The sequence below is a fragment of the Benincasa hispida genome, chromosome 11 (assembly GCF_009727055.1).
Source record: "Benincasa hispida cultivar B227 chromosome 11, ASM972705v1, whole genome shotgun sequence".
NCBI classification, from domain to species: domain Eukaryota; kingdom Viridiplantae; phylum Streptophyta; class Magnoliopsida; order Cucurbitales; family Cucurbitaceae; genus Benincasa; species Benincasa hispida.
In genome coordinates this window covers 64,907,454-65,051,632 of record NC_052359.1, presented here as the reverse complement: position 1 = coordinate 65,051,632, position 144,179 = coordinate 64,907,454, and the positions used below count along the sequence as shown (strand labels likewise).

General features: G+C 32.7%; 6 protein-coding genes and 3 long non-coding RNA genes across 15 annotated transcripts; 4 read left to right on the top strand and 5 right to left on the bottom strand.

The window, feature by feature from the left end:
* Positions 1-7,426: 7,426 nt before the first annotated feature.
* Positions 7,427-15,439, bottom strand: LOC120092208. The gene is made up of 4 exons (XR_005485933.1): positions 15,238-15,439; positions 14,914-14,997; positions 7,976-8,368; positions 7,427-7,891 (listed from the first exon to the last, which is right to left on the bottom strand). It is a non-coding gene; the product is annotated as an uncharacterized LOC120092208 (long non-coding RNA).
* A 13,478-nt stretch (positions 15,440-28,917) lies between these two features.
* LOC120091629 lies at positions 28,918-30,575 on the top strand. The gene is made up of 4 exons (XR_005485762.1): positions 28,918-29,387; positions 29,479-29,542; positions 30,109-30,297; positions 30,395-30,575. It is a non-coding gene; the product is annotated as an uncharacterized LOC120091629 (long non-coding RNA).
* Positions 30,576-59,617: 29,042 nt separating this feature from the next.
* LOC120092079 (NDR1/HIN1-like protein 1) lies at positions 59,618-60,603 on the bottom strand. Its single transcript, XM_039050280.1, has one exon. The coding sequence runs from the start codon at positions 60,473-60,475 to the stop codon at positions 59,840-59,842; it is 636 nt and encodes a 211-aa protein (XP_038906208.1). The 5' UTR covers positions 60,476-60,603; the 3' UTR covers positions 59,618-59,839.
* A 38,638-nt stretch (positions 60,604-99,241) lies between these two features.
* Positions 99,242-102,314, bottom strand: LOC120091828. Its single transcript, XM_039049970.1, has 2 exons — positions 101,223-102,314; positions 99,242-99,368 (listed from the first exon to the last, which is right to left on the bottom strand). The coding sequence occupies exon 1, from the start codon at positions 102,292-102,294 to the stop codon at positions 101,233-101,235; it is 1,062 nt and encodes a 353-aa protein (XP_038905898.1). The 5' UTR covers positions 102,295-102,314; the 3' UTR covers positions 99,242-99,368; positions 101,223-101,232.
* Positions 102,315-108,153: 5,839 nt separating this feature from the next.
* On the top strand, positions 108,154-110,218 carry LOC120091082 (nudix hydrolase 26, chloroplastic-like). Its single transcript, XM_039048913.1, has 6 exons — positions 108,154-108,365; positions 108,457-108,507; positions 109,177-109,269; positions 109,398-109,492; positions 109,743-109,857; positions 109,932-110,218. The coding sequence occupies exons 1-6, from the start codon at positions 108,300-108,302 to the stop codon at positions 110,049-110,051; spliced, it is 540 nt and encodes a 179-aa protein (XP_038904841.1). The 5' UTR covers positions 108,154-108,299; the 3' UTR covers positions 110,052-110,218.
* A 938-nt stretch (positions 110,219-111,156) lies between these two features.
* On the bottom strand, positions 111,157-114,194 carry LOC120091081 (protein CHROMOSOME TRANSMISSION FIDELITY 7). 4 transcript variants are annotated; one of them, XM_039048911.1, is made up of 7 exons: positions 113,483-114,180; positions 113,100-113,370; positions 112,930-113,025; positions 112,749-112,817; positions 112,156-112,502; positions 111,498-111,684; positions 111,157-111,420 (listed from the first exon to the last, which is right to left on the bottom strand). In XM_039048911.1, exons 1-6 carry the CDS (start codon positions 113,689-113,691, stop codon positions 111,546-111,548), a joined length of 1,131 nt encoding a protein of 376 aa, XP_038904839.1. In that variant the 5' UTR covers positions 113,692-114,180; the 3' UTR covers positions 111,157-111,420; positions 111,498-111,545. The 4 variants fall into 4 exon arrangements, with proteins under 4 accessions (XP_038904839.1, XP_038904838.1, XP_038904840.1 ...); XM_039048910.1 differs by having other exon boundaries at positions 111,157-111,395; positions 113,483-114,178; XM_039048912.1 differs by having other exon boundaries at positions 111,157-111,684; positions 112,156-112,352; positions 113,483-114,194.
* Positions 113,100-113,690, top strand: LOC120091083. The gene is made up of 2 exons (XR_005485650.1): positions 113,100-113,237; positions 113,309-113,690. It is a non-coding gene; the product is annotated as an uncharacterized LOC120091083 (long non-coding RNA).
* A 1,119-nt stretch (positions 114,195-115,313) lies between the features above and the next one.
* On the top strand, positions 115,314-120,408 carry LOC120091149 (mediator of RNA polymerase II transcription subunit 27). 4 transcript variants are annotated; one of them, XM_039049024.1, is made up of 8 exons: positions 115,314-115,711; positions 115,862-116,027; positions 117,409-117,868; positions 118,364-118,423; positions 118,522-118,590; positions 118,683-118,726; positions 118,809-119,009; positions 119,990-120,408. In XM_039049024.1, the coding sequence occupies exons 1-7, from the start codon at positions 115,420-115,422 to the stop codon at positions 118,990-118,992; spliced, it is 1,275 nt and encodes a 424-aa protein (XP_038904952.1). In that variant the 5' UTR covers positions 115,314-115,419; the 3' UTR covers positions 118,993-119,009; positions 119,990-120,408. The 4 variants fall into 4 exon arrangements, with proteins under 4 accessions (XP_038904952.1, XP_038904951.1, XP_038904949.1 ...); XM_039049023.1 differs by having other exon boundaries at positions 119,981-120,408; XM_039049021.1 differs by having other exon boundaries at positions 119,918-120,408.
* A 12,770-nt stretch (positions 120,409-133,178) lies between these two features.
* LOC120090233 (receptor-like kinase TMK3) lies at positions 133,179-137,311 on the bottom strand. The gene is made up of 3 exons (XM_039047790.1): positions 137,014-137,311; positions 134,467-136,921; positions 133,179-134,264 (listed from the first exon to the last, which is right to left on the bottom strand). Exons 2-3 carry the CDS (start codon positions 136,796-136,798, stop codon positions 133,756-133,758), a joined length of 2,841 nt encoding a protein of 946 aa, XP_038903718.1. The 5' UTR covers positions 136,799-136,921; positions 137,014-137,311; the 3' UTR covers positions 133,179-133,755.
* Between the last annotated feature and the right edge of the window lie 6,868 nt (positions 137,312-144,179).

The following is a 144,179-nucleotide window of genomic DNA, read 5'->3' as shown; positions in this document are numbered from 1 at the left end:
TATACGTGGACACAACAATATGTCTGATGATGAGAAAATTGTAGTTGCGGGTCTTTAGTGGAGTGTACCCACAGTTAACGAATATTGATTAATTTGGTTAATGAGTTTAGCTAATTAATCTCATATTGATGGAGCTTCTAATCTATAGGTCCACAATGTCTCCTCGTTAGCTCACTAGAGGATACTTAAGATGGATAATTTGTATTGTTCAAATTAATTTAAGGAAACTATATATTAATGTGATTAATATATAATTAATTATGGATATGATCTATAATTAAATTGGAAAGTAATGTTTGAATAAGATTCAAATTAATTAATTCAAGTGAATTAGATTCACAAAGAATTAATTAATAGAGAGGTTTTATACATATACGTGAGATGTATTTGATAACTAAATATACATTAAATTGGGTTTAATGTATAAGTAGTTATTTAATTATTGTGCAAATTAAAATTAAATAAGTGTTATTTAATTGTGCAAATTAAATTAGTGTTATTTAATTAGGCTAATTGATTAAATAAGCGTTATTTAATTAAATGGACTAATCAATTAAAAAAATGTCATTTAATTAATTATAGAAAAGGAAAATATATTGGAAAAGGGGTTTGACCCTTCTCTATATAAAGACCTCCCTAGGGACATTTAGGAATGCACTAAATACACAATTCTCATTGTAGAGAAATTTTGATAATACACAACTCTCTAGTGTTATTGTGCAGAATTTTTCTCTGAGTTTCTCTACTCTCCAAAACCTTATTTTCTTCTCCATGTCTCAATAGTTGGATACCACCTATCCTCTATTGGAATCCTAAGAGAATAACGAGGTTACTCTCATGGTAGTGTTCGAGAGCACTCAAGGAGTTGTTCATGATCAAGAACGTTTGGAGATCCGTCTGTTGGAATCTTGGAGAGACTTGTTCGTGACAGAAAATCTACAAATGTAAGAATCATTCTAATCCTTTCCCCAATAGCATGCTAATTTACGTGTTTATAAATTCAGTTTGGTATAACAATGTTGTTTAACATAAAAATTGAAACACGGGATGCAAGACGTTCTCACTAATGGAGTTGACATTCAACACACGGAAGCTATTATGATCCTAAGAACTCTAATTACATCAATTTCAGTGGATTAGCATGCATGTTCATGATAATAATAGAACTAGGGTTTCAAGAATACAACATTTGATGAGTTCACTTGATTGCTCCAAAACTCTATGAATTTCTTCTTCGATCCTTGAAGTAAACCACCACAAGTGTTTACCTACTATTCTCAGGCCTTAGATTGGGTGGTAGAACCCAAATTGAACGAGATTTGGTGTGGATTTTGAGAGTTGGAGAGGAGAAACTTTGATAGAGAGTTTTATATTCAAAAGTTGGAATTTCATGAAAAATTCACTCAGATTCAACTTATATTTATGTAATTTAAACATGCAAAATGATTAATGTGGGAAATTGACACTCAATCTTCCACTAATTGAGTCAAATAAGTGGAGGTAAATAGAAAAAGTGGGAAAATCCCAATTTCCATTTTTTTTTCTTTTTAATTTAATTTCATTTTCTAAAAAAAAAAACATAACAAATTAAATTTAAAAGAAAACAATTTTTGAATTTGAAAATTTGAAAATTCAAATTTATTTAAAATACATTGTTTTGAATAAATAATTAATTAGACTAATTTAATTAATTAATTTAATATCAAATATTAAATTATAAAACAACAAATCCAAACATGATTCCTATTCATGTATTTAATATTTAAATTATTTAAAACATTTTTATCACTCCGAAATTGTTTAATTTGTTAATTAAATATTAATTATATCGAATATAATAATCCAAACCCTAAATCGAATTTGAACATTTCAAATTCTCTCAGCACGTTATTCTAAGGTAATCCTTTTACGAGCTAGTAGAGAGACCTAATGAACCTACGGATCATGAGTTACAACAATTTGAGATTAATTTGTTAAACTCTTTAAACCGAATTGATCAATATTCATTAACTACCAAGACACTCCATTATAGCTCAGTAGTTGCACTCTCCTTGCTGTATATATATTTCTATCCACTTGATTTAACCACAATCAGTAAGTCGATCCTTCATAGGTTGTTCTTATTCACAATTAGGTCATAACTACCGTTTTACCCCTATAATACATCTTGCTCCTTAAGTCTCCATTATTCCTACCAATAAACCAAGTCCCTCTCAGCTATAGAGAGAACAGGGTCCCTTTGTCTAAGACTAGAAGTCAGTACTTAAGGGAACAACCTATCTGCTAACCCAAAAATGGGCATGACTGAATTCCGTCTTGCAGGACTATGTCTCCAGCTATCTATCTAGTCTTACCTCTAACATGGGAGGCTTATTGAGGGACAAAATATTAAAGGATAATCCCGAATAAATAGGAAGTCATAGTTAGCTCAGGATTGAGATCAAGTTACCTTAGGTTATCGAATTGAAATAGTCAATTTTGACAGTAAATGGTCGTTATAAAGGAAAGTGACTATTTCATGGTCTGGTCTTAATTCTGCTTCGGGATGCCCCCACTCGCATGTCTCCATATTAACAAATTTGATATCACATCATTAGTATCAAAATACATAACGAATCGCATCCATAGTGTCCCCAGGATAAGGTACCAAACCCTATCTATACACTTATAAACATTTTGGCTATATACTCAAACTTGATCCTCTTTTATGTCTCTATATAAAGTTTAAGTATTCATGTTACAGCCGTGGGTTCATTAGTTCATTGGATTTAGAAATCTATAAATGCAATTTACATATTAAATAACAACTTTATTGAAAAAATTTCAACAACATCTTTATTTTTAATAGAATATGTTTAAAGTTTACAAACTGCGAGTTTTAGGACATTTCCCAACACTCACACGAGACACTTCTGCTGTGGGATTCGATTCCTTCAGAGCCTTCTCCTCGAACCAACCACTATGAAAGAGGCATTTCAATCTCCCCTTTGGAAGACTGCCATGGACACCGAGACCTATGCACCCTACAAAACAAATACCTGGTCTCTATATCATTCTCCAAACAATTCAATGTTGTTGGTTGCAAATGGGTGTTCTGCCTAAAGAAGAACTCTGATGGATCTGTTATGCGCCATAAAGCTCGGCTCATCACCAAGGGGTTGCATCAAACACCCGGTGTTGATTTCTTCAACACATCCAGTCCCATGGTTAAATCATCTACTATTCGCATTGTCCTCTTCCTTGTGTTTTCTCATGGCTGAGCCCTCGGATAGCTCGACTTCAAACGTTTTTCTGAATGGCATACTAAAGGAACCCGTTTACATGACTCAACCCCCTGGCTATGAAGATCCACAACGACCAAACCATGTCTACTGACTCCACAAAGCAATCTATGGCTTTTGACCTAAAGTAGTTCTTCATCCGTAGTGCATCAATGATTGTCCTTTCACTCATCTATGTGGATGATGTTATCATCACTGGCAGCAATCCTACTTTTATATCTCAATTGATTCGTACATTAGACTCTCTGTTTGCACTCAAGGATCTAAGTAAGTTAAGCTATTTTCTCGACATCCAAATAATGTATCAACCTACTAGCATTCACTTGAGTCAATCAAAATACATCAATGAACTCCTTGACCGTTAAAATCTCTCTAGCATCAAACCCTGTCCTACACCAGAATCTCGGGAAATGCGATGTCTATAAGTGATAGGAGTTCCATTGAGGATCCAGTTCAATATCATAGTTTTTTAGGAGCTCTTCAATATCTAGTCAATAATCCACCCGACATAACCTTCATAGTCAACAAGCTTAGTCAATTTATAAAAGCACCAACAGACGTGCATTCAAAGATCGTCAAACAGATCCTCACTAAATAAAGGGCACACACTTCTATGGTCTCCTAATTCAACCTAGTGACTCTTTAACAATCACGATATTCTCTGATGTAGATTGAGCATTGAACATCGACGACCACAAATCTATCACTACACATTGTGTCTTTCTCATAACCACATTGGTCTCTTGGTCTTCAAAGAACCAAATGGTTGTCGCCCATTCCAGTATTGAGTCAGAGTATCGTGCACTTTTCCATGCCTCTACCGAAATCCCATGGATATGAAAGCTTCTTGATTTGATTGGGTTCCATCTATCTGCCAAACTCATCTTATGGTGCGATAATATGTTAGGATTGGTGTCCTAATTCTCACGGAGTTTCGTAGTTTGTAAACTTTGTACAGATTGTTATTAACAAAATAAGAGTTATTCTATTTGCATTTACTCATATCCAATAAACAAAGATTCATAGTAATTTTATGTAAACTTAAGCATGTATATGAGATATACAAGTAGATCATGCCTTATGTAATAACCTAAATGGTCTGTAGTATAAGGATAAAAGAGGGATACCTTATTCTGGTGACACTACGGATACGACCCACTTTGTAGAGGTTTACAACTGTTGTGAACTACTACAGATGGTCTAATCCTGACCATTCCTTTGAAGACATGCGAGTAGGGGTGTCTTATACAAAGAGTTTGTATAAGACCGGACCACGAGATGATTAGTTCTTTTATATAACATCGTTGATAATTGAGACTTACATCTCACTAAAACGGCCATAGGTGACATGACCTTAATCCTGAGTGTTTTGGAAGCTTCTGCCTTTAAGGGCGGTCCTTTGATTAGTATGGGTGAGAGTGGCCAGATTGCAACTCAACAAGCCTACTTTTTTTAGGATTTTTCTGATTAGGGAGCTGGAAACTCAGTTACACAAGATGGAATTCACTCCTTCCCCAAAGCAGGGGTAAGTAGATATATTACTCCCTTAAGGGCTGATTCCGAGTCATGAACATAGTGGCCATACCCTCTCTTTGGAAGAGAGGACTCAGTCATAGTAGGATTATGATTTATTGTTCATTAGAGGAATCAGTGGTACTTAAGGAGTTAGATGTAACGACGGCGGCAAAACAGTAAAATGGTCGAGCTGTACTTACGAGTGATCTGTGAAGGGTTATCACACTGTTGATTAGTTGATATAGACATAGAAATATATCAGCAGTGAGAATAGTGCATCTGTCGGTCTTTAGTGGAGTGTCTGGCAGTTAACGAATGGTGGATCCTATGACTAAAGAGTTTAGTCAGTTATTCACATACCGTTGGAGCTTCAAGCTGCAGGTTCATAAGGTCCCCTTGGTAGCTCAGTAGATTCAACTTAAGAATCATATTTTGGGGTTGATTTGAAGTGTTCAAATTAACAAGAGAAAATTCAATTATATATGATATAATTGGTATAATGTATGAGATACATCAAGTTAAGGAATTAATGTAAATATGATTTACATTAAGTACCATAAAATAGAAAAAGAACTATGGTTTGTTTGTTTCATGAGATGAAATATTAAAACTATAGGATATAAATATAATATGGTAAGTTGGTTATCATATTTATTTATAATATATTAATTATATGATAATTAATTTCTTTTTCTCTAATAATCAATTGAGTGAGAGTTATTGGAAGTTTATGGTAACCGTGAGATAAAAGAAAAATTTTTTTCCTAAAATTAAAAGTTACTTCATTCGGAAAGTACTCACGGATTAAGCTATCAAGTGAAAAAGTTTCAATAAGAGATAGCATTGAGAGACTACACGATCAGCTAAGCGATCGCTTACCTTTGACTATACGATAGTTAATCAGCTGATTGTTGCTACACGATCGAGTGGCATTTTCTATGCGATAGGCTGCTGTTTACTAAACGATCGAGCACACCATCTATACAATAGACAGCATTTTATCTCCCATTTGCTCGATCGTAGTCCTCCAGTCTCTTCCTCAAGCCAAGATCATAAAAAGCCCACAACTTCTGAATTCTCACACCGAGAATACCAAGGTAACCATGGTAGTGGTGTCCTCACTCAGTTCGTGGATCGAGTAAGACTCGATTGGGTTCGAAGAGTTGTTGGCTGTTTGTGTTATTCATGTGGTGATCGTCGTGTTCGTGTGTTGCTGTCTTGGATGCTTGTAGATTGATCGAGGGATTCGTGAAGAATGATTCTTCAAAGGTATATATCCTCTATCCCTTGTATCATCGTTTAGCATGCTGTAATTTCTTGTTGTGCATGACCTGTTATTTCCATTCTTATACTGTAATTATTTATATTCAATCTGAATGGAATTTAGAATGGTCCCTTTCGCTGCTCATGAAAATCCTCGTGTTTGATTTCCTTCATAATATTGGTGTTGGAACACTAGCCTTGAATCCAATATTTCATGCTCGGACCAAACATGTAGAAATCGACATCCACTTCATGCGTGATCAAATGCTCAATAAACGATTAGAAGTCCCATATGTTCCCACGGATGAACAGCTTGCAGATTGTCTCACCAAACCTCTTACATATCCACAATACTCGTACCTCGGAACCGAACTCGGTCTAATAGATCTAACCTCTCTTTTGAGGGGGATATTCAGGATAATAAGGAAGATGATGACGAAGCAGTCAAACAGTGATTCACCATCCAAGCTGGACATTACCTGGAACCTCATGTGGAAAGAATAATCTAGAATTATTCTTGTGTACATTCTGTTAGAGTTCATTTCATCACAATCAAACATGTGTAGGATTAAGGCACGATTGCTTCCCCTTTATCAATATGTATACACAATTGTATCATTCATTCTATTCATCGAGAAAGCACAGAAATATAGAAATCAAAGAGGAATTCCTTAAATGTCATGGCCTTGCTTTATTTCATTATTCCATTTTTCATTTCCACTCTTTTTTTCTTGTTTATTCATTTTTATATTTCAATATATTATTTGGGTAAAATTGGATGAATAGTGCAGGTTTGATAAATAAATAGTGAAATATTATAGATTTGAAAGTAATTGGAGAAATGTTGTAGTTTTGAGGTTTGACCAGTACAATTTTTTTTAAAATTGATGTAGGTTGAGGGTTGGATACTCAAATTTATCTTTATTGAGTTTTCAAAATTCGACCAACAATGATCGAGTTTTGAACACTCGACTCTTTTTTCTTTTTTCTTTTTTCTTTTTTAATATTAATCCCTTACCTTCCCTAAATAAAGTTTTTGTTTTCTTTTTTTAATATTAATCCTTTACTTTTGCTAAACAAAGTATCTTATGAAAATTTACTGTACTATTTCTTAATAAGAAGAAAAATTTACCCCTGTATTTCTTAATAATAAATAAAATTAACTCTAAGAGACATCATAGAAAAGAACAAATTCTCAATCTTTTTTTCTTCCATACTACAACTATGATTCATAATTGAAAAATAATAAAATGGATATTAAAATGTTTATATCAATATAACATTTAATGTTTCTCATTTATTAAAAAATTATAAAAAAAATCAATGTGTCCGACAAGGCGGACGTTGTCGATTTCAAGGTGGTTGTCATCGTCGAATTTGACTCTAGGTTACTTTGGTTCCTCTTTATATTGTTTTGGTTTCTCTTAATGTTGCTCTGGTAGCTCTTTACATCTACATGCGCTTCATAGTATAAATGTTCATTATGCTCTCCACAATCACGCCCATGTCCATGCATGTATGAAGATGATAGACCAGCCTCTGAATCATAATATCCTGAACCAAAATGTGGCATCATCATCATCAGACTAACATAACAAGTATGGCTCTACATCTGCGTCGTAGGAGGAAATTCTTCCACATTGTGGTTAACCTCATCGAACTCATCTTCTTCTACTCAAGCATGTTCCCTACGCCTAGGAACTAGTAGAGGAGCAATAGATATATTGTACATATAATGTATCTCCTCCATATAGCTCTCGTTATTACTGCATATAGTAAAGACTTGATTTGGATAATTTGCAACATCACAAAGGCGACTGTTGTATTGGTCTCTGTGAATTATAAAAAAAAAAAAATTAGACAATATTTAAAATAAATTAAAATTAACAATAATTAGACAATATTTAATTATGTACCAGATGACCCACAATTGTTCTCGGACGAGTAATGTAGCGCCTTGTAATCATATTGTACCAATTGATGTAATTTTGAGCTGCATCCCTATCAAATTTTCCAATTGGATACCCCGTTGCAATAAACCTTGTACGATAGTATCATTGCACTACCAAATGTGCAACTTTTTCATATCAATCTCCAATTCTTAGATTGGTGTCATACAATAGAGGTTTAGTATTGCATTCTGATATGATATCCTATTGGAGACCAAATTGTCGGATCACCCTGTTAGGAAAATGCCACTCACTAATGTGAAAAAATATGAAAGGGCTTATCGTCCACCAAATATGTTGACTGTTTGTACAAAAATTGGGCAAAGTGTCCATGATAGCTTTGTAAGGCACCCAAATAATCTGAAACATAAAATATTATATAAAAATATTGAAGACAAGTACATTAAAAATATGTATAAAAAATTCAATTGGTTCAGTGTTCATGTTCTTGATCAGGTTGAAGCAGATCAAACATGTATCTATACTAACTAACTACATATGTAGTTGACCTAGTTACACAAAATTTGTCTCTCCACCTATATTATTAAATTAATATTTTAGATTTTAAATTAAATATATTAGTCATATAAAAATATTTATTAAATTAAATTAAATTTAAATAACGTATCGAAAATCGTAGACTCGTCCAGCTAATTGATCACCATTCACATGTTGGAGCTGTGAAGCCATTGTTAAAAAGCATTCCCAAGCTCATAATTGCCAAAGTATCAAAGGCCTAGTGATTTCACGAGCATCACATTTTGTTGCTTTGTATAGATGTTCATGCCAAACATGCTCCATCCCAAGACTATCGTCCTGCATTATAGAGGTTGGTTAACAATGGCAAGAACATCAAGTGCATGAAGTGACTTGATTTGTTAGAAAACAACTTCCACCCATCATCTGTAATATATATGCTTGTGTATATCTCATGATAGCTTCCTCGTCTGCACCTAATCATATTAAATTTAACCCCGATCCTTTTATTTTATCAGCAGGTGGAACCATACCAAGTAACAGTTGTCAAATATTCAACCAGTCATCATGCATTACTCTAGGAACTGGCTCGCCGTCAATAGGTAACTCAAACAACACTTCTCAGACCAATTTAATGCGAGCATGGAATACCAAACGCTTGCCATTTATTACATGAACAATACGCCCGGACCCATCTAACCTCAGTATTTGAACATTTTCCCCTTTAACATTGAGGCCATGACATCTGGTTTTCATATGAAATACACCATCATATCAATCGTATGACTGTACTTCATGTTTACTAGATCTTGAAGCCCATTTCAAAATTTTTTCGTGTGTGTACTTGAATATTTACTCACTTAGTATTACAAACATATTTGAAAAAAATTGTTGATTACTAAAAAAAAAAGTAAATTATCACCAGGTTTATTTATCACGACGCTCCAAAACAACTCTTATTTCTTCTCTTCTTTTTTCAAAATAGTTTACTCATTTGAAAAATGTTATTTGAGCAAGAGCATTTATCGTCAGCATTTGATCTCCTTTAAGGACTCCATTGATGCACATAGATAGATTTGTCGTTATCCATTTATACCTGAATCCTCCGTCGTGTGCTTGAGTCCATTGCTCAAAACCAATGTTGTCAACAAAACTCATACAAGTCTGATTTACTCCTTTGATGTCTTCAATAGTTTTATTAAACTTTTGTATTTGGAATTGACATTCGGAATGATAAACATAATTCTTCAATGTATTGAATTTGTATTTTTTTTTTTTTTGTTGAAGTTGCTAACAATATGTCGTAAGCAAAACCAATGATGACATTTTGGTCCTATCCAACCATTTTCTAAATTGTTCACTGTTGAGATAATGTCAGCATATTGATCCAAAATTAAACACACCTCTTCATTTGTAACAATTTCTCTCAAATATTTCAAGAACAATCCCCATGAGTCTGTAGACTCCTCATCAGCAACGGTAAATGCAAGAGAAAGAAGATGCTCGTTTGAATCAACTAATATAGCAATCAGAAACTTTCCTCGATATTTTCCATAAAAGTGGATAATATCTCTCTGAATCATCGACTATCTATTAAAAGCTTCTATACAAGAACCAAATGCCCAAAATATAGAAGTCAGGATGACATGTTCTTCAATTGGCATTTCCTTTACTCTCTATTCCACACGTATTGGGATTGATCTAATTAACCATATACAACCATCTGGATAATAATTTGTATGATCCGTCCCAACACTTTAGTCAATGCCTTTCTTTTGCCCTCCCACACCATAGGGTAAAGAACATGATATCTAAATTTTGCTTTTATGTTGGACTGTAATTGTGCCATGCTGATGAACGGTTTTTCTTACGGCATCACAAACTCTAATGTAATCATTAAAGAATCTAAATGTGCATGACTTTGACTAAGTTCTGAGTAAAAACATGTATGTTTCTCAACATACTTAGTTATTTCAAACAATTCATGCGATTTTTTCTTTGTTGCACGAAGTCTCCATTTGCAACCTTCTTCCCACTTCTTACACCGTATTGCTCAAATCGTTGATGTCAATTCCACAATCTCATATGGCGTGTGACACTTAATAGCAAAATACTTGACCTATGTTGTAGCATTTATTTGTCTTGACAAATCATCCGCTTATACAATTGGATATTATCAACATCAATAACGGCAACAATTGGGTCATGTTCTCGAATGCTATCTATTACAATCATGTCCGAATCATTGAATGTATCTGAAGGTAACTCATGTTCATCACCATCAAAATCCAACTCCTTGAATTCATCATTTCTATTTGTTCAAAAATCTCTATATTGATTGTTAGCCACCATATCTTCATAATCATATAGTGGTGTAACTGATTCAGGATCAGGGTCGTACATTGAAACAGATCTTCAAACTAACTAAAGGGTTGTGCATTCAAGTTTATATCCCACCCTACCCGAATCACATTAACATATAAGTGCACTAAATTCAGGATGGCATCGTAATTGAGAACATCAAGTTCATTGGTTGTTCATTATGAATAGGGAATGACATAAACCTTACTGATCCTGATGGTGTTAGATTAGGATGTCTATATACTATTTCTAATTTACTTGCTCTCATATCTACATCAGGTGTCATCTCTACCATTTCCACGAATTGTTCAAAAACAAGCCCACTATTTATATTTATGCTAAAATCCTCACATGGTGGTTGGTCATAATAACTCTATCAACACCATCAATCACATTACTATTTGTAAACAACATAAATCTCAAACATTTATTCGTCATTTTCTAAAAGAAAAAAAAAACAAACAATACATTACTAATTATTTTACTAATTATAAAAGTTAAATACAAACAAAAATGAACAAAAATTTTAAGAAAATATTAAGAAAAACTAACAAAAAAACTTTGAACATCATCAAACTTAAATACTAAAACAATCGAATATTATAATAAATTTTGTATTAAATAACAAAAAAATTACCAAACTTTTTAAATAAAAAACAATACTCAAAAAATAGAATATTATATAAAAAAAAACAATACATTACTAATTATTTTACTAATAAGCAAACTTAAATACAAACAAAAACAAACAAAAAATATTAAAAATATTAAAAAAAAACTAATAAAAAAACATTGAACATCAAACTTAAATACTAAAACAATCGAATATCATAAGAAATATATATAATAAAAATTCACTCAAATTAATAATTTTGTATTAATTAACAAAAATTACTAAACTTTTAAAATAAAAAAATACTCAAAAAAATGAATATTATAAAAAGAAAAAAAACAATACATTGCTAATTATTATACTAATTATCAAACTTAAATGCAATAAAAAATATAAAATATAAATATATATATATATATATATATTGAGAATATTGAAAAAACTAATAAAAAATATTGAACATCAAACTTAAATACTAAACAATCAAATATTATAAGAAATATGTATAATAAAAATTCACTCAAATTAATAATTTTGTATTAAATAATAAAAAAAACTTTTTTTAAAAAAAAAAAAACTAAACTAAAACAATAGAATATTATTAAAAAAAAAAAAAACAAACAATACATTATTAATTATTTTACTAACTATCAAAATTAAATACAAACAAAAATATTGAAAATATTGAAAATATTAAAAAACTAATAAAAAAACTTTGAACATCAAATTTAAATACTAAAACAATCGAATATTATAAGAAATATATAAAATACAAATTTATTCAAATTAATAATTTTATATTGAATAAAAAAATACTGAACTTTGTAAATAAAAAACAATACTCAAAGAATAGAGTATCATAAAAAAAACAAACAATACATTACTAATTATTTTACTAATTATTAAACTTAAATACAAAAAACAACAAACAAAATATTAAAAATATTAAAAAACTAATAAAAAAAACTTTGAACATCAAATTTAAATACTAAAACAATCGAATATTATAAGAAATTTATATAATAAAAATTCACTTGAATTAAATAACAAAAAAAAAAACTAAAAAATTGAATATTATAAAAAAAAACAAATAACACATTACTAATTATTTTATTAATTATCAAACTTAAATACATGTTGGATTGTATCAACTGCAGCGAAGCAAAAGGATCATTTAAGCACTCAAATTCACTAATTTTGGCATAATATAAAGCATGCTTTTGCAGTAAAAAAATGAATTTCAAGACATACTCTTGTAGAACTTCTTCAAAGCTCATTCAAATCTTGTTGTAGACCACCTCAAGATCTTCCCCACTATTCTCTTGGTGCTCTAAATTGAACTGTGGGACTCAAAACAAGCTTGAATCAAGGGTAGAAGGAGAAAAACTCGCTGCAGCAACATTGTTGAAGAACCCTTACTTCAATCCGAAATTTCTCTAAAATTCTTTATAGATTACATGCCCGATTTTCACTCCAATCTCTTCATTATATTGCAGATCAACATGTAAAGAGAAGAGTTGCATGAGTTTCAGCTCATGCTTGGAGAAGACAAGGCCAAGATATTGCTTCATGTGTGAGCTACTTAGGTGATGGATAATGGAAAAATTCTTTTTTCCATTTTGTGTGTTTTTTATTTTCTAATTTTTCAATTTTATCTAAAAATCAAAATTTGATTTAATAAACTATTTTGATTTTTAAAATAAGAATTTAATTAATTTCATAAATTAATTATTAAATAAAATTTTAATTAATTTAATATCAAATATTAAATTAATTTTAACACATATATTTAAATTATACTTAAATATATAAATTCTCCTATTACATTTAATTCTAAAATTAAACATATAATTATATCTCATATAATTACTAAATCCCTTCATTCTAATTTGAACGTTTCAAATTAACTTATGACGCTATTCTAGAGCTAGTTTGTTATGAGCTAGTAGGGGGACCTCGCGGACCTACAGATCATGGGTTCAAACGATGTGAGACTAATTGGCTAAACTCATTAGACCAAATTAATCTTCATTCGTTAACTAATAGGTCACTCCACTAAAGCCCATAGTTGCACTCCCCTCAGTAGATATATTATGTCCACATGATTTAACCATAATCAGCAAGTTGACCCTTCACAGGTTGTTCGTAATAACGGCTGGGTCAAATATCTGTTTACCCCCGAGATTACGTCTTATTCCTCAAGTCCCTACTGATCCTCTAATGAACAACTAGTTTGTGATCCAATCACTAAACCAAACTTTCTCAGCCTAGTGAGAGGGTGAGGCCCCTTATTCAAGACTTGGATTCAGTACTTGAGAGAACAACTTTTCTCCTATCCCAATATCGAGTAGGTGTGAACTCTGTCTTGTACCCTATGTTCGCATCTATCTATCTAGTCTTACCCCTGGAATGGGGGTCTTATTGAGCCGGCGTTGTTGAGCCAAACCTCAACTATGCAAATTTAAGGGCAATCCTAAATAAACAGGAGTTCATAGTTAGCTCAGGATTAAGATCGAGTTACCTAGGTCATCTAGGTGAAATAGTTAGTCTTAAATAGTAAACATCGTTATAAAGTAAGAGTGACTTATTTCTTGGTCCTGATCTTATGCAAACTCATTACATAGGACACCCCCACTCCTCATGTCATGACGTGTACGAATTAGGATCACATCGTATGTAGCACATTACAACTTTTTGTAATAACTACAGAGTAGACCGCATCCAATGGTGTTACCAGAATAAGGTACTCAACCTCATTCATGTACCATAGATCATTTTGACTATTTACTCGAACCCGATCCACTATTATGTCTCCACATAAAGTTCAAGCACTAATACAATAGTCATAGGTCTTAGTTTATTGGATTTAGACTTTCTTACAATTTATGAGATAATAACAAGTTTATTGATTATAGAAAATGTTTATCATTTTACAAACTGCAAGTTTTAGGATATAAAACCCAACAATACAAACAAAAACAAAAAAATATTAAAAATATATTAAAAATTAATAAAAACTTTGAACATCAAACTTAAATAATAAAACAATTGAATATTATAAGAAATATATATAATAAAAAAAATTATATCAAATAACAAAAAAGAACTAAACTTTTTAAAATGCATTAATACTAAAATACTAACAATATACTAACAAAATCTAATATTATTTAAAATGCAAAAGAAAAACATTAATATGATAAATCTAACATACTATAAATAAGAATATTAAAGTATAGAGAAAAAACTACTAACATTAATATATAAATATTCTTGAATTCAACAACCATTAAAAAAAGTTAACATGACAGATCTACTAATATCAATATATAAATAATATTAAAAAAAATTAATAACATCAATTTATAAGGAATTAAAATGGTATATCTAGCATAACATAATATAAAAAAGTATTAAAAACAAAAAACTAGTAATAAATAAAAAGTAAACTCACAAATTCATTAGCAGATTTACTTTTATAACCTCAAAGTGACAACGGTTCCTCTTTTCTTTGTTATTTGTTATCCGGCAACAAACACTACGAAAAAATAAAATATGTGAGTATATGGATCTATAACTTATTTTCAATTAAAAAAATAGGAATTTAGTTGAGTGAACGTTTCTTCTTTTTGGTTCTTTGTTTCCCAAACAGCAATAAAAACTTATATAAAAAAAAAAAAAAAAAAAAAAAAAAAAAAAAACTTAATAGTATGAAAATAGTGACAAAATTTATAATTATTTAAAAAAAATTGAAATGTAGTAGAGTAGATGCACAAACCTCATAATTTGTTGGGTGAATGTGGGAAAAAGAGGATTTAGTAACAATTTTTTGGAGAATGAGATGAAAAAGGGTGATTTAAGATACAAAGAGGCAGAAAGGGAGAAAGTAATTTGTGAGAAGTAAAATTTGAAAGAGAAGAAGAAAGGGGCAACGAGCTACATGAGACACAGAGAGATAGAAGTAGAGAGTAATATGAGGAAAAAAGAGGAAAAAAATCGATTTGAGAAGAGTGATTTGAGAAGTGGGTGGTGGGGTTTAAAAATAGGTAGGTCGAGTGTTGAAAACTCAACCCACGAATGGTAGAACGTTAAAAGCTGTCAATGAAGGATTAAAAGCTGCCTTCAAAGCTGTTGGTGAAAGAATTAAAAGCTAGGGTGAGAAGACAAGTCAAGACTTCAAGTCTCGAGATGAGCAAGTGGTCAGAGATTCCTAGCAGATGGACAGTTGAAGCCTCAGATGGTTTTGTCAAATGTTGAAGACTCGATCTTTGTAGGTGAGTTTTCAAAACTGACCTCTTTTTCTCTCTCTCTTTTTTCTTTTTGACTTCCCTTGAGCTTCTAAAAAAGGTCGGCAAATAACAATAAATTCCTATACTTTTACAACTACCATATTTTACTAAATATTTCTTCCCATTGCAATATTAAAATAAAAGGTCTATTATTTGTGATGGAATCGCTCATAGTATCTTAAATTAAAATTGGCAAAAAAGAAAAAAAAGAAAAAAAGAAAAAATCAAGTGTGCCTCCACTAGTTTTTAATCCAAGTGATGAGGGACTTTGAGCCATACAATTATCAAAGAACATTTAATTGTTTGAAATTTTGAGTTAGAATTTATATTGACCCTCAAAACTTAAAATTTAATGTTGGGCTCTTTTAGAAATTTGAAGAGTAACTTACTTCATTGATTAAAAAATAATAATTAAAAAAATGTTATTTTTTTTAATAGAACATGAAAAACAACTAAACACCAGAAACTAAAGAATGAACTAAAATAAAAGCAAAAAATTTCAGGAGGCCAATCTTTCAACCAGTGCGCCACTATTTTTTTAAACTATTCTGTTTCTTTTAAAAGTGGTCAATATAGTGTTATGTAATAATTAGAATAAAAATGGCTAAAGTTACGAAGAAAAAAGAATCTTAAAATCGTTATCTTTTGTTTAAAAAATTATCTTTTCATAAATACTTCCAAACTACTTTTACGATAGAAACTTGATCAGATTTTAGATGAAATTTGTGACTTGGGATGAAGTAATATTTGGGACCCAATTTTTATTCTAATTAAATTAGCATCACACCCTTCTATATTTCAATTTTCATCCAATATTGAAATAAATTAATAACTAATATGGTAACTTTCAAAATAATAATGACTAATTTATCTCTATCAACATTTAAAATTAATAGATCAACCATTGAGTTTGTAATTCATACCATCCCAATCTAACTTACATTGGTGAGCCAAATTAAAGTATTTGAAAATTGTTCTTTTTCCACAATTTCTTATCCATGGTTTATCTTTTACAAGTAAACATTGAATTTTTGTCCAGATTTTAAAAATGAAGACAAATTTTTTAAAACTTTAATTTTGAAAATAATCCTAAAAAAGAATGCAAAAATGCGAATGAGAAAGTTCGTACAAAACATCCACTCCGCGTATCATCCTCCTCCGGCAAAGACCTACCACCGCCATGGCCACGGCCGCAGCTGTGCCTGTTGCCTTCTCACCACCTTTCTCAAGCTCCTCATCGGGCCAAAGGTTAACATGAAGTGGCGAGGACCTTGCAGAGTTCAACGGTGAGACCCTTGCCGGCGCCTTCGACGTTAACATGAAGTCCCATCTCCGGCTGAGGTTGAATTTCGGCTCCGTGAGGATTGGAAAGTTCAGGCCAAAGGTTAACTGCGAATTGAAGGTTGCATTGAAATCGAATGCAAATTCTTTTTTCTTTCAAACCACTCGCTGCGACTTCGATTTGTAATTGGTCACTTTCGGGGTTTTGACTCAGTCAATACTTAGGATTCTTTTGACTGGGTCAATTCTACATGTATTTTCATTATTCTTTTATTGTTTTTGTTTTTAATGTTGATAATACCATTAATTTGTTTTTCACTGTTGGTTTTTTATTTTTTTGTATAAATAAATATCCTAGTTCTTTATTCATTTTTTAAAGACCGTTTTTAAATATAGAAAAATAAACCAAAATATTTACCAAAATTTTAAAACTAATAGATACTAATAAACTTTTATCAGTGGCTATCAATATCACTAATAGAAGTTTATCAGTATCTTTCGGCGTCTATCATTGATAGTTCTAAAATTTTGCTATATTTTGTAAATATTTTCAACAGTTTTACCATTTGAAATAATTGTCTTTTTTTAATGGATTTGGTATTTGTTTATAATTTAATTTTTTTAAAAAAATTTAAATCTTTAAACAAGAAAAATAAAGAAAAAAAATTGTTCTATAATGTTTAAAACTATAAGAGATCATCCATGAGCAAGAAAACAAAAATGCCACTCGAGCGGTGAGCTTATAATGATCAAGAACAATAGAATCTACACTTATCTTTATAATAATATGATATTATTCATTTTGATCATAAATTCTCGTAACATTGCTTTTGAAATTACCCAAAATATCTCATACCAATATAGATAATTATCCTTTATTATATATATGTCTATGATCATGTTCTCCTCTTCCGAATATGGGACTTTGTTTGCACCTAAGATACAATTTTGAAGATTCGAAACTTTTATAGAATTGTTTAAAAGATCATTTTGGATCCATATATACTTTGAACTTTATTGTTGATTTTTTCAAAAGCTTTTTTATACCTATTAGCGGCGCATTTTATTATATTTCGGTAACAATGATTCTCTTATAAACACAAGACTCATCAACATTCTGATCAAAGCTATAAGATTTGATCACAGTATCAAATCTTATATTCTGAGATCGAGAAGCTTGTTTCAATCCATAAATGGACCAGTTAAGCTCGCAAACCTTTTATTTTTGACCTTGGGTTATGAATCCCTCAAGTTGTTCCATATATTTGGTCTCCTCAAGATTGCCATTCAGAAAAGTAGTCTTGACGTCTATTTGTCAAATCTCATAGTCATATTATGAGGCAATGGATAGGAGTATCCAGATAGACTTCAATGTGGCAACAGGTGAAAAAGTCTCCTCATAATCGACTCCCTCAACTTGGGTATAACACTTTTCATAAGTCTAGCCTTAAAGGTTTGCACATTTCCATCAGCATATTGTTTTCTCTTGTAGATCCATTTGCAACCTATAGGTTTAACATCATCAGATTGATTTACAAGATGCCAAACTGAATTGAAGTACATAGACTCCATTTCAAGATCCATAAGTATGATCCACCCATCTTTGTCAACATCCTTCATTGCCTTCTTGTAAGACAATAGATCCTCAACATCACCATCAGCTATAATAGCCAGAGTTTATGTTGAACCCATATAACGTATAGGCGAGTTTGCAACCCTCCCAATACGTTGAGGCTCCCTCAACGTTTGAGATGGATGTGACCTACTAGATGAACCAATTTCAACAACTCTTGTTGAGGTATTGGACTTTTCAACAAATCTTGTTCAAGGTTCAATAGTTTAACTGGAAAGTTCATTTAACATTATCTTACTGTGAGGATTATGCTCCCTTATGTGGTAATCTTCTAAAAAATTAGTATTTATCGACACAAACACTTTATTATCTTTAGAATCATAGAAGCAACCACCTCTTGTTCCTTTGGGGTAACCTACAATAGGCACAATTTTGAATGAGATTCCAATTTCTTAGGATTTACTTCAAGCACATGTGCTGGACAACTTCAGATTCTTTAGTGATATAAACTACCTTTACGACCTTCAATAATTCTAAAGGTGTTCCAGTAACACTCTTGAATGGAACATAGTTCAAAATGTAGCCGGTTATCTGTATTACATAACCCCAAAACGAGTCTGGTAAGGAAGCATCACTCATCATAGACCGAGCCATGTCAAACAGAGTTTAATTTCTCCTTTCGATACACCATTCTTCCGAGGTGTGGTGCTGAGAGATGGGATACAATTCCATGTTCTATCAAATAGTCTTGGAACTTCATATTCATATACTCTTCACCTTGATCAGATTAAAATATTTTAATTCTTTTATTTAATACATTTTCAACTTCAGTCTTGTACTCCTTGAACTTTTCAAGGACATCAGACTTATGTTGCATTAAATAAACATATATATCTCGAATAATCATCAGTAAAAGTAATGAAATATTCAAGCCCTCCTCTTTCCTTAACATTCATCAGACCACAGAGGTCTGACTGTACAAGTTCTAAGGGCTCTTTGGCTCTGTGACCTTTTCAAGTAAAAAATTTTTTAGTCATTTTTCCTTCAAGGCATGACTCACATACATGTAAAACAATTTCTTCTAACTCACTTAGAAGTCCATTCTTAACTAGTCTCTCAATTCTATTGAGATTTATGTTGAGTTTTATGTCTTAAAACTCGTGGTTTGTAAATAATAAACTCATTTTGATAAATTCAATAAAGTTTTTATTGAAGCTTGATTCAATAAAGTTATATTGAATATATGAATTGTTTATTTCGTTTTAGAAATAAATCCAATAAACTAAAAGATCCATGACTATTACATGAGTACTTGAACTTTATGTGGAGACATAAGAGTTGATCAGGTTCGAGTAAATAGTCTAAATGATCTATAGTATATGAATAAGGTTAGGGACTCATTCTAATAACACTATCAGATGCGGCCTACTCTATAGTTGTTACAAGGATTCGAAAAGTGCTACAAACGAAGTGATCCTGATTCGTACATGTAGTGATATGAAGAGTGAGGGCGTCCTGTGCAATGAGTTTGCGCAATATCGGACCAAGAAATAAGTCATTCTTATTTTATAACATTGTTTACTGTTTAAGACTGACTATTTCACAATGATGACTTAGGTAACTTAACCTTAATCCTGAGTTAACTATGAACTCTTGTTTATTTGGGATTATCCTTAGATTTGCATAGGCGAGGGTTGGCTCAATAGCGTCGACTCAATACACCTCCCATTTCAAGGGTAAGACAGGGTAAATAGATGGGGACATAGGGTGCAAGATGGAATTCACTCCTACCCGCGGATAGTAGAGAAGTTGATCCTTTAACTGCTAACACAAGGTTTTGAACAAGAGGCCCCACCTTCTCATTGGCCCAAGAGAGACTCAATTTAATGATCTGATCACAAACCAATCAAGAGGCCCCACCTTCTCATTGGCCCAAGAGAGACTCAATTTAATGATCTGATCACAAACCAATTGTTCATTAGAGGATTAGTGGGACTTAAGGTACGAGAGGTAATCTCGAGGGTAAAACATCCATTTAACCCAACTGTTATTACGAACAACTTGTGAAAGATTAACTTACTAATTATAGTTATGTCGAGTGGACATAATATATCTACAGTGGGGGGAGTGCAACTACTGGGCTTAAGTGGAGTGTCCTGGTAGTTAACGAATAGGGATTAATTTGGTGTAAAGAGTTCAGCCAATTAATTTTAGATCATTGGAGTCCCTGATCTGTAGGTCCATTAGGTCCCCCTACTAGCTCATAAACGAATTAGCCTCAGAATGACGTGATAAGTTGATTTGAAACATTCAAATTCGAATTAAGGGAATTAGTAATATGTGATATAATTACATGTTTAATTTTGAAATTAAACGTAATTGAAGAATCGATTAATATATGAATATGATTTAAATATTAATTTAATAATCTATTCATGGTAATGGAATTGGTTGAAAATTAATTAATATTTGATATTAAATTAATAGAATTAATTAAATTGTTTAATTAATTATTAATTATTAATTTTATTATAAAAATTAATTATTGAATTAATTTTTTAAAAATAATAAAACTTTAATTTTAATTAAAGAACTAAAATTTGAAAAAGATTTTGATTTTGAAAATCAATTTCATATCAAAAAGTGAAATTGAAAATTGGGGAAAATCCCAATGTTGGATTTTCCCACTTTCAAGTAAGAAGGTTAGTCCCCTTCTTACACATAATTCCACCACCAAATTCAAGGAGAAGCTGGAATCACTTGAAGTGATCAGTTTGCATGAGAGTCATGTAATAATACTACTCTTGATTGAGTGGAAAAGTTGATGCAATTGACTGAATTTGTTGAGAAATTCTGCTTCAACCTTGGTAAACCAGTGACCTCATCTCTATTTTTTCCTAATTCAAGCTTGTTTTGAGTCTCTAAACTCTCCAAGAGAATAGTAAAAAAGACCTTGTAGTAATTCACAACCAAAGGAAAAGAAGATTGCAGTTGGAGATCAAGATTCAAGAGGTTCTTCAAAGGTATGTGTTGAAACCCTCTTAACTCTCTGTGAACATGTTTATTTTGATGCCAAAATTAATGAATTAGAATGATTAATGATCCTTTTTTCTTCCATTGTATGTTTCTGTATTCCAACAATTAGTATCAGAGCAGCATTTAAGCATTCAATTTGAGTTAATTTTGGCTTGGTGGGTGTTTTTCATAAGTTGTATAAAAATTGTGAGGTAATATGTTTTTTCTGAGTTTTTGGCATTGAATTCTCTTCAATTATGTTGTAATTCTTGTAATTGGCACTTGATTGATGGGCCTTAATATGTGATTAAGTATTTGTAACTCAATTAGAGTCATTAGAGTTGAGATTAGGTTGTAATTGAAGAGAGAGGTGAAGAAGGTCGAGCAGCAGAAACTGGATTTTCAGCCACTGCCCAATACTTGATTCACGATGCCATACTTGATAGTACTCGATGGCATTTACTCGATGATATTTTGGTAAATACTCGATGCACAATGCCATACTCGATGGTATTTTGGTAAATACTCGATGCACAATGGTACTCGATGCTCGGTGTCATGCTCGATGACTTGATGGCATTTGTTCGATGCCATACTCGATGCTCGAAAGCATACTCAATGACTCGATGGCGTTTGCTCGATGGCATACTCGATGCTCAATGACTCGATGGCATACTCGACTTGATGGTACTCAATGGTTTTTTACCCGGTTTAGCTCAATTTTGAGCATTAAAGGTCCGGTTCGATCAGTTTGGGTTTGGTTCAGGAGGTTTCGAGTGGTCCAAAAGTGCTCTGGAGCCAGTTTTGGTTATTAATGTAATAATCTAGGCTTTTGTTTGCTTGAGAATGTCAAAACTAAACCATATCAATTTGTATTTAATTATTTATGCATGTGATGTATTTATAATTAAAAAATCTTGTATGTGCATATAGTATGCCATGTAGATTTAAAATCCTACCATAGAAAGCATGTTACATGCATAGAAAGTATGTTATAAGGTGTTATAATATATAGTATGTATGTTTAGGGTTTCAGATGTTTTAATATAAGTATATTAAATCATGTATTTGATGTATGTTATGGATGCACACTATGTCTAAATTTTATAAGTTGTTATAAAATTGGATTAGACATTTAAAATCCATAACAAAAATAAATTGCTTGCTCACGTAGGTTAACCACTTGTTTTAATAGTTAAAATAGGTCGTTATCTTATAAAACAACTCAACCGATATATAATCCTGTCTAAGGCTTGAGGTATTTAAGTTGACGGTTTACGTAACACCTCCTACCCATGGATTATGGCCGAATAATTTAGCGTTGTTAACCAATTTTATGAGAAATACGTGAGCGTGTGAGGTTTTAAAACTGGTTTATCACCTAGACATCGTAAGTTAAATTCAAATATAAACGTTATACTTGGATAAACACCTAGACTTAGGTTGTTAATTTAGCCGGAATATTCCTAAGTAAAGATATACCCAAACAAATATTAGAACACTTCAATTGGAGTTTAAGAGCATATATGATATGTTATTAGAATGCTTCAGTGGGAAGTTAATAATGCTTCAGTGGGAGATTAATAACATATACGATATGTTCTTTTTAGCTCTCATGTCCCTAAGAGTTCATAATCAAGATTCATGTTTCGCTTCGTGTCACCCTAGGAGTGACCTCCATTCAGAAAGTGTTTACATAAATCGAGATTATGGTGAATAGAGGAAGTTGTTCACAGTAAAATCAAAAGTGATGTTTTGATTTTAAATCTCACGTCCTAACATGCTCATACCATGAGATCCATACAACATTTCGTGTCGATTATACCTCAACTGCTCCATTCGGAAAGTGTTTGCATGGGATCAACCAAACTCCAGAAATGCATATGATTTCTTAGGTCATTTTCCAACCTTGACTTTCCAATTCGGTTGTAACATGGGATTCGGAACAACTCAAACTCCAGAAATGGATAGGAATTCTTAGGTCATTTTCCAACCTTGACTTTCCAATTCGGTAGCATCGTTAAGGCCGACCACTGAGGTTTAAAAATAGAGGGTTACACTTACAGAATTACTAAGTGTTAGTACATTCTTGACCGAAAACGATAGCTAAATGACTATCGAAATGTTAGTTATTATGGAGATAATATTTAGTCAAGAATTTATTGCCTTAGTGAAGGAGTATTTGGCTGCCCCTCGGTAGCACTTATTCTGACTCACTATAGTATCGTTGCAAAAATAATGAAATTTTGGGTACATTATTACTTTGCTAAAACATGATTGGGTTTAAAAGCAATTCACAATAAAGAAATTTGTTTATATTTTCAGAATAACAAGTTCATTAGTTCAATTGTTCGCTTCTGATAAATTAACCAAGGATAATTATGCTACTTGAAAATCAAACTTGAATACAATACTAGTGATAGACGATTTGAGGTTCGTCTTAACAAAGGAGTGTTCTCCCATTCCAAGCTCAAATGCAAACTGAACTGTTCGGGATGTATACAATAGATGAACAAAGGCAAATGACAAAGCCCGTGTCTATATTCTTGCCAGCATATCTGATGTCTTGGCTAAGAAACATGAAAGTATGAGTACTGTCAAGGAGATTATGGAATCTCTATGTGGGATGTTTGGACAACCGTCCTTCTCCCTAAGGCATGATGCTATCAAATACGTTTACAACTGTCGTATGAAAGAAATATATTTGTGGTGCAAAGAGTGCAGTTGTCAATCTTTAGTGGAGTGCCTGATAGTTAACAGATAATAAATAATTTAATTAAAGAGTTTGAATAATTATTCATGTACCGTTGGAGCTTCAAGCTATAGGTCCATGAGGTCCCCTTGGTAACTCAATAGAATTAAATGAGAATCAATTTTTAGATTAAATTGAGTTATTCAAATTAATTGAGGGATTTAATTATATATGATATAATTAAATTATTTTAGTTATATATGATATAATTATTATAATGTATTTGATACATTATAGCATATGAGAGAGGAAATAAATATTTGAATAAGATTCAAATATTAATTAGATGAATCAGATTCATAATTGTTAAATTTAATATAAACTTGATTTATATTAAATATTATATAAGAGAGAAAAAAACTATAGGTTATATTGTATAAGATACAATATTAATACTATAGGTTATAAGTTATATTTGATATAACATGTAGTTTAATATATATATATATATTAGGATAAGTTAGTTATCATATTTATATTTAATTTTATATAAATTAATTTTATTATTTATATATTAAAATTAATTTATTTGAATTAAGGAGGGAGTTACAACTTCCTGCCCTCTTTTTTCTCTCCACTCACGTAATGGGTGGTGGATGATATATTTGGCATTTTTGAAAGGAAGAAGATCTAATTCTTGATTGAGTAAGAGTAAGAAACATAGAAACGTTATGTGAAAGTTGTTGTTCTTAGAGATCAATTACAATTCCTCATCCTTCTCTCTACTCTCAATTTCATTCCCTCATTCCAAAATAGTCAGAGTCCACCACTCTTGGGTTCTCTACCTAAGAATACCAAGGTCGCCATCATGGTAGTACCCGATTTCATGTTCGAGGGATTCTTGAAGTTTTTTCTTCAAAGGTAAGGATTTCTAAAACCTCAATTATTGTATATCTAAGCATGTTGTAACTAATTTTATAATTGCAAAATCTTTTTGTCTATTTTGAAAAATTGCTTTCTCTAAAAGAATGGAATTTGGGACGATCATGCTTCTGCTCAAGGTTCTCTTCAATGAGATCCTTCAGAAAGAAGATAATGTATAATTTTGTTCAATAAAACACTTGATAGAAATTAAATTCCTGTTTAAGTTAGGAATTACATATACATTTTCTAATAAAATATAATTTTTCTATAAAGTAAGCTTGAGTCCTCCCACTGCCCTCACAGAGACAACGTGCCCAGTTCCTACACACATCGTCATCTTACCAAGTGCCAACTGCCGCTTGAAATCAATTCTCTGAAATGAAGAACAAACGTGGTTAGTGGCATCTGAATCTATTATCCAAGTTGAATCATCAATCTCCACTAAACAAGTCTCCAATACAAGTAAATCATACTTACTTTGTTTGGCCTTCTTCTTCTTCGCCAAGTATTTGAGGCAATTCCTTCTCCAATGTCTCTCTTGCTTGCAATGGAAACTCTCTTTGCAACCTTGGACTTCGTGTTTTTTTTAGGCAGCAACTGGTGGGTTAGCCTTCCCCTTTCCACCTTTCTTCTTCTCCATTTTTTGGTGCCGATAGAGGAAGACACAGACTTAGTTCTAGAGGTCGAACCTCTGAAGAACTTTTTGGAAGATGAGGTAGCATTTGCCTCACCCTTCTATTCCTTGACTTTCATCAAGGATTGGAAAGTCTATAGCATTGCTATGGAACTAAAGGAAACTTTCAGGTAAAGTTTCCACAATGATGTTAACCCGACTGGCCTCATCAATGACAAATCCATTCATCTTAGCCACATTAAAGCAGATCATCATGTTCAGAACGTGTTCTCAAACAGAGGTTTCTTTTAGCATGCGAGCATTGAAGATGAATTTGAACGCATCATGCCTGAGTTGAGTGGAAGGCTATCCAAATATTCCTCACAAGGAGTCCATGATCTCACGAGCAGTGAGCATGGGCTCATGCATCTTACCCAAGACCTCAGAAGGGCTTGCCAAGATGTACGCTCAGGTCTTTTCATTTGCCTGTGTCCAGCGTGCGTATGCCTCCTGAACGTTTTTAGTGCCATTTGGAGCTGGGACTGGAGAACATTCATCCACAAGGACAAATCGTAAATCATCAATGATCAGAACTATATTGATTGTGTTTTTTCATTTGATGTAATTATCGCCGGCTAATTTATCGATGGCGAGCATATTAAGAGTCGCAAAAGTCATATTGATGATATGGCTGAAACATACAATTTATTTATATTAGTAATCCATGTATTACCATTTTGGAAAAACCAATCAAATTTAGCAAAATAACTTAATGCACCCTATGTGACATCGATTTGCAATGATGTTTCAGTGAGGCAAGGTAAAAACCACCGTAGAATAATCAAGTACCTTTTCACTAAAATGAGACTATCTCAACTAATAAACAGAACAACTCTTTGTTCTTGTTATTATTAGGCACCATTGTTCAGTTTAGAAATTGTTAACTAACTTAACATTTTTTTTGTAAGTGCAAACCTCATTTTAGATTCTAGAGTTTCATACCAATGAGCTAACCCTAGAATTATCGATTGGAGCAAAAACTAAAACAACTCTATCCATTTCTGGAGTTTGAGTAAAGATTCACTCAAATGTCATCCGTAGGGGGACACAAATAAAGGTGCATTGAGGCCAAGCATGAAAATTTGCTACAAACTAATGAGAGAGAGAAACGTGATAGGAATTTTTCTCTCACTATGAGAACAGTGTGAACTATGAGAGAGAAACGTGATAGGAACAATGAAGTATCATATACCCAATTTTTCTCTTACTGAGTGTTTAACCTAGGGTTAATTTAACTTAGGAAAAATACGGCTACTTATTTTTACTAGGTGATTGTTTAAGTCTGCTCAATAGTAACACTTACTTTGGATAGTTAAACAATTTTAATTAATGTTCATTAAATAATTTAATAAATTTTTTAATCAACAATTGCATGTTTGTAGTAAATCTATCTAATTCACCTTCCAGGTCAGTTTCCAGGTAGGGGTATTTCATTTTCGTCAGCTTAAATACCCTAGCATAGACAGAATTGGCCTTAGACAAAGGTCCCTTATAAATACATTTCCTGCAACTTTAATCTTTTATGAAAACCAATTTAATTCTATTAAACCGATTAGAAAGATTAAGCTAATTTCTAATCATATTAGAAATATTGTGAACTTAGGTCTATGTGAATCATATTTTAAACTATTTAAAAATGATTGTAACTTAAGTTTGCATGAAATTCTTTATCATTGATTTTGATTTCTAATTTCATTTAATTATAACAATTATAAAGAAATGAAATAAATTAAAATCATACATTGCATTCAAAATTATACTTAGAAAAATTGCAATAATTACAAAATTACCTAAAGTAATATCATGCTTCATGCAATTTCAATTTTTATTTTCATTAGTTAAACATACATAACCATTATATACTAAAGTAATGAAAATAAAATATATAACATTCATACATAAATCCAACTAACATTCATACATAAATCCAACTATATATTATAACTTTTATAATATAAATGATGCATGACAATGTTATTATGCATGCAAAACATATATTATAACATTTATATTATAAGATGCATGAGCATGCTATAAAATTAAATCATGCAACTATATATCATAACACTTATAATACATATGATGCATGAAAAAAAAATTCATAACCTATGGTGGGAAGTTCTATGTGGCATACATTATGACATATGTAAAAAATATCAAACGCATAATTTTAACAGTAACAAATAGATCGAGATTGGACTCCTAAATAATTAATTAAATTAATATAACTTTTATATTAATTTAGTTAGTTAGAAAACTAATTATTACATAAACTAAGCAACTGAACTGGACCAAAATAGGTGAACTAGGCCACGAACCACGTGAACTGCTCGAACTGCACGTGAACTGGTTAAACCGCGACTAAATCGCATGAAATTTCGGTCTTGGAGCGTCACAACGTTGTGCTCTAGCATCATGACACTATAGAAAATTTCTCCCTTTTGCCTCTTCGCAGCGTCGTAACACTAGGGCATAGTGTTGCGACGCTGCTGTACAGTCCCCTAATGTACAATGGTGACTTCCATCATCTATGCTCCGACTTGGGCCTCGTTTTCTCCAAAACATCGTCAGAAAACTCACGAATGACACAGGACATAAAAAGTACTGAAACACCCCGAATTTTTGTTCTTAATGTAATTTCAATATTTTCTAGTATTAAAGGACATTTTTGGAATTTTGAAAATTCAAATGTAATTATTGTGTTTTAATTTCTAAGAAAGGGGGATTCAATTGAATTGTTTAGTCAGAGGAAAATTGTGGAAATTGGACTTTTTATGTCACGCAAATTTAATATAATGTCAAAGAATTAATTTTATTTTGAAAGGGGATTAGTTAAATTCTTTTTTAATTGAAAATTTAAGAGAAAATGGGTTAAAAGTGGAAAAAAGTGAATAAAATAATATAATATAAGATAGAATAGAATAAAATAAAATAAAATATTTTATTTTATTTTATTTATTTATATTTGAATTATTTTCTTTATTTTCTTCTCTCTTTTATTTTTCCTTCCCCTTTTCTTCTTCTCACGCACGCTAGCCCACTCCCCCCTGAGTTTTTCTTCCCTTCCTTTCGCGAGCAGCCGCCTCGCCCTTCCCGTCGCCCAGCACTGCCTCCCTAGCTGAGTCGCTCCCAGCCGATCTCCTCCGCGCGCCGCTCGTCTGGATCCCTTTCACCATCTCGCCTAAGGCCTTTCATTCGCGAGCATCCGCGCCAGATTCGCCTGCCCCGTCGCGCCGCCTGTCTCCCAACCAGTTTCCTCCGCTCCTTGTGCTGTGCTGCTCGACTCGTCGCACCGTCGCCTGCACTAGTTACGACCCCCGAGCGTTCTCCCTTTTCTCTTCAGCTCGCCGTCGATCGAAGCCTCCACTAGCCAGCCACGTCTGTCTGGCACCGCCTAGCCCCTGCCACCGTCATGGTTTCCGTCGGATCTGTTTTGGGTGAGTTTTTCGTCATTGCGTTTCGCCAAATCTTGTGAATTTGGGTAAGTTGGTGATTCTTTTCTCAATTAGAATTATTGGCCATGGTGTTGTGCTTCATTATTTTTTTGACACACCTTTGGTTGGATTTTGAAGTCGAGAGAAGCTTGGAAGTCAAAGAGGGCATCGTCGAGGAAGGTGGGAGTGGTTTCGTCATTGGGTAAGCTCTTGGGCATTTCAATTTTGGAAATCGTTGCCGGTTCCATGGTTTGTGTATTTGCTTTCGGGTCTGAGGTTTCACAGTTATTGTTGGACTGAAATTTAATAGTTGTATTCGATGTTAGAGTCGTTACTCCAAGTCGTTGTCATTGTTTGGTTGTCTGATTTTATCTGTGGATTTTTTATTAAGGTAAATGATCTTACTATTGGAATTGCCCACGAGCCAGACGATGTAGTTATCATTTCCAGAGGATTTGATGATGGTTTGATATTTCTTATGTCTTGCTGATATAAGGATTTAAAAGACTAGATGTGCATAAAGATATTCGAATGCTAGCATGATTTGAATATATTAATATTCTATAAGATTCTATTTGATCTGAGGATGATGAGATGTATATGTATGTTAGAGGACTATGATGATGAGAAATATATGTATGTTATAGAACTATGATGAAGGGGTGTATATGTATGTTATAAAACTATATTATGATACTTGTGATATTGTAATCGTGATAGTATCCTCCTTGTTAGTTAGATGCTCACTAGAGGTTGTGTGTCCTTCAGGATTCACTAGCGGTGATGCTTTCCTTCAGGATTCACCCGAGGTTGTGTGTCCTTTCGGCTTCACTAGAGGTAATGGTTTCCTTTGGAATCCATAAGATCCTTTGGGATTCACCAGAGATTGTGGGTCCTATGGAACTTACTACAGATAATCTACAGTAGGACTAGAGGAGTGCTTACGTCCCACCAGAGGTAGGAATCTAGAGGACATAGATGTCTAGCCTGGCTTCAGTAGTGGGGTTACTTACTGAGTATTTTATACTCACATTTTCTCATGTTTATGTTTTAGATAAGAGCGGGGACACGCCGACGAATGAGAAGAGGAATCCATGAACGATTCACTAGGGACCAGTTTTATGCTTCCACTCATGATATTTAGATTTCTTTTCATGGTTTTCAACTTTCAGTTTTGATGTTTGAAACTTACTGTTAAGATTCGTTTTCAGGCCTATTAATTATCATTTATGATTTATGGGTATCCTATCGTTTGTTTTTAATATTTAAATTTGATAGAGGCCTTTTGAATTTACCTTATTTATTTTGCATTTATTTTACTATACAAGGGTGTCGTTTTAAGTTCCATGCATGCATATGTTTAGTAACGGCCTAGCTTGAGTCCTAGGGGTTCAGGTCGTTTAAAATACAGACTCTATTGCATAATTATGCCCAAAACACCGGGCCCTTACAAACCAATTTGTAAAGAAAGCAGTAGAACTAAACAGTTCAATCCCGAAAACATCTATAGATCGCACAAACCCATACATTCATCAACATAAAGATATTATTTCTGCAGAATCCCACCATCAATTGAATTTTAATTCCGGAAATTTAAAATTCGAGAACCAAAAACTAGGCTTTGATACCAGATTGAAAACCCTAGACGGAAGCAGTATCGTTCCCCATTTTCAAATTTACACAAAAGAAATAAATTTCATAACCCTGATATGCATTCTAGACATATTTACATAACCCTGATATGCATTCTAGACATATTTACAGCATGTTTAGACAAAAAACAGAGAAGGAATAGGGTTTGGTTTACTAACCTCTTGAAGAAACTAATTTCACAAATTCCTCTCGATCTAATCATGAACAATTCTTTTCCTTATGAATCATGATCAAAAACCCAAATTGGACACTACAACAGTGCAATGACCCTTCACAAATTGCTCATAAGTACAGATGGGCCAAAATTATCGTTTTCTCCTATAGTTACATCTAACTCCTTAAGTACTACTAATCCCTTTATTGATCAATAAGTCATAGTCCAACTATGACCAAACCCTTCTGGGCCAAGAGAGGGTGTGGCGGCACATTGTTCAAGCCCTAAAATCAGCCTTTAAAGGAGCAATTTATCTACTTATCCCGATATTATAGAATGAGTGAATTTTGTCTTGTGTAGTTGTGTTCCCAGCTCCCCAATAAAAAAAATCCCCAAAATGGTAGGCATATTGAGTCGGGGAACCGGTCACTCTCACCTATGCAAATCAAATGATCACCTTCATAGGAAAGAGTTCACAACTCACTCAAGATTCAAGTCATATCACCTATGGTCATCTTGGTGAAATGTAAGTCTCTACTATTAACGGTGTTATATAATGAGACTATTCATTTTGTGGTCCGGTCTTATACAAAACCTATTGTATATAACACTTCCGCTCACATGTCTCTACATGAATAATCAAGATCAGATCATTTGTAGAACTTTACAACAATTGTAACATCTATAAAGCGGGTAGTATTCATAGTGTCACCAGGATAAGGTACCCAACCTTATTCATTCTATTACAAACCATTCAAGTTATCTCTTAAACAAAATCCACCTATATGTCTCTACATACATGTTTAAGCTACAGAACATAACCTTGGATGTTCGTTTATTAGTTTTGTGGGTTAATGCTACTAAATGTAAAATAAAATACTTCAAATTTTATTAAATAATTAAATTATTTCTATAATACAATTACAAACTATAGAACCCACGACATTTAGGGCATCAACCCCAGCAAAAAAGTGATGCATTCCATCAAAAAAGAGTTACATATATGTAGAGCAAAAGAGATGCTCGATAAATAGATATAAAGATTGGGGAGGCTAGAGAAAAGCCTTCCAATTTAGTGCAATAGTGAAATGATCGTAACTATTAAAGAGGAGGGATTTTTTACACCAAAAGGAAGCAAGGGTGATGACGTCTTCCCAAACACCATTGTTTGTTCGTTGGGAGCCTTCGAAAATCCGATTATTTCTTTCATTCCATAAGTTCCATAGTCTTGCCCCAATAATATTACTCCATAGAATGTTGGCTCTATCCCTTTATTGTAGATGGGAAGCTAAAGTATTTGGCAGGAGTCAAAATTCAAGTCAATGATATTTGACCAAATGTTGACCGAGAATGGACAATGTATAAATGGATGTTTGGTGGTTTTACCATGGTTTCTACATACGACGCACTAGTTAAGATTAAGATGTAAGGATGGGTATCTTTTCTGCTATCTTTCGGATGTATTTAAGCCATTATGCATCATAGTAACACATAAAAATTTTCATTCTTTTGGTAGGAAGATCGACCACAAGGATCCCACATCGATATGTATATTTTGATAGATGGAGACAACACGGAAAGACTTATAGAACTTAACGTTGTAATTGTCGTTCGGAGCAAGGCTCCATCTAATTTCATTAATCTTGTTGTAGTGGCTTAGAGGGTTCCAGCTACTTACAATTTGTTGTTATACTTCATGCTCTCGTTGCAATAATGGTCTTCGAAATTGTGGTAGCCAAGCAATGTCAACAACATTCCAAGCATCCTGCACAGAAATTAAAGGGGAACCATGAAGGAACTCTTATACAAGAGTACCTCTAAGTGGAAGTGGATCTTTCCAAACCACTGTGACAGAATTTCCACATTTACATTCACACAAACATATATGCATTCAAACTACTAAATTACCGGCATGCTTAAAAAAAAAATACAAGAGAACAAGGAACCTACCAGTTGAAGACTCTCTTCACAGCAAATCTCGCTCTCTCCACAAATGAATTCCTTGCGCTCTCACTAGAATGACAAGCTTTCGTTCATCAATACCCTGGTCGTCTACCACAAACGATTTACATGAACAGCAGGAAAATGGGGACGACACCACCACTTGGAGCCCTTAGTATTCTCGGAGTGAGAATCTAAAGAGTGAGCTCTGTTTGAACTTGGTAGAGGTTAGGAAGAAAACAGATCGTATACAACAATCAAGCAAGTGGGAGATAGGCAACGTATATCGTATAAACAAGGTGCTTGATCATTTCGGCGAGGTGCACGATCGTATAGGAAAAGCTAGGCGATCATCTATACGATCGTTTAGTATAGCTCGGGTGTTAAGCGATCATTTAGTAAAATGTGGGCGATCGTTTAGTAAGTAGCGCGCGTGTGTAAACAATCATTTAGTAAACGTGAGCTGCTATCGTATAGGCTCTCAATCCACTAAGCGGTGGGTAAAACACTTCGTTGAGCAAAATAACTACGTACCTTGCAAAATGAAAACAATTTTCATTTTATTCTTCAGTTATGAAAATCGAATTGGAACTTTCCACTAATGCATGGTTACAGAGAAAACGTCAGGCAATTATCTCATAACTGTCTAATTAATAAAATAATAAATATAATCATATTATATTTATAACTTATAGTTTAATATCATATATTAACCATAGTGTTTTCTCCTCCACTAGATATAAATCATATTTATATCCAATTTCCTCCAAATTAATGTATCTCATACATAAAGTCAATTATATCATATATAACTAACTAGTTCAATCATATCATATATCCCTTTTGTCAATTTGAATATTTCAAACTGATCCAAAAACTAATTCTCAACTTATATCTAAGCTACCAAGGGGACCTTATGAACCTATGGCTCAAAGCTCCAATGGTACGTGAATAGCTGACTAAACTCTTTAGTCACGAGATCCACCATCCGTCAACTGCCAAGCATTTCACTAAAGACCGACAGCTGAACGCTTCTTACCATAGATATATTTCTGTGTCCACGGATATAACCAATCATCAGTACGATAACCCTTCACAAATGCTCGTAAGTACAATTGGGCCAATTTACCATTTTGCCCCTGTAGTTACATCTTATTCCTTAAGCACCACTGATCCCTCTAATGAACAATATAACATAGTCCTACTATGTGTGAAAACCTCTCGAGTCATGAGAAGGTGTGTGGCGCTACATCGTTCAAGCCTCAGGATCAGCCCTTAAAGGAGCAATCTATCTACTTACCTTTGCTTTAGGGAAGGAGTTAATTCCATCTTGTGTAGTTGATTTCCCAGCTCCCAAATCAGATAAATCCCCAAAGTGGTAGGTTTGAATTGGCGACCTGGCCACTCGCACCCATGCAAATCAAAGAACCGTCCTTAATGGTAGGAGTTCCTAACTCACTCAAGATTAAGGCCATGTTACCTATGGTCATCCTAGTGAAGTCAAATCTCTGTCATGAACGACGTTATATAACAAGACATTAACACTTCGTGGTTAGGTTTTATATAAACTCTTTGAATAGGAAGCCCCTGCTTGCATGTCCCCACACGAATTATCAGGACCAGACCATCTGTGGCAAGTCACAACACTTGTAACCATTTCACAAAGTGTGTCACATCCGTAGCGTTACCAGGATAAGGTTTCCGTCCTATATCCATATACTACAGACTATTTTGGTTATCACTTAAGGCATGATCCACTTGTATGTCACCACATACATGTTTAAGTTACATAATGACAACCAAGGATTTTAGTTTATTGGTTTGTGGTAAAGTAAATAGAACATCCAAAATACAAAGTCAAGAAGTGAAGTAAATATCATATGTTATACATCACAAGCATTCGTACAAAACTGTTTACAAACTACAGAACACGAGACTTTAGGGCATCATCCCTAACAAACTAGAGATAGAAAAGTGAAAAAAGAAGTTAAAACATATTTACCTTTTCTATTGTAACCATCCAAACCACACAGTTGTTGTCTTTTTCTTTTTAATTTCTGCAATAAAAGGAATTAGAAGTGAGTTTGAGAGAGTGTGATTTTAATTGTATAATCTCTACAAAATTAGAAAGCAATAAAGGAAATCAATCCCCCTTACACAGTAGATGTAGGATAACTTGGTCGAGCCACTTAATTTTTGTGTGTTCTTGTTCTTTCTTTTCCTTCTTCGATAATCTTCATCATCTTCATCTTCATTTTCTGAAAATTCTATCACTAAGCAGTAATTATTTTCTCCTTTATCAATCCCTCTTCATCTACTTCTTCACCGAGCAGCTGAGAGCAGAATTGAGAGGATGACAATGTTAAGAGTAGTTTTCTTTTTCTAAGAAATTCATATGTAAGAAGATAGAGGAAACTTCAAGGAAATTTCTTCTACTCCAATTGATTACTGTGTGTGCGGCTATCAAGGGAGTTACGTGGAAGTGTATTCTTCATAGAAATCTCATATTGGGCTTGGGCATTTGGGTTTTAAAGCCCAGCAATTGGTATCATAGCCAAGAACAGACTAAGATTCAGATTCTTTGAACATCAAGAAACAGGGATTCGTGTTCTTGAATTTCAAGAACGGCTGCAACCAAATTCGAAATAGAGAAGTTTGATAGGAGAAGTGATTTTGAGTTGTTTAAGGCAAAAATCAAGGTTGTTCTTGGGTAGTAGAAGGCTCTCTCTTAGCCACTTCAAGCCCTACAAAGCTACCAACTACCTTAACTAATGCAGAAAAAGAAACTATGGAGGTAAATGCTTATAGAACCATAGTTTTAAATTTTACTGACAGTGTATTAAGGCATATTATTGATCAGAAGATTGCCTATAATCTTTGGAATAAACTAAATGAGATTTATCTCAATAAAGATCTTCCAAACAAGGCTTTGGTAAGGGAAAGATTATTTACCTATCGAATAGAAGTTCCAATGTCTCTCATAAACAATCTAAATGATTTTAAGAGGTTGTCTTCAAAATCTAACTCAATGGGAGACAACATAGGTGAAGAAAATGAGGCATTCATCTTGTTGAACTCACTGCTAGAAACTTTCAAAGATCTTAAGGTAGCTATGAAGTATGGAAGAGAGAAAATCACTACTAAAGTTATAGTTTCTACAATAAGAGTTAGAAAACTTGAATTGAAAATGGCTAAGAAAGAACAACAAGTATCTGAGGGGTTGTTTTTAAAGGGAAAAACAAAGAATAATGGAAAGGAAAGCAGAATGGTGAAGACAATTCCAAGATTAAGTGCCATTTTTGTCACAAAATGGGACATATGAAAAAAGACTACTATTCTTTGAAAAGGAAGCTAAATCAGAAAAATAAATATAGAAAACAAAAGGAGGTTGATATGGGAAGAATTCTTTCATATTTTCGGATTCTTTGGCAGCCATTGATGAGTGTGCAAACCAAAATTCTATAGAGACCAAAGATTGGGTTGTAGAATCCAGATGTTTAGTCCATATAACACCATCTAAAGGGTGATTCTATACCTACAGGAAGTGGGATGGAGAATTGATTTACATGGGGAATAATAATACATGTAAGACAGTAGGGATTGGCTCGTTTCCTTAAAGATGAAAGATGGGTTAGTGAAGCTTATTAGGAATGTGAGGTGTGTTCCTACCTTGAAGAGAAATCTCCTATCATTGGGGACGTTTGACTCCATGGGATGTGAGTATAGGGAGTTGGAGGAACTTTTGAAATAATAAAAGACTCAAAAGTGGTGCTTATGGCTACTAAAATCAATTGCTTGTATGATATCAAAGATGTACAAATGACACAAACAACATTGATTGCTTCAGATGTTGAACCTACTGAAGATAAGCTATGGTACAAAAGGGGCTACAAGTCCTATCACAAGAGGATATATTGCCTAAAGGGGTTGGAAATAACTTGCATACTTGAAAATGAAGGAACGGAATCCCAATGTGGAATCGTTTTATCACTTTTGTCTTTGAATTGGGATGGAAAAATAAATAATTGATTCACATAAAAATAATGGTCAAACATGCAATTAGAGAATTGAAAAAAAATATATGTTTTCGAATAACAAATCTTCACGAATTCCTCAAGCCTTCCCCTCTTTAAAAAATCACGAATGGACACCATCAATTAGCTACTCCACTATATCTTTGGGTAAGGATCAAGTATTGTGGGATCCTTTCCTTTTGCTGGGAATTCAAAAATTTGTGAGAGAAATTTAAAGAGAATTGAGATAGAAGGGAAACTCAATTTTCTTAAAAATTTATGTATATTAACTTCTGTAATGTGTTTTATATCAATATACAGAAATCAACAGTACGTGAAGGGAATTATCCCCTCACCCCACTTTCTACTCTCCTGCAAACTGCAAGGGAGTTATTTCCTTTTTTCTTTTAAATTTAAATTATTATTATTATTTAAATAATTTAAATAAATAAATATATATGTATATATAAAATTAAATAAACAATAATTAATTAATTAATTAATTAATTTTAAATATCACATATTTATTCAACTTTGCATTTGAATCATACTAAAATGTATATCTCTCTTTTAACCTATAGTTTTAATATGAATCTCATTCACATTAATTTTACTCTATAGTTTCAATATAAATCCAATTCATATTAAATTAATATCTTAATCTTATTCAAATATTATTCTCTCATTATATAGTTTTAATTATAAAACATATTTATAATTAACTATATACTATAATGTATCAATGTACATTATACTTTATATTAATCATATTAATATAAAATTCCCTTAAATAATTTGAACAATCCAAATTATTCCCAAAAATAACTTATTCTTGTTTTACCCTTAGTGAGCTAGTAGAGAGACCTAATGGATCTACAAATTAGAAGCTCCAATGATTTGAGATTAAATTAATTAAACTCTTTAATTAAATTAATCAACATTCATTAATTGTAGATCACTCTACTAAAGACTCCCAGCTACTCTCTTTGTTGGATTTTATGTCATAAAACTCGTAGTTTGTAAATTAATAAACATATTCTGTTTTGTTTTTCGATAAAGTTGTTATTGAAATAGTAATCTTGAATCCAATAAACTAAGGTCCTGAGACTATTTAATGTTGTTTGAACTTTATGTAGTGACATAAAAGTGGATCAAGTTCAAATATATAGCCAGAATGGTCTATAGTATATAAATAAGATTGGGCACCTTGTTCTGGGGACACTATGGATGCGGCCCATTTTGTAGTTAGCACAAACGATGTGATCCTGAATCGTTCATATAGAGATATGTGAGTGGGGGTATCCTATACAATGAGTTTGCATAAGACTGAACCATGAAATAGTCATTTTTTACGTTCTAAATGTCGTTTTATGTATAAAACTGACTATTTCGTTAATTGATGACCTAGGTGACTTAATCTTAATCCTGAGCTAACTATGAACTCCTGTTCACTCGGAATTATCCTTAGATCTGCATAGGTGAGGGCAGTTCATCATCGCTGGCCCAATAAGCTTCCCATTTCAGGGGTAAGATCGGGTGGATAGCTGGGAACATAGGGTGCAAGACGAAATTCACTCCTACCCGTTAGAGGGATAGTAGATAGGTTGTTCCCTTTAGTACTGAATCCAGGTCTTAAACAAGGGGCCTCACCCTCTCCTTGGCCCGAGAGGGATTCGGTTTATAGGTTGGACCTTAAACCAATTGTTCATTAGAGGATCAGTGGAACTTAAGGAACAAAATGTAGTCTTGGGGTAAAATGATTTTTATGACCCATCCGAGATTACGAACAACCTGTGAAGGATTAGCTTACTAATCATGGTTATATCAAAGGGACACAAATATATCTATAGTGAGGGGAGTGCAACTACGGGACTATAGTGGAATGACCCATTAGTTAATGAATGTTGATTAGCTCCGTCTAAAGAGTTTAACCAGCTAATCTCGGATCGTTGGAGCCCATGATCTATAAGTCCATTAGGTTCCCCTCTTAGAACAGTATGATAGAATGATTCGAATTGTTCAAATTAGGTGGAGAGAAAGAAACCGACAAGTATATGTGATATAGTGGTCGGATTTTCAGTTTAGAGATACATCTTTAATATTTAAATGTGATTTAAATGTCAAGAATATGAATACGTTCATATTTGGAAGCTCAGAAATAATGGAAATGGTCAAAGATGTAAAAAGTCAAAAAGTTGACTTTTGACTTGGAAAAGTCAAACTTTGACCGACCTTATATTCAAATGTGATTTGAATTTCGAGAAAATGAATGCGGATTCATGCTCGGGAGGTCAAAATTAGTTAACACGGAAAAAATCATAAAAAGTCAAAAATGTTGACTTTTTTATCAAAGTTTGTATCAAATAACCTGAGATCTTAGTTTATTAGATTGAGTTAATGTTATCTAAATATCGAATAAAATACTTCTTATTTTATTAATTAAATCATTCGTGTTTACAAAGTACAAACTACGAGACCCATGAGATTTAGAGCACTAATCCCAACAAGAAAGACTATTGGGCAAAGTTTTCCAAAGGGGCACATACTACAAAGGAAATTCTAGAGTATGTGCATTCTGACCTTTGTGGTCCAATTCATTCTCCCGCCCTAAGTGGTGCAAGGTACTTCCTATCTTTTATTGATGACTTTTCTAGAAAATGTTGGGTGAATTTCTTAAAAACAAAAGATGAAGTTTTTGAGAATTTTAAAGAAAAGAAGATCTTAATTGAAAAGAAAACCTCTAAACAAATCAAACATTTGAGAACTGATAATGGTTTAGAGATTTATGGAGAATATTTCAACAAATTTTGTAGGAAAAATGGAATTGTAAAGCACAAAATAGTAAGAAAAAATGAAATTGTAAGGCACAAAATAGTAAGGTATACAACTCAACAAAATAGGGTGGCAGAAAGACTCAATAGAACAGTGCTTGAAAAGGTTAGATGTCAACTCCCTGATGCTCTTCTACCATAATAATATTAGACAAAAGTTGTCTCCTACACTATCTAAACCCTAAACAGATGTCCACACCATTCCATTGAACTTAAAACACCTGGAGAAGTAGACAGGATACCGTACCAAATTGGATCGCTTGAAGATATTTGGGAGTAAGGGTGTTTAAAAAACCTAAGAACCTGACCAAACTGGACTACCTAACCCAAACTGCAAGGGTCGGATTGGGTTAGATTTTATTTTAGGTTGGGTTGGGTTGGGTTGGAAAATTTTGAAGGGTCGAGTCTCAGGTTCAAAAAAACACTTACCAGGTCGACTCGACCCAACCTAAGTATATATATATACACCTTTTTTTTCATTTAGGGTTCTTCTACATTTTTCGCCGCATCAAATGTGTATTACAAATTTGTTTTATTTTAATATACATGTGTTTGTGTTAGAAGATGGATCACCCATATGCCAAATTCGAAGAGATTTAATTGAATATGTTTATTATTTTTACATTTTAAACGTTCAAATCTTGAAAACAACATTCCATATCTAAACAAATCTTTTCTTTTTAAGAAATTTATTTTATATATATATATATATATATATATTGATCAATATGCCCTTTTCTCAAGATTTGATGGTGAAAAACTTATCAAAAGAAGGTTTGTATTATGAATATTATAATAATAAATAGATGCCCATTGTTTGGTGTCTCAAAAGCCATGTGTTAGTCTTCATATTGTCTATATGCCTTGTAGTTATTCATGCCCGGTGTCTATGTAAATCCACATCCTACTTGCCACTTTGCCTATAAATAGTGGCATTTAATAGATCTTAAAATCAAACACTCATTGATAAGAAATTCACTTCAAATTTCACTAAATTTTTTATGATATAATCTTATAATTTTAGTTATTTTATGATTTTAGTATTTTTATATTTTATATTATATTATATTTTCTCCATATCCGTGTTCCCATCGTGCTTCTCAATTTCACAACACGTGATCAGCACGAGCTCTATCGTTTTCTCCACTAAAGGTAGGTCCTAAAGGTATGTCGGTTTTTCCCTTTTTGTTATAATTAATAAATTTTATTTTATTTTGCATATTCAATATCTACTAAATTTCTAATATAAATACAATATTTTGTGATAGGGTTGCCATGACAAATCTTACAAAATCAGAATTCGCAACCCTTGACATTAATGGCAATAATTATTTGTCATAGGTGCTCGATGCCAAAATTCACTTGGATGCTATGAACTTGGGAGAAATAATTAAAGAATGAAATACGACATCCAGTCAAGACAAAGCAAAAGCTATGATTTTCCTTCATCATCATCTCTATGAGAGATTAAAAATTGATTATCTTATAATAAAGATCTTTGTATCTTGTAGAAAATTTTGAAAAAAAGGTATGATCATCAAAAGACAATTATTCTTCCTAAAGCTCGTTATGAGTGGATGCATTTGAGGCTACAAGATTTTAAATCAGAAAGTGATTACAATTCCGCATTATTTAAAATCAGTTCAAAATTATTATTTTGCGGAGAAAAAATTATTGATGTTGATATGTTAGAGAAGACATTTTCTACATTTCATGTCTCGAATATGCTCCTACAGCAGCAATATCAAGAGTAATGTTTTAAACAGAATTCTGAATTAATTTCATGTTTTTTCATAGTCGAACAAAATAATGAGTTATTGATGAAAAATCATGAATCTCGAGCAACTGGAACGACGCCATTCCCTTAAGTGAATGTTGTGAATTTTAATAATAATCGTGGTTGAGGTCGAGGTTGTGACCATGGCAAAGGAAGAAATAATTATTATTTTTTGTGGTGGTCGTTTTAATCTTTCAAATTTCAAAACAACCACACAAAATGATGATCACAAAGGAAAAGCTCCACAAGATAAGATTTCAAAAAGTGTTGAAAATAAATGCTTTCAATGCAGAATGATTGAGCATTGATCATGTACCTGTCGTACATTAAAACACTTAGTTGACCTCTATCAAGCCTCCCTAAAGGGAAAAGGGGAAAATGTGAAAGAAAATTTTGTTCTACCAGGATAATGATATATTTGACACATCCCATATGAAAATTTTAGATGTGGCAGACTTCTTTGAATCTCCTGAAAAGAAGATTAGCGCAGTTGATGGAACATCAAGTGTTTCTTTTGATTTTGAGAATATCTAAACTTAATGTTATTGTTTTCTTTTATCTATCTTCATGTTTTATCTTAGTAACTTTTGTATATTTTAAGTATTATTTTTCTTATTGTAATTATTTTCTTTTAATGAAGAAACATGAATCATTTTCATATGTTGGGTATTTTAAAAATGAGCAAAGAAGATCTATATCTAGTAGACAATGCAACTACACACATAATACTTACAAATTAAAAATACTTTTCCAAATTGACAATGTTGAAAGCAAAAGTAAACACAATATCAGGTTTTACAAACTTGATTGATGGTTTTGGAAAAGCAAATATTATTTTGCCTAGAGGAACAAAATTTACAATTGACAATGCATTATTCTCTAGTCAATCAAAGAGAAATCTTCTAAGTTTTAAAGATATAAGTTGCAATGGTTATCATATTGAGACTGATAGTAAGAATAATGTAGAATATCTATATATCATATCCACTATGTCAAATGAAAAACATATATTGGAAGAGTTGCCTACTTTATCTTCTAGATTGTATTATATACATATATGAGTAATTGAAACATATGCAACAATGAACCTGAAGTTCATGAATCCAGACATATTTACAATTTGGCATGACCGATTGGGTCTCCAAGATCTATAATGATGAGAAGAATTATTGAAAATTTAAATGGACATCCATTGAAGAGCCAGAAGATTCTTCGATCTAATGAATTATCATGTGATATTTGCTCTCAAAGAAAATTGATAATTAGGCTATCACCAGCTAAGTGGGGACTAAATCACCTGTATTTTTTTAACGAATTCATGGTGATATATGAAGACCCATTAACCCGTCAAGTGGACTATTTAGATATTTGTAGATAGTCACACATGTGTTTATTATCAAGTCGAAATCTTGCATTTGCAAGATTACTTGCTCAAATAATTAAGTTAAGAGCACAATTTCCTGATTATACAATTAAGACCATTCGTCTTGATAATGTTGGTGAATTTACATCCCAAGTTTTTGATAATTATTTTATGTCAATTGGGATAAGTGTTGAACATCATGTAGCTCGTATTCATATATAAAATGGTTTAGCATAATCATTCATAAAATATTTGCAATTAATTGCAAGATCATTACCTATGAGAGCTAATCTTCCTTCATCTGTATGGAGATATGCTATTTTGCATGTAGTGTCACTTTTACGGTTTGGCCAGTAGCTTATCATAAGTACTCATCATTACAATAAGCTTATGGTCATGAGCCAAATATTTTCCATCTGAGAATTTTTTGGTGTGCAGTATATGTTCTAATTGCTCCCTCACAACGCACTAAGATGGGTACTCAAAGGAGGTTAGGAATATGTGTTGGATATGATACCCCATCAATTATTAAATATCTTGAACCCTAATGGGTGATGTCTTAACTGCACGATTTGTTGATTGTCATTTTAATGAGACAAATTTTCCAACATTAGGGAGAGGAATTAAGATATTGGAAAAAAAGTTACATGGAATGCATCGTTATTATCTCATTTAGATCCCCATACAGATCGATGTGAACTTGAAGTTCAGAAAATAATTCATTTGCAAAATATAGGAAATTAATTACCAGATGCATTTATAGATGCAAAGAAAGTAACTAAGTCATCTATACCATTTGTAAATGTTCAACAGAAAATTGATATCCCAACACAACAAGTTGTCACTGATGAGTCTGGAACACGCTAGAAGCGTGGTAGATCAGTGGGTTCCAAAGATAAAAGTCCTCAAAAATAAAAAATAATTAATAGTGAAAAAGACTTGGTTGAGGATGTAAATACCTATAAAGAAATCCTCGACGTGACTAGTGAGGAAGGTTAAATACCTAAATATAATAATGAAATTTCAATAAACGATGTCATGACAGAAAAAAGATGGAATTGGACTAATGTAATTATTGACAACATTTTTGCGTACAATGTTGCTCTTGATATTATATCTGAAAATAAGGATCCTAAACCAAAATCTGTTGAAAAATGTCGAGATAGAAAAGATTAGCTTCAGCGGAAAGAAACAATCGAGGCAGAATTAAACTCACTTTCAAAATATCAGGTTTTTGGACCAGTTGTCCGAACATCGAAAGGTGTTAAACTTGTAGGATAAAAATTGGTATTTGTGAGGAAAAGAAATGAAAATAACGAGGTCACAAGATATAAAGTAAGACTAGTTATACAAGGTTTTTCACAAAAATCTGGTATTGATTTTGAGGAGACTTATTCTCCAATGGTAGATGCAATTATATTAAGATATTTAATTGGTTTGGCTGTATATAAAAGTCTAGATATGCATCTTATGAATGTAGTCACAACATATTTATATGGATCTCTTGATAATGATATTTATATGAGAATCCCAAAAGGATTTAAGGTACCTGAAACATATACATCAAATTCCCGAGAATGATATTCAATAAAGTTACAAAGATCACTATATGGATTGAAAAAATCAGGGCAGATGTGGTACAATCACCTAAGTGGATATTTATTGAAAGAAGGATATTAAAATAATCCAATATGTCCATGTGTTTTTATAAAAAAATCATAATCAAGATTTGCTATTATAACTGTATATGTTGATGACTTGAATATAATTGAAACTCCTGAAGAGTTTTTAAAGGCAATAGAATATCTTAAGAAAAAATTTGAGATGAAAGATCTCGGAAAAAACAAAATTTTGTCTTAGTATGCAAATTGAGCATTTAGCAAATGGAATATTTATTCATCAGTCAACTTATACAAGAAAAATTTTGAAAATATTTTATATGGACAAAGCACATCCATTAAATATTTCAATAGAAGTTCGTTCGTTGGATATAAAGAAAGATATATTTCGACGTCAAGAAAATAATTAAGAACTTCTTGGTCCTCAAGTACCATATCTTAGCAATTTGTGCACTTATGTATCTTGCTAATAATACAATACTAGATATTGCATTTTCAATAAATTTATTAGCAAGATATAGTTCTTTTCAACAAAAAGACATTGGAACGGATTTAAGCATATACTCCGTTATCTTCGAGGAACAATCGATATGGGTTTGTTTTATTTAAATAAATCAAATTTTGATCTAGTTGGTTATGAAGATTCTGGATATTTATCTATTCCACACAAAGCTAGATCTCAAACAGGTTCTCTGTTCACATGTGGAGGAATTGTTACATCATGGCGATAGGTGAAATAGACCATAACGGCCACTTCCTCAAATCATGCTGAAATTCTTGCAATTCATGAGGCTAGTCGAGAATGTGTATGGCTAAGATCAATGACTCAGAACATTCGTGAAACATATGGCTTGTCTTCTAATAAAAACTCTCTAACAATATTATACAAAGATAACAGAGCTTGCAAAGTCCAAATCAAAGGAGGATATATTAAAGGAGATAGAACAAAGCATATTTCACCGAAGCTTTTCTATAATCATGATCTTGAAGAAAATGATAGCGTCACTGTACAACAAATTTGTTCGAAGAATAACGTGATAGACTTATTTACAAACACATTACCAACCGCAACTTTTCGAAAATTGGTGCACAACATTAGAATGCGGTAACTCAGAGATCTTAAGTGACGTTTTCATGAGGGGAGTACATATATTGTATTCTTTTAAGAGTATATATTATAGGAAATATATAGTTTTTTCCTTCACTAGAGTTTTTTTCTATTGGGTTTTTCCTAATAAGGTTTTAACGAGACATATTTCATATATATAGGCATCTATGAGGGAGTATTATGAATATTATAATAATAAATAGATGCTCATTGCTTAGTGACCCAAAAGTCATGTGTCACCCTTCATATTGTTCATGTGCCTTGTAGTTATTCATACTGGTCCATGTAAGTCTAACTTGTCACTTTGCTAGTGGTATTTGGTGGATCTTAAAATCACACACCCATTGATAAGAAATCCACTCTAAATTTCACTAAATTTTCTATTATCCAATTTTATAATTTTAGTTATTTTATGATTTTAGTTATTTTTGTATTTTACATTATATTATTATCATATTATATTTTCTCCATATCCGTATTCCCGTTGTGTTTCTCAATTTCACAATAGTTTGTTATTTTTTTATATAAAAAATATTTTTTCCATCAAAATATTATACATTTTTTAGTTAAGGTGATAAGTTTAATCGGCCTGCTTATTATTTTTTATTCCTTTTTATTACTTTTTGAAAATGTTTCCTATAAAAAAAATCTATAAATATTCTATAGACAAACAAGTAATTAGTCATAATATTATTTTTTATTTTCTTTTTAATTTTTGCCCAAACGACTAAATTAAAATTAAGTGTTTTATTTTTTGTATTGAATTTTCACTAAATATGTTTCTTAGTTTTACATTTTATGAAGGTTGAAATCTTATAAACAAGTGTACGTATCTAGATAATTCTATTTTTTTATATTAAGAAGATTTAAACAAGTTTACTTGAATATGTTTATTATTTCTATATTTTGAAAGTTCAAATCTTGAAAACAAAATTCATATGGTATTTTTATATATGTTTTTTTAATCAATATGTTTTTTTTTCAAGATTTGATGGTTACAAAAAAATCAAAAGAACTATAGTAAAACTTCCATTTATACCGTATTTATTATTTACTATAGTTTTTACTATTTTATATTTATCAATTTTTTATTCTTTACTACGATATTTACTATTTTCTTCTCAAATTAAAATAGTTTACATCTCGAACACATACTATTATAACCCGAACTAAAATAATCTACACCTCAAACACAAACTATTATAACCTAACTATAATAATCTGTGATTATAAGAGTTTTATTTTTTGTATTGAATATTCATGACAATATGTTCATTATTTTTACATTTTATGAATGTTCAAATTTTGAAAACAAGCATATGTATCTATATAATTTTGTTTTTTATGTTAAGAAGATATAATTGTTTATTAATAACCTATTTGAAAATGCATGTAAATATAATTTAAAAATTATTTGAAGTTCTTCCTACTCATTTTGTGAGTGTTCATTTTCTTTTTTCTTTTTTTTTCTTTTTTTTTTTTGTCTTCAAACAAAACAAGATTTTGTATCTAAATAATTCTTTTTTCTTTCATTCTTTTAATTGTAAGAGCATATAATATATATTTTTTTTAATACTTTATTATGCTTCCTCTTTATAAATTATAATATATAACGTTTATTTCAAATACATCATATGTATTCCATCAATTTTTTTTTCATTTCATTCTCTTTCATTATTTTAAAATTGAAAGTTGAATATATTTATAATTTTCATTCAATAAAAAGTATATTTGTTGATTTATATCTCACCATAAAAATCTATATTTCAAAAATTTTCAACCATGTCCAGTTTATTTTATTTTTTGGGAAATTAATCTTAAATAAAATATATAAAATTTTAGGACTATTTTTTTCATTACTAAATTTATGTCAAATATTTATTATTCAAGCCAAGTGATATATATATATAATGTTAATAAACTGCATAATGTTTGTTAAAGTTTAATTTATATATATAAATTAAACTTTTAACAAAATCTATGATGCACGTGCTTTTTAACTAGTTCAAATAAATGAAACAATAATAATATTAACCTTGTTGCATCAAATATCTACAATTTCAATATAAATACCAAATTGTAAGTAATTTTAAATAAAATAATAGTTAAAAATAAAAATAAAATAAACGAAGATTATTTCTCGCAAGGACCCAATCCCAACTCTCCAAAATAAAAAATGTCCCCATTGGGATGGGGATGAGGAGTGCAATCCCGCCCCATCCGTTGCCATCTATAGGTGTTGCATATTGTCATGATATTGAGAAGTGTCTTTAGTTTCATTGCCATTTAGCAGTCAAGTAACATTAGCACTAGCAGACACTCGAAGCATGATGACATCTCACTAAACAAAAAAAAAAACTTTCTACAAAATAGTCTTTCTATGGTCCCTTCATTAATTCAATGATTACCCATAATTTCATCAAATATCATCATAACCTTAAATGAATTGTAAAACTTAAAAGTAATATTTTTCACTCGTCCAATTTCCATCTAATTTAAGAATTTGTAAAAAAAAAAAAAAAAAAAAAAAAAAAAAAGTATCATTATTGTCGAAAACTAGGCTATTTACAAGAGTCTTGAAAAATATTTTTGGATGTTTTTCAACTAGAATTTGAGTCGTGGTATTTAATTTGGACAATATTTAAAAGCTTGAAGATTAAGGCAATTGTATAGAGGTGGGCTTTAAAAAATGATTTTGGTGGAAACAGTTGAGAGTGAGTATTGGATTACACAGCTCAATTTCGAGAAATTCATTAGAACCCTGTATTACACTGGACATGCCTAGTTTTGGGCCTAAGCCTTAAGAAGCATTTACAGAAATTACAGCCCAAGTCCCTACTTTTAGCTCCTTAAAAAAAAAAAAAACTTCACACATATTTTCTTTACAGATTCTTCTAGTTTTAAAAATTAAATTATTTAAAACATCCTATTTAATTTAAAGCATTTTTATTTCAATTTAAGTATCAATTTTCTTTTTGTTGCTATATGTCTTATTGGCAACCACTTCCGGGAGATCCACGGACAGTATTTACTATCTTTTTTATTTTTGGGTCGATTATAGAGTAGGGTAACTACACATAATTTTATTTCCTAAAACCGAAGTGTGTGTTCTACAAGGGGGAAGTTATTTTCTACAAAAGTTTGAATGAGAGATGATATTGATGGAAGAGATTTGGTGGTTGTAAAAGCAGAGACGGTAGCAGAGGAGGAACGCTAGATGCAACAACAACGCCCTTAGTTGAGGAAGATTAAAAAAAAAAAAAAGTATGTGTAGCTTTTGTGTATGGATATCGTCAAAGATAACCTCTTCAAGTTTGTATATTTCAAAACTAGACTCTTTTTTTTTTTTAATCTCTTTACAATAGCTTTTTCAGTCATTTTGTCCAAGATTGACCACCGATATTTATTTAAAAATTTGACTTTTTTTAACTTATCAATTAGTTTGAGCTTTTGTGGTGAAATCTTGACCAATTAATATTGAGATTCTATTAATTTTTCTAAATATTAGTAATCTTTCCAAATTTTATATGAAATCTTACCTAGAAATTAAGTTTTGCCAAAAATTAAATAAGATTTGGGAGATAATCTCGGTGTATCTCGAGCAAAATTAATCTGAGATTCCATATACTTGAGCTTTGTCGATGAAATCTTAGACAGATTAACGGCGAGATTCTTTATATTTTCCCAAATCTTAATTTTTCTTATTTACAAAATTTGATCTTTTACAAAATTTAAAAGTTATAAGGCACTTGCGATCCATCTGAAAAAACAATATAAACTTATTTGGAAATTTGGAAATACATATAATTGTGGAAACAAAAATTAAGGGAAGTATTTATAAAATTATGTAAAAAATGATATAAGATTTGATAAAAATAATTAAATTTGGAGAAATTTTGAAAATATATAAGATTTGGTATATGATTTGGAAATGATTATCTAATATTTGGAAAAATCAATAGGATGTCAGCGCTAAATTTCATCAAGAAAGTCCAAAACAATGGAAGTTAAAAAAAAGTTAATTTTTTTTAACTAAGTCTCGATGTTCGATCTCGTCTAAGATGGATCGAGAATCGATAGGGTAGAAAAAATTAATTATTTCGATGATCGAAAAAAACTAGTTTAAGGAGTTTTCAAAATGCGCGTTAGTTTTGAAAAGTGAAAACTTAATAGTATTAGTTCTGACAATTTTCTCTTTGTATAATCATGATAAATTACATTACCAAAAAAAAAGTTATAGCAAATTATTTTCTATATCTAGGCTTTTGTAAAGTTTTTTTTTCTTTTTTTTTTTTTTTTTTTTTTGAAACAGACTTTATAAAACTTTACACACAAGAGAGTAATCAACCATTAATGTAATACATATTTTAAGGTGAAAATGACAACAACCATATTTACAATTAAGGCACAAATTGAAGCAATCACGTGTTAAGGAGAAGCCTATCGATGAACATGTCAACAACAAAGTCACCCTTGCACCTCAACCCAATACAATCAGCAGCTGAATGAACTGCTTATGTGGCTAACAGCAATTGGTTAAGAGAATATTTTGGTGGTGTGAAGACCACCTCTCCTTGGCTGACACTTGTACACATATATTCTTTATTATTTCTTATTTATTCTTGTCAAAATGTCCTTGGGTGTGGGTTGTATAAATTGAATGTATTATTGTATTGAAAACATCAAGAGAGTAATTAATACACAAGGAATACCAAAGGTCTTCTTCAATTTGTTTGTCCCCGACCCTTCTCCTTCTGCCTTAACTTGGTATCATAGCCATTATGGCCAACGCTAATATTAATGGCATCCCAATCGTTAACCCTAGCAGCTTTGTGTTTAATAGCCCTCCTTTGAATCAACTTCTGAACCAGATCACTTTGATAAAATTGGATCAAAACAATTTTCTGCTATGGAAGAATCTCGCACTACCAATTCTGAGGAGTGATAGGATTGAAGGTCACCTGACCAACCAGAAGACTTGTCCCCCGATGTATCTTCAGACGTCTATGGGAAGAGAGTCTAATACTGTGGGAGCCGCAAGTGTTGGCATTAGTGAAGCTGTTGTTTGAGCATCATTATCTGAAGGTGGATCAAGTGGGAGTGTCGGAGCTTCGAGCTCCACTATGTTTCTGGAGGTAAACTCTCAGTATGAAGCTTGGATAGTCGTCGACCAACTCTTGCTCGGCTAGTTGTACAATTCAATGACCCCTGAAGTTGTTGTCCAAGTCATGGGGTGTTCGTGTGTGAAGGACCTGTGGGACAGCGTCCAATAACTTTTTGGAGTTCAATCTCGTGCCGAAGAAGACTATTTCAGACAAGTATTCCAATCTACTCGCAAAGGTAATATGAAAATGGAAGAATATTTAAGTGTTATGAAGAACAATTCTGATAAACTTGAGCAAGCTGGTAGTCCAGTTTCCACAAGAGCTTTGGTGTCATAGGTTCTCTTAGGTCTGGATAAGCAGTACGATGTTGTGGTGGCTATGATTCAAAGCATAGCAGAGATGTATTGGCTTGATATGCAATCTGAATTGCTCCTATTTGAGAAACGCCTAGAACATCAAGTTGTACAAAAGACCTCTGTCGGATTCAACCACAATGCTACTGTTAATATAGCCAATACCAGAGAACCGGTTATCAACAATAATCAAAAACCTCATAATGGTGCTAACAATAATGGAAATCAGAGGGGTGGAGGCAATAGAGGTCAAGGCAACAAGCCAATGTATCAGGTGTGTGGTCGACTTGGTCACACTGCCTATTACTACTATGAACGCTAAAATAGAGAGCTTGCACCACCCAATTTCTCACAAAACAAAGGAGGAAACAAGTTTAATCCACAACAAAACAAGGGACCTTCTCAAAATCAGTCAGCCCTGGTGACCTCACAAAGTGCTCATCCCTTTATTGCCAGCCCTAAGACACTCACTGATCCTAGTTAGTATGCTGACAGTGGAGTCTCAAGTCATGTGACAGTTGATTATGGCAACCTAGGAAGTGCAAATGAATATGGAGGTAAGGAATCTGTTGTTATTGCAAATGGTGACAGCCTTAACATTTCACATATTGGTGATGCTTGTTTATCTAGTAGTAAAGGCCAGCTGAAACTAAAAGATATGTTGCATGTGCCCAATATTGCCAAAAACTTAGTAAGTGTATCCAAGTTTACCAAAGATAATAACATATTTATTGAGTTTCATGATGGTTTTTGTCTTATCAAGGGCAAGGGTATGGGGCTAGTCATACTGAAGGGACTTCTTAGAGATGGTATGTATGAGCTGAGAGATGTGCAAGTTTGCTCGAATGGAGATCACTTGAAGGAGTCTGGTCAGCAGTAGTCTATGCACAAAAATAATAGGTTTTCTACCTTAACAATGTCAAAGTCAAGAAGTGTCCAAAAATATGTGGCATAAATGCCTAGGTCATCCCTCTCTAAGAACACTTAAGTTAGTCTTAAAGTAATGTAATCTTCCCACAATCATAAATGAAGAGATTGAATTTTGTGATTTCTAGCAATATGGAAAGTCTCACTCTCTTGCTTTTACTAACTCTAAGTCTCGAGCCACTAAGTTATTTGATGTAGTTCATACCAATTTGTGGGGGCCTGCACCACTTTTCTACTGATGGTTATACTTACTGTCATATTTATTAATGATCACAGCCAGTATACGTGGATTTATCCTTTACGATTGAAGAGTGATACTTTAGCTGTCTATCAACACTTCACTATTATGATCAAAAAACAGTTTGATACTACTATTAAAATGCTTCAATATGACAACAGGGGTGAATATGTCAAAGTACATCAGTTTTGTGGACAACAGGGAACTATCTCTAGGTATTCTTGTCCTTATACCTCTGCACAAATTGGCAGGGCTGAAAGAAGGCATAGGGATATTATGGATAAAGGCCTCAAAATGCTTGCCCAAGCCTCCCTTTCTCTTCATCATTGGTGGGATGCCTTCATGTATGCTACCAATCTCATGAATGGCTTACCAACTATGGTATTTCAAGGTAAGTCTCCACTTGAACTCCTATCAGGTAAGAAGCTTGACTTTGAATCTTTAAAAGTATTTGGTTAAACCCTATACCACTCACAAATTTAACTATTGTACAAAAAAGTGTATATACCTCAGACCTAGTTTGCATCATAAGGGTTGCAAATGCTTGAATGAATCCGGAAGAGTATTTATTTCTAGATGTGTTGTGTTTAATGAGCTTAACTTTCCCTTTAAGTCTACTTTTACAGCAATGCAGCCAGTTCCTGTACAACAATGTTCCCCTACACTTTGGCTTCCCTCTGTCAGCCTAGCCCCTACTATGCCTACGCTACCCTTACCCAACACATCTCTCACAGATCCATCTGCTATGCCTTCACCCTACTCTCCTCCTATACAGTCCACAAGTCACTCCTCTTCTACTAACACTCCATTACTGCCCATGTCTCCTACACACAACCCTCAACTAACCCCTTCCTCACAGCATCATCCTAATACTCCTCTGGCCACACCTACCTCACCAACCGATGTTTCCTCATCACAATCACCTTCCCATACAACCACTACCTCCCCAGCAACAACAGTTTTACCACTGCCTCCCTTTCCACTTCCCACACATCCGATGATAACTCATGGGAAACCTGGAATATTCAAACCTAAAGTACTGCTCACTAAACCCTCAAAGGACTGGTCAACCATAGAACCAACTCGTGTTAGTGATGCCCTCAAAACACCACAGTGGAAGGAAGCAATGGATGCTGAATACTCTACCCTGCTAAAGAATGATACATGGTACCTTGTTCCATTCTCGCCCTCCTACAATGTTGTCAACACAAAGTGGGTGTTTAAGATCAAACGACATCCTGATGGCACTATCCAACGCTACAAAGCTCGCCTAGTTGCTAAGAGGTTTCATCAAACACCTGGAGTGGACTTTTTTGAAACATTCAGCTCAGTGGTTAAGGCTTCAACTGTCAGAATTGTGTCTACCATTACAGTAGCTCGAGGTTGGCAACTAAGGCAACTTGACTTCAACAATGCCTTTCTAAATGGAACACTTCAAGAAGATGTCTACATGAGCCAGCCACTAGGGTATGCTCATTCTCATTATCCCAACCACTTATGCAAGCTCAAGAAGGTCATCTATGGCCTAAAGCAAGCATCAAGGACATGGAATACCATCTTAAGAGAAGCACTACTATCTTAGGGTTTCCAAAATGCCAAGGCTGACACCTCTTTTTTTGTCTTTCGTAATGGTTCCTCTGTTGTGTTGCTCTTGGTTTATGTAGATAATGTTATCCTCACTGGCAATAACCCACATATGATGAACAACCTAATGAAGATGTTGGACAGTCGGTTTGCTTTAAAAGACCTTGGGTCTCTCCATTACTTCCTAGGTGTGGAAATTCATTATCTGGAAAATAGTATCCTTCCCAGTCAACAGAAGTATGTTGATGACCTACTGGCCAAGCTGAATCTCACTTATACAAAACCAGCTCCCTCTCTGAGTGTGATGAATAGGCAACTCTCCCTATCTAATGGCATACCACTTACCGAACCCTTTGTGTATCGAAGCACGATTGGTGCTCTTCAATACCTCACAAACACAAGGCCGGACATCACTTACATAATAAACCAGCTTAGTCAGTACCTCAAATGTCCAACCGATGCTCACTGGCAAGCTGTCAAACGACTCCTTCGGTACATCAAAGGTACGAATCACTTTGGCCTTTACATTTAGTCCAGCTCTGAATTCTCTATCTCGGCATTCTTAGATGCTGACTGGGCTGCCAATCTAGATGACTGGAAGTCGATTGCCGCATATTGTGTCTTCCTCGGTAATAGTTTTGTGTCTTGATCATCCAAAAAACAATCTGTGGTGGCTCGATCCAGTACTGAATCAGAATATAGGACGCTTGCACATGCCTGAGTTGAGATGATTTGGATTCAACAATTGCTTGAGGAGATTGGTATGGTGCAACGTTCAAAATCGGTTCTCTAGTGTGACAATTTAAGTGTAGAGGCTCTTGCTATCAATCCAGTACTCCATGCTAGAACGAAACATATTGAGATAGATAGTCATTTTGTTCGAGGTTAAGTCCTCAAAGGGAAGTTGGATGTTCGGTATATACCCTTGTCTGATCAAGTAGCTAATTGTCTTACCAAGACTCTCACACACTCAAAAAATTTTCACTCTTTAAGACAAACTCGGCATTGTTGCACTCCCGTCTCGTTTGAGGGGGGATGTTAAGGATAAGCTTACAGATGAACATGTCAACAACAAAGCCACCCACCTCAACCCAATACAATCAGCAACTGAATGGACTGCTTGTGTGGCTAACAGAAATTGGTTAAGAGAATATTTCAGTGGTGTGAGGACCACCTCTCCTTGGCTAACACTTGTACACATATATTCTTTATTGTTTCTTATTTATTCTTACCAAAATGTCCTTAGGCGTGGGCGGTATAAATTGAATGTATTATTGTATTGAAAACATCAAGAGAGTAATTAATACACAAGGAATACCAAAAGTCTTCTTTAATTTGTCTGTCCCCGACCTTTCGCCTTCTGCCTTAACTTCACGAATGAGTATTATTTTCTCTCTTAATATTCTTTAAAAAATATATCTTTCTCACGTAAAGATTTAGTAGATTTGTGTACATATGCAATATTTTATTTTTTAGTAGATTTGCATACTAGTTTGACAAAATTTTCTTTTCGTTGTTACAAGGCATTTGCAAGCTCAACTCAATAAGAATTTAAGTTATTTTAAATACAAAGCATGTAGTTGGTTTTTTAGTATGATGTATTTGCATCATATGTCAAAATATGACAAATATTTTAATTATTTATGAGTATTATAAGGTATATACAACGTTTGATATAAGAACTATTTTAATTGTTTATAGATAATAGGTATTTGATAGTGATTTTGAGTATAAGATTTTTGCTTTATGTCGTACATAAACTTTAATTGTCATGATTATTGTATTAGTGGGATACTGTAATTATGATTTGGCCAGAATATAGGTGGTTGGTTGTTTATGTACCCTGTATTTGGATTGGCACTTGTATTTAGATTTGCAGACACTGTAACACACTTTGGAATTTCATGTCGATGGAGAGATTTTTTTTTGTTATATTTTTTTTTCCTAAAATTGAGAGATCTTTTTTTTGTTATTTTTTTCTAAATTGAGAGATTTTCTTTCGTTATAATTTTTTTAAAAATGGGGAGAATCTTTTTTTGTTATAGTTTTCAGTAATGAAGCTAAATATTAGGATGATTTTCTAGTATTTTTAAGTGAAGTGGTTAGATAATTAGATTTGCCTTAGGTTAGTAGATTTTATTTTTAAAACCATAAGGATAGAATCGATGGCACACTTGTCATTTTTTAAATTATGAAATTGACCGTTATAGTATTTTGGTCATTTTTACAAGTACAAACTTTGTTGGTCATTTCACAAAAACTCATAAGTATTTGGCCATTTGTCCAAAGAACCCAATCCTCTAACCTTCTGTTATTGAAGTTAACTTTTTCATATTGGTACGTTTGATAACTATGTCATTTTTTTTTCTATTTTTAAAAATTAAATTTATTTCCTCTCCAATTCTTATAATGATTTGGTCTATCTAGAGTTTGCTTCCACTTAAATCAACTTTTTCATATTATTATAAGAAATGTGAATGAAACTGGAATCACTTTAGTTCCATTTTAAGGGTAAAATCATAATGTTATTCTATTCTTCAGTGTTCGACCTAAAGCATTCCACTAAAATTATAATTATATTTTTGTTGTCCTTTTTTTTTCTTTTTAATATAATAAAGTCAAATATACGATGATTTGAATCTTCGACATTAAAATAACTAATACGATATTTTACTCGTTGGGCTATGATTATGATGATTTTCTTTTCAATTCTTTTTAAAATCATGGCAAAAATTTAGGTCCTGTTCGATAACCATTTGATTTTTTGTTCTTGTTTTTTAAAATTAAGCCTATAAATGTTATTTCCACTTCCAATTCTCATACTTTGTTATCTACTTTTTGTTAATAATTTTAAAAACCAAGCCAAAATTTTAAAAGCTATTTTTTTATTTTTCAAGTTTTAGTTTGATTTTTTAAACTATTAGTAAAAAGTAGATGGTAAAGAAAGAAAGTGAGAAATAGAAATAGTGTCTATAAACTAAATTTTCAAACGCAAAAAGGAAAAATAAAATAGTTACAAAAAGCGCTTTAAATATTTAGTTAGTAAACAAACATCAATCCACCAATGCCTTATCTAGGCATTGTACATCCACAATATAACAAAAGCTGGTCATAAATACAACTCAACTCAAGCAACCACATCATTTAATTTTACATTAAATTGATATTTAAGTTAATTTAACAAGTTGTCTTCAAGAGGCAAAATGATTAAATGAGACAAAACTCACTCAAACTTTTAGTACATATTAAAAAATTATTAAATTACCATAAGAAGTGGGGACAATAAAATTGGAAATGGAGAACGCACCCATTGATATTTGATAAAGTTTACCCAACTTTATAATTATTAACATTGGGAAAGAGCAAAGGAAGTGATGTATAAAGCATGGGATGAAGAGATTGAAATAAGTATAAGGGAAAGAAATAAGAAAGAGCATAATGTGTAAAGTTTAGGTTAATGGGATGTTTCTTTTTAATTTCTAAGTTTTCTATTTTCTCTTTTTTTTCTTTTTTTTCCTAATCTAAAAAATAGGAAAGGGACAGATACTTAGATGAAAAATTGACCACCACCCATTTCCCATGTGGAAGATGAACCCCACATTTCTTTCTATAAACATTATTGTTATTTTGGATGTGAAGCTTCTACATAACACTTCACTTTGAATAATTTTCTTCTTTATAATCTTTTTAAATAGTATATGTGTGATTTTGTTTATTTTTAGGATTATCATCAGTTCAAAGGAATTAAATATATAATATTACAATATCACTAATATTTTAACTAATTATGTTTTATTTAACTTTATGAGTCAAAATTAAATTTATAGACAAGATGTATAATATAAAAACAAAAAGAAAAGAAAAGAAGTTCATTATAGTTATGATTTTTTTTCCCTATAGAATCTTGTACCATTTTTCAGATATTGCAGTGTACTATAAAAATGTGGAATCTGATCCTCTTCATGCTATCAAACTAATTTTTGTAAAGTTTTTATAGATGATTGATCCTTTAATTTTTTTTTATTATTATTTTCATATGGTATTTAGGGTGGTAATAAAGTGTTGATTAGTGAGATTTTTCTCTTCTCTTTACTATAGAGCTAGATTTTTCTACCGGTAGCTCTGGGTGATCATTTGATTTTTTTAAAATTAAATATACGTTTAGAAATTTATTAGACACAAAATTAAAAGTTTAAAGACATTAGATATTAAAAAAAATTAGGATCAATTATTGAAGTAAATGCCCAATTTTAACAAAGGGGCAAATAATACCTTCTTAATCGAGTTGTTTTATGTGAATTTTTGGTTAAGCAGAGTCTTTCTTGTGGTTGAAATCTTTTAATAGTTTATATGGTATATTGATCCAGAGGTGTTCATGAGCTAGATGGAGTTGGATTGAGGATTATTTTAGACCAATCTAATTGTTCGGATGGTAAGTTTTTTCAACTCAAATAACTTTTATTAAAAAATATACCCAAACCAACCCAACCCAACCTAAACTATTCATGAAACATTTGGGTTGGATTGGTTTGGGTTACTTAGATCATTTATTCAAATTTTTGTTCTAAAAAAAAAGTAAAATATTAATATGTAAAATTTTTATTTAATTATTTTCATGTATTGAATTAATATTAACCACTTGAGTTCAATTTACATAATGAATTTTTTCTTTTGTAGTCCTAAAAAACTATTTATAGGAACTTTAGAAGAATCAATTATCCAAAAAATAATAAAATTAAAATAAATATATGTATTATATAATTATATCATAAGTAAAAAAAAATACATTTTAAAGTTAATAATAAGTTCGAATTATTTTTTATTATTTTATGTAAACCCATAAATCAACTGAACTCATAAGATTTTCCTTCATTTGAATCAAATCCAATTTAAATTGCACAAATTAGATTGGATTGATCAATTTTTTCGGGTTATCAGATCTTTTGAACATCCTATATTGATCTTTATTCTCTCTAGTGTTGGATGGTATTTTCATTGGGTTCCTGTCATAGGTATTTATTGGGTTTATCTAACTTTACCCTAGTTCAATTTAAGATTAAACTTAAGATGAAAAGATTATTCATAACCCAAGTTTCTGTTTAAATATTTAAATAATTTTAAAATATAACTATTAAATGTCTCTATCTATATTTTATAGGCTGCCTAATAAAAAGTACATGAATTTCAATGACTTCATTTATTTAGCCAAGAGAGTTGAAAATTGTGGTAATGTATTGAATTTAGCATTGCAAAAGTGAGGAATGTGATAATGACGTCTGACCTAGTTAGCTTAAGTGAATTTTTGGTTAAATCAAAATTATAAACTCACTAATCCATAATTAACTATAATCTTTATCACCAACTCGTGTACTATGGAATCACCTATCATGTTTAGCAAACAAACTAGACAAAGCGTGACAAATTGCACCACTTAAACAAAAAATATTATAGGTACTATTTTACTTTATCGAGCTATATCTATATTTTAGTCATGAACAATATTAGAATTGGATACAAGTATTAAAAAGAGGAAGCAAAAGAAATTATCCATAATTATGAAAACAATAATAAAAAGAGATAAATGGTTTGAAATAACAAAAACGACACCAAATGAGTGAATAATTAACAAACATTGCCACTAATCTCATTTATTAAACACATTTCTTTTTCGCTAATTCTTTCTTCTTTTTTCCCCCTTTCCGACACACCTTGTGCCTTTTTGTATACACTTTTCCAATATTAACAATAAATTCATTACGAAAACACATTTACCCAAAAGAAAGAAACCGTTAACTAACGGCGTTTATATTTTAGGTAATTTTTGCTTAAAAACTCAAACGCTAACGTCGCATCTCTGAACCACCTGGTACTTCACGTTATACTGAACAATCGACCCGTCTCCGGTCGCCGGATACGCACCGAAGTTGATCACCACCGGGCAGTTGGCGTGGAATTGGTAGCGGCCGGTAATGAAGTTTCCGACCTTCCAACGAACCTTGCCGTCGATTTTGACCAGGAGCATCAGCGCTCCGGCGTTCCGGTCCTGATTCAGCGCCGAACTGATGAAGGGCGCGACCGGCACGGCGGTGCCGGAGACGAAAGGGGACCATACGTTGACGTCCTTGTGACCTTGGTAGAACCGAGGGATGATGGTCCGGAGAGTGATCTGTTGGTTCCGGTAGATGGCGTAGACGTGGAGTTCGTCGTAGTAGATTCCGATGCGGCGGTTGGGGTTGCGAGAGGAGATAGTGAGGAGGAAATTGGAGGTGAGGAAGCTGGGGACGGTGGCGTTGAAGGCGTAGACGGTGACGTCTTGAAGGAAGAAAGTGGGCTTGGTGGGGCGGAGGACTGCCCAGACGATGAGGATGGTGAGGAGGACGAGGAAGATGACGATGCCGATGATAGCGCCGATTAGTTTGATGAGCTTCTTGCGCTTTTTCTTGCAGTGCTTCTCGCAGTCGTATGCCATGGCGGTTCTGGGCGGCGAGGAAGCCAAAGACGAAGACGAAGAAGAAGAAAGGAAATGGCGTTTATGTAAACTGACCGCTGGTTAAGAGGAGAAATCTCGTGTGAGTGTGTAGAAGAATGGATAGTATTTATAATTTAATCTACACCGTCCATTCTCAATCTGGTCCCACCACTACGTTCTTTTTCATGGTGATAAAACTTCTTTAAAATATCTTTCATTGGTGAGGGATGGGAGTTTTTCGATAATGTGCAAATATCAATAATCAACATTATGCAAAATTGAATTATTTCTCTTCAAATTTATAAAGTTGATAGAACTGTATATCATACAGTGTTTAATTTAACGATGGAGAGGTTTGTTATTCTTATTTTACCGAAAAAAGTTATGAGTTTTAAACTATTATTAAAATAGTCTGCACCTCGATGTAGATTATTATAATTATTATGACTCACATATTATAATAACTAATCCAATATTTTAAACACTCCTTAAATATTTCAAAATAATCTTAAATTAATTTCTTCATCATCTTTTATTTTTAATAGAGTTGTATTTCATATTTTTAGGATATAATAAGAAATTTAAAAAATTGTATCCATTGATCCAAATGTGTTTTATAATATATTTATATCAACGGATGAAATGCGTTTGAATTTATCTATAAACTTTGTTTGATATTTGGACATCTTTAGAACCGGTGAAGAAACAAAAATAGTGCCAATGTCAAAATTTTATACACCAAAACTACTGAAAATAAATAAAGAGGTTTTCATGGCAACTAACAAGTTTAAGAATTAAATAAATATTTTAAAAATTAAGGGCAAAAATAGAGATGTCATAATCATAATGTAATTTACACTTTAAAAGAAAAAAGGAAAGAGAGAGAGAGAGAGAGGAAGAAGAATTTACACTTACTATTTAATAATTAAAAAAGAAAAGAATTCTGTCTCCAGAAGTATTTTATTTTTCTTGCATATACCTTCCTAAAAAATTATGCAGTCCTTATCATCAAGATCTTTAGATCACTTCAATAAAGATATTTCGTTTTCTACTTAATACTAAATCAAATTATACTAAAAAACACAAATTCATGTAGTTCAAAATTAAATCATATTTTTGAGATTTTATATTTATAAGAATTTCCCAGAAATATAATATTGAAATACAAAAAATAAATAAATATACAATTTAAACGAGTAGCATAGAATTGAGATTCTGTTTAATAAATATTGGAAATGCATTAATATGGTCTCGGATCCATATCCCGATCCGAAATAGCGCGAATTGCTCAAAAATTTAAAATCAATCACATGGGTGATAATAATATAATAATTACAATTAATTAATTTCTCGTAAATTAATTATGAATTTCAATTTAAACACGGTTCTGCCCCTTCTTTTTTTTCTTTTCTCTGGTCAAGAAAGGATACCTCCGACAAGAAGGTTAAAACTCAACGCTTCCCTTTTTTTTCTTTTTCTTTTTCTTTTTTATTTTAATTTTATTATTACTGTCTCATTAATTGAGGGGAAAAAAGGTTCAGGGACTCTTGCCTTGTTTAAGTTGATTTGAAACTAATCAGGAATGATTTGCTAGATCGTGTATGGATTAATTGGTATATCTACGAAATTTATGGTTCAAATTTTTCAATGAATAATATTTTTAAAATATAATTGAATATTTAGTATGATGTAGCACAAAAGAATATGTAAAATATATACCATAGAAGGAAAAAGAAAAGTTAATTGAGATGTGTAGACATTACTTATAATATATATATATAAATATATATATATATATATATATATATATATAATTAGTCACTATTACCAAGGTTTATTTCGCTCTTCAATATTCTTAAAGAAAAAAAAAGGAAAAAAAGAAAGAAAAAAATCGTTATTCAATTTACTTTAAAAAATTTCGCAAAATATTTAAATTTAAATTTGGAAAACATTACTGTCAGTTGTGCTTTTTTTTAGTCATCCAATTCTTTTAAAAGAATAATCCATTTTCAAATATTCAATCTTATATGTTTATTTTTTTTAAGTTCTATTATAAAAGGAATTAAAATATAAAATTAATATAATTCTTTAAATAAACTTTGGTGCTATATCAATTAAAAGTCTAGACTAATAACTGCATTCATTTAAATATTAAATTAAATATATTAATTTATCGTCTCAATTATATGGAAAAATCTCAACTATAATAAAGAAATTAATTTAGTCTCTTCATTAAAATTAAAATTGCTTTTTAAAAAGATTGTTTGTGCTTCAATTTTAATCACCTATTTTATTAATTAATTTGATATTTTGAAGAAATTTATACGTGTAAAAATGGATTAAAAAACTTAACAAAGAATATATATTATTGATTCAATTTATGAATTTAATTTATACCATTATGATTTTGGAAGGGTATAAGTTAAGACAATTAAAAAAAATTATAATTTAAACTAATATAATTATGATTTAATGATTTTATTTGATACTACCCAAAATTAAATTGAGAGTATAAATTAATTTTAGAAAAATAATATTTAAGGGGTGGGCCGGGTTGTAGAATATTCGAGAATGAATGGCCAAGGATGGCCGTTGGCGTTGGACATTGATTGACGTTGAAAAGTCAAAAGCGACGTGGAGTACGTGGGGACCACTAAACTTACACGTCATCAATTCCGCATTTCACTGTGCAAAATGCAATGCACCGACGCCATAGTGTCGGCGGCCACATAATACCACACGGTATTCTGTTTTCTTACTTCTTATATCCTTTTCTTTTTTTTTTTTTCTTTATTGGCATAATTTTCTTCTCTCATTTATTATTATATACATTTTTTTTCTGCTTTTATAAAATAAAAAAGGAAAAGAAATATATCTTTTTTACTAAGTTTTAGCTCTAATTTTTATCTAGTCTCTAAATTTCAAAATTTTACACATTTAGTGCTTAGTTTGGAGTTTGGTTTCAAATTAATCTATAAATTTTTAAATATTATAATTTTACTCTTAACATCTGAGATTTACTTCAGATTTACATTTTCAACCTCAATTATTCACTAAATATTCATTTTTCATCTTTTTAGTATTAATTTATTGTTAATAAATTAAAAGTCATTAAAATAATTATAATTAAATAATTTTACTCTTTTTTATCACATTTAAAATTTGACTTCATAATTATTTTTAAGCAATTAATAGAAATTGCTGTTAGTTATAGAAAGTGAGTATTTAATGAAAAATTTAGGTTAAAAATGTAAAATCTTGAACTCTATGAACCAAATTGATACAAAACTCAACTCTCAATGATAAATTATAACAATTTGAAACTTATGGATTAAGTTGAAACAAAAATCAAAACTTAAGAACTAAATGTGTAACATTTGAAAACCTAAACACCAAATAAAAACTAGACTTGAAACTTATGAATTAAGTTGAAACAAAAATCAAAATTTAAGAACTAAATATGTAACATTTGAAAACCTAAAGACCAAATAAAAACTAGACAAAAACTTAACCATAATTTTTTTAATAAAAATTGAAATTACTTATTTTTATATAAAATTTTAATTAAAAGGTGAAATATTTACTTGAATTCTTTCAAATGATATTTCATCTTATTTGTTTGATATTTACATGTGAGAGTTAAATCAAATATCATATCCCATCCAACTTTACCGAATTAAATAAATCAAGAAATGTGGAAAATGTGTGTGTTATTATGATTATTATAATAATAAATAGATACTAAAAATCATGTGTCACTCTTCATATTTATTCATACTTGGTGTCTATGTAAGTCCACATCATACTTATTGTCATTTTGCTTATAAATAGTGGCATTTGGTGGATCTTAAAATCACACTTTACTTCAAAATTTTACTAATTTTCATATTATCTAATTTTATAATTTTAGTTATTTTATATTTTTAATGATTTTATTTTATATTATATTTTATATATTTAATATTATTATATTATATTTTTCTATATTGATGTTTGTTGTTGTGCTTCTCAAATTCACTCGTCTATTTTTTTTTAACAAGGGGACAAATACTTTGTGAAAAAATATGAAATGAAATAATGGATGGCTATGGTGCACTTGAATTCGAGAAAGACTATTTGTTTCTCTGACAAAAGGATAATAACCTTAACTTTCTTAGCTTTCTTGAAATATTTCAGGAGACAAAGTTTTAATGTGAATCAAACTTATCTCGTCAAGATACATATTTCTACGAGTTTCAGAAAGATACCACAAACTAAACCAAAATTTAAAAAAAAAAAAAAAAAAGCTTCTCAAAACTTATTTTTATTTTTAAAATTTAAATAAGAATTCAATAATTATATTTGAGAATGTTTATGTATTGGACTGTATTAGATTTGAGTTGAAGTACTTTTTAGACCCAACTTAATTGTTTAAATGATAAATTTCTTCAATCAAAATAACTCTTATTAAATAATAAGCCTAACACAATCCAACCAATTGACTTAGTTGAATTAGTTCAGATTACTCGAGTCATTTATTTAAATTTTTGTTGTAAAAATAAAGAAAATGTTAATATAAAACATTTTATTTAATTACTTTCATATATTAAATTAAAATTATCAACTCAATTTGAATTAATATTATAAAAATTTTCTTTTTAAAGTGCTAACAAACTCTTTTAAGGAATTTTTGGACAACAAATTATAAAAAAAATCATAATATTAAATAAATTAAAATCAACATATTTATGTAGTATTGTAAGTAAAAAAATACTTTTTAGAATTAACAATAAATTCAGTTGATTGGGTTGATTTGGATTATTTTAAATGAATTCATAAATCAATCAAATTTGAATTATTTTAAGTGAACTCATGAACCAACCGAATCGAGTTGGATTGATGGGTTTTTTTTAACACCTTTAATGGAAAAAAAAATAAAAAAGGAAAAAAATTGTAATGATTATCAAACCCACCTTGTATATTTAACATTGGATTGAAAGAGAGAGATATCTCGGAAAGATGAATGTGAAAATTGGATGAGGTTGAGGATAGTGTGGCCCTTTCATCAATTCTTTTTTGTACTGTTTTTCTTTTATCTCTTTAAAACGGATCACAATGTGAACTCAACAATTTGTAGTGTTTTAGTACAATTATGCATGTGATTGCGTGTTTCGAGTCATGGCGGCTATCATTTTTTTCTTTTCAACAAGACAAAAAAAGCATATTATCTAATAATTCAACGCAAAAATAGCCCATTTTATTCATAATTATTATTACTAAACATAGCTTAATTTCAATATAATTTCTTTCATTAACTAAATCCTCGTCCACGTTGTATCATTTGACAAAATAGTTTTTGTTCATTCAATATTTTTCGAATCATATGTTTCTAATTTAAATATGGGTTTTTTCTTTTTTTCTTTTTCTTAACATTGTGAACTTTTAAAATATTCATTTTTTCTCTAAATTGTTTTGAAGTTAATTTCACTTTAATTCTTACAGCAAAACTATATTTATATTCATTATTTATTTTTACAATAGTGAGGAATCAAATTTTCGATGTTGAGGTTGATAGTAATATTTGATGTCAATTGAGTTATAATCTTTTTTTTATAAGTATTTAAAAATATTAAATGTATTGGTTAACTATTTGAAGTTTTAAAAAACTTAAGCTAATTGGCCCTACCTCCAAATTCCGTTTTGTTTTGTTTTTTTTATTAATAATAATAATAATAAAAGGTTTTTACATATGTCATATATTTTTTACTGTTTTTTTTTATATAAGTTTGTTAGTTTTTTTTCCTTAACAAAAAATTCAGAACACAAAAGGAGGATGGTTGTCTTCTCTGTTATTTATGACGATGGCTGTATGATTTCTTCTCTGATTTTTCTACTTCATTCTTATCACAATTCTTCATTTAACTGTCAAATTCTTTATTTTTTTTATTTAATAGTTTTTATTTTATCTTGTGAAAATTGATTAAATTTAAGTTCTATTTTTAATACTCTTATGGGTGCTTTTGGACCAAAGGGCACGAATGACATTTGACGAGAACATGAACAACAAAGTAAAAAAAAAAAAAGCATGATTCAGGTCAAGGGTGACAACTTAGGATCAAAATGAGCCAAGGAGAAGAAACTGACTTGGGCCTTGACCTAAGTCAAGCCGAGCCCCACTAAATACCTAATGTGGTATGCACTCACACATGCCCCTACAGGCCAAGTGACCATTGTGAGCCTAAAATACAACTAAAGTGAGGTGCTCGACCTCTGCCTTCGTCGAGGCTGATTCTAGCAAATTACAAAATAGGACATGTCCCTCGCAGGCCTACACATAAGAAGTTGAAAGGGAAACAACCTAAAGCAACTCGAAAAACCCTAAGGGGAAGGTTTCTAGGTCAACTATACCTATAAATAGGTTAAGATAGCTTCAAGGGAGGTATAAGTCAATTATAATACTCAAACTCTCTACTAACACATATACATTTTTTGACTTAACATCGAACTTAGTGTGGCTAACACCACATTAATGTGCAGATCTTTTCATCTTACAAGTCACATTCTTTCTCAAATTACAAATTTACCATTGTTGTCACGTGAAAATTAAATACATTTTTACCTGTCCAAAATTTGGCATCAATAGGTATAACTCCTATGATTATTTTGTTTTGCCTATAAACATTCCAAGTATATTTTTCCTATTGAAATTTTTTAGGTTATTCTCGGGGTAAATCCATGTAATGTCTAAAAAAAACCAATTTTGTTCTTATTGTTATATCTACAAAATATTTAATGTTGGTTTTATATGTGATTTTCATAATGACATAGACATATTATTAGAGCTACAAAAATTCGTTAAAGGGATTATAAGGTGGGTGGATTTAGGTTGCAAAACAATAACGCTTACAAAATCTAAAATCATTTTTTTTAGAAATTAGAAGTTAGACATTTTAAGTTCTTTGACCAAAATTACTATGAGATAGATATTTTGGAGCTCACATAGGTCATTTTAAAGTTTTTTTTAGTACACGATTGTGAGATGGGGATTGAAATGGTACAAAGATTATAGGGGTTGTTTGGGACACTGAGGTAATATAGGATGTCTGCAGTTGTGATGTCTGGAAAGTTTGTTTGGGATGTAGAGTTGTATTGTCTGAGTTCATATATCTGTGTTTGGGTGTGCAGAGTTCATATTTCAGTGCTATTTGGTTCAGTTTTTTGTACTATAAAATAATTTGTTTGATGAACACTATTTTTTTAATCTTATAATTCAATCATTGTATCAATTCAGTTTTTTGTATTCAATTATTGTCTTTTAAATAATTCTTTATTATTGTTGTTTAAAAAACACTTAGTCAAAATTTAATATCAATCGTAAATAGTCAACAAAATATCAACATTTAAAAATACGAAATTTAATTCTAAACCAGGGATAGACGTACCAACTTTTTTTTCTAAAACATTTTTCCACGTTTTAATATTAAATATATATATATATATATATATATATATAATTTTTAATCATGACTTGAATTTTAAAAAGAGTCTTGAAAAGTAAGACAAATAAAAAATTAAAAAAAAAATAGATTAGTGAAAGTAGTATATTTATAAATTTAATTTTTAAAAACTATCTAGAATTAAAGGGTTATGAATGCCCAGTTAAATATTTTAGTGAGGCATCTAAAAAAAATTGCTTCTGTTTGATTTTAATGATTTCATTAAGACTTTTCTCATATATATTCACGGATGAGTTTTCTATTGAGGTTTTATAATGGGTTTTTGAATAGTAGGTTTTGAATATTTATGTTGTAAATGAAGAGATTTTTTTATTTTTGAGAAATTGTGTACAAAGATTTAATCTAAAATATTGTGATTTTTTTTAATAGGCATTTTACAGATAAATAATTGATATATTAAACAAATAAAAATGAAAACACGAATGACATAATTTATAGATAATAAATTATTAATATACTCTATCACATGACACTAGAGTAAAAAAACGATGTATGTAAATTGAAGGTAAAAAATGGGTACATAGAACTAGATTGAAATACCATGGTTTCTTAATAAAATGGATATAGTGGCAAAAAAAATTACACCCGAGGTATAATGAAATAAATTCAAGAAAAGAATAAAGAAATAAAAACGTAAGTGAGCCATTAGAAGGGAGGAGAGAGTGACGATCGGGTATGAGAAGAGAGGAGACATAGGAAGTGGGGGTGAAGAAGCTGAGAGAGTTGTTAAATGAAGGTTACTGTAGAAGAAAGTGAAAAGGGGAATTGGTATGTCAGTGAGCCAAACGATGATATAAGGGCTATATGATCTCCCCACATAAGATATTAGACCCCCAAACATGCCCATAATGTGATTTATGTCAGGTCCTTCAAAGTTTTTAACTCTAAGATTTGTCTTACAAATAAAGTCTAGGATATTGAGGTCTCAATTTGATGAAAATATTAATAAAATGTCAGTTGAGGAATATTTTTAAAATAATTATAAAATAAATTTTTTCATGTATTTTAAACAAGTTAATATATTTATATTATATTTATTTTTGTGATATTAAAAAAAATGTAACACGTCAACATAATTTTTCTTTTTTTTTAAAAAAAAAAACTATTTGGTTAAATTATAAAAAAAAATGCCCATGAACATTACACTTTGTGTCAAAAATATCCCTAAAGTTTCAAAAGTTTCAAAAATACCCTTAAACTTTAAAAAAGAGTTCAAACAATACCCTTGTCATTAGTTTTGGATGAAACCGTTAAAGTTTTATTTAAAAAATACTCCTGGACTTTCAAAACGTTTCAAAAGTACCCTTAATAAAAGTTCAAAAATACCTTTACCATAAGTATTTGAACAAAAATTGTTATTCTTCGCGATAAAAATGACTTTAAAAATTTAAAAATGCTCATTCAGATCAATTTGTTTGAATAAGTTAAAACATATACCACAAAATTTCACAAAATTCAAAGTATTTGACTATTTATCGTACATGTAGGTTCTCTCATATATTTCTTAATTTTTCAATTCTTAGCTTACACCAGTTTTCTCAACAACCAAAATATACTAAAACGTCGTGACGTTGAAGGCCCCTTGACGAAGCACCTTGAGAGTAAATTGGTGAAGGAACCTTGTTAGGGTTAGCGGAAGTGGATCGTCCCAATTTTTCTCAAATTTCACATAATGAAAATTTTACAGTAAAACGATAAAAAAATATAGATGTATTTAACAAAAATACAACATGCTTTTAACAAATTACAGTAAAAATAAAATGGGTTCAAAACCCTTACCTTTTGAAGAATGATTCTTCGATTGAAATTCCCTCGAACAAATGGACAACACCACAAGGTTACCGCGATATTCTCTGGGTGGGGCTCTATCTATTTTAGTTTTTAAGAGGGATAGAATTAATTAGAGAGGAGGAAGAGGAAGAATAGTTTTTTCACAAAACTCTTCTGTGTTTTTTCTTTCAAGAAGAAGAAGGCTGAAGCATACATTCCCACTCCTGCACATTGTGGAGAGAATAAGGGGATAGAGTTGTAACTCCCTCCCTAAAACTGTTTATTTTATTTTTTATTTTTTAAAAGATATATTAAAAATAATAAAATTAATTTTAATAATAAACCTGATAACTGTTTTATCATATAATATATATTTAAACTATATGTTATAGTAAATATAATATATAACCTATAGTTCAATATTGTATCCAATACAATATAACCTATAGTTTAATTCTCTCAACAACGATATTTAATGTAAATCCATTTATATAAAATTTAACTATATGAATACAATTCACATAATTAATATTTGAATCATATTCAAATATTTAATTTCTCTTAAATAAATACTTCATATTATAGTGTATCAAATACATTATAGTAATTATATCATATATAATTAAAATTTAATTAATTATATCATATATAATTAATTCTCTCAATCAATTTGAACAATTCAAATTAATCCAAAAATTGATTCTCATTAAAGTCCGTTGAGCTAGCGAGGGGACCTCATAGACCTGTAGCTTGAAGCTCCAACGATATGTGAATAATTAATTAAACTCTTTAATTAAATTATTCACCATCGTTTAACTATCAGGCACTACATTAAAGATTGACAGCTGCACTCTTTGCACTATAGATATATTTTTGTGTCCATTAGATATAATCAATCAACAGTACAATGACCCTTCACAAAATGCTCAAAAGTACAGCTGGACCAAAATTACCGTTTTTCCACTGTACTTACATCTAACTCCTTAAGTACCACTAATCCCTCTAATAAACAATAAATCATAGTCTAACTATGACCAAACTCCTCTTGGGCCAGGAGAGGGTGTGGCGCACATTGTTCAAACCCCTAAATCAATCGAGTAATTTATCTACTCGCCCTGACATAGGGGAAGGAGTGAATTCCTTCTCGTCTAGCTGTGTTCCCAAATACCTAATCAGACGAATCCCCAAAATGGTAGGCTTGTTGAGTCGACGATCTGCCCATTCTCACCCATACAAATCAAATGACCGCCTTCATATATAGAAGTTCACAACTTACTCAGGATTCAGGTCATATTACCTATGGTCATTCTGGTGAAATGTAAGTCTCTATTATGAACGACGTTATATAATGAGACTAAACATTTCGTGATCTGATCTTATACAAACTCCTTTGTATAGAATATTCTCGATGTCTCCACATGAATGATCAGGATCAGATCATTTGTAGCACTTTACAATAATTGTAACATATACAAAGTGGGTCATACTCGTAGTGTCACCAAGATAAGGCTTCCAGCCTTATCCATCTACTATAGACTATTTAGATTATCACTTAAACATGATCCACCCATATGTCTCTACATACATGTTTAAGCTACAAGATAACCTTAGATGTTAGTTTATTGATTTGTGGTTAATGCAACTAATTTTGAAATAAAATATCACATATTTTATTATATAGATAAAATGTTTGTACAATACAATTATAAACTATAGGAACCTACGAGATTTAGAGCATCAACCCAAAAATTGGAAGGAGTGCCTCTTCATGCACGCATATCAAATGGAGAGCGATTTTGTGCCGCAGGGTAAGACTATAACGCTTGCCTAGAAAACTGTCTCTATGAATGGTGTGGGGCACAAGTGTTGTAGCACTTACGCAACGTCGTGCATCTCCTTGGTTGATTTCATCATTTTGCCTCACATTGCTTGGTAATTGCTCTATTTAAGCCAGAATTGCATTTGAACCGTCCCGACGACTTCTTTTGCTCGATAACCTATCTAAGAACTAAAATAAATATTAAATTCCTAAGAACCAACATGATTTAGGCTGATGCTTTTTTTATTTGACTATTTATCATTATGGTATGTTTCAAGAGGAGATTTTGATTTTGGAAATTTGTGAAATTTTGTGGTATTTTATGTTTTAACTTAAATATTTTGTTTTTATTTTGGTTTTTGAGAAAATTGATATAAGCTGAGAATTGAAAAATTAAGAGAAATATGAAAGTAGTTATAGGAAAAAAAAATCAGGATATCTATATTATTTATTTTAAAATTGGTTCTTTTCGAACTTAAAAAAAACTTCAAACAAATTGATTAATAGGAGCATTTACTATTCTTATTATTTAATTTTTAAAATCATTTTTGTCATGAAGAATTAACGATTTTTGTTCAAATACTAACGGTGGAGGTATTTTTGAACTTTTATCAAGTTAAGGTATTTTTAAACGTTTTGAAAGTTTAAGGACATTTTTTAAACAAAACTTTAACGATATCCAAAACTAATGACAGAAGTATTTTTTGAACTTTTTTTTGAAAGTTTAAGAGTATTTTTGAAAATTTTAAAATTTTAAAGACATTTTTTTATCTAAAATGTAAAGTGTAGGGATATTTTTTATAATTTAACCCAATTATTTCTTTACAAAAGAAAAAAGAAAGAAACAAAGAAACAAAAGCCTGTATATATATATAAACGCTTAACTAGAAAACGCGTTTGGAAAAAGGTTTTGACGTGTCCGGCACGGCGGGGCCATTTATAGAATATTTCGCTCCACGTGGTTTTACATTTATCTCTAGTCTCATTAAATTGTTGCTCACTTTTTAGTTTTAGCCATCGATTTTTCCCCATTTTGAGGTAATGTCTTGATAAAAAAATTTGGAAAAATTATAAAGCAAAAACGAAGATATTTATACTTTCAACGAAGTCGAAATATTATTACTTATATTATATTCACCAAATTTTATTATTTTGTTAATATGTTTTATGAATTTTTTCGACAGAATGAAAATGTTAATTTACTTTTTATTTAGATTTCGAATCTTTAGATAGGTAAAAATATCAATATAAATGTTGACACGTCAACATAATTTAGTACAATAGGTGAGAATTTATTACTTCAACTCAAAAGATAATGGGTATTTAGAAAAACTCTCTTTTTTAGTTTCAAAGTTTTGAAAAATATATATGTTTGGTCCATTTATCAAAATATACCATTTTAAATTTTTGATTATGGATGTACATTGGAAGAATTTTTTGGACTAATTCAAAAATTCAGATTTATTAGGGTGGTTACCTAAATGACTCGAATTGAGTTTCAACCCAACCCAACACTTCCTTTAAAATTTGAGTTGGGTTGGGTTGTCGAGTTATTTAATTTTTCTTTTCCTATTTAATATATTTTTTTTATTAACTTAAAATACTTAAATTTATTGACAACACATACTCATAACTAAATTTTCATTAAACTCAAAAGTTAAATATCAAAATCCAAGATATTTATTATTAATTCGGGCAAACATCATAAAGGTTTATATGAGTTACAATATTTATAAGTTATATATATACGGGTTGAGTCAACACGAATTTTTAAAAGTATAACCCGAACTCAATCCAACTTGAAAAAACATAAAAAGTTCAACCAAATCCAATCCAACAATTAAAACTAACACAATTCAACTAAATACCCCTAATTTTAATCATTGAGTTTTTAAGAATCATGCCTAAGTTTTCAATGATACATTTTTATTTCTTTATTTTTTTTTAAAATGTCAGTTTAAAATGTCCCTACAATATTCTTTTTATTATTTTAAACAATTATCTATTCTCTCCTAAATTATTTTTAAATTTTTTTCCTTAAAGTAATATTATTATTTAAAATAATAATAAATTACTTACGGTACCTTTTAAACATATTAAAAAATTCGAAGACAAAAAAATTACCTTTTAAAATTTCAGAAACCAAACATATCTATTCTTCAAAATTTAGGACTAAAAAGATAAAGAAATGATGAATACATGATGATATTCTTCAAATGTCCTACAAAATCTAGAAAAGTTTTTTATTGTTTCCATGGTACATGTTTGGATTGATTTGAAAAAAAAAATGTTTTTCAAAAAACTCATTTTTATTTAACTATTTTTTGATAAAAATTGATTAAAATATATTTAAAAAACTATTTTGAGTGGTTGTCAAACACTTCCGCTAATTCTAAAATGACTTATTTTTTAATTAAACACTTGAACATATATTCCAAATATACCCTTCATCTCTACTTCTAATCTAACGAGTTCGTTTTAGCGATGGTGGGGCTTTAGAGATCCAATTCTATAGATAATTTTTTTATACAATATCAAAATGTTATGATTGTCAATACCTTTCTTAGGTTTTCTAGATCTAGGTTTTATTGTATGATTAAAAGGTCAATAAAATGAGACATACAAATTATTAATGCATGATGAATCAAGGCTAATTGGCTGCCCCATCAATAAAACAAATTGGTGATTTCATCTCCCAAATTATATACATATATATTTATATAAGATATATAGTTTTCATACTAAATAATAATGCTTGAATAAAAAGCCATCTTTCATGTGATGGCCTTGAAAAAAGCCTAATGAGATGAGAAGGATATGGTGGTTGTGTTATCTAATAGGCAATAATGTTTGATTCATTGTCCTCTTATATGTATAATTCACAAACACCTCATGTAATCCCCAATCCAATGATATGAATTCATCATTTAGATATCATAGTCATATTTAATAATCCCAATCCCTAATTTGTCCAATCAATTCATTGCCATAGCCAATTTGATTAAAGATATATTTAAAAAACATTTTCAAGTATTTAATTTTAAAAAATAAGTCATTTTGAAAAGACTTCAAGTGTTTGATAGCCACTCAAAAATGAATTTTCATAAAATGAATTTATAAAATAAGTTGATTCAAGATAAACACATTGAAATAAAGAAAGGTGAATCATAATGATGTCATAAGTCAGGAAAGATATCATTGACAAAAATAACGACAACCGAGAAAGAGATAAGAGAGAGAAAACACATAAAATTGTTAACCCAGTTTGGTGTAATCACACCAACATCTGGGAGGTTTTACGCCTAGGTGAAAAGAAATCCACTAGTATGTAATTTAGTTTTACAGCTTACACTTCAACTAAAATTACATAAAATCAGCTTACACACAACTGAATTATTAGTGAACAAGTTAGGCTCCCCCTTATTCCAATACTGCTTTCAAATGAGTTTGTAGATTTAGGCTCCCTAAATCTGTTGATGCAGCAATGACCTCACGTTCTCTTCACCTACTAGATGAATAACCACTCACCCAATGTCTCGAACAACTCTACAAACAAACTACTTTACCATAACAAGCTTTACCAAAAACAGCTGCTCAACTTCATGAAGGTAATTCACGTACGATCCTACGGTCTTTTCACCAAAAAACTTTTCGAACAAGAAAACTCTGATCAAAGGCTAGAAATGGATTTCCCTAGAACCTTTGAAAACCAACGAATAAAAACAACTCATTCATAAAGCCAACAAACCATAACCAGCAACAGTAGAAGGGAAAAAAAATCTTTCCAATAAATCAACCATCGATAAGGAAAGGAACTTACCAAAGTTCAAGACAAAATATCCAACATAATAACAGAAAATATTATCCGCCAATCAAATAAATAACACACATAATCAACTTTTAGAAAAATGAATTTCGATTGTTTAATGGTTAATCTCTCACGAATTAATCACTCTCACTCCAATATGTTTGGTGTGGCTATCACCACCCTTCACGGACACATTTGCAAGCCTCGTCGGACGACCACCACTGACAACCAACACCGCACGACCATCACTGGTAGCCAACTCTTGCAACCACTATCGATGGTCACCTTCGATCAACTCTAGCTACCACCGTGGGTGGTCATTTTGGCAACTGTCACCGACAAACTCTGACCATAACCGCCGGCCAACTTCGACCACCACTGCCATCGCCCAAATCCAGCGATCACCCTATCCGACCATTATTCTAAATTATTAGTTTATGATATTTTTTATTCTTTATAGTAATTTGATATTAATAAAAATATTTTTATTATATAACAAACCGAACAAACTTTATATAAAAAATTTGATATTAATAAAAATATTTTTATTATATAACGAACCGAACAAACTTTATATAAAAACACTTTTAAGAAAGAGTTGTCAAATACACATGGGTTTTTATTTTAAGGAGTTTTTATCAAAAGTGTTTAAATGAAATTTAATTTTTGAAAAACATTTTTTTTCAAGTCATTCCAAATAGACCCTAATTTAGGCTTCATTTTATAATTATTTATATATATATCTTTATATATATTTTTTAAAATAAGCCTATAAACACTACTTACACACATAACTCATGTTTTGTTAAATTGTTAATGTTTTAAGAAATTAAATCAAGTTTAAAAACTAAAAAAAATTAAAAAAATCTGTTGAAGTTAAATTTAAAAAATAAGAAAAGAATTGAAGTTGTTGGACAATAAATTTTAGATTAACTTACTCTAATGATATAGTTTCATCTCAAGAATATGAACTCTTCAATATTTTGTAAGAAGGAAAAGGGAAATTAAGAATAATTCAAACATTAGCCTTCAAATTTCAGCCAGCACCATGTAAAGCTGGGAAGGATTGGGCCAGACCTAGTCAAAGCCCAATCACACTTCATTTTGGATTCTGGTCCATAGTCCATTTTGTATTGGGCCATGTTTCTACAAACAACCCAACTTGAAACCTTCTTCAACCAAAAGGATAATGTGCTCTTAATTCTTATCATATGTTTCAAATCTATTCTTTGAATATTATTTTCCCCTATGTTCTAATAAAAATATTGGTATGGGTTTTTTTTTTATTCAGCCACTATATATATATCACAATCGGTAATTTTCAATTATGGAAAATTGAAATGACACTCTAAATAATATATATCCATCTTTATGAAAATCACTCAAGAGGTTAGTTTTTTCTTCTCCATTTCTTCTCTCAACTCATACCTTAAACATCCTATAAATTGCTCAATGACTATGGATGTTTGTAGCTATGCCATGTTAGAGAGTATTTCAAAATGATTAGAACTACTTTTCTCATATTTAAAATTATTTTCAATTGTTCTTTTACCATCATTCAAAGTCAACATGGATGTCGGTTTTATATTTGTAAATGCGATTTTTAACATCACAAATGATTTTGAATGTAAACATATTTAAAAGTAATTTTAATCAATTCAAAATATTAGCTTATATGTCGATGGCTCATGTGGTAGCGTATATGCTTGCATTATATGTTGGAAACGGGAGGACCTTTAGAACAACGAACAGTAAACTGTCAAGGCACAGTGGTCAAGTGAAGGGTAAAACCTGTAAAACAGAAACTCGTTATAGGCTGAGTCATAGAGCTCGCTATCTTTAAGACGTTTCGTGGCTCTGTCCAAGTGTGCAAGCAAGTCTGAAAAGTGCCACGTCGTCCCTAGGATAAAATAGCCAAATGAAACCCGATTGAAAATGCACCGTTGCCGATTGGAACATACACCATTTCTAAACTCGCTGCTTGGAACGCTGAGATGGAAGAGAGGAAAAATGAAGTGGGAAATGAAGAAATGAATTCTATGTTACGAACTGCTGAAGGCCTTGTCTTTTATAGGCCTTCAACGTCGAACTGTAGGGAGCGAAAAAAGTGCTCGACCACAGAATGTGCACGGACGGACGGGATGGGCGGACGAAATGGCGGATCGAGTGGACGAACGTGGACGGACCGTTTCCTCTTAAAAAATAATAATAAAAAATAAAAGAAATAAAATAATATTTTTATTAAAATTAATCACCATGCTCGCCCCGCCTGCCCGATCGGACAGCAGTAGTGCGTGTGTTGGATGTCCACCAAACCCACATTGGTTTATCTCCTCACTCCCTCCAAAACATGGGTACCCCTTGGGGCCCAAACCCAAAACACAAGGTTGGAGTACATAAAGGAGACTTCGAACATCAAATTTTCCAATATGGGATTCTCCAACCAAAAAAGTTGTTTCCCTCTAGTTTTGAAAGTTAAATTTTCACCCAATAATCCTCTACTTGGAAATTTAAACAAAAAGCAAAAAGAGGAAAGATTTTCATCGAGTAGTTTCAGTCTATACAACACTGTGCATAAGCAAAGTTATCTTACGACTTGAACCTTTACATAGTGTAGATGATTTATAATATACTAGAGTAACCCTTGGTTTTGAACTCTATCTCTAACAGCATCTCACATAAAGTGTTATTAGGGTGTACTACAAAAGCTCGTGCTTTAAGGTCTAACACGTGAATCCCGGTTTAGTGAATGCTCTAGAGAATTTGCCTAAAAACTCCATAGGAAGTGAGGGAAGCGACCCTCACTTCCACATTCACACAGGTGAGTCTATCAAGAGTACTCATGTAGCTAGGTACCCCACTTGTCATTAAGTATAGATCTCATTAAGAACCGAGTTCAACCTTTCTTACGCTTCAGGATATCATGCTCAGACTTTAAGTCATAGGAATGGAACTCTATGTTTGGTTTAGCATGATTCACTATATATCACTCGTGATCAGTTAGTACCCATTGAACCTGTTTCTTGGGATCTCCAGTCTACAAGTTGGGTTTTCCTCACTGTGATTCATCTTTTGATTGACATAAGTCCCATCCTTTCTGAGATTCTGAATTTCTCTGGCTAGTCCTTTCGTCAAAGGATTTGCCAAATTTTCATCAATCCGTATGTGATCCACTCTAACTGTACTGGTAGTGAGAAACTCTCTAATGGTACTGAGCTTACGATGTATTTGACGTCTCTTTTCATTGTAGTAACGGTTCTGAACTTTTGCGATCGATGCAGTACCATTGCAATGGACCAATATGGCTGGTACCGATTTTTCTCATAAGGGAATCTCTGATAGCAGACTTCTAAGCCAGCCTACTTCTTCATTAGCTGTTGCTAGTGTTATCATTTCTGACTCCATCGTAGATTGGGCTAAAATAGTCTGTTTCTTGGACTTTCAAGAGATAGCTCTGCCAGCTATATAAAAAATATAGCCATTTGTAGCCTTTGAATCATCCGAAAGAGAGTTTCAATCAGCATCACTGAACCCTTCCAGGACAGCGGGAAACTTTTGATAATGTAATCCTAGGCTTTGAGTTTTCTTTAAGTATCTCATGACCCTTTCTTTAGCATTCCAATGCTCTTTACTAAGTCTGCTTATAAACCAACAAAGTAATCTTATCGCATAAGCTATGTCAGGCCTAATGCAGTCCACAACGTATCTAAGACTGCCTACAATGCTCGTATACTTAGATTGATTAACACTGTCACCAGTGTTCTTGAACAACTTGACACTAGGGTCATAAGAAGTACAGGTTGGTTTACACTCAAAGTAATTATATTTCTTTAGAATCTTTTCCATATAGTGAGATTGATCCAAAGAAATTCCCTTTCAGACCTATTTATTTTTATGTCTAAGATTACACTAGCTTCTCCTAAGTCTTTCATGTCGAAGTTCGCACTCAAAATTGATTTTACATTATTTATGGCATGCAAGTTTGACCCAAAGATTAATAAATCATCTACATATAGACATAAAATAATGCAGAGGTTATTATCAAACTTATAGTAGATGCATTTGTCACTTTCATTGACCTTGAAACCTTTAGATAGGATAAGGTTGTCAAATTTTTCATGCCATTACTTAGGAGCTTGTTTTAGTCCATAGAGAGATTTGTCTAATTTACACACTTTATAATCTTGACCATGGACAATAAAACCTTAGGTTGTTCCATGTAAATCTCTTCTTCAAGTTCATAATTTAGGAAAGTGGTTTTTACATCCATCTAATGTACTACGAGGTTATAAAGGGCAGCGAGAGAGAACATGACACGGATAGAGATAATTCTAGTGACAGGAGAGAAGATGTCAAAGAAATCTACGTTTTCTCTTTGTCTAAAGCCCTTTGCTACTAACTTGGCTTTAAATTTATCAACAGTCCCATCAAGTCTAAGTTTCCTCCTCAAGATCCATTTGCACCCTATTGCCTTACATCCTGGGGGTAGATCTACTAAGTGTCAAGTCCTATTCGACTTAAATGAGTCAATCTCATCATTTATGGCTTCTTGCCATAGGTTGGCATCTACTGAGGACAGGGCAGATCTTAGATCTTTAGAGTCTTCTTGTACATTGTAGGTCAGGAAGTCATTTCCAAAATCTTTGACGATTCTAGCTCTTTTGCTTTTTCTAGGTTCTGGATCAATTTCCTCTCTAGGATTGGGATTTCTAACTAGGGTTATACCACTTGATCCAGAGCCTCACTATTCCTTGATTTAAAAGGAAACCTATCTTTAAAGAAGTCGGCATCATTTGACTCAATAATCATTTGGTTCACTAGATCATAGAACCTGTAGGCTTTACTATTTAAGGCATAACCTATAAAGACACACTCGTAAGCTCTACTAGCCAACTTTCTCCTTTTTGGGTCAGGAATCCTTACAAAGACTAGACAACCCCATGTTCTAAAGTAGGACAAGTTTGGTTTCTTATTCTCGAGAATTTTGTAAGGTGAAGTTTTATTTTTAGATTTTGGGATTCTATTTAGGACATAACACACAGTAAGGATGATTTCACCCCACCAATAAGACGCGACTCCTGAACTAAGTAAAATAGCAACTACTAGTTCAGCTAAAGTTCTATTTTTCCTTTCGGCTTTTCCGTTCATTTCAGGAGAATAAGGTGCGGTCTTTTCATGTATAATTCCATGTGAGTTAAAGAATTCATTAAAATTGTCCGAGTCGTACTCGGTTCCTCTATCACTACGAAGTCTTTTAACCTTTCTATGAAACTAATTCTCTATTTCAGAAACAAAAAGTTTGAAGGCTTCAAAAGTATCACTTTTATTTTTCAGCAAGTATACAAAAGTAAAATCAGAATAGTCGTTAATAAAAGTAATGAAATATCTTTTACCGTTCCTAATCAAGATGCCATCAAATTCACAAACATTAGAATGAATCAAATCTAGAGGCTCAGAATTCCTAAGTACAGATTTTTGCAGAGTTTTAGTAATTTTAGCCTGACTACAATACTCGCATTTATCAAAATCATTCGTGGATAACTTAGGTAACATTTCCAGCCTAATCATGTTACTAATGAAATTCTTATTCATATGACAGAGTCTAGCATGCCAAATATTCATAGAACACAACATATAAATAGAAGATTTCATTTTATTAAAGTCTAAATTTAACTTAAACATTCTCTCAGTTGCATACTCTTTCCCTATAAATATATTATTTTTGGTAAGGGTATATGTATGCCCTTATAGTTTGAGTAAACTAGGATTTGTTGAGGAGCTAACCCGAAGCCAGATTATTTCTTATCTCCGAAGAGTGCAGAACGTCCTTCAACATGAGGGTTTTCATAGAGATAAACTTCAATTCCACCTTGCCGATTCCAGCAACTTTCGTGGAGTCATGATCTCCCAACAGAATATTCTTATCCTTTGTTTCAGTATAATTTTTAATAGACTAAGTCGTGATATACATGGCGCATAGCGCCAGTGTCTATCCATCACCCCTGTCTCTTATACACATCTAGATGTGTATAAGAGACAGGCGCCAGTGTCTATCCATCACCCTTCACAACCACCGATCACATTTACTTTTGTGATCATGGCGACTAACGGTTCTTTTGTCAGGTTCACCTAACCAATAGGACGACGCTTGTTCCTACAGTTCCTAGCCATGTGCCCAGGTTTATTACAATTAAAGCAAAAGAACTGTACTGTTTCTCTTGAAGGGGGCTTCTGTTTTTTCTGTTGGTTCTGGTTGCTGGAGCCACGGTTCTGACCTTTCCTCTTTGTCCCCTTAGATTTTTGGTCAGGTTTTACCATGGCAGAGGCGGGTTTCCCGAGTATTGCATTCACCTTCTCCCTCTGGTTCTGCTTCCGAGCTTCCTCCTCGATCCTTAGCCAGGTTATAAGACTCTCCAAGGAGAACTTCTTGGTCTTATGCCTCAAAGTGTTTTTAAAGTCCTTCCACAAAAGGGACGGTTTATCAATAATAACAACAACTTGAAATTGTTCGTCTAGAGGCATACCTTTAGTAATTATCTCGTGGGCTATCTTCTGGAGTTCATGGGATTGGGCCTCCACGGATTTGTCATCCGTCATCTGGAACTTGAGATAACGGCTAACAGAATATTCCTTCGACCCGGCCTCTTCGGTATCATACCTCTTCGGTATCATCCGTCATCTGGAGCGTGTTCGGATTGCTTCAATCTCACCGAGACCGAAGTACAACAATATACATTCAACATATACAGTTATGCAAACAAATCTAATTATCAGCATACTACGAACAACAAATTAACAAAGGGCAGAGTTCCATACCAGTTGAAGGCAATCTTCACACTCCAAAACTCCAACGCAGAGGAAACCCTCCACGCGATCTACCAACTCTCGGCGAAAATGTCAACTGCAGCAGCACGAACAATGTGAACTCACAACTGCAACGGAGACGACACCACCACTAAAGAGCCCCAGGTATTCTCGGAGTGAAAACCCAAAGGGTGGGCTTTGGTGAATTTGGTAGAGGAAGGAAGAAATAGAAATCGTGTAGGCGATAAGCAAATAGGAGGGAAAACAATGCTATCGCATAGTAGAAGTGCTTATCGTTTAGGAGGAGCTACACGATCGTGTAGGATTTACTGAATGATCATTTTAGAAAACGTATACGATCGTTTAGTGAAATCGACACACTATACGATCATTTAAAGAAGTTATCCGATCGTGTAGGCGAGAGTATGTGATCGTTTCGGCACACGAAGGACTATCGTTTAGGTGGAGAAGATCTATCGTTTAGTCTCTCGAGCAATCATTTTCTTTCACCAACGCGTGCTTCCAAAAACTTTTTGGGCGAATGACGGGCGATGCAAAAATGAAAACAATTTTCATTTTAACTCATCGGTTACAATAACTGATGTTGCCCACTAACCCACGTCCGAATGTGAAATTTGGCATAATTATCTTATAATTAACCAACTAATTAATTAATAAATATAATCATATTATATTTTTATCCTATAGTTTGATATCACATATCTACTATAGTATTTTCTCCTCTACTTGATATAAATCATATTTATATCTAATTTCCTTCAAAATAATGTATCTCATACATAAAGTTAATTATATCATATATAATTAACTAGTACAATTATATCATATATAATCGAACTCCCTCTCGTCAATTTGAACATTTCAAATTAACCGAAATACTGGTTTTCGACTTTATCCAAGCTACCCAGGGGATCTAATGGACATGTGGCTCAAAGCTCCAACAGTATGTGAATAGCTAACTAAACTCTTTAGCCACGAGATCCACCATTCGTTAATCTGTCTCTTATACACATCTAGATGTGTATAAGCCTGGCCACTCGCACCCATACAAATCAAAGGATCGCCTTCAATGGCAGGAGTTCCCAACTTACTCAGGATTGAGGTCATGTTACCTATGGTCATCCTAGTAAAGTGAAGTCTTTGTCATGAACGGTGTTTTAGCAACACTCTTGGATGGAATGTAGTTCAGGATGTATGTTCTCTACTACATAGCCTGTCTCTTATACACATCTAGATGTGTATAAGAGACAGTATTACCTATGGTCATCCTAGTAAAGTGAAGTCTTTGTCATGAACGGTGTTTTAGCAACACTCTTGGAGGGAACAAAGGTTAGTATGTATACCGTAGTTTCCACTGCGAAACCCCAAGACGAGTTCGATAAGGAAGTGTAACTCATCATCGAGCGAACCATGTGTAACAAGGTTCTATTTCTCCTTTCCCGCTACACCATTCTGCTGAGGTGTACCCGGCGCTGAGAGTTGGAAAATGATTCCATGTTTTATCAAATAGTCCTGGAATGTCGGGTCCAAAAACTCTCCACCTCGATCCGATCGAATTGTTTTAATCCATCTATCCAATGCTGATAACTTGTAGAAATATAAGTTATTGTGGCTCTTAAGTTGGAACAATTAGGGTTTTTAATGATAAAATCTCATCATTTTTAGAAGAAACGCATGGAATTACTCGAACATTATCAAACTCATGCAAAAGAATGTTTATTGCTAAAGTACTGCGGTATTAACACATGATATTGCAGGATTTCAACAAGAGGCTAACGCATGCTTAAGAAAAGTGTCGCAGGCAAAGCCTAACGCATGGGCCATGCGTTGGAGGGATTCAACGCAAGAAAGATTCATTGATTCAGGCTGTTTGTGTCAAATCACCATTTGCAAGCATGGGCACCTGCAGCGGGCGGCGTCTGAAAATCATCTAAGTATCAGGCGGCTAACCTGGGTTTAGACTTTAATGCTGCCCATTATCAAGCTAGAGAAGACCAACACCTATAAATAGAAGAAATCCCACCAAAGTTAAAGGTTTAGAAGTTCTAAGTTCTCACTCTCAGTTTTAGTCTCAGTATTAGCTTAGTCTTAGTTTTTATAAAACCCAAACCCTAATTACTTCAAGTAAGAGTAAGTAATGTGATGTCTTTTAATGAGCTAAATGAAGCCATGTCTTAGGAAGGCTAGAAGAAGGAAGCAATAAGAAATAGGCTCTTGGGTAGCTAAGTGTAAAAGTAGGACAAAACTCGACAAGACTAAGGAAGGTCATGCTTGATGATGGAATGCATAATAAACATATGAATGAGATCATGCCATCTAATAAGGTGTAGTGTTGAAGTAATATTGTGAGGGAAGTTAGAAAAAGGAGTTTTGTTAAATCTTAGCTTTCATCACCGATAGTGGGTAGGTGGCACAAGGAGGGTTCATGCTGGATTTTGGGCGGTAATATAAGCAAGAAGGTCAAATTCATTGGGTCGGTTTGGATAAACTACTTAGGCTATTTGTGTAATTCTAGTGGCATTCGAAAGCTCTGTGTGTCTATTTTCTGTGGCTGGGCTGCTGAAAGGAAAACTCGTTGGATCAGGGCCAGAGGGGAAAAATAAAGATGAAGGGTTCGGTTCTCGGGTGAATTTATGCCATCAGTAAAGAATTGAAGCTTCAGGGCGAATTACGAAGCGTTTTGAGCTAAAACTTTGAGGTAATATTGTTAACTCAGTTATGAACAATTTATAGAATGGAACTTTTTAAGATGAGGCCTGGAAATCGAGTTATATAATTTTGAAGTTTAAACTGGAAATTGTTGAACAAGCAGGCAGTTGCTTGAATTGGGGCCAACGATGAAGTTTTGAATCTCTAGATTAAACAACAAGGAATTTTGAGCTTAAATTTTAAGGTAAATTGCTAACTCAATTATAAACATGTTTGTAGAAGGAAGATTCTTCAAAAGAGGTCTGGATTTTGAGTTATGAATTCTTAAAATTATAAGAGATAATATGTGCATAAGCAGACAGTTGCTTGGGAGGAACAAGCAAACAGCTCACCGTGAAGATTATAGCGAGATTTTGGTGATGAGGATCTCGCTAATGAAGGAAATATCCCTAATTTTGTGATGAAGATCTCGCTCTAGAAGGGAATCTCGCTAGAAATTGAGCTGAGTATCGCTGGTATCGCTGATCTCGCTCTAGAGGATCTCGCTGGTATCACTCTAGAGGCTGTCTCTTATACACATCTAGATGTGTATAAGAGACAGCGCTGGTATCGCTGATCTCGCTGGTATCGGCTCTAGAGGATCTCGCTGGTATCGCTCTAGAGGATCTCGCTGATATCGCTCTAGAGGATCTCACTGATATCGCTCTAGAGGATCTCGCTGACCTCGCTCATGGGGATCTTGCCAGTAAAGCTGTCTTTGTTGATGAAAGTTCCTTTAATAAATGAATTAATTGAGGTATTTTACTAAGAATTCTAAGTAGTTCAACTGGGAATTATGTCCTTTCAGGCCAAGAGGAGCTAGAAGAGGCGTATAATCCATTAAGAGGCCAATGAGCTGTGAGTGACTATATGATGACTTACTGTTTTAATGATTTAGAAACTTTGATTTCTTTAAATATTTCTCATGTTAAGTGTTTAAATGAGGTGCTAAGCAACATATTTGTGAAACTATTCTCATGCTAAGTAAATCATGTTTTCCATAGAATTGATATGATTTAGATATGTTATCTTGTCCAAATACTTTCAGTATGTTTAAATAACTCCATTTTTATGATGAACCAGTATGATGGATGAACTAGTATGATGATTTGAGCACTAAGCTTTAGTGTTCAACTAAATGTTTATGACTAGTTATATGACGGATACTGAAGGACAATGAGAAGTTATCCTAAGGATACTGAAGGACAAAGAGAAGGTGTCCTAAGGATACTAAAGGACAATGAGAAGGTATCCTAGTCAAGCACCTTAGGTATGACGGTACTTAGTTATAACCACGTATACGTAGGTAATACGAAGTCGAGGGATTGAGCAAAAGGGTTCTCCCCGACTAAGGTTGGCATTGAGAGTTAGATCTGATAGTTCACTCTCAACTAAGGATAAAGGTAGTCATATCTTCTTCTAGGCTAGAAGGATAGTTTGGAATTGCTAATGCTTATGAATGTTTATCCACACATGTTGTCACTAATGTATGAGTTTTTCCAAGTATGTTTTTCATATCTAACGCATGCTAATAGTTTTACAAGCTAGTTCAACATGATTTAAGCTAACTTATTTTGCAAAGTATGAAGCATGCATTAGGGTTAAAGCTAAGGTCGTTTGAAGCTTGATGTACTATGCTTCAAATACCTAAGATTGTCAAAGTACATGCGTTAGTATTCCTAGATATACTGAAAGAGATACTAAAGGTAGGGAAGGTATCTTAAAGAATTTCCTATGCTATATTTGAGAACTATTCTTTAAATGCTTTTCAAGAACGTGATAGCTTGAGTGAGCCGAATACCAAAGGTAAGGAAGGAATCTGAGTAAATGTACCTAAGGTGTTGACGGTACATAGAAAATTCCATGAGCACGTAGACAGGTCTGATTGAGAGGCCGAGGTATGGGTCTCTTAGCCGATAACAGACGTTGGGAGCTAGAACGATGCATGTTTGTTCTCAACTGAGGAATAATGATGTTAAGGTGGTTTTAAAGGTTTTATGTACACGTTTGCTTGGTATACTCTAGTTTCAGTATTATGTTCTTAAGCTTTCGATTTTAAGCATGAGATTTATATTTTTATTAAGTCACTCACTGGGCTTCTAGCTCACGTTTTCTAATGTTTTTCTTTTTCAGGTAGCGGTTAGTTCCCAAAGGACTATTCTACTACTGCTCTGCCACTCAAAGAAACAGGTTGAAGGAAACGTAATTGAAGACCTGTATTAGTTAGTACACATGTGTCTGTCTAGTGACTAGTACTCTTAATGGTTCTCACTAGGTTGTAATATCAATGTGTAAACAATGCTGCGAAACCCTGTGATGTAAATGTGTTAAGTTCTGAGTTAATATGTATGTATTCAGGATTTGAGTATTATTTAACAGATAAGCAATAAGTATCAGTAAAAAGGTTGGTAACTGCTGCAGTCACCATTCCGTCCAGGTTAAGAGGGCAATCTGGTGCGGAGTGTGACAGTTTTAGATCTTTAGAGCTATGCTGTGGTGTCGAGAAGAGCAAGAGGGAAGAGAACCACCATCATCGCCGATCAAGGAGTGGAGGAAGTCAAGCTCGAGAGAGACACTTCGTCCAATTCTTACACAAGTGGTTGTACACAACTAGAATTGAGCCAAAGAGGACAAGAGATTGTACTCTGTGGCTTGACGCATTTCATTTCATCTTACTTATTGCTTTCATCATTTCATCTGATTAAGTATCGCTTTTGTAAAGACAATCAGCTTCTTTATAAATTCACATTTTTGATCTATCATACTTTGCCATTGTTTATTTCTTGTTTATGTTGAATGCATCTATACTTCATGCAAAATTCCATTTCAAACGCTTAAGCCAACTAAATCAATTGGTAAAAGCATCTTTAGCTTAGACTATTTGAGAGAATAAGTAAGCCAGTATCAAGTTAGAACGCCTAGTACATCTAGAGATAGACTCACGGTGTTTTATTGCATCATGTGTTTAACGCATACATCCTAAAGATAGGTACTATATGAGCATTGAGAAGTGTCAAATAGAGTCTAACGCATAAACAAAGATAAATAAGCCATCTCATTGACATCATATTCTAGTTTGTGTACATCCAACTTAGATCGACGCATATCACTTGCATCAAAATCCATTTTCATACGACCCATCATTCTCTCCTCGACCCTTTTGTATCTTCTTGCACACACACAACACCTTAGTGTAAATAACGCATTTCTCCATACATTTAGGATATCCCTACAATAGTTACAACACAAGATATGCGTTAGCTTAATCTGAATCCCTGAGTTCGACCCTGGACTTACCAGGAACCTAAATTGGATTTATACTTGGATTTGATTTAGGAAAACTTGAACGTCAATAGAGGAGTGTCATGCGTTCTGTTGCACATCTCTAACGCATCAACGCGTTACGAATACATCAACGCATCAACGCATCAACGCATCATTCATACCTAAACTTATTTTTTCAAATTATTTTATACAATACACTCCTAAGCTCGAATCACGAAGTCAACAAACAAATGCGTTTTCAACTTTAGCCTTGAACTCTTTGAACTTTTCAAAAGATTCAGACTTCCATTGCATAAGATAAACATACTCGTACCTTGATTAATTATTAGTGAAAATGATAAAATACTTATAGCCACCTCGGGCTCACACATTCATAGAACCACAAAGGTCAGAATGTACTAACTCAATAGGCTCCTTGGCTCTATAACCTTTTCCAGTAAAAGGTCGTTTAGTCATCTTACCCTCAAGGCAAGATTCGCATATAGGTAAAAAAATTTCTTCTAACTCACTTAGAAGTCCATTCTTCACCAATCTCTCAATCCTATTAAGATTGATGTGCCCTAAACGTAGATGCCAAAGTTGGGCATTTTCTTTTGGAGAAATTCGTCGACGTTTTGATTGAGTTATGACAGTCCTAAACATTTCAGTACTATGGAGGGAATTAATGGCCAACAGTCTTAGCACATATAAATTCGATTCCAGATTTGTTGTGTAAATAAAAACACCATCTTTATGAATAAACGCTTTATTCACATTAAAAGAGACAGTACATTTACATTGCAATAAACACTTTACAGAAATAAGGTTCTTTTTTAGTTCAGGAACAATATATACATCATTTAAAACAGAAAACCTATTCTGTAAAGCTAATTGGAGTCCTCCCACTACCACAGCGAAGATGACGTGCCCGGTGCCTACTCGCATCGTCATCTCACCAGCCTCCAGCTGTCGCCAAGATTTAATCCCCTGAAAAGAAGAACAAACATGATTAGTGGCGCCTGAATTAATTATCCAGGCAGAATCATTATTCTTCATTAAAATAGTTTCAAGCACAAGTAAATCAAATTTACCTTTATCGGCCTTGGCTGCTTTCTTCTCTTTCAGATATCAAGGACAGTTCCTCTTCCAATGTCCATCTTGGTTGCAGTAGAAACACTTTCCCTTAGCAACTTGTGGACACCTCCTTGGGGCGACAAGCGGTGGGTTAGCAGGTGCCTTCCCTTTTCCCTTACTACCCTTTTTTTTCTTCCCCTTTGCAGAGTTAAAAGTAGAAGGTGTAGACTTCGATCCTGAGGTCGAACCTCTATGGAACGTCCTAGAGGATGAAACAACATTTGCCTTACCCTTCTGCCTCTTCTTACTTTTCAGTAAAGATTGGTATGTCTGCAACTCGTTGATGAGAGTTGTAAGGTTATACTTCACTTTGTTAAGAATCACATTACTAATAAAGTGCAGGAAGCTCTCCGACAAAGAATGCAGGATTATACTAACTTGGCTGCCCTCATCGATGGTTGACTCATTCCACTCTGCCACATTAAAGTAGACTATCATGTTTAGCACATGTTCACGAACAAAGGTGCCTTCTTCCATTTTGGAGTTGAATATGTATTTAAGAGCCTCATGCATAAGCTGTTCAGACGGTTGTCCAAACATCCCCCGCAGGAACTCCATGATCTCACGTATTGAGTCCATAGGCTCATGTTTCTTAGCCAAGACTTCAGAAAGACTTGCCAAGATGTAGGCTCGAGCCTTTTCATTCGCCCTTGTCCATCGCTCGTATGCCTCCCGGACACTTCAAGCAACATTCGGAGCTGGAATAGGAGGACAAGCCTCCGTGAGAGCGAACATGAGATCCTCGATGATTAGGATCGTCGTGATCATGTGTTTTCATGTTGCGAAATTATCACCAGTAAGTTTTTCGGCGCTTAGCAATGCTATGTGGTTGTTTCCATTTTGAAAATGTTGCTGAAAATGCAAACAAAACTTTATTAGATTTTTAAACCACTTTTAACCAATTAGTTTTGTAAAACAGTTTCAAGTACCTTAAGTTATAGACTTCTATTTTGCAATGATGCGTAGGACAAATGCCACCGGTGGGGTGATCAGTTGCCTCTTTGATGGGATGAGACATTCTCAACCATTAGGCAGAACCAACTCTTGGAACTAAACTTAAATACCACCATTTTTTTATCCAAAATTGTTAACCTTTAAACTATTCCGCGTAAGTGTAACCCCTTGCTATCGTTGCCAGAGTCCCCCCTAATGAGTCCACCGTAGGGAAGAAGCAGATTAGGACAAAAGACTAAGTTACCTTATCCTCTTACAGGAGATCAAATAAAGAAACGTGCAAAATTGCCAAAATGCCTTTAGGGGGACACTCTCAGGGTACCTCGAGGCGATGCGTAGTAACTTTATTCAACCTAACGAGGGAGACCGAGGGTTATGCTGTCACACTTCCTGCTCCCACTTACTATGAACACTCTCTTCTTCCACCTTGATATTGACCTACCCATACACCATCCGTTGGGGGGACATGCCAAAGGTGCCGCGAGGTCAATGGTAGATCTCATGGTGTGGACTATTTAGGAGAAACGTGAAAGGTTTAAATGAAGCATCTCATGCCTCAAGTACCTCCCATTAAATGTTCTACCTAGGGATTTATTAACCTAGACAATCTGGCTAATGATTTATTAACCTAGACATTTGTCTATGAAATATGAACAAGTTCAAGTAGTCACATTTAAACACTTTAATGGACTGTCCTTAACTTGCACGCATGCATCAAATCTATCTAATTCACCTTTCCAGGTGCGTTCCCAGGTAGAGGTGTACGTTTTTATCAACTTAAATACCCCAGTCTAGACAGAACCCGTCTTAGACAAAAGGTCCTTTATAGATAGATTTGCTACACTTTAACCTTTTATTAGCCAATTTAATCCTATTAAACTGATTAAAAGATTAAAGCCTTAGGGTTACTAATCGTATTAGAACCGTAATCTTAGGTCTATGTAATCCAAGATTTAAACACTTTAAAACCATGAATTAAACCTAAGTGAGCATGCATGTCTTTCTTCTTTCTTTTAGTTCTAACTTCTCTTTAACTTTTGAAAAGATACAACTAAAAACATTGCGTACAACGAGGCGTTTATAACATTTATAAAGTAATTTATGTGTCATTCTTCATGCAATATCCGGTCATTACTATATATAACTTTTATATAATGCGTAACAACCAAGCAAACATGCTATCATTCACCCTTATACTATAACATTTATAATATAAAAATGATGCATGTCAATGCTTTTTATGCATGCATAAATACAACTCTTATATTATATGATGCATGAGCAGGCTCTTACATAATTAAATCATGCTTCTCTAAATTATAACTATTACAATAAAGAGATGATGCATGACCATTACATAACTTAAGGTGGGATTTATTATACATGCATTGTCTGACATAAAAATTGCGATGATGCCATAAACTTGTAAGCATAAAATTTATCTTCTTATGTCATACAACAATTAAGATGCGGTGATTCTAAATAGGCATATGGATGGTGATGAATGATGGATCATACAAGCTCATGTTACTATAAACTCATTGACTTGGAATGGAAATGGAATATGGATGTTGTGTTATGCTTATACAGACACACTTTATTTATGCGATACTACTTCTAGATATGCGTTATTTATGATATTCTTGTAGTATACTATGCGTTGTCACAAGTTTCCTTGCGTTGGAACCAAGTATAATTCCACCGCAAGTTTCTCGGTATGATCCGAGGTCGAACACAGGGATTGTTTTAGGTTAAATGCGTTACATTCGTGATATATGCGATCAAGGGTTTTTCAATTTAATAAAAGTGAGGTTTGTACATGCGATAAAGTAAATTTGTGCAGTAAAGTAAAGATGCGTTAAAATAAATGTGCGATAAAAGTAAAGTTTGGTAAAAGTAAAGTGCGGTAAAAGTAAACCTAAGCTATGATGATACAAGATACAGGTTACATGATACGTGACACCGAAGTTGAGACTGACTGTGAAGATTATACAAAGAATCGTGTTATGTGGTGGCAAGGCTTATGTGCGAAGCAGAAAGAGAAAGGATAATTAATATAAACATTATAAGTTCCTTAATTGCGTTAAAGACATAAGTGCGGTTCCGCTTTCCCTTGGCATACACCTCTCGGTGATCGGTCGTGTTTCCCAAATCTCTGTGGTGAAACAGGAGGAACGTAGTGAACGCAAGGTTGCTTCCATCTCTGGAAGTACTTCTTGTTTTAGTTAATGTATTCTTCTAACCTTCTCTCGACAGATCAGAATGGCATCTTCACTTCTGCTCTCACAGGTGAAAATACCGTCTAGCATGCTTTAGCTAAACATCTTTACTTCTTTAGCACATATTAAGTTACTTGTTTAACTCATATTAATCACCAAGGGATTAAGAAAACATCGTGGAGAAAGCGATTAATGGAGGAACGGAAATAGACAGAAATGTAGAAATGAAAATGATCATGACAATTAATTATAAAATCAAGTGTCTGATACATGGTTGTGAATGATTTAGACTAAGAAGATGAAATACAATTGATGAATAAGAGTTAGAAACAGATACGGAAGAGTGCCAATGTCTTCACATCGATCTGGATGGAGAGATTGCTTGCTAACGTATGGAAGTAATGGAAGGATGAGCTTCCCTCTCAGACTTGCTCAACCGATAGAGTTGATCTAGGTACAGAGCTTCACGACAGGGATTTGGAATGATTCACCTTGAGACTCACCTCTTAGCCTTGCCTCTTTTCTTCTTGGATCTTCTCCAATCAGCACTCAGATCAGCCTCTCTCTCAATATACAGATATCAAAATAGCCTCGTATCAAGAATATCTTTCAGTGAATTCTTTGAGGGTATTTATAGATGAATGCTCTGATTCTTTGCTGTGTGGTCCCTACTTTATTGTTATGGAAATTCCGAAAATGGTGGAATAAATATTCCTTTTGTTATGCAATCAATCCGTTGAAAATGCACAACGGTTAGTTGTACACGTGTCAAAATCCTCCGCGGTTGCGTTGCTCCTTTGCATCTTTCGATCGTGTGCTCGCATGCGGTGTTATTTTTATTATCGCATGCGGTTGAAGTTCAGCTCTGGATCGACTGTCGCATGCGCCTTCATTGCGTTGATCGTCTATTCATTCCTGAATGATGGGCGCAATGCGACGTAGAAGCGTTACTCTTTTTCTCTTGAGCCATGAACGCATACGATGACTGGATTTCCTACAAAACAGACTTGAAATATTCTTTTCTACCATCGCAATAGTGTCAGTGGGTGTATTGATGAAAATTAATAATTCTTGCATTTCTTAGTCCATTTCCATACAATTGGCGCAACTTTCTTCTCTTTTAACCGCAATATCTAAATAAAGCAGTATAAATAACTTGTATTTCTACAAGTTATCATGCATACAATATGACATATAAAAACATATATCGCATGTAATAAACAAAGGATTAATGGATCGGGATGAGCCTTTACAAAAATCAAAATGAAAAAACCCTATCTATTACATTTTTCATCGAGCTAAACGATTCACAGTCGAACCAGATCTTGAACCTCCAGGAGGTCTTCATCATGTAGTAAACTCTGCAGGTAGACGATTGTTCAGCGCACACTAGACGATAAAAGCATTAGTAAGCGATCATGACAACGAGGCTTCGAAGCCTGATCGTCTATGCGATCGTGTAGTGCGATGACAAGTAAACGATTTACCTTGCTTACTAAGCGATCGTTTAGTCAGTTAATAAACGATGAAGCTTGCTGACCTAAACGATTGTCTAGCACGCGTGCGTTAAGTGATCCGCGAGCATCTCATCGTCTACACGACGCGATACTCAACGATCGCGTACTCGATCGTCAACCCGATGCGACTAACTCTTGATTGCATTCCCTATCATTTAACTGATGCGTTCATTAGCGATCGCGTACTTCTTCGTCGTTACGATGCGATCAACAACGATCCGTAAAACATCTTCTGCACGATGCGATCAACCCTAGATTTCCTCCTTCCTCGAAGAGCCGCAACGCTTGCCCAGAACTTTGATGAACGACTCAAAACTTAAAACAAACTTTGAATACAGACTCGATAAGGATTACTAATACCCAAAAATGCAGGGGCCTTTAAAAACAATCGCAAATGTAAAAGGTTTTAAATCAAACCGAAGCTTCTCATCCCGAAAACATCCATTAATCCTGCACATCCATAGTAGATTTAACAATTAAACAGCGTAGAAATGCACCCATCATGAATGTATATTTCATTTCGTTGCAATAGATGAAATCGGAGTATTAGAACTTGGCTCTGATACCAATTGAAGGATCTCTATCTAAGAGTCCCATGAGCGTGTTCGGATCGCTCCGATCTCATAGTGATCGAAATACAACAATATACATTCAACACACACAGTTATGCAAATAAATCTAATTATCGCCATGCTACGAACAACAAATTAACAAAGGGACAGAGTTTCATACCATTTGAAGACAATCTTCACACTTCAGAACTCCAACGCTGTGGAAACCCTCCACACAATCTACTAACTCCCGGCGGGAACGTCGACTGCAGCAGCACGAACAACGCAAACTCACGACCACAACGGGGACGACACCACCACTAAAGACCTCCGGGTATTCTCGGAGTGAAAACCCAAAGGGGGGCTTTGGTGAATTTGGTAGAGGAAGGATAAAATACAAATCGTGTAGGTGATAACCAAGTGGGAGGGAAAACAACGCTATCGCATAGCAGAAGTGCGTATCGTTTAAGAGGAGCTATACAATCATGTAGGATTTACTAAACGATCATTTAAGAAAAGGTATACGATCGTTTAGTTAAATCGACACATTATACGATCGTTTAGAAAAGCTATCCGATCGTGTAGGCGAGAGTGTGTGATCGTTTAGGCAGAGAAGATCTATCGTATAGTCTTTCGAGCGATCGTTTTCTTTCACAAACGCACACTTCCGAAAACTTTTTGGGCGAATGACGGGCGATGCAAAAATTAAAACAATTTTCATTTTAACTCATCGGTTACAATAACTGATGCTGCCCACTAACCCACGTCCGAATGTGAAATTTGGCATAATTATCTTATAATTAACCAACTAATTAATTAATAAATATAATCATATTATATTTGTATCCTATAGTTTGATATCACATATCTACTATAGTATTTTCTCTTCTACTTGATATAAATCATATTTATATCTAATTTTCTCTAAAATAATGTATCTCATACTTTTGCCAATTATATCATATATAATTAACCAGTCCAATTATATCATATATAATCGAACTTCCTCTCGTCAATTTGAACATTTCAAATTAATCGAAATACTGGTTCTCGACTTTATCCAAGCTACCCAGGGGATCTAATGGACCTGTGGCTCGAAGCTCCAACGGTATGTGAATAGCTGACTAAACTCTTTAGCCACAAGATCCACCATCCGTTAACTGTCAGGCATTCCACTAAAGACCAACAGTTGAACTCTTCTTACCACAGATATATTTCTGTGTCCATCGGATATAACCAATCATGAGTACGGATGGGACTCTTCACAGATGCTCGTAAGTATAACTAGGCCAAATTACCATTATGTTTTTGGATTACATCTCACTCTCTTAAGACCAACTGGTTCCTCTGAATGAACATACAATATAGTTCCTAACTAGTATGAACACCTCTCAGGGCCCAAAGAAGGTGTGTGGCGCCACATCGTTCAAGCCCTGGAATCACCCTTTAAGAGAGTTATCTATTACTTACCCCTGCCTCGAGGAGGAGTGAATTTCCATCTTGCTGTAGCTGTTCCCAGATCCAACTCAGACGCACATCTCACACAAACTAGCTCACGAGTTTGAATCGGGCAACCTGGCCAGTTCGCACCCATACCAAATCAAGAACTCCCTTCAATGGCAGGATTCCCAACTACTCAGGATGAGGTCATGTTACTTATGGTCATTGCTCTAGTAAAGTGAAGTCTTTGTCATGAACCGGTGTTATATAACGAGACGTGTAACACTTTCGTGGTCAAGTCTTATACAAACTCTTTGTATTAGACGCCCCGCTCGCATTGCCCCAACAGAATGATCGGATCAGACCATCGTTGTGGCAAGTCACGAACACTTGTGACCATTCCACAAAGCGGGTCGCGTCCCATAGCGTTTAGTAGGATAAGGTTTCCCTCCTTTATCCATATACTACAGACCATTTTGGTTATCACTCAAGACATGATCCACTTGTATGTCACCACATACATGCTTGAATCCCATCCAGATAACCAGGGATTTTTATCGTTATTGGTTTGTGGTAAAGTAAATAAAACAAGTAAATGAGCAAAATATAAGATGTGAAGTAAATATCATATATTAACAACACAAGCGTTCGTACATACTGTTTACAAACTACAGGACACGAGACTTTAGGGCATCAACCTAACACCCAGACCTCCTTCGCTGTCTTCATTGTACTGTAGTTGTCATATAGATCATCAGTCAAACCATTTAAAATGAAATTGTTACATCGAAAGTCTTCTTCCTAGTCAGCAGCTTCTTTTATCTATTGTTCAGTTGGTTCTTCTAAAGGGACGATCGGCTTAGTGCTGGTACGTGCTTCAACAACTTTTTTTACGGTGAGGAAGAACATCTTTTGCTTCCACCGCTTGAAGTTCGCTCCTTCGAACTGGAATGGACGGTTGAAGTCAGATATCATAACGTCATTGTTGCTACTGAGGGCCATTGATGATGTGTCACGACATCTTAAAATTGTTGGAAACGGCAGGACCTTCAGAACGACAAACAGTAAACCATCAAGGCACGACGGTCAAGCGAAGGGCAAAACCTGCAAAACAGAAACTCGTTATAGGCTCAGTCGCGGAGCTCGCTCTCTTTACGAAATTTCACGACTCTGCCTAAATGTACAAGCAGGTCTGAAAAGTGTCACGTCGTCCCAGGATAAAACAGCCAAATGAAACCCGATCAGAAATACATCGTTACCGATCGGAACATACACCCTTTCTAAACTTACTGCTCGGAACGCTGAGATGAAGGAGGAAAGGTAAAATGAAGAAATGAATTCTATGTTATGAATTGTTGAAGGCCTCGCCTTTTATAGGCCTTCAGCGTTGAACTGTAGGGAGTGAAAAAAGTGCTTGGCCTCAGAATGGGATGGGCGGACGAAATGGCGGACGGACCGTTTCCTCCTTTTTTTAGGTTAAAAAAATAATAATAATAAAAGAAAAGAAATAAAATAATATTGCTATTAAAATTAATCAACACACGCGTGCCTCGCTTCGACCGACCGGACGCTGGGCGGTGGTGCACGTGTGGGACGTCCATCGAACCTACATTGGTCTATCTCCTCACTCTCTCCAAAACATGGGTACCCCTTGGGGCCCAAACCCAAAACACAAGTTTGGTGCACATAAAGGAGACTTTCTACACCAATTTTTCTAATGTGGGATTCTCCAACCAAAAAAGTTAGTTCCCTCTAGTTTTGAAAGTTAAATTTTTACCCAACATCATATTATTATTATGTTTTGACAATATATGGGAATAGTTGAATCTCGTTGATAAATTTTAAGTCAATTGAATTACGTTCATTTCGATCTACTTGCATTACGATGAACTATGTACCGTGCAAAAGAAGTATATTAAATGTATGTCACAATATGCCTTCTTGTTATTCCTATACATTTGGAAAACGAGATCTTGAATTGACTGTTTATTGTGTTTACTGTAATTTTATTTATAAAAGAATATTAAAATTCATGAAACTTCAAACTTATGAGTTATTTAAGTTGATATTTCTCTAACTATTAAAAAAAAATGATATTTCTCTAATACGTTTTTTTTTTTTTTTTTTTTTTTTTTTTTGCATAGGGTTGTGTTATCCTATCTATCTAAATTTATCTCTTTTTTATTTATTAAAAAATAAAAAACTAAAACCAAATATTAATATCATCTCAATCCATTCATTTTTTGAACTTATTCTATTTTAATATTCTGATGTCCAACTCATAAAAGTTGAATTCTTACAATGCGTAGAGCCCTCGACGACAAGTAGAAGGATTTGGGTGAATATCGTGTGATCATCTTCTTCATGTTCAATGGGTAGGAACGCACTATATTGCTAGATCTTGTGAAATGAAGATCCTAGAAGTTATGATCATCATAACCTCTTTGAAGATCGAAGTGGAATACGATTGTTAAGAAATGATTAAACTTCTAATAATAAGCTTACGTACGATCTTACAGAGATTGAATTCTTCAATAAGGAAGCTAAGGAACTATCACAAATGCTTGGAAAAAACTCTTTTTGTCATACTCTTCATTGTCACACTGGCTCAGCTCATTCTCCTACCCATCAAGCGATGAAAGATTATCAAACTTCATTGTTAGAGAGTTTATTTCCATGGTAGCGTATTGAAATTCTCAGAGATTGATGGTTTAATTTTGACATTTTCTTTTTAAAAAAAATTATTATGTTTCAATTGTGTAATCGTATAAATTCAAGTCCTCAAATTTAGTCTCCATAATATCAATAAAATTTAAAATTACTCTAGTCTATGGTTAACCTTTTTTTTTTTTTTTTTGTCTTTTATTTTATTTCGTAGTCTTTTTTATAAAAAATTTAGAAATATATTCGCATTATTGTATCTTCCTTGAATTGACATTATTATTGTTATTATTTTATCAAGTTGATAAAAGTTAAGTTCAAACAAGAAGAAGAAGAATATTAATTTGAAGATATATTGTAAATACAAAATAAACTTGGACTTTTAAAAGTATTAAAATGCAATCAAACCTATAGTAAAAAACCAAAAATATTAAAGTAGATTGAAAGACAGAGAAAAAGAAAAGAAAAAAATTGAACAAAACAAAGTTAGATGGTCTCTTCTTTCCTCTAATAACAACAACACATTTAGAAACAAGTTTTAAGTTTCCAATTTTTCATCTCTCTTTCTATCTACAAATAATCAAATTATTATCTGAATAGGACAAATAGATATGACACTAAAAAATTTTAAAAATAAATAAAAAAAGAAAACATCTCTAAAGTTCAATGTTTCATCATCTCCAAATATGAATGCAAATCTTTCTGCTAAACCCTTATCCTTCGAAGCCACAGACAATGCCTACTTTCCTGATCAAAAAAGAAAAAACTTTTAGACTTATATTGTAAATTTGTAACTTTCTTATTTTTCATTTCATTAATTCTCATTTCTTATTCTTCATAATTTTTAAAGTGTTAAATTACAAATTTAGTCTTTTTATGTCCTAAAAAAAAGCTACAACAAATAAATTAGAATTTCATGTTATAGTTCAATAAATCATCACAAATAAGTTTTATAGTTTGAAAACTACTAACAGAAAGTGAATATGTGATAAAACTGCATAGGTTAAAGTTCATTGGATAAAATAAAAATAAAATGTGTTACATAGAAAATAGATTTGAGGATTGGGTTAATGAGTTAAAAAGTAATTTATATGAATTTTAAACGTTTTGATTTTTCTTCATCTTCATCCTAATTTAAGCTATCATGGTTTTTCTTAATTTTCTTCATCCCACAATAACCCTAGATTCCAAGTGAATCCATTTTATATACATCTTTATTTTTAATCTAATCAACTACTTAAAACTAAATAGAAAAGATCATTTCATGCAAATATATATAGCCAACACTACACATTCAATTTAGGTTAAAATTTTAACTTTCATAAAAATAACAATTTAATCTCTATAATTTACAATTTGTTACGATTTAGTCCATATCATAAAAAATATTATTATGATGTAATCAACTTTCTTACTTATGTATATTGATATACAGAAAAGCAAATGTATTTATAAACTATAAAAACTATGTTGTAATGAATTGATATGTAATTTTGATGATTTTTTTCTATAGCAGAGACTAAATTGCTATAAGTTTTAAAATATAAAAACTAAGAGGCCGTTTATTTTTTGGGAATGTAGATAACCGAAATCTTAGATACCCGTAATTATATATATTAGAAATTATAGATGTCCGACATTTTTAGATTACCATTTTTTTTTGTAGGAATACTTTTGTGGATATCTGGGAATATTTTGATAACTGGGTTTGTTTGGTAGGATTTTACTTAGGAATGTCTTAAATTTACCAGAAGTTCCAAAAATGCTCTTACAACTATTTATTACTTTGTAATTTATTTGATATAATTTGAACTTATATAACATATTTGTTTTTATTAATATGAATTTCTTTTAAAATTTATACAACATATTTTTTTTATGTGTTATTTTTCTCAACTAAATAATATATCATAATTTAAGATTTTTTATAAAATAAAATATTAGTTTAAACTTAAATTTGAATATACTGCTAAAAAATAATGAGAATTATGATATAACTAAAAATATATGATATACATCGTTGACAATATTTATTTTAATTATATAATGTACATGAAAAATAATATGTATGTAAAATAAAAAAAAAAAAAAAAGAATGATAAAAAAAGTAAAATGATGATGCTCACAACTCAGAAATTTGGAAAACACATGTTTCAAGAGGGACATCTAAAACTCTTCAGATGTTCTTTGTCCGAGCATCCTAGGATGCCCAGAAATTTTGATGTCGCTGCATCTCATAGTATCGCAAAACAAATATAATAATCTAGATGCCCATTTTACGAAAATCTAAGATACTCGTTAAACAAATGACCCTAAATTATTAGTTGCTAAAATTTAGAGATTAGTTTATCATTAAAGTTTTGGGACCAAGAAGAGGGAAAAGTTTTTTTAACTGCCAATCTGTAGCTAATTTGTAATGATAACTCTTTATGGGGAAAAAAAAAACTTAAGTTGGAAATTAATTATTGAGAAAAAGATAAATGAAATTGATTATTGAGAAAAAGAAAAAGTAAAAAAAACATTGGAAGCATTAGAAGCTATATTATATACAATACTAGAAAGCGAAGAAGGGTTTGTTAGAAAAAAAGAAAACATTTTTACCGATGGAATTCTAGAGCAGAACCGAACAAATCTTGGGGTTGACGTTGGGGGAGTAAACGACCTTACCGGCGGCGGGTCCGGCAAAGACGAGCTTCAAATCCTCGCAGAACACTCTTATAACAACCCGCCTGGTCCACCAAGACCCATATCGGAAAGTTGTCCAAGCAATAAATCTCAAATTAAAACTCACCGTTCCGGTTGCCTTCTCCTGCCCCAGCTTATCCTCTGTTTCCGCCCAACTACCGGGATCATCCGGACTACTCGACGTCAATTTCACCCTCATTTGGATGCTCTTCTCCACATCCAGAAAAAATGGGTCCCCATAAGACATTGCCAACGTATTGTCTTTGTAGTCCACGAAGCTCTGTACCCGTTCCACATTCACGTTCAGTCTGTGGTTCGGATTTTGTACCGTCATATTCCCGTCCCAGTTCCCGGAGTAATTCGATTTCGAGATGTTGAAATTCACCACGGAAAATGAATCCATTCTGAACACTGGGATTTCAGGGCGGAGGATGATCCACGTCAATATGCTGGACAGAGTCATTATAGCCACAAACAGAATCAACGCCGTCACAATCCCCCGGAGGAATCCCGTGTTCACCGTCTCCGCCCTGTAATTTTGGTGGTTGTTGTAATACGCCGCTGGGGGTGCCTGAGCGTAATAGGGATTGTAAGGAGGGTAATTCCCCGGCGCCGGTGGGTACCCTGGATGTGGGGCTGGAGGGTAACCCATTGCCGGAGGGTAGCAATGGCCTTGAGGAGGAGGGTAGCCCAATGTGGGTGGTGGGTAGACAGGAGGGGGGTTGTTTCCGGCAGAGGGAGGCGGCATGGGAGGTGGGTCGGTGGCCTTGGATTGGGATTGATGATCGTCCGATGAGGAAGCCATTTGGAGGGGTATGCTCTGTTTCTGGTTTTCTCTCTCTCTGTGAATGGATTTGGAGAGAGAGAGAGAGAGAGAGAGAAGAACGAGGAAGGAGAGGAGTTTGAGGGGAAATGGAGGAGGACTTAGAATATGGAGATCTGTTGAGGCTTTTCTTAGAAAAATGACGGAAGGTTCGGACATTGTCATCTTCAACCTCTGTTTTTCTAAACCATTTCCAACGGATAAGAAACAAAGAACAAACTTCTGAATTTATTTTGCTTTCATTTATATTATATCACCTTTCTTTTTCCCTTTTTTTTGGTCTCTATAATTAAAACCTCATAAATTATTTTTGCCGTTATAGTTTTAAGGGGCTTCTAAAAAAAACAAAAAAAAAACATTCGAGGCTCATATTACATTAATATCTCCAACATTATGTTTTACAAAAGAACGTTTTTCACTCTCATATGTATAAATATTAAAAAGGTTCACTTGCTTTACCATCCCATTAATGATTTAATTTTTTTTCCAAAAAATTTCCTATTTCCAATTAAACTTCTCCTACATGTCCATTTAGTTTCAATCGACGATAAACGAGGACTTTTTCAATCGATGATAGACGAGGGCTTCTTCTTTCTTCTTCTTCATTCAATTGGCGGCCAACGATCAACGACAAGGCCAATGCAATATCAACAGTAGAAAGAGGTTAATCTTTAACCTCGATTATTGAATTCCAACGAAGGTTTATATTGAATTGATACGAGAGACGAGGATTTTTCTTCATTCGACACCATTCTTCTTTGTTCTTTTTTATTTGACTACCAATGTTCAACCAATAGGCCAACAGAGAATCGATGGCCAACGGATGTTCATCTTGAACCGAAAGCCCGAGACTATCGACAACCAACAGGAGGTTTATTTTGAACCTCCACTATCGACAAAAATGAAAGCGACAACCTACAGCAATCGATAGCCAAATTATGGAGATGAAGCAATCAGCTTCAATATACAACATATTTCGTAAAAAAGAGGTATCTTTATTATAGATAAATCCGAGGTATCTTTATTATAGATAAATCCTACTTCCTATGTAAAAAACCGAAAAAGGTATATCCCTCTATGATATTACTATAAACTATGAATCATAACTACTCTATTATATTAGAATAATGGGAATCTCAATATTACCATGCTTGCCTACACTACTCATCTTATCAACTAGTAATTGTTGAAACTCAACAAACGACATTTGATGATAAAAATCTATTTTAGCTACTTTGTAATTAATGTAATTATCTCTCTCGTTGAAACGATCGACATACAAGATTGGAACAATAAGAGTACCTACAAAATGTAGTACATAATACATAAAAAATACAAAATGATTATTTAAATAACTCATATATCATATACATCTCATTATGCAAACAATTATAATAACAGATTCAATATATACTCAGTATATAGATTTTGAATAGTAAGATTTCCTATAAAAGGTAGTACATAAAAAAATCATATTTTAGAACTGACTTTTAAAAAATAACGCATATATTATTGTTAAATGAGAAATTTTAGACCAACCACAAATTGTTACGTCATTTACTAAATCAATGACGAATTCCAAATCATCAAATTTGGGACCAATTAGGAGTTGACATGTATCCCAAATTCCGATGACGCTACTTGTTTTCATCACAAGTGTTGAATTGAGTAAAATAACTTAGCCCAATTTGATGTTATAATTTGGACTTTGGTCACGTTAAGCCCAAAAATGGGCTTAATTTTGCCCACGAAACCCACTAGAGAACTTTATAAATAGAGGAGCTCTTCTCATTTGTGGGAGTTAGCAATTCTACATTCAGAGCCTAAAGGGAATTCTCTAAGACTCATTAACTCCGGAAGCTGACCACACTGGAAGATTGAAGTCCTTTGGTGATATAAGTATTCTTCCAAGACTCCAATTTCAAGAATATCCACACGCTCAAGAATATCCACACGCTCTACTTCCATATATCAAACATACACATTCAACCAAGAGAGAATCAAAGGATCGAGTACTATAGATTTTTATAAATCTGCATCAACACAAGTTCAACTCCACAAAACAAGTTTCTTCGGAAACCTTGTGTGAACAATTATATATATATCAATACACAAATAAATATAACAACAAAATCAATTATACCTCAGTGTACAATAAAAAATAATAAAAAATACAAATAGTAAAATGTATACCCAACATTGAATTTTCAAATTAACCAATTTCATACCGAGGAAGAACATGCAAAAAAAAAAAAAAAAACTATTAAATCTGCAAAAAAGAAATAAAAACCAAAAAACGAAATGCATAAAAAATACGTAGAGTTCACGGAGGAAAAAATAATGGAGAAACAAATAGAATAAAGAAGAAAAACTGCATGAATAATGGCAAGGGGAAGAAGAAGAGAATGCATGAAGAAAATGAAATTGAAAGCATGAAGATATGGAAAAAAAATGAAATAAAAAACATGAAAAAACGAAGATGAATACGAAGGGAGTAGAAGAAATAATGCATGAAGACAATGAAAATAAAAAAAAAAAATGTATGAAAATATCGACTAAAGGAGAAAAAAACACACACTTTTCTATTGCGCCAAAGGAGAGAGATGAAGAAGCAGAAACAAGAATCATTAAAAAGAGATTTTTACCTAATAAAAATTAAAAATGAATTAGCATATGAACCATCATTCTTAGGCACCTTAGACAATACACGAAGTACAATAAAATATGACTCAAATAATGATTACACCCAAACTAATGATATAAAACGAAAATAAAAAAATAAAAAAATAATTATACACAAAACAATAATGAAAAATGAAATTAAAAAAATCGATAAATTTATTTAAAAAAAAGGCATTCATTGGAAAAATACAAATATGACCAAAAGATATCTAGTTTTAATTTCTGTAAATGTTTTTCTATTTTATTTACATGACAATCATTTCGTGTGTGGTCTATTTTTGTTGATTTTGTCAATGGATTGTATTCAAATTTAAAAGTTACAAAAAATGTTAAAAAACTACTTGGGAATATTCAATTCAACTACTCTAGTATTTACATGTTATTCAACTCTAATGAGAATAAGAATTGCAATTAAATTCGGATGACAACTTTTAAAGCTGTAAGAAACTAGTTCCAACGTGGTTGGTACAAGCATTTGATAGTTGAAAAAAATTAATTATCAAAATTATTTTCGAATTATGTTGGATTTTCTAAATAATTGAGTTTCGATATATTATCTTATGAATATTATATAATTTATATTGAAATTAAATTATGAGATCTCTATGTTTATCATTTATGATAATTATGTTGGATCTCGATGTTGAATTTTAAATTGAAAAACAACATGATGCTTATCCATTCTTTCAGTACAATAATTGTGAGTATGGAGAATTGAACCTTCCACTTATGTAACGTCAATTACCCTTTGTCCTCACTCGCATGCATCCTAAGAAAACTCCCAAAGGAGTTCTTAAGATTGAGCCACAAAAAATGAAGGTGCACCTTGTTGGATATTACATAAGGCTTCCTTTTTACACATTATCAAATAAATTCAAATTTCAACCATAAAAATGAGACATTTCAAATTTGAAGCTGTTTTTCTTTTTCCCCCTTTTCTTTTGATAATGATAAGTCTAAGCGTTATTGGAACATACTCTCTAAAGTCTAGGGATATTTGATATAAATTAATCTAAATAATAATTTGAAAGTAATTTGCAGGAAAAATATAATTCTATCAATAAATACGGTTTTCTAAACCACAAAATGATGGATACAACGCTATCTCATTGGACTTCCTTTTGGTCAAAATCAAAGAAAGACCGGTCTTGGCAGGCTACCAAAAAGTGGCAATGCCAATGGCAACAATTTCTCTTTTAATTATTATATTTGTGAAACGGAAAATTTTAAAAATATGGTTTGAAATCCCCTTTTAGGTTGAATTTTGAATGGAACATTCTTCCTTTTCCCAAGGAAATTCATTAAATTAGAAATATAAATATTATGAATTGAATTAAGCTAAAGACCCATTTGACACCATCCATAAAATCAGGTAGTCTAAGTGTAAAAAGAGAAAAGACAAAGATCATCTCAAGAATGAACAAAAATGTTTGATCGACCTCAAGAATCTTCCAATCAATTAGTATTGAAGAGTTTGTCTTGCAAGTAAATGTGAAACAAGGACAACTATTACTATACTAGAATCACAACAACAACCAGAGGAAGAAAAAGACAAGAAAAGATGGTTGTTTGAAACTTGTCTAATAATCTTTTGAAAATCGAAATAACTAGCTTCAATAATAAAATCCTCATATTTTTTAATTCCCATCTTTAAGGTTAGCTTGAAAGCGATTCAATATTTTATTAAAGGAAATCCCAATCCAACCCTCAACATGACACAATACAGATGCATGAACGGAGGAGCGAATGGTCATTTTTTATGGACTATAAAACGAAATATCAAGAATTAGAAACGTCTCTTTCAACAATAAATTTCAACCAAAAACAAGAATTAATATCACAGAAAAGAGGATAAATTTAACTGAAAAATAACACTAATATTAATGATAATATCAATATTGAAAAAAGTACTCTTGTTCCGGTCCAAGGTCGTAGAAACTGCACAGAACGTAATTTTTTCCCCTTACGTTTCACAAAAAAGAAAATAAAAAAGAAAAAAGAAAAAAAGGAAAACTCTTTCCTCCTTTTGGTCAAAATAGTCTCACAATTTTAAAAGAAAAAAATAGGTGGATTGTGGACCCACCTACTTCGCTATGATCAACGGCTGCGATCCTTTCTCCTGAAGGTATCCAAATGATCAAATCATAGCCAATGGAAGACTTTGGTACACTCTTCTTACGATGTACTCGACTTCACAGGATTTCTCCTCTCACCATTCCCTCTCCTCTTCTCCTACCTACTCTGTTATTCACACGCAGCGCACAAAACATGAAGACCAAAATAAGCTAAATTCGGGTCGGATCTTTAATCGGATTCTTTTATGGGTCGGGCAATTGGACCCGCGTGTGACCGGAATCCTGCCGTCACGGCGTCGTTGGCGCAGCAGTGAAATCCAGCCGCCACCCCGGTCTCTTTCGCACTCAGGCAATCACGGCAGGCTGTCGTTTCCGATCTCGCAGTACCGTTCCGGCCGCCATCTCTGCCCATCGTCAGATTGCCTAGCCGTATGCTCGTTAAGTACTTCTCCTTTTCCAACTGCAGCTTCCGAATTCGCTCTTCGTATTCGTATCGATCCATCACCGGCGAGATGAAGCCAGAGAGCAATTCGTTTTCAATGCCAGTGTTTCGTCTCAACAACATCACATTCTCCGGTGGATTCTTCTTCTTTGATTGATTCGTCTTTGTTTTCGTCTTCGTTGCCGACGAGAAGTAATATTCATCTTCGTTGTCGTGGATGACCTTTCGCCTCCTCTCACGTCTTGACCGTTTCAAAACCACAAGAAAGAAACTGTCCTTCTCGCCGGAGATTGCGCCGAAATTGACTTTCCCGGTGATTGGAATTCTCCGCCGAATCTTTGTCGAGGAATCCAGAGCGATCTTATACTCCGCGAGGTAAACCGTGAACTGATGCGATGAGATTCCAATCATCTTGCTCAAAATCGACTGGAAATTCTTGAACTCCATCGAAGAAGAAACGATAACGGAACCGATGTTGGAATCTCGTTCACCGTCGTGGAAAACGATCGGGAATGAAACGCCCTCGACGGTCTCCGCCATCGCCGCTGCAAATTAATGAATTGTTCTTCAATTGGGGAACAGAAGGAAAAGCTCTCATAAAGAACGAATGAAGGAGGGTTTTACGGAGAAATCTTGAAGGAGGCTATATGCTGCTATGGGAGGTTTTGCTTTTACAGAGTGGGTTTTAGGTTTTTATGGCAACGACAAAGCGGTGAGGGTATTTTCGGAATAAAGAATGAGATTTGTGGCCTTGGTACCTAAGGAATCAAGACGGAGAACTTAGAAGGAAATTTCAAAACGTTTTTATATAGAAGGAAAGAGACTTGGGAATCAAGTAAAAATAAAACGACATCGTAATGGTCAGCTTGGGTATGTTTTGACCAAAATACCCCTGTTATGTAATTAAATTCTCGTCAACGCCTAATTGGAAGGAGCTTCTGCTGTGTTCGTCTTCTTCTTCATCATCATCCATGGAGTTTCCTCCAGAAGGTTACAGAAGAGGCGTTGGGATTTGTCTTTTTAATTCTTCTGGAAAAGTAATTTCGATTCGTCGTCTTCTTCTTTCTCTGTTATCTCGATTTCTTCTGATAATAATTTATTCATCTCTGTCCAATTACTCTTTTGCAGATTTTTGCAGCTTCGAGGTTGAACAGGCCTGAAATCTGGGAAATGCCTCAGGTAGTTTCTATTCCGTCGTATTTTGAGCTTTATTCATTGGGAAACATGAAAGTACCGTCTCTCTGCTTTTCTTTAAGTACTTCTCTCGCTTTATTCTGTGCGAATTAGGGCATATATCTATAGGTTCCATCTCTGATTTCCTTGTGGGAATATCCGAAAATTCTTTGTTGAGCCCCCTTTTTGAAGAACTCTTTAGATTTTCTAGTACTCGACAGAGAAATTCGAGGATCCTCTGAAATGAGAAGGGGATTTTTAATTAGTTGTACTCATTTCTCTCGAATTTACTCTTATGGTGCTGTGGGTTCTGGTTCTTTCCATTAGAGAATTGTATTAGCTTTCAGAAAGCTGTTTATGCTACCTGATGATAATATTCAATGGCTGGTGTTTCTTTGACAATTTTGTGTGATTCTCTTCTTTTCAATCATGAGACTGAGAGGTGTTGGAAATTATGTCTTTTATCTTGTTTACAATTGGAGTTTCTACATGAGTTAGCTTACGTAAAATTTAACTAGGAAACTCATAATTGACTTGAAATGGTGGATTGATCCAATAACTTCAAAGTCATAAGAAGGCAATAAAAGTTCTCTTATTGCCTGCTTGCGGAACTTGAAGCTTGTGGAGGATCATCCATAGATTTTTGTTCCTTGATAATGATTTTCCATTATACAGGGTGGTATAAATGAAGGCGAAGATCTCAAAACTGCAGCCAAGAGAGAGCTCATCGAAGAAACAGGAATAGTTTCTGCAGAAATTATTGCAGAGGTATGCATCTTGAGATGCTTCCAGATATATAACTCTACAGCCTCCATATCTCGTCTTTACATTGTATGATGAGCTTCAGAAATAGCTTCATTTAAATCGGGACTGATTCGATCCATGGTTAAATATAGCTACCCTACTGGCTTTCGTACGATTTCTCGCCTGAAGTCAGCATCAAACACATTAAACACTGGGGAGTAAGATACAAAGGCCAAACCCATAAGTGGTATTGCCACCTAAAAATCTGACTCCTATAACCTTTTGATGTTAAGGAATCTCCTTTTTTGGAAAGTGTTCCTACAGTTTTTTGCTTTCTTGGTATAATCTTATTGTTTGTCCTTAAAAAACAAATTGTTTGCGAATGTGGTAACTGTTTGTTTTTTTCAGCTTCAAAAACTTGACCGACGTGTATGGATTATGTTATTTCCCCTTCAAACTTCCGTGTTCATTTGATCGACCCTAAAGCTCGTGAACAGGTTTCTGATGAAGTTAACCGGAAAAGACGAAGAGATAAATCTTCTGGGCAATGGAACTGAAAGGCAAGAGTTTGGGGAATGGTCATGGATGTCAATTGAACGGTTACTGAACCAAGTGAGTAAACAACTTTTAGCTTCCTTCTTTCCCCTGCAACAATTTCTTTGAAATCATTACAATCGTTTGAACAGGCTAACAAATCCCGGAAACCTGTTTATGAACAAGTGATGAAGGAATTTGGTAAGTTCATACATGGAAATGGGGATAATGACATTTCTCTCAAGCAGAGTGAAACCCAATTGGTTAGCTGAAGTATTCAAATTCTGCTATGGGAAGAAGATAATTTTATTTATCGATCATACCACGATCATTATACAACTGTATATCATATGAATCACAGGTTCATAGAAAATGTTATATACTCATATCTAACTTTCATTGTTCAAATAAGAATGCCTTCGTTTAAAGGTTTTGATAACTAGGCAGATATGTTTGATCCTTTTGGAATTTGGAAGAGTGGTGAATTAATGTTCATATTTAAAATCTGAGGCCAAGATATTGGAATCAGAACCTTAACTAATTTGTGTAGCTGTAAAAGGATTTGAGTGTCCAAATATGAGATTGTAAATGATCTCCATGGGCTTGATTTTGACGCTCTTCTACTTTTAACCTTTGCCTTTTTGCTTTAAGGCCACGTTTGGAGGATCTTATTGCTTATTTTTTTAATCCTTTTGTACTTTACTCTCCAAGTTTTCTTAGAGAGTTGTTTAACATGGAGTTTCGAAATTTGTGTTCTATACTATTGAGTTAGAATTTTTTTCAATAATAAAAAATTTGATTTCAAATTTTCCTACATTATTTGTGGTACATTTTGATTAGATATTTAAGATAATGTTTGGAATATGTTTAATTTAATTCTAGGTTAATGTTAGATTTGAAATAGTATTTTAAAAATTTTATGAAACTAGATTTGGTATAAAAATTTGACGATGCCCAAATTCAAAATTTATCTAATTTATCTTTTGATTTAAATTTGACCAAATTTTAGATTAGAATTTGAATCAAAATTCATAATTTGATAATATTCCAAATTGGTAAGTTTATTTAAAATATTTATTTATTTAGAGTTATGGAAAACATTGGAGAAGAGAGAAAAAAAGCATATGACTTTTAAACAAAAACAAAACGATAAACAAATATTAAACGTGTTATTCATGATTATTCTTCTAAGGGAAAATTCTAGTCTCCTTTGTGTTGCATTAATAATAATTCTGTCCCAATCATATTTCTAATTGCAAGAATAGAATATAGTTTGACATTGATACTAATTCCAATTCATTGTATAATTTCTATCGACTCTAATCTCATTGTCACTAGTAAAACAAGACTACCATACATCGACTAAAGTGGACAGAGTAGACAATAACTTAGTGCCTCGAATTTTCATAAACTAATCGCAATATGCATTTACACAATTGTTTCTACTCTCTGTTGGCTTTGTCAAGAAAAAGAAACTTAAGCACGTTGAGTGAAGCTACTTTTCACCTTTATTATGATGAACCCAGAGCTGTTTCAGTCTCAAGTGATGAATTCCCTCCTGTAAAAGCATGTGGCACCTCCTCAAACACCACCACCAGAGGCATCTGCTTTGCCACCTGCAGAATCCACAGCAGAAAAAGTCTGTTTCTTCATTTCTTGAATGAACCATATAATTTTCCCATCATTCATGAGAACTATGTCCCCCCTGCTTGGTTTACCTTCTTTGTCCAGGCTAAATATGAACCCTCTCCAAGATTTCGATATCCTTAGATCAGAATGCTGCTTTTGTACACCAATATAGACTTGGAGCTTACATATTTTGATGCCAATGCCATTCCAGAAGAAGTTGGCTGAGAGAATGCCAATTGAGAGCACTCGAGGGCAGCTCTCTTGTAGAAGCTTTTCCTGGAGCAGAAAAAAGGAAGTTGAAGAACCCAATTGTTGTGCTGTTTGACCAAAAACTACATAAAAATTTATAAGCCGATTACATAAAATAAGTACCCGGAAAAACAAAGACATTTATCTATTAATAATAAGCAAAGGGCTTATAAACCCACGGTGAAGAGATTTGACGATACAACGGTTCGGGTTGTTTTAACCTGCAGCCCCATTCTAGAAGTGTGTCTGAACAAACCTCTTGGTACTTGTCCTTTCATTGATGTCAATAAGGGAAACTTCCTAGCAATTAGTATCTAGTTATGTCTAGTGATGTTTGCCCTTCCCAAGAAAAGTATGTCTAATAATTCAATAGAAGTAGCATGTTGTTGTCAATGTAATGCAATTATTCCAATTTTATAAGGTGGTTTGCTGGGTTTCAGCATCTGTAAGAGAAAATTAGGAAAAGGTAATGATGTTAACGTCTTTATACTTGTTTACCTTGCAGCATCTAGCAATCGGCTGGCAATATGCTTTCTTCTATTGGCAGGAGTAACCCAAATTGCTCGAATTCCACAAACAGCAGGAACAGGTTCTTCTTCACATAAAATTGCACCATTCATGTTCATTTCCAATGCCTCAGGATTATTAGTAGGTTTCTTCAAAATGGCTTCTCTCTGGAAAGTGATGTTACCAAACTGCAAGGTAGTTGAATTTGGTTTTGAATCCTTTATCTTAGACACTTCGGTTCTTTCGTCCAGAAAACATGAGACAACTTTATAAGCTTTCGTTATTGGTTCTACTACTAGACATCCTACAATTCTCTGGGATGAAACAAACAGATAAACCTGCAGTTGGGATAAGAAAAGTAAGTGCAGAAACATGATAGTCAAGAACTACAGAATATGCAAAGTGGAAATCTAGGAATAAAACTAGAAAATGAAAACATTGAGAACATAAAAAAGCAGACTCAATCCTGAAATTGATGGCATAATAAATTAGATGCCCAATTATACATATTCAGATGGATGTGTGCAAAAGAATCAACATGATCCAGAACTCTGAAATTGCCCAGTTCACATTAAGTTAAGCACCTGATAATTCTTATGCAATATCCATCCACTTCCCAGCTCTTTCTCCATCATCTTGACCACCTCTTCAACCTTCCAATATAACAGAATTGATTAAGATTAAGAAAAATGTTAGGTTAGCTCAACATAACTAAATTTCACCAAGTATTCCACTTCAACAGTCCAAATTTAACAGAGTTTGGACCTTGTGCTTATGAGCAGAGGGGTCAGAATCCAACACCAACAGAATACGGCCGCCTTCAACAGAGGGAATATCGATAACCCTTTCGTGAGTCCATCCCTACCAACGGTGCAAAAATCCAATTAGAAAGATACCCAGAAAGAAACCGGAGAAAATAAAACGTTGGGTGTTACCTTAAATTGGATTCCACAAGTGTATTTCTTATGAAATGCTTTATGAGATTGTTCATCGTCTTCATCCCCACGAGCATATTTGATTCCACAGGTGGAACAAAAATGGAGCAAAAAATCAGACTGACCAAAAAGTAAATGGTACTGAGCATAGCTTCTTTTCTTGTTCTTGACCAGAATTTTGGTCGATGACGCTAATTCTGATTTTGCAGACGAATCGTCTGGAATTGGAATTTTTGTCTCCAAGTCGACGCATTGTGGACTTGTCACATTCCTTAGAATTAAACGAAAAGGATTTCATCAATAACAGCCAATTACAATTTCTGGGGAGGAAGAGGAAGAAGAAGAAGAAGAAGAAGAAGAAGAAGAAGAAGAATGTGGGGTACCTGCGCTTATAGGTGTTGATATATTGGTGCTCTGCCTTTTCCCAGATCTTTAATGTTCCATAGTCGCTGTCGTCAGCGTTTGAATTCAAGGGTTCCGGCGACCTGTGTGATGAAATCGAAGAAGGGCGTTTGAAGAAGGTGCTGATTTTAGATTGCATGATTGGAAAGATTTCAATTGCAAGTTCAGGACAAGAAGGTTCATTCTGCATTTGTTGTCTTCTTTGTGGTTCTTAGATTGTGGCAGATTTTGCCGCCATGGGGATTGCTGAAATTTTGTTCTCCCGCCCTTTTCTTTTGAAAAATTATTTAAACTTTTTTTTTTTTTATTTAAATCCTATTTTAATCTTAGTCCTCAAACTTTAAACAAATATTCATTTTCATTTTTAGATTTTTAGAAAGTATTTATTTTAGTTTTACCATAAAAATTATATTGACCTTTAACCGAAATGTGGGTGAGTTTATATTTTTTTATGCCTAGACTTGAGATGTATTGAGCAAGATGAAAATAAAGTAAAATATCAATAACAAACATGCCAAAATAACGAATGTCCAAAATTTTAAACTAAAAATAGTTTTTTAATTTTTTCACTTTGCCAGCTTATTCAAAATTAAGGCTCTAGAATTTTTAACGTAGCTAACTTATTTGGTAACTTGATCCTTAAAAAATAAGTCATCCATCTTGTTAAAGAGTTAGTGAAATCTTAATGTGCCAGGGATCAAAATAAAAATTGAGAGATTAAAACGAACATTTTTAAAAGTTTCAAACGAAAATAAAACAATATTCAAAGTAACTAAAAGAAATATTTTAAAAATTTAAAGACTAAAATAAAACATTAATTGAGGAACCAAAATAAGATTCAAATCTCAATTTTTTTAATATAATTTATATTTCAAAATTTAAATTATATAATAACTTATATCTTGCTATTGAGTTTTGACTATAAAAGGAAAGGAATTATATATATAGAGAGAGAGAAGATGCAAAATGAAAGGGGACAACAATTATATCCTAAATAGTGAAGTTTTTGGTTGAAAAGAAATTTGGGAGATGTATATAAATTTTGGGTTTGTCCCTCTTCTAAATTAGCATTTAAGTATTTTTTTTTCCTTAAAAAATAGATTTGAGTAGAATGACTCAGTGGACATGAAAGATTCAAACTAGATTATTAACACGTATTTATATTAGTTGAATTAAATTTGAAAAAAATATTATTAACTTAAGAAAAAGAATTTATATCATAAATAGTGAAGTTTTGAAAAGAAATTTGGAAAATATATAATATATATTTTGGGTTTTATCATTTTCTAAGTTCAATTTAAGTATGTTTTTTTAAAAAATTACAAATTGGATTTAAAGATGGAAAGTACAAATTTATCAATCAGTTGAGCTAAATTAAAAAAAAAAAAAATTGATTTAAAGATGTGTAAATTTTATATATGTATATATAATTTTGATATTCATGCTAAGGTTCATAATTATTTTTTTTCAAAAGAAGAGCTAAAGTTAATAAATTTACATTTACGTATATATAAGTTTCATCATCCTAAAAGTTTTTTTTCTTCGAAGAACGTTATTCTAAGAGTTGGATTCTTACATATGTATGCTTTTTGTTTTATATATAGTTTTAAGAAAAATTAATTTTTTAAATACAATATAAAGGAGATTCAAACATTTTTTAATCACTGGCAAAAAGAATATAGCACAATTGAATTGACATAACATTGAATAATTTCGGGAATGAAATATGAATTTAAATAAAAAGTTAAATTATTATTATTATTGTTATTATTTGATCTAAAAAATATAATAATTATTATTTTAAGAAAAGAAAAGGGAGGGTGGAAATTAAGAAATTAATTAGCAGTCGTCTTGGTCACACCTCCGAAGAGGCTTTTGGGGAAAGAAATTGGAAGCAGTGAACATCGGCGGAGGGTAAATGCGACAAACTCAGCAGCCAGCGCAGGGCCAGACTGCGACGGTGAGCCCTAACACTGCTCCTCCTCACTCTCCCGCCTCTGCGGACGACGCGCCGCCGAAGCAGGTCGCACTCGCCATGGACAGACTCGGCCACGCCGCTCGTCTCATCGCTGACATCAGGCTCGGTGCTGATCGCCTTCTCGAAGCCCTCTGCGTCACTGCCCAGCCTCATCAAAGCACGAAGCCCCTCCACTTGTTTCAGAAAGAAGACGCTTCCATGCGCCAACACCTCCTTGACCTTCGTGCAGTTGGTATTTTGCATCAGTTTTTTAAGAATTTTTTTATAGGGTTAAATCTACGATTTGAAGAAGGGATTTCATTTTTATGGATGAGATCATACAATTGAAAACAAGGGGTTAATATTAGCAAGATTTTAATTGTTTTACTTTTAATTTTGTTAGGAAAGCAGCTCGAAGAGTCTGGTGTTCTCAGCGAATCTCTTCTTTCGAGAAGTAATTCTTGGGGACTACATATGCCTTTAGTGTGTCCTGATGGTGCAGTGGTTGCTTATGCTTGGAAACGTCAACTAGCTGGCCAGGCTGGTGCATCTGCAGTTGACCGAACCAGGTTTGTTTAGACATTTTGCATTTACCTATCCAGGAAAATAGCTGCTCTAGGCCATGTATACGGGAAAACTACTTGAATTTGGAAGTTGACATTTCTTCATATTGCTTCGTGGTAATTTAGACTCGACTGGCTAAGTTAGAGTTCCCAAATTCACTTTTTTTCTTTTTAAAGAAGTAACAGGAAACAGAGCTTCCAGGCTCCGCTTGATGATATTAATTAATTCCGAAATAATTGATCAAGTATTTTGTATAAATATATGTGAGTTTCCATCTTTTGACATATAGGGAAGCATCGGAGGTTATAGCTTAGCTGTGTTGGGGTTAATTAGGGATATTCAGATTAGCCAGGGAAGAAGTAATTCTCGGTTTTGGCTCCCTAATCCTTTTTCTCCTAGTCTTTATGTGCCTCGTTTCCTCCCCAAAAGCCCCTTCATTTTTCTCTCTTTGGAATGTTGGAATGCCAAAAAGCACGAACTTTTTGCCGGGCAGGTTTTGCTCAACAAAGTCAACACTTCGGGATCACATTCTGAGGTATTCTTCGTCCTGTTTTGGTCCTTAGTGGTGCATTTGTGCTGAGGAGCTTTGGAGGATGTTGATCATTTGTTATGGAGTTACCAGTTTGTGCAGTTGATTTGGGGTCAGTTGTTGGACTCCTTTGAGGCTTCTGTTGTTTCCTTTTCTTTTTTGTAAAAATCTTGTGGGTGTGTTTGGCTTGAAAAGAATAGGAGGATCTTTTGATGGTTTGATCGGTCTTGGGATGTTCTCTGGGAAAATATTAAGTTGTTCAATACTTGTGATGGCCTCTATGAGGCCTTTTGTAATCATCAGTCAGGTGTTATTCTATTCGATTGAGACCTTTTTTTTGTAGGCTTGGTTTGGTCTGTTCTTGTGTGGGCTGTCTTTATGTATGCCCCTTGTATCTTCTTTCATGGTTCTCAATAAAAGTTTGGTATTTTATAAAATAAAAATAAGTGAATAAACGAATAAGAAGAAGAAGAACCTAAGTTGTTAGATGGATAGATGCATTGTGGAAATGATATTTCGTGGGCTACCATTAGGTTATGGCCTGTGTCAAACGACATATATTATTAATTTCTTATGTTCATTTTTGTCTTGTAACCAAATGTTAAAGGCCCTTGGATCCAATGAGATGATTATATAGTCACATTGCTTTTTTCACCTACAGATGGTTTTAATTATTGAACATATTTTCTAATACAGAGAGATGAAGTTGACTAATGAATTGGCCTTGAAAATGTTTTTGCTTTTACTTAAGTAGGGCATTTTCAGTTGCCCTGAAATTTTAATACGATAGATAAAATCATGTAATTATCTGACTTCCATTAGTTCAGGTTTTTAACTGATGCTTTACTTGTTAATAGGTTAGCTTTAAAGGCCTTCACGGACCAAAAAAGACGATTTTTCCCTCATCTTGAAGATGAAAATGGGTCGAATAATGAGCCTGCTCTGAAGAAGCCTTGTTTTTCTCATGGAGTGACAGATGTCAAACAAAATGAGCTTAATGATTCTAGATCACTATCAGAGATTCTAACATGTATGGAAAAGGAAGTGCCAGAGCTTAAGATTTTCACTTATGAGCGATTGGACTGGTTAAAACAAGCTTCAGCCCTTCCCTCTCAAGCAAATGAGAATTCAATAGGAGTATTGAAAGAACATAGCTATCATAGTCCTAGGATGAGCCCTGGATCACTTGGTGCTACTCCCGTTGATAAAGCTGGTGTAATTGAGTTGGTCATTCCTTCGGTTTTTAGAGCTGTAGTATCACTGCATCCAGTTGGTTCTGTTGAACCAGATGCTGTCGCTTTCTTTTCTCCTGACGAGGTACTCTATTTTGTGCATAAGTATTCATTGTCAAATTTCCTTACTCGTTATTCTGCTGTACGGACGACAAGAAAATTCTTTCAATGAATTGGGTTATTCCCTGACCATGCTATGGGAGTTCTTTACTCCTTATATGAGGTACTTTACCTGCCAGTTGCATGGTCTAAAGATATGCAACCAATTAATTTATGAAATAATTGGCGTGAGTCTAATAACACTCTGCCATAATTTTTAATGACCTAACTAAGTTCTATTTCTATTATTGAATATCATTGTATCAATGTTCATCATTGTATTTTATCGGATTTGAGACCAAGCAGACATGGTTTTCATTACAAATGCAATTAGACTTTCTTAGATTATTTTTCTAAAATTATTATCTATGCTCCAAGCCTCCACCTGGTTCTGATTTATTGCACTGATTTTCGTTGTCTTACTTGAGCACTTAAGTTGGTAACTGTTGCAGTTTATTTAGAACTTTTTGTGTTGCAACAGAGAGGCAGCCATGTACATGCCAGGGGTTTTTCAAATCATCATTTGTTCAGACATGTTACGGTACCTATCACTTCGCTCATAATGTCTACTTTCATTCACATTTATGGAGGTTGCTCTCTCTCAGAGAGAGATGATAATTTCGTTATATCTTGATGCAGGAGCATGCTGCCACGGTGCTGCAGTATTTTCTTGGAAATCAAGCAAAAGCAGCTCTATATCCTCTATTGGTAACATTCAATCATTGAATTTGTGGACTTGACATATTCTCTCTCCATTTCATTTAAAATACTCTCAATTAATTTGTGGTACTTTCTTGTAGCTTTGGATCTGCAGCTACCAAAATTTATTTTCAAAAGCTTGTAGGTGCGTCTAGGGATTTCAGTGCTTCTACATTTGGTTTTGTATGGATTTGACACTTTAATGGCGTGTTAATCTGGTCTTGCAGTAAATGTGGACAGCTGCTATCAGTAAACAAACAATCCGATTTACTGTTGCCTCCTGCCGTTCGCCCGTACAAGCAATTTTGTGCATCAAAGAACTCATCATCTGTGCCCATAACCTCATTGAAAGACCAGAAGTTGGATTCTGTTCAAGCTTTCCACATTGATTGTTTCTCAGGAGAACTATAGCACAATGAGCCGTACAGGTACAGCTGGAATAAAACACACATGTTCAAATTTTCAATTGCTTGATCATTTTTAAGCCTTTAATTGATTATGAGCTTTTTTTATCTGGTAACAGTGTGCAGTGTGCACCAATTCCTATTAATCTACTATTGTCAGCATTAAAATCCACTAAGCTCATTTCATGGCCCATACTACGACATTTAGTCTGAGTTTAGCTGTTACTTAATAGATACGGAACATTGCAAGGGAGCCTGTTATGTTATGCCTTGATGAGAGGGATATGAATCCGCAGAGATTACATCCGAGTGAGAAATCTTGAGAATATGAAAGTATAGTTAGAAAGGTTTAAAAGAACAAAAAGTTACTACTTATAACAATATTTATAAGACAAGCATTGAAATTTTCCTACGGAGTATGTGAATGAGGAAAAAGCATGTTGAAAGAACCCATGTTGGTTTTTGGGGATAGTCTTCACTTTTGGAAGGATTCAAGACAAGCATGATGTTATTAAGTTGCAGAGGATGCAAGGGAATGAGAAATGTTGGGGCCTTCAGGTGCCAAATTTGGATTTTAAATCTTGAGCCCGGGGCGTTACATCCAGTCTCTTCTCTTACATTCTGATTACTTTATTCTGTTCTACTAGAATGCCTTAATTCTGTTATCTTACACTACGAATGACCAAGCATGAGAGTGTCATATATAAACTCTCTAATCCCATTCATGCTTATGTTATCATTATTTTTTTTTATGTTCCCCTCAAATAATAAACTACTTTCTTCCTTTACCTGTAAACATAGCTAATACACCGTAGGAATCATGTAAATCTTCGTGTCACTTTTTAGAGTTTACGCTTTCTTTACTTGTCAATTTGTTTTCTGTCATAACATGTTCCTTGCCTTTCAACTGCACTGAACCTTGTTTTACTCAGCTTCACTCGTCTAATAATTTGTCTCACGGCCTTGTGGACTCCGATTCACATGTTATACGATAGTATGCACAGAATACAAAGAGGGCGCAGGCTGCTTGCTTCTGCGGCTTTTGGTTATTCACTAGCCTTTGTTGCAATTACATGACAAGGAGGGACATTCAGATTATTCATAGGAGCCAATCGTGATACTGAAAGAACCATCCAGTTTCTGATGTGGTTATTTTCTGTTGGCTCAAGTAGCTTGCCATTGTCAAGGCAAGCAAAGGTCATTTGCTTTGATTTGAGCAATTGCTAGTTCTTTTTCACAATTTGCTCGGAAGATAACTTTTGATTTCAGAATCACTTTTTGTATCTTGCGCCTTCAGATTCAAGTAAGGATGTTAGTCCTTTATTAGTACGAGCTTGTGTATGTACAATACTCTCAAGTTTGGATCGACAGAAGAATAGAGCGAAAAAAATTATAGTGCACATTTCAATGGACCAACTTTCAACCTCTATGGTAGATATGGTTATGGAAAACATTTTGTTGTGTGATTAATTATTCTTGAATATTGAATAATAGTTTGATGTTTGATTTATAATTTGTATTTTCTAATGAAAAATTAATTGATTTATTGTTTTGACAAACATATGGCATATGGGGTATATATATATTAGGAAACAAACATCCTAAAACATAGGAATATATAAATATGGGCCATATATATATGAATATAAATATGGAATATATAAAAAGTTAACATGAAGAAAAGTAACCCTTATGGGCTATTTGGTTGGAGGGAAAAGAGGGTGGGAATGGGAATGGGAATGGGCTGACAAAGTCTATGTTTGGTTGGTGAACTTTGTTTATTTATCTTCGAAAATGGATTTCTTAGGCATTTTTTAGCCACACAAGTGAAAGAATTACATATCCATTGAGAAGCGTGGGTTTTCACCTCTTTTTTCCCTTCCTACCACCATATAAATGCTAATATAGTGCCTTAACGTTGTTTTTAATAATTTCATAATAAAAATAAAATTGCACAAATTAATTATTTAAAATCAATTAAGGCAAGTTTTTTTTTATTAGTTATATGCTTTATAATTGCACAAGATTTTGAAAGTGATCACACAATTTAAACAAAAATAACATTTACTTGGGTGATCTAATAATATTCCTATACAACACAAAACAAATGTATTACTTATACCCAGGAAAAGTTGATAACATTTCTTGCACAATCAAACATAGTAATTTTTAATTTTCACATATACGATTTCTAGACATTATTTTTCCGTACACAATCAAACATAGTCATCAGTCATCCTTAATTCCAGGAATTTTATTCCCAGACATCCTGACATTGAGAAAACCTCAATCCAAACGGCCCCACACTTCTCAATGGGTATGTAATTCCATGTTTGTTTCACAGTTTTCAATCATTTGTTTGAGAATAATTTTCATTAGAGTTTTCTGTATGAGAATTGACACAGACATCTAAATCTCATGTTTGTTTTTTTCACAGTTTTCAATCATTTGTTTGAGAATAAGCTATTTTCAGGCATTCTCATTTCTTATGTTTTCTATTTTCTTTCAAAACTATGAGTTTTATCTTTTTCCTTCTTCATCTGTTTTTTCATTTTATATATAATTTCATTTAGAATATAATTAATTAATTAATGGGTTGTTTTTAAATATAAGAAAATGAATTAAAATATCTATAAATATAGCAAAATTTCACTATCTATTTGCAATAGACCGTGATAGACTATTATATGTATAATTTAAATTTTTCTGTCTATTTATGATAGACACTATTAGACTACTATCTATATCTATCTATGTCACAATAGACACAAATCGTAGTTTATCACGGTCTATCGCAGGCAGATAGACTATGATATTTTACTATTATTTGTAAATATTTTCAGTAGTTCTATTATTTAAAATAATTTCTCTTAATTAATACTAATTTAACAAAATCAATATGAACCTTTATTTCAATAAATCAACAACAATCTATAAAAATATTTACTTAACTTACTTTTACTATAAAAATTTATCAAATGAATGCAATTATTTTTTACATAAATTGTTAATTAATTAGCTAACAATATCTTAAATATATTGAATTAGTAAACTAAGATTAGTTCAATTTAGTTCAATTTTTCAATAATAATAATTTATTATTTTATTTTTAATAATCAATCAATTATTTATTGAGACTAATTTTAGTTTGATCATTCCTTTAAAACATATAATCATTATTGAATATTGAGGGATTTTCAAAAATAGAAAAATAAGAGAAATTATCTACACAAAATAGAAAAATTTTAATTTTCTTTGACAGAGGTTGATAGAGATTAATAGAAGTTTACCGGTCTATCACTGACAGATGCCGATAAAAGTCTATCAATGCCTATCATTGTTTTTTTCTTTCATTTCTATAAACCGTTTGACATTTTTTCTTGATTATTTATAATCTTAACTATTTGTTGTGATTAATTTATATTACTTCATTCATTATCAACATATCATATTTATAAAACATTTTTTAGTATTCTCTATTAATATATCATATATTTTTTTTATCACATTTATCACTTTTTATTTAATATATTGTTAATTAAAATATTTTTTCTTATATTATTTAATTAAATTCAAAATTACTAATGTTGAATTTAATTAATTTCAAACATGATCAAGTAAGATTATAATTAATATGATGTTCCTTAAATATGTTAATTGGTTAATTTTAATTATAAATTGCTTATTTTTTAAAATCTATAATTAAAATTATTATTGATTCTTAATTAATGAATTTTTATCAATATATTAAATAATATTTATTTTTTAATTAATTAATCTATTAAAATTATATAAGATTTCCATGCTTAATTTTTCAAAAACAAAAAAACGTACTTTTTAAAAAAAATAAATTTATGATACTTTTTTCACTTTCTTTAATTTAGCTACATTCTTATATCATGGAAGTTCACTTTTGCTATAGTACATTATCAAACATATAACACAGAGATGAAAATTGATATATGTTTTTAATAATTATTCTTATTTCCTTGATCCCTTCTTTTCCGATTTGATTCTCCACAAGCTTCATTTTCCCTAATTTAGCTCTTAAGATGGTGTAGCAACATGCTTTGAGGGCTTGAATCGATTAATTTGATTCAAAGGAAAATAACTATTCTTTGTTTTTCAATTACACTACAATAAATGTGTGCTTCTATGACACAAGGGTGTAATCCAAATTGATATAGAAGAGGGAAAAAAAACTGTGATAAATAAACAAAATGTGCCAAAATGGTGTCAAAAATGCAAGTTTCGGATTTTTATCATTTATGACAGTTTTCTAATGTCATCGATTTATGACGTTTATTAACTGTCATTAAATGGGAACCCTCGACTCCCATCTGGTGTGGAATTCTTCCTCATCTTCAGGTACTCTTGGTCGCGATGCACAGCGGGATCTAAACGGATCTCGCCTTTTAGTGAGCCTTCGTGGTTCAGATCTGGCATGCGACGCTAGTTTTGGAGTATTCTGTCATTTTTCTTTCTGGTTGTGAAACCTTGAACAATCCATGAGAACATCAACAAGAGACTCGCTGTCGTCATGGAGAATGAGAAATATAAGACCTTGAGGAACTCTAAAGGTAATATGTTAATTAAACTTTTCTCTTTGTGTTATTGCACTGATCTCTAGACTTTGCACCAATTAATGGATGTTTGGGTGATTTCATTTTCATTTTTGATATTCAGCTTATTTTTTATTTGATCATTTGTATCTTAGTTAGGACTTTAGCTGAAATTGCTGAAATTTTGAATCACAATCTTGTGATAAGACACAATAACCACAGTCTAATGAAATCATCCCTCGGTTTTATCACAACCAATTATGGTATCAACTGAATCAGAGGCGAATGAGATTGTTTTACAAAACCATGGGAACATATTTATCCCAATTACCCAAAATCAATAACATAATTACTCGAAACATTTTTATTTTTGAGAATGAGTGGAAATGTTCAGAAAAGAGTTCATACTATGATTGGAGACTTCTGTAGGTTCCCTCAACTCAAAGCCCAAATCACACAAAATATTCGGTTAAACTTAGACTTCGCCAATGGAAGTTCCTCCTAGTTGGTTTATCTACAAACTGAAACCAATCAGTTCTTAATGTTTTTCTCTTTAAAACTGTCTTTTAGATATATATATGGGTATTGCATATAATTTTTTTATTTATATTTTTCAGATCACATGTTTGAAGTATTGGTGAAAGTGTTTAAGAACTTCATTGATTTGTTTTAGATTATCTTCTTGTGGATATGAAGATTAATACTTTGCTTGGTTATTCAACAAAAGATGTACATTTGATTGCAGATGCATCTAAAGTGCAACATCATAACTTGAAAAGCTATAGACCAAATATCGTTTTATTTGTGGTTAGTTTTTGTTATTTTTCTTAGGCATGTGAAAGCATATATTTCACTATTATCGATTTTGCTTTACATTGTCTTCTCGTGGATATGAAGATTTATACTTTGCTAGGTTATTCAATAAAATGTGAACATTTTATGACGAAGACAATCTAAAGCAAACGTAAACATTTTTTTTTTTTGCTAGATTCTTCGTAGCATCGCGATGTTACTGTACAATCGTCCACTGTATAGTTTTGAACTCTTTCGAAATTCTTCCGATTTTTGTTTTCAAGAATTTGGCCGGGAACTTCACGAACGACTTAAAACAAATATTATAGACTCAATTACAAATTAATGCCCAAAAAAACATGGGCCCTTACAAAACAATTTTGTAAAAAAAAAAAAAATTGCGATAACTCTATACAGCTCAATCTCGAAACATCCATCAACGCAAACCATTCAACACAAAATTTATCATATGAATAAATAGAATGATTTACCCACCAACACTGTAAAAATCGTTCTTAAAATTAGGAAAAATTGGGATAAAAACCAATGATTCTAATACCAATTGATAGAACTCTATGAAAGGTTTTTGAGTGGAGCACAGGATTGTCCCGATTTCCCAATTTCACAGAACACAGAATTTTACAAAGATGAACAGAAAATTATGCATTTAATTTAGAAATTAACAGCATGCTCAAAATGAAATATAGAAATATAAATTAGGGTTCAGAACCCTTACCTTTGAAGAATAGTTCTTCAATTGAAAAGTCCCTCAAACTTCAATTAGGCACCTCCATGAAGGAAACCTTGGTATTCTCTGAGTAAGAATCCAGGAAGATGTAGGGGCTCTAGCTATTTTGGTTGAGAAAAATTAGAGTGAGAAGAGAAGATTGGGAGATATCGTAAGAATTACATAACTATTTTGTAAAACCACCCAGATGGAGAGAAAAAACTAAACACATCTGTTCAACTCCTCTTCCCACGTAGTGGAGAGAAAGAAAGTAACTCCCTCCCAAAAAATAATTTTAATAAATAAATAAATCAAATTAAATTTATTTATTTATTTAATAAATAATTTAATATATATTCATATGATAACTACCTTATCATATAATATATATTAAACTATATGTTATATCAAATATAACATATAACCTATAATTTTAATATACAAATGAAATACAAAGGAATTGGTAATTCTATTTAGACTTATGGAGTTTTGTATAAAATTCACATTTATTTATTTTTTTCATATACAATATAACCTATAGTTTCCTTTTTCTCACCAATGACTTTTAATATAAATCACATTTATATTAAATTTAACTATATGAATCCAATTCATATAATTAATATTTGAATCATATTCAAATATTTATTCCTCTCATAAATATTTAGTATTATAATGTATCAAATACATTATAGTAATTATATCACATATTAATTATATCATATATAATTAATTCTCTCAATTAATTTGAATAATTCACATTAATCCAAAAACTAATTCTCATTAATTCTCGTTGAGCTATCAAAGAGACCTCATGGACCTGTATCTTGAAGCTCCAACGACACGTGAATAATTAACTAAACTCCTTTAATCAAATTATCCACCATCCATTAACTGTCGCACACTTCACTAAAGGTTGACAACTGCACTCTTCGCACTACAAATATATTTCTCTGTCTATTGGATATAATCAGTCAATAGTACCATGACCTTCCACAAATTGTTCGTAAGTACTACTGGACCAAAATTATCGTTTTGCCCCTATAGTTACATCTAACTTCTTAAGTACCACTGATCCCTTTAATGAACAATAAATCATAATCCAACTATGATTAAACTCTTCTCGGGCCAGGAGAGGGTGTGGCGCTACATTGTTCAAGCCCCAAAATCAGTTCTTAAGGGAGCGATTTATTTACTTACCCTGACATCGGGGAAAGAGTGAATTCCTTCTTGTGTAACTATGTTCCTAGCTCTCCAATAAGATGAATCCCCAAAATGGTAGACTCGTTGAGTCGACGATCTGACCATTCTCACCCATACAAATCAAATGACCTCCTTCATAGGCAAGAGTTCATAACTCACTCAAAATTCATGTCATGTTACCTATGATCATCCTGGTGAAATGTGATTCTTTATTATGAACGACGTTATATAATGAGACTAAACATTTTGTGGTCCGATCTTATACAAATTCCTTTGTATAGATATCTCCGCTCACATGTTTCCATATGAAAATCAGGATCAGATCATTTGTAGCACTCTACAACAATTGTAACATCTACAAAGCGAGCCATACTCGTAGTATCACCAGGATAAGGTATCCAGCCTTATCCATCTACCACAGACCATTTAGGTTATCACTTAAACATGATCCACCTGTATGTCTCTATATACACGTTTAAGCTACAATATAATATTAAATCTTAGTTTATTGGTTTGTGGTTAGTGCAACTCAAAATGAAATAAAACATCATATATTTTATTAAATAAATAAGATGTTTGTACAATACAATTACAAATATAGGAACCTACGAGATTTAGGGCATCAACCACAACAGAGTTCCCCGTCCCCATCCCTGTTGGGGGATTTTACCCCCATCGAGGAAACGGGTCTCCACGGGGACCCATTTCCCGTTTCCCCTTTTGTTTCCCCATGGGGACTATTTTTTTTTAAAAAAAAATCCTCTAAAATTCTATTTAGTTTGGGCTTGGACACTTTAGTTGGACTTAGATTAGGCTAAATGTAAAAATTTAAATACATATATATAAGCCTAATTGGGACGAGGTCAGGGATACCCTCCCCATTCCCACCCCGTCCTCGATTTGTTCTCATCCCCAGACCCAACCCTGCGGGAAATTTTGCCAACCCTATCGCTTAAGCAAGAGTTTCTATTTTGCAAGGGTAGTTAGAAGGTCTGAACTAAGTGCTAGCCCTGAGAACCATTCAAATTCCATTCGATATGTCTATGACTTGCAATTGTAGTTGTCACATTTATATAAATAATTTTTTTTTTGTGACTGAAGAGCTTTTCCATGTTTGTGCATCGTAATTCATAATTATTAAATGGTATGTTGTTTCTACATCTATTTCAACCATGATTTAGAACCTACATCTAATTTTGTGATATTAGTTTAAATGACTTCAAGGATTTAGGGTGAGTTATTTTTGTTACTTTATTGTGATATATTGAGTTATATATTATGCACTAATAATTGGTTGAAGTAGATTAAATTTCTCTCTTTTTTGGCTAGGGCTGGAAGAACATCGAGGTATGTTAAAATATTATTTTTGTTGATTCTAGAAAGATGAATATGATGAATGACGAATGAGAATGATGTTAAAAATTACATGAATTTTACATTACGGGTTAGAGATGCTAAAGTTGTGTAAGCATTTGTAACTTGGCTAAGAATTGATACCTTTTATTGACATTACAAAGGATAAAACCTTCTTATATTGTTTTCATTGTCAATATTGATGTGTAAAGCTGTACTCTAAAATTATTTTTATTTTCTTACTAGGTTTTGCAAGAATCCATTTGGAGTAGTGAAACCACAAAGCAATTGATTGATTTATAAGACTTTTTGTAGGGTTGGTGGCAAAATTTTGGTTGCAATGTATTTATTTCAAGCTTGTTTGTAGATTGTACTTAGCTAGCTTATTGTAAAACCTTTACCAATGGTTATTTGGTCGACCTCTTTGTAAAAACGCTATGAACTTTATCATTACAGATATAAAAGTCCTTCATGTTTATATTGTTTTTTTAGTGTTTTAATAGGATAAGTTGATTATAGAAATCACGTGTGATGATAGGGTTCAAAGAAATAACAAACTATCAAGCCATGTATAATTTTGACAATACAAAAGTATCATAAATATGAAATTATGTGACAATAAAAATGAATTATGATAGAACATTTATTGACATAAAATATTTGTCATGGATCAAATATTCTTGACAAGAAATGTCATATTTCACATATTATTGATAAAAAAAATGTCACTATATATTCATTTTTTACATTTTAGGACTGTCGTAAATACATATAATACTACAGAAATAAGCCAATTTGGATTCAATTGATGACACTGATAATATGTCATAATAAACTTGACGATGACAGTTTATAATTGTCAATAATTATTCATTATTTACATTTATTTATTGTCATGAGAAGACCAATTATGACATTTTTAAAAAATTGTCATTGATGTTCATACATTTACAGGCGATACAATGAATGAAAATAACTGTCACAAATTTTAAATCCGATGATTTTTAAATGTCATAAAATCCCAATTTTGTTGTAGTGTTAGTCAACATACAAAATGTATGGAACTACATATAAACATAATCTTCATTAAATTCTAAAAAGACTTTTAATCTAAAAAAACACAATGACGTTTTGTTAATTACATGACCCAATAAATGCATGAGATTTAAAATAAAACAAATGTGGAAAAAAAAAAGGGAGATAATTAGAAAAACCTTGAATGATTGGTTTGGAACAAAGAAGATAGTTATTTTGTGTTTTATAGTTCGATAAAATACAAATGCATAGAACTTTTTTTTAATATAATAAGAGTCGAAGAAATTTAAACCACAGGTTTCATGATTGTTAATATATACAATGATACTCTCTGACCAATTGCATAAAATTATATATATAAAGTGAGAATGTATAACTTTTTCTATCCGAATAGATCATTTATTATTATTTTATTATAGAATTAGAAAAGATTTATATTTATTAATTATTGCATCAATTCATATTTCATGAATTAAAAAGACTTGATAAGTTTATAATTTGTGGGTTGAGGGACCTTTTTTTTCTCTAATTATATTTATTTTGTTAATTAATTTGCATATGTTAATAATTAACTCTCGAACCCAAGTGACTATTCATCATCATCTCATAAGTACCTCTACTTGCTATCATTGCACCTGAAAAGAAGGTAGAATAATAGAATGATGTTGAATCATTGTAGTTTGGGATAATCATTTATCATGGATTATTTATGGCGATGAATTGAGTTGATATATTTTTAGTTATAGAATTTATATGTCTGTAGAATTATATGTTTGTGTTTGAAGTGTAGGATTATTTTGTCTGAATTAATATGTCTGTGTGAATTGAGTTCATATGTGTGTGATATCTTGTGATTATTATTGTTTGAAAACTTTTTTATTCAATAATTTTATACTTTTTTTTAATAAACTATGGAGTGTATTTTGTTTTAAGTATGCATATATCATTGGGAGTTTTAGGAGTGGTGTTTAGGGTTCGTTTTTGGATCGTGCATTTCAATTTTTTTAATGTAATCAATCATTTTACAAATTTTTGCATGTGACGTATCTAATTAAGTCGGACAAAATTATATTGGGTCCATTGAAACAAAACAAGTTTGGATTTATATTGTAAGTGAAATATTCTCGAAATGTAATTATACTATTATGGTCATGTTACATAGTTGACACAAAAATATATAACAAATGTCCACACTCTCCAGCCTTGTTATATGACAAATATATATATATTATGATATGTGCCAACAAATGGCCAATTCCACTTACATAAGAAAATTATATAAACGTCCATCTAAATCCTCTATTTGATAAATATTTTCTACAATTTCCTTATGCATCCCAAACTTTAGTTCATACTTATCTATTATCATGATACAAGTTTTTGTTTGGATTAACTTGGATTTTTGTTTAAAAATCATTTTCATTTTAAACATATTTTTTATAAAAATTGTTTAAAATAAAAACACTCATGTGTTTGGCAACTTTTTCTCAAAAATGGCTTTATATACAAGTTTGCTTGGTTTATTATATATTAAAAATGCTTTTATTAATGTCAAATTACTATAAATGACGACTATAAAATACTATGAGCTGATAATTTAAAATAATGGTTGTAGGAGTTGGTGGAGATGGTTGCCAGCAGAGGTCGTTGGAGTTCATCACCAACAGTGGTGGCTAGATGTGGCCGAAGGTGGTGGCCAAAGTAACAACGGAGGCATTAGTAGTGATGAGGACTGAGTGCATTGTTACAAAGTTAGTAGACATGAATATAAAATATCAGTGACATACAATCCAACTCATAGCCACTCATAACAACCTGTACTCTCACTCCAACTTTTGTTTGGTCCTTGTACTTTCAACTTTTATTTACTTTGGTCTCATGCTTTAAAAATGTTCATTTTGGTTAGTTTTTAAAATTTCAAGGATAAAAATGATAGAGACCAAAGGAACAAAAGTTCAAAGTACATGGATTAAAATAAACATTGTGAAAATATAGAAACTAAAGTAGTATTTAAACTTTACATGTTTGTAATTTGTTTACAATTATGCCACGTATAATGTATGATTTGTCAAGTACATTAAAATCATGCCACGTATTGTTCTTATATATATATTTTAAAGAAAACTAGATTCACATAAATTATTGAAAGTGACTAATAAATCTAGGACATACAAATATATGGTACAAAATAATTGTTTTCATTCTGTATATTAGAAAAAAAGATATATGGTATAAGGATAATGGATGTCTTTATACGTCCTAGTGAAAATTGGTTTGTGAGAGAGAGCAATTAGGCAATTAGGGAATTAGGCAGACGCCAAATGATGGTGAGCTCTCTGCTTTAATATTTCTATGGCTCTCAAGGCTGCCCTTCTCAATAGGGGATATCATGATATGAATGACAAATATCTCTATGCCTTACCCATTTGTGAATAATTCACTATCAATAGCTTTGTGGCTCATAATTTATACCCTTTCAATCCTAGAGATAATATCAGATACTCCTTTTATGTCCATTTTCCAACTATAATATGCATTTATTTTGGTCTAAATGTTTAAGGATAATTGACACGCATTACTTCTTTCAAGGTTCGATGTTCGAATTTCCCCTACTAAGGACATTACATTATGCCTTATCAAAAATTAACGAAAAAATTGCATCTATAGCTTTCATTTACTTTTTTTTATTTTTTTGGGTGAAATTTTGAGGAGGTTTGAGTTTCTTGGACAAATTAAAAATTTGAAGGTTTTTGGTGATAGTTTCATTGATAATAATTGATTGATGTGAAGGATTCATTTCAATTTCAAAAGATTCTCATTTGTAATGAAAAAGTTTAAATTATAATTTTTGAGCAAATTTAAAGTCATTCGTCTTCTTTTTCTTTCTATTCTCCGAACTTACAAAAAAAAAAAAAAAAAAAACTTCGATACTTAAATATATTTGAGAGTGATTTTTAACATTTACCATTGTAAAAGAGACTATTGAAATATTAAAATGATTTTTTGAGGGTTTAATTTTTGTTTTCAAAGATATTTTTAAAACATCACAAAGGACCTTACATTGAGAGGGGGGGGGGGGGGGGGGGGGGGGGGGATATAGAGAAAAAAAATTGGAAGGGAAATAAAAAAGTTGAGAGAAATAGAAAGCTAAAGCTCTATTTGGTTTGCAATCCAAATTTTGATTTGTGTTTTCAGATTTACTGAATTTAGTGAATATGTGTTTGATAGACAATCCGAATTTTGTTTCTGAAAACAGTTTTCAAAATCTATGATCAAAACAATACAAATTCTGAAAACAACATTTTTATGTTTTCATTATATCTAAATTTGAATTTTAAAATTTTAAATACATAATTATATTAAATAATGTTAAAAGCATTTAAAAAGATAACATATGTCATATTATAAACTCAATTCAATTTTATTTTTTAAAAATATATTTATTATGTAATATATTATAAATTAGGTTAAATTCTATATTTGATCCTATTGGTTAGGATAAAGTTAAAAGTTAATCCATATAGTTTTAAATTTTAGATTTTAGTTCCTATGTTTTGATAGAACTTCACATATAGTCTTTATAGTTTGTTAAATTCTTTTAAATAATCTCTACCATAGGGACTATTTGTAAAGCCTTTGTCAAATCACTAGGGTAAATTCAAATTAATCATAAGACCTAAATTTTAACTTCTTCCAAACCATAGGAACAAAATTTTCAATTTACCCTAAAAATTTATTATCAACTAATATTTAGTGGGTAACTATAACTAGTTTACAATTATTTAAATTGGAATTCAATTTCTAAATTCTGCTACCAAAGAGTTTGCAATTATTTAAATTAGAAAATTGAATTCTACTATCAAACATATATCTAAAAACATGAAATATAATTCTGTTTCTATTTAATACCTTTTTTTAAATTTTTGTTTTCAGATCCTCTATCATACAGGCCTAAGGTTTTCTTCCTATCCTTACTCTTAGAGATCTTGAGATCAAGAGGGTAAAATTTTTCAAAAAAAAAAAAAAAAAAAAAAAATGAAAAAAAAAAAAAAAAAAAAAAAAAAAAAAAAAAAAAAAAAAAAAAAAAAAAAAAAAAAAAAAAAAAAAAAAAAAAAAAAAAGTTAGTGAGATTTAGAAATATAATGGAGGAGACAAAGTACGAAAAATGATTACAATTTTTAGAGAGAATAAAATTAGAAATACATATAAAAACTTTAGAGAAAAATGAGAGAGCCGCAAAAATTATAAGAACTTTAAAGAAACAAAAATTCTAATTCTAACTATAAATGCTTAAACCTTACATTTGATCCCTTTAGTAGAACCAATAATATTGACAATTTAGATAAGACATAGAGCGAGAATTTGAACATCTAACATTTTGGTCGTGGGTGTAGTTGGTTGGATTGTTTATAGTATCACATCATAATTTCAAAAACTAGGAATAAAATTTGTAGGACAGCAGTCAAAAGGAAGAATTTAACGAGTAATGGTAGACTAATAAAAATTTTTAAAAAATGAAAGAACAAACAAAACAAAATACATTTTCTGAAGGCTATAATCAAAATTTAAGGTCAATGACCAAAATAGAAAATAGAATATATAGAAGTTGAAGGGCAAAAAGAACCTAATATGATTTCATCTCAACGTAGCTGCTAGAATTCTGTCTCTGAGTTGCTGCAAGCTCCATACCAATATAACTTGTTTTTTCCTATCAAAACAATTCTGTCTTTGAACAACTTTTCCCTCTCTTACCCTCTGCCTCTTCTCCCCTTCTCAATCCAAGGAACAAACAGAAGTGTAAATTCATTTTCTGAACTCAAGATGCAAGAAGTTCAACAAGAGAACATTGTAACTTGCAAGTCTGTTGAACAAGGAATTTACAAGCACAAAGTGAAAAAGAAAGGGTAACTATCCAGTTTTAAGGACCATTGATATCTATCTACATCCACATTATCAAAAGAAAGACCATAACCTACATTTGAGATTTCTCTGGCATCAGAAATCTCCAAATTGTATCGAAACAGATTGAACACACAACCAGCTGTCCACCTACTAAAGAAAAGCATGAGGGAAAGAGAAGAGCATCAAGGTACCTCCTTCAACGACCATCGACCGAAGTGAATGAATCTGCAAACCCAGTTGGCCTTGATGGTATGCTACCCTTACTGTCTTGCAGATCGACATAACTGAAATCGCTCCCTTCGGATTCTTGCCAACCCTTCACCATTTGGTTAAGGGGTAGGCTATAGTCGATTCCAGAGTACTCCTCTGTGTCGTCGTCAATTGGCTTCCATTTCTCAACGAGTGGAGCAAGGACATTTACAGCATGACCCATATCAGGTCGTTGGGTAGGCTCCCTTGCAGTGCAATGTCCAGCTAATTCAGCAATTATGCAAATGCTTTCAGATATATCTTCTTTACAACCCAAGGCTGGATCCACAGCAGCCATCAGCTTCTCCTTGTTTGATTTTATATGCCAGAACCACGCAGCAAGATATTGACTTTCTTCAGATCTATCTTCATCGAGAGCCATTAGTCCAGTCAATAGCTCCATTAGCACAACACCGAAACTAAACACGTCGGCTTTGGTAGTAATTTTACCTGTCACTGTATCAATGAAACCATGAAAGTGGAAGTCAGATACGAAACTAACATAACAATGAGAAAAATGAGTTGCTTCAGGGTTTTATTACTAACAAATTCTTTATCCTTTAGTCTACTTTTTAAAAATATATACAAAAGCCATCCCAAATTCTATTGCTAATTGATTTTGATTTTGGATTTCATCCGTAAAAATTTAAAAGCTTACCAGCATATTCTGGCGCCAAGTAACCAAATGTCCCTGCAAGTCTGGTTACTACAGATCTTTCACCATCAGGTGCTAGCTTAACCAATCCAAAATCAGAAACTTTTGCTCTAAAATCGTCACCAAGTAAGATATTTGAAGATTTGAGATCCCGGTGGATGAAGCTCTGATGGGCTAAACTATGAAGATACTCCATCCCTCTAGCAACATCCAAGGCAATGTTTAACCTCCTCTTCCAAGAAAGAGGCTCGAGCTTAAAGCTTTTCCAATGAAACAGATGCTTGCTGAGAGCCCCTTCAGACATATACTCGTAAACGAGAAGTCTCTCATTTCCTGAAATTGAATATCCTAACAGCGATACCAAATGACGATGCCGTACCTTCGAAAGAACTGCAATTTCAGATTGGAACTCATCCAATGCTTTGCTGCTAATTACACCTGACTCCATTCTTTTGACTGCTATTTTTGTTCCATCATCTAATTCTCCCCTATAAACTACTCCGAATCCGCCACGACCGAGCTCATTCTCTGAAGAAAAATTATTTGTCACGTTTCGTAGAACTTGTACAGATATGACTAGATTTCCAGTTTCAATGACATGAGAATCACCAACTCCACTGTCGTTTCTGCTTCCCAAACCGCTTCCCGAGGCGGTAGATGTAGTATTATTTGTGTTATTGGCAACAACAATCTTAACCAAATTGTTGGGATCAGATGGATCTCTTGGATGAATGACCAGAGAACTTGGAGCCTGGCCATTGCGTTTCCCCTTCTTACACAAATATATACACAGAGGAATAGCAACAAAAGCAACAACTACCACACTTACAACAGGAACTACAGTAGAAACTATTATAGATGCCTTGGAACGAGTAGGTGTTTGTCCTATCCCATTACCAGAATTAGAACCCGGTTCTGTATTTGGAGAAGACTGGCTATCAGAAGGAGGTGAACCTCCAATTCCCGACGATGGGGATTGCTTACCAGCTAACAATGGGTTGCCACCAGTAGCAAGCTTCACAGTGCCACTGAATTGTGGCACAGGAGGGGAGATGTTATTCCCACTTACATCCAACAAAGTAAGAGACTTTAAACCAGTCCAATTTGATGGAATCGAACCACTCAAATTGTTGTTCTGAAGTCGAATCTCAGCAAGAGAAACTAAATTTGCAAGTGATGGACTCAAGGTCCCATTCAAATTGAACTTTGGTAAGTTAATGACAGAGACATCCCCAGATCTGCAGTTCAATCCCAGCCATGGGCCTTCACATGGATCATTCCCAGTCCAAGAAGAGACAAGCCTTAAAGGGTAACCCATGGCGCCGAGAAACTCGATCAGCGCCATGACTTGAGGGGCACAAGCAACCCCTTCCTCAGTTTGACAGAACTGGTTTGAAGAATAACTCACTTTTGATGCTTTAAACTTTGGGATTGGACCCATGAAATTGTTATTGTTCAAATCTAAACGACTTAAACTCATATCACCTAAACTCTTTGGAATCAAACCAACAAATTCATTACCATTCAGATTCAGATCCTGTAGAAGACTCAAATCCCCAATGTTATCTGGAATAGTCCCTGAGAAATGATTCCCATGGAGCCACAAACTATTCAACGAGGTCATCGTCGTCACCACATCAATAGAACCACTCATTCCATCTCCCACTTGATTATTCAACCAAAACCTCGTCAATATCATACCCTTAAAACTCGCCGGAATTCCACCGGTGAGTCTATTGTTAGAAAGCGACAACACAGATAAAGAGGACATAGAGCCAAGAAAGTCCGGCAAGGGACCAACCAAATTACAACTCATACAAGTAAGATTCATCAACTGAGCTGAATTGCTCAGCGCCGGTGGAAACATCCACCCAGAACTACCATTGAAATTATTCCCATCGAGAGCAAGAACTTCTAAACTATCGAGGCCCGTGAAAAAATCAGCCGGAATCGAAGTGAAATTGTTGTAATCAAGGAACGCGTACTGGAGATTCTTCAGGCCACTGAACGATGGCAAGGGACCGGAGAATTGATTCTTCTGAAGACCGATGTTCCAGAGCATAGAAAGCTGATTGAAATTCTGTGGCAAAGGGCCCTTCAGTCCAAAACCTTGGACCTGAATTTGGGAAACCCTCGAACCATGGCAGAACACATAGGGCCATTTGTTGCCACATGGGTCGTTATCTTTGGGCGGCCATTTTAAGAGCTCTGGATTTTCCAACCCTTTTCTAAAGTCATTGAGAACAGCAAGATCATTGGGGTCGGTAGCGCCAAACCCCACAGAAATCACAGCAAGAAGGAGTGCTAGAACAAGCTCTGTTTTAACGTCTTCCATCGCAGATCTGTGAAGCAAAACCAAGCTCCCAAAAGGACCATCTGGGGCCGAAATGCTTACCAAGAACAACCTTCACAACGCCATTTCTAGCGGTTTCTCACGACACCCACATGAAATCGAGCACTGTAGAGCAAGAGAATGGCAGAATTTGGGTTAACACACAGCCCCAATTGAAAGAACTGTCCGGCGAAGTGAAAAGCAAAATGTTCAATTACCAGTTACAAAAACGGACAGCCAAATCGCTCTGTCTTCTAAACTGAATAACGGTGAAGAAATCAAGTTTGGGTGAAGGTCAGGGCGAGAAAGGCGGATCCGTAACGACAAAACTTTCAGGAAAAGATGGAAATGTGGGAAATTCAGATCGGAAACTGAAGAAAACAAAAAAAACAGAGAGAGAGAGAGGCCCCAAAGAGAGAAATTATTGGAGAGTGTGTCCCTTGTGAGGGAATTTATGCTAATAGCGTTAATGGTTTCTGGAAGTGAGGAATGCCACGCGCCTTCTTCCTCTTCCTTCTCATTCTTCCTCCGCTTCTCTCTCCATTTGTCCTTGACGTCATTTTGTGAAAACATAAGGCTACTTTTGTCTTTTCAATATTTGGCGCTAATCCGGCGCCATCCAAGGAATATGACGAAGATGAACGGAACTTTTCGACGGAAAGTTATAACATAAACGTGTCTATTTTAAATTTTCCATCATTACATTCTTTTTCTCCTTTTTGTAATTATAAGATAATTTTGGTCTTCTATATAGAAATAAAAATAAGTTATAAAAATTAATTTTGGTTTTCTTTTAATTAGATAGAGATTTTTTTTTTTTTTTTTAAAAAAAAGATTAATTCTCTTGCCTCTTTTGCCATCTTTAACCCTCCTCATGAGTCATTAATAATAATTATTACTTTTATTAGTGTGCTTTTACTATATTTTATTATTTTACATCCTATAACTTATTTTTAAATTACAATTTTTTTTAGCACAATAAATGATATAGATAAATTTGTAATAGGTAGTACATATGTTAATTACAATTGGATATGAATTTTTTCCAATAATATTAAATTATAAATGAGAAAATAAAATTCAGACATACTATTTAAGTACTAAAAGGTTATCATTTATAATTAAAAGATGGTAAAAAGTGTGACTTAACTAATGAAAGTATTCTATTATTATCGACTAAAATGTCAAATGTTCCATTTCTCACCTAATTTATTATTAAATTATGGAGAAAAAGAACATTTGTAGAAAAAAAAAGTAAATATCAATTTATACATCTAAATTTTGAGAGTTTATGAATTTAACTTCTGAACTTTTGTAAGTGCATCAATTTACATTATCTTTCAGACTTTGTTCGACCAATATCGTGTGGAACTTATGGTTTGAATCAACTGAACTCCTAAATTTTCATTAGTCAATCAATTTAGATATTTTTTTTTATTATATTTACCTTAGAAAATCTTCTATGCATTGATTTTCAAACGTGTGTAGACTTCTTCAAATGTTGGTTTTATAAAATGAATGATTAGAATATATGCATGAACGATTTTCAAAGGAAACTCCGACTAAAAATCTAAATTAATCTATTTATGAAAGCTTAAGGTTTATTTAATACAATTATAAATTTCATACGAGACTTTTTCAAATGAAACGTAATGAAGGAGTGTAAATTGATATAATTACAAATGTTTAGGATTCAAATTAATACAATTATTAATTCACCTTTAAAGTTTAAAGGTATAAATTGATATTAAAAAAAATTATAAAAAAAATGTTGAGTACTTGAACAATGTTGAAGAAGTCCAAATGTTTTACAATTTTTACTATATATTTTTATTAGTACAACGAGATTCAAACCTCCCAATGTTAGAAAATGAGACCATGCCAATTATCATTAAACTAATTTCATTTTGATATGTATTGATTATTCATTTAAACATTTTTTAATTATGCTCATACGTTACATATGTTACAAATAATTACATTCGAAAAAGTGGCCTTAGTTCTAGATTTGATCAATATGGTATTTATTTAGTGTCTAAGTTTATGTTTGGAACACATTTTCAAGTGTTTAATTTAAAAAATAAGTCATTTTGGAAAAGAAAAATTGAAGTATTTGACATGTATTTTCAACAATTTTTGTAAAAAATGTTTAAATAAAAATGATTTTTTTAAAAAAATATTTTTTTCTCAAGTGAACCCAATCGGACATAACCTTAAAAAAGGTAAATTTTAATCTCATATGCATGTGAAACAATTTTGTCTGTTAATTCAATCAAAATATAAGTACAACTAAAAGTCAAATTTTTGTTTCGTTATAGGTCTAGACTATATTCACATTCTGTTCTAACAGAAAAAATATAAAGTAAAAACAAAAAGGATCCACATACTGTAATTAACGGTTTACTTTATTAATTGGGTCGAAAAGCAATTCAATAGAAATATCAGTCGTGAATATTAAATAATTACAATTTCATATATATTAATGTATATTGAAAATAAATAACTACGAGTGTAATTCTTTTAAATGACAAAATTGATAGGTAATTATTTTAAATGATAAAATTGATGGATATATTTTTAAATATAGTAAAATATCATTGTCTATAAAAATATCACTCTATCAGTGATAGACACTGATAGATGATAGTAGTCTTTTATTGTTTATCACTGATAGAGTGATATTTTGTTATATTTATAAATAGTTGACTCATTTTTGTATATTTGAAAACACCTCTAATAAATCATTTTAATTTGCTATTGATTAAAAATAAATGAAATACTTTTTTACACTTGATTTTTCTCTTTTACTTCAACATGTTGGGTGAGAGATCGAACAATCTTTTAGCTAAGTATACTTAATTTCATACATTAAATTTCTATTAAAGTGAGTTTAACTCAATTATAATTGACATATACTATCTTTTTTAGATTAAAAGTTTAAATCTCTCTACTCCATTTATTTGGTACAACAATGTGGAGATGAATGATCGAATGTCCAAATTACTAAATATAATTCATATACATTAAATAAAATGTCAACGAAATGAGTATAATCTAAATTGTCTATAAAAAAAAATCCTAAATAATTTAAGGTCAAAGTTTATAAAATAGCCCTTTTAACTTTGGGGTAGTTTTAATTATACTTTACATTTGGAAAATTTTTATTTTAATCCATAAACTTGGAAATTATTGGTAAAAAAAAACCATTAGAGTGTTTTCGTTAAAATGAAATAAATAAATTGACACAACATCAAACTATAGAAGTTGAAAAGTGTGTATGACACCATCTATAACTCAATTTCAGTTATGCAAAATATCAAAGTCGTTAACCATTCATTTCAACTCATTCTTGACATTATTTGCAATAACATTTACTGAATCAACTTTTACACATAATCTTCCATGTTAATTTGTATACGAATGATCATGTAAATAATGTCATGTTCAATTGGTTGGATGATGAAGCATTTATGGAAGTATTTATGGAAAATCAAAATCTACAATAAAATTAAACTGTTCATGTGAAAAGCTTTAACAAAATGCTTATCTACCAGATGTAGACTCATTGAAAAAGGTGTAGACTGGTTGGCTATTTGCCCTTGTTGCAAGCAAAATCTTGAATCAATATTGCACGCTCTTATCCTTTGTCCTAGGGCTAAGGTGTTGGGATGTATGCCCTAAAATCTCATAATTATATGTTATTTGAATCAATGGTTGATTAGTTTATATGCAATAACCCATTATACAAAGATCCAAGATTATCTTATGTGACCTAAACATATATGTGGAGATATACAGATGGATCATGTTTAAGTGATAATCTAAATGGTCTATAGTATACGGATAAGGTTAGGTGCGTTATCCTGGAAACACTACTAATACAACCTGCTTTGTAGTTATTATAATTGTTGCAAAGTGCTACAAATTATCTGATCTTCATCATTCATGTGGAGACATATGAGCAGAGGTATTCTAAACAAAGAGTATGTATAAGACTGGACCACGAAATGTTGAGTATCTCTTTATAGCGCCATTGCTAGAAGAGACTTACATTTCACCAGGATGACCATAGGTGACTTGACCTTAATCTTGAGTGAGTTGTGAACTCTTGCCTATGAGAGCGATCCTTTGATCTGCATGGATGAGAATGACCAGATTCATCGACTCATTATGGTTACCATTTTGGAGATTCGTCTGATTGAGGAGTTGGGAACATAGCTACACAAGAAGGAATTTACTCCTTCCCTATTATAAGGGTAAGTAGATAAACTGCTAATTTAAGGGCTAATTCTGGAGCTTGAACAATGAGGCACCTCACCCTCTCCTGACCCTAAAGAGATTTAGTCATAGTTGTGAAGGGAATCAAATTCTCATGGAAGCGTGAGATTGCCTTTATTAAATCACGAACTTTTCACATTTTCCTCTTCGTCTTCTCACGAACGGTTTTTCAACGAACAAGAAGCACCACCGCAAGTGAAACCTTGTTATTCTCTAAGAATCCAAGGATAAAAGAGTGGCCTCTATAACTTTGGAGGAGAAAGAATAATAAAGAATGGTTGAGATGAAAAAATTTGAGAGAAAATCTAGATTGGAAGCTAGGTTTTTTCACAATGAATTTCATCCCCTAAATTGGCCATAAAGGGATATTTATATGGAGAAGGGTTTTAAACCGACATTAAAGGCCTTCAGTAACACCAATATTGCGACCTTCAATGTCGGTTGCAACCGACATCAAAGACCTTCAATGTCGATTGCAACCGACATTGAAAGTCTTAATATTGAAAGTCTTGCAACCGACATTGAAGGTCTCAACTGACTTTAAAGCCTGTTTTCTTTAATTCTTAACCGACATTAAAGCCCGAATCTATCTGTTTCTTCTTTAAATTTCGTTGCCGAATCAATTTTTTTGGTCAAATAAGTTGAAAATGACATTATATGTCTCGTGTTGGGTCAGGAAATGTCCGTCATTGTTTTATATTAAATAGTATAAAAAAAATTGCATGGCGAGCCCGTCAATATTTGTCTTCCACCTATGAATTTATCCACAAACAAGAATCAATATTTCCAATCCATTACATATACTCATCAATATTTGTTTTCCACCTATGAATTTATCTACAATACCATAACTAGACTTTGAAAAATTTTTGGCAGCATAACGATGCTACCACAACAAAACCAAAAATTTACCTTGAACCTGTTCAAAGAAACATATTCCTAAAAACATTTCACAACCACTTGTTCTCAACAGAACTATCAGAATTCCCAAAAAAATGAATATTCAAGAACATATACATCAATAAGAAAATTTTAATTAAATTTTGCATAATATATACTTACAATCCGATTGGCACATTCTCGAGTAACTTCATCAAAGTATTCATTATTCTTTCCTTTTCTTGCTTCTTTCCATAAAGTCACCCGATAAGAAAGGTCATTCGATAGGTTCTACATGAACATACATATTTAATTAGCATAAACATATTAGAATAAAATATTTAATTTAAGTCGAATAACTCACTAATTCTTGGAAAAGATTCGCATAACCCTTCCGAGAAATGTGGTGATTATATACACATTTCGCACGTCTTTCTTTTTTAACCGATCGATTTTCTGATACATACAAATCTAGTTTGATAGTTTACCTACAAAACAATGTATCGTTGACACTGTAATTTTGATTGGTACTTACCTCCATTCTTCACTCAATTCTTCGTTGAACGAAACGTATGTCAAATATCTTGCCTCTATAGAGAATATGTTGCGGTGGATAATTGCAAGACCGAAGGTTCATTTCTTAAAATGGAAAGTATGACTTTTGAGTCACTGTTGTCTTGAAAGTCCAACCTTCCTTAGAGCGACTTAGTATACACATTTGTGTTGACTTAGAGTCCACATTGATGACATCTGACAATTAAAAGTAAGTTTTAATAAACTAATAAACTCTGTGTCACAGTGAATTAAAAAGTTTAAAACAGACCGCTACACAATCAAAAATGTTTGTCTTTTAATATATTTGGACTTTTTTCAAAATCATCGTTATATGGAATTTTTGTCGACCCACAAACCTAATACTCTGGCATTCTCTTTGCTCTTAGATGCCAACCGGATGTCCATTGTTCATTATAGGATGTCAAACCGTTGCCCAGAGTGTCTCTATTTGTGCCAATCTCAGACATGTAGTGGCCACGTGGTAACTTTATTCTATTTTTGTGGATCATATCTTCTATCAATCCACACTACCTATTTGGGATTCCCCATGCAATCTGCCAAAAAAAAAAAAAAAAAACAAAAAAAAGAACAATCATCCCATTATCAACAAGAAAAAATGCCCGTGGGTGTGGGACTCGTGAAAGTGTCGCGGGGGTCGTCTGGGTGCATTGGGTTGCGCGCCGTAGAGCTGGAGTGGGCTGGTGAAAAAAACAATAGACTTATATTTAAATACATATAACCATAGTAAATGACATACCATGTTTAATACATTATTTATCAACCCATCGACCATCACAGTCATGTCTAATGTATGTGGATGTTGTATCATCAATCTCAGTAAATGTATCAACATTGGACATTCTTTGTATACCGCTATAACCATACTCCTGTAGCATATCTCCTATTTCATCTTCATAAAAATCATTCTCAATTGTTCGTTGTGGAGATGTTAAAACAATTGACCAACCCGAATTTGCGAGGTCTTTTACATAGAACACTTGTTTTACTTGAGAGGCTAAAATAAATGGGTCTGATTTATGTCTAATACGATTGAGGTCCACAATAGTAAACCCAAACTCGTCTGTTTTGACTCCAGTTATATTCTCAACCCAATTACATTTGAATAAAATAAATGATAATCCATGATAGTCAAGCTCCCATATTTCTTATATTACACCATAAAAGGTCATATCTGACATGACGGGCCTTTTATCCTTAGCACTAGAGACTTGCATTGTGGTAGCCGTTATACTAACTCCACTATTTTGAACCTTCCTAACATCATCGCGATTCTTTGTGTGATAGTAGTAACCATTGACCACATAACCAGAATATTTTGCCACAGTTGAACAAGGTCTATTAGCTATCCATCTCAAATAAGGCGATATAGAATTTTTGGGTACTTCGAGAGCTAGTACAACCTACGATATATTTCATAATATTTTAGTAGTTAACATTTAATTATACATCAAATATTAGGTCTCTAGAGATTACCCATGTGGACAACCACCAACTGAATATACGATTATGCTCTTCTTGAAGCCACTTTCTACTTTTATTTTTACCAGAATTGAGCTAAGACAAAATATCCATATGTTGCCTATTATAAATGACAAAGTTAGTAGATTATTGAATAATCAAGTAACCTAAAACAAGAATAAGATCAAGATCT

Coding starts and splice junctions, on each gene's coding strand:
- LOC120091081 (XM_039048911.1), bottom strand. CDS start 113,691: ATGCAGAATGAACCTTCTTGTCCTGAACTTGCAATTGAAATCTTTCCA. Junction 113,371..113,482: donor ATCAACACCTATAAGCGCAG/GTACCCCACATT, acceptor TTTAATTCTAAG/GAATGTGACAAGTCCACAAT. Junction 113,026..113,099: donor CTTGTGGAATCCAATTTAAG/GTAACACCCAAC, acceptor CACCGTTGGTAG/GGATGGACTCACGAAAGGGT.
- LOC120091082 (XM_039048913.1), top strand. CDS start 108,300: ATGGAGTTTCCTCCAGAAGGTTACAGAAGAGGCGTTGGGATTTGTCTT. Junction 109,270..109,397: donor CTGCAGAAATTATTGCAGAG/GTATGCATCTTG, acceptor GGTTAAATATAG/CTACCCTACTGGCTTTCGTA. Junction 109,858..109,931: donor TTGAACGGTTACTGAACCAA/GTGAGTAAACAA, acceptor TCGTTTGAACAG/GCTAACAAATCCCGGAAACC.
- LOC120090233 (XM_039047790.1), bottom strand. CDS start 136,798: ATGGAAGACGTTAAAACAGAGCTTGTTCTAGCACTCCTTCTTGCTGTG. Junction 134,265..134,466: donor CTTGGCGCCAGAATATGCTG/GTAAGCTTTTAA, acceptor TCATTGATACAG/TGACAGGTAAAATTACTACC.
- LOC120091828 (XM_039049970.1), bottom strand. CDS start 102,294: ATGACAATGTCCGAACCTTCCGTCATTTTTCTAAGAAAAGCCTCAACA.
- LOC120091149 (XM_039049024.1), top strand. CDS start 115,420: ATGCGACAAACTCAGCAGCCAGCGCAGGGCCAGACTGCGACGGTGAGC. Junction 116,028..117,408: donor TCTGCAGTTGACCGAACCAG/GTTTGTTTAGAC, acceptor ACTTGTTAATAG/GTTAGCTTTAAAGGCCTTCA. Junction 117,869..118,363: donor CTTTCTTTTCTCCTGACGAG/GTACTCTATTTT, acceptor GTGTTGCAACAG/AGAGGCAGCCATGTACATGC.
- LOC120092079 (XM_039050280.1), bottom strand. CDS start 60,475: ATGGCATACGACTGCGAGAAGCACTGCAAGAAAAAGCGCAAGAAGCTC.